Here is a 144,179-nt window from a genome sequence, read left to right as displayed (position 1 = left end):
TATTGGATTAAAAATTCGGTTAAAGAAAATTAGATTTTCGGTAATTGATTAAAGGTTCGATTAAAAGTCAATTTAACTGAATTAATCAAATTAACCGACTATCAAAACTACGTCGTTTTGATTAAGTAAATAATAAAATTAAAAATATTTCAATTTTTATTTTGATTAATTAGTAATTAATAATTTTGGTTAATGTGGATTAATTATAAATTTTGGTTAAATTCAGTTGATCAATTAAGTTTGTATTTTCATTTTTTTTACTTTGGCACAATTAATGATCAAAATTAATTCAGTTAAAATAATTCGGTTAAGTTCAGTTAAAAAATTAGTTGGGTTAAATTTGGTTAAGTCAAAAAAATTTCAGTTAATTTATTTCAGTTAAAAAAGTTACTCAAATTGGCCGGATGCTCACCCCTATTGTCCGGATGCTCACCCCTATTGTCAATCATGTGTGATCTGATCTAATTGATCTTCTCACTACTGTAAGAAATGAGAGGTCTCGAGTTCCAGTCGTCTTGAATTTCATCAATTTGAAGAATCAAGCCAAGGGTTATTCATATGTAGCTTACCATGTAATTTCGGCTATTGGACCTTCTATAAATATACGATATATATATATATATATATATATATATATATATATATATATATATATATATATACATACGGTATATACACATATGTAAAACCAATCAAACCAAGTAAATATGATATACATATATATACTGTATCAGTATCTATTTAAATAAAATCGAGAGTCCTACCTTTTTTCTTCAAAGCATAAACAATATCTATGACGGTGACAGTTTTTTTGGCGAGCATTAAGCCACGGATACACTTATACAAAAATAAAACCGTAAAAAAAACAACAAAATAAAAAACGAAAATAATTATTTAAAATAAGAAACCACAATTGAAAAATGAAATCAACAAACCTCAAAAAACGCAACCGTGGAAGAGAAGAAAGAATAAGAAAATATAATGGCGGATGAACAAGTTTCAAACACTAAAAAAGATCATTTTATTAACAGCAGCACCAAAAAGGAGAAAACGAAAAAAATGCAACACTGGAAAAAATGAAACAGGAAAAAAAAAAGAAAACACTGAAATATTTTGCTTTGTAGTGTCCTGAAAAGAAGGCACAACAGTAAATGTATACCATAAACGACAATAATTTAAATCTCAATTCTCAAAGTTAAACTAACATTTTTTAAAAATAAGTTTCAAAAACTAAAATTTGGTACAATATCCCTTTTATACATTCGATTTGTCGTATTCTATTACATTTAACCTTAACTCATGTCGTTTTTAAGAACAATTATCTCGAATGTTATGCATAAGCATATCCTTTCAACCGATCGTTAATCTACGCTTCGCATGAGGGTATTTATTTATTACTAAATGATTAGGTTATAATAGGAGTATTTTGCTTGTGAATAAAAATAATTGAAAATATTTAATTAATTAATGTTTTGATTAATAATAATATTTAATCTTTATTTATTTGAATGTCCAAAAATCAAATTATTTGAGTTTTAAAAATTTTGAGTTTTAAAGATCAAAATATGTAAGCTATTATCTCTTATTTATTCTATTAGGATAAATTGTAAATTTGCATTTGAACTTATGAGTTTGAATTTGAGTTTTAGATGTAAATAAGTATTAATATGGTTTCGGTGGCATGTTAAGGAACAATAAGAATGAGGTAAAGTATCTATTTTTTCAATCAGCTGGCATTATTGACTCTAATGAAGCTGAACTAAGAGCAATTTTCAGGGCTATAGAATTGTTTTCTCGATCTCAGTTCAAACTCTCACCATTAATTATTGAATCTGATTCAAAATCTATTGTGTGTTGAGTTTTAAATAAAGAAAAAATGACCTTGGCGGTGAAGATTATTGTTCAATAGATTTGATAGCACATGTGAATTTTCATGTTCAGTTCAATTCTTACATATATGTAGTGTAGTGGAAAAAAATATCGAAATCCCTAAGTTTTGGCCTAATTGACACTGGAGGACGTCTATTTCTAAAAAACAATTATGAAGTCCTTAAATTTCGACTCCGTCAACAGTTTGGTCCTTCCGTCCAAAACAAACGCTTTTAACGTTAAATCAACGTGTAAGTACAAAAAAACCCTCTAAATTAACTTCACTTACAGCCTTAGCTTCAACCACATCCACAACATCGCCCTCAAGTTCAGATTTGGCCTCCGATATAACTTCAGCCTCCATTTTTTGTGATAAAGGTGTTAAATAAGTTTTCATTGTCTCAAAAACCTCTACCATGGTCTTCGAAACATCAATCTAAGAATAAATTAATAATTATTTCATGAAATCAAATACCATATATTAGAAAAAAAATTAAATAATACACATAGATATATATGAGCTAAATTAACAAATTCAGAATAATACTATTGCTTATCATTGTAAGAGAATATCCTATCATTCATGCGAAATGTGAGTAACTAATGGCTTTTCAATTTCCATCTTATTTACCAAATCTTCAAGATTTAGAAGCACATGGAAGGAAGGAGGGGGAGAGGTAGGGACGGAGGGAGAAAGGGAAGGGTGGACAGAGAATCAATCTATAATGAAACAAACCTGGTTTGGGAGACCAATCAACATCTGCAGGTATTCATCTCTCCTCTGTGGATCAAATTCAGCTTGAATCATATGTCCTACCTTAATTAGAAAGCAGAGGCAAATGTTTGGAAGTTATAATAAAACAAATTTGCAGGGTGCATGAGTTCACTAGAAATGGCTCTTTGTTCAGCAACTGCAAACTGCCGCGGTAGGACTTGGGGTAGCAAGAGAAGATGACAAGGGTTGCAAGTTTAAAATTTTTCTCACTCATTGGACTCACTTTGTCGCAAAGACTAATGAAAAAAAAGGAATCTTTTAGACGGAAGGATCAAACTGTTGACAGAATCAAAATTTAGGGTTCTTTTTAAAAATAGAGGTCCTCATAGGCCAAAACTTAGGGATCCTATTATTTTTTCCCTATATGTAGAGAACAAGACCATTTTGCAAATTCGTTGGCTAAAAAGGGACTTGAAACTCATAAATATTTTCTTGCTTGGTTATAATGATGGAAAGAACAATATGTAAATCTTTTGGACTGCAATTTCCCAATATGATTGGTTGTGAAGACACTTTGCTGCAAGTGAGCTATACTATAGCATCTGTTTTTTTTTTTTTTTTTTTTTTTTTTTTTTTGTTGACAATTTAGTTACAGTTGTGCTAAGAATTTTGGATAGTTTCTTATGTTTTCCGGTTTAATGTATATGATATTTTAACCATGTTTTTTCACTTAAGTTATCTATGTTAGATTGGGTGTACATGGGAGGCCTAATAACTTGGGATAAAATAAGTTTTTCCTGGACAATATCATTTAATAAAAATTTTTTTGCTAATAACAAAAAGAGTATTAATATGTGAGATATAATTAACATATTACTTGATTCTTATTTTTTTCAAGCCACATTGTTTCACAAAATAGAAATTAAAAAAAGAATAATGAAAAATCGATATGATTTTTCTTCAATTTACTAAGAGAACAAATACAAAATTTGTATCATCAAATATAATTAAAAATAGAAAAAAAAAATATGGGCGCCAATTAAATTGATAAACTCATTTGCTAATTATAATCATCAAAAGATTTACCAACAGTTCAGATTACCAATACCCAGTTTTCGACAATGCCCATCAGTCAAGTAAAAAACAGAGAACTCGTAACAAAGATGGAAGTATTAACAGATTGTTTATATGTAGTGTATAAATTATGGATAAAAAAATAAAAAATATAAATATCCATATCTATTAATAATAAAATATATTTTGTGTATGATTTCAAAAATATAGATTAATAGATTAGATGGGATGAATTATTATTATTATTATTATTAACTGTTAATTAATTTTTAAATTAAAAATTAAAGCGTCCAATTAAAATATACAAAAAAAAAAAAAAAAACAAAAAGCTAAATAAAAGTAGCATAAGTTACTATGAATAAGATAACAACCATTAGAAGTATAGCGCTACATAGAAACTATAATTGTGATTCAATTTAAAATTCAACTAATTGAGCTATATTTTAGGTAGGGTATATAATTTCCAAATACTATAGAGCCTATTTAATATTAATTTGAAATTTCCTTTAAAGCAGTATTTAGATATTATTACTAGTGAATTTTATTTTTGTTTATATGATATTAAAGCATAAGTTTTTAACTTTTTATGTAGATTAAAATAAATAAAGTTTTTATTTGCATTATACTTTGCCCTAAGAACTATTTGTAATGCTAATTCTACGTACTTAATTCTATTTTATGTAATGAAGTGATATCAAAATAAAGTTCAACCCAACCCCTAAACTAAATATTTCAACCTCTAATATATACATGCAGGTTCTTGAAATCTTAATAGGTGTCCAAAAATAATTCAAGTCATCCTTCAATCCCTACCCCTGTCCTACAAACCTAATCAATATCTATATATATTTATAATGGAAAAGTAAAAAAAAAAAAAATAATGATTTCTTACTATTAGGTAAAAGAAAAGAAATGAAAAAGTGATTTTAATTGATTAAAAATAACACGAGTCAGAATGCTATTGGTAATCAATTTCACTATAATAGCAGTATCATTTACTTAATGTATGTGAAAATTGAACATGTTCATATTAGGTATGGTCATCGGTTCATTTTAAATTGGAACCGAACCCTACTGTAGATGAATCAAAATCAGCCAGAACCAACGGTTCAAAATTTTGAACGAGAACTGGCGATTCAAGGACTGGCTAAAGTTCATGTGAATATTAAAATTTGAATCTAAATCGGCTCGAAATCAACGGTTCTAGTCCAGTTCAAATCAAAAATTTTCTATTTTTATTTTCAAAAATTATAATCGTAGCCTATTCTATATACATCTAAAAGTCTAAATAATATTTTACTACATGATACACTTTATGACGCAGAACGGATACATGAATGGGAAAACGATTATATTCCGTTAGGAGTTTTGATCAATAACGTAAGATCAAATGAAATAAAATAGAGAAATAGATTCTTAAAGAAGTTTATTGATATGAATAATGATCAAAATAATGAATGAGTTCATAATATAACATAACCTATTTATAGGTTTAGGCTTAAACATTAAAAAACTAAAAATAACACAAAGAAAACGTAACTAAACAAAATCCTAGCAAGGGCGGCGGCACGGGCGTGCTGGGACTCTCAGAGGCTAGCATGAGGTGGGCTTGGCATGACACGGGCGTACTAAAACTCGAATCGTAACTGGACCCGTCGGCACGAGCGTGCTTGTCATGGCACGGGCGTGCTAGGACTTCTAGAGGCTAGCACGATCAGGCTATCTGTGGCACGGGCGTGCCTGAGATCCTTGGTCTTGGGCGTGTCTCACGTCCTGGACTTCTAGAGTCTATCACGGGCGTGCCAGGAGTGGCACGGTCGTGCGCCTTTTTTCTCGGTTTACTTCGATCCAAATCTTGTAAATATTGAAGTGCAAGTTGCTCCGCATCACTTTACTTAAGATTTTTTTTTTTTTTTTTTTTTTGTAAATACACTTTCCTTGAAAAGTTAAAATCTAAAAAAGTAAAATGGTAAAAAAAAGTGAAATATTTACTCTAAAATTATATTATTTTTAAACTTTTCTTCCTTTTGAATTGTTTACTTAATTCAAAATTACATTGTTTGAAGCATTTTTTAAAATTTTCTAACAATTTATTTAATTAATATTATTTAGAAAAAATAAAATGATTATTTATTTTATTATTTTATAAAATTAATTAATTTTATACTTATATGAGTATGAACATTTTGAAATTTATTTAAAATAAACTTATCAATATTTTTTAAACTCACATTAATTTTTTTGAAAGAAAGATGTAACATTAGAATCAATTTAAAAAAAAAAAAAAAAAAAAAATATATATATATATATATATCGTCGGAAACTGTGATTGGAACCATCAGTTCATCGGGATCGCACTAGAATCGGCTGGAACCGAAACCAGAACCAGAACAATAGTTTAAAGGCTAGTTAAGGTTCAACATTTTAAAAATTTTGACCGCCGATTCCATGAACCGAAACCGGTGGTTCAATGAACCGGCGATACTTAATTTATATACACGGATCCTTGAAACCCCAAAGTAACTCAAAATAAAAGTATATAGTGGTAGTCTTTTCCAATTTATAAAAATCCAATCAAATTGTAGAAAATAAAAAAAATAAAAAATCAGTCCTAATCAAAATATTTTAAATTACAGTCAACTATTATATATTTTTCAATTTTTTTTCCTTATCCTTATCTTTTCTCCTAATCAAGATATTTAAAATTATAATTAGACATTATAAATATTTTTTAAATTAAAAAATTTTAATTTGATATGATTAACATTATTTTTTAGAATATTTTAAATTTCACCAAGGACACTAACAGAAATTTTATATATATATATATATATAAAGAAGAATCATGTCTATTCTCATGTGTGCTTATGTGGTATCTTCACCAAAGAGAAGAGAGTTCATAGAATTTGAGTATTTGACTTTTAGTTGGCTAGGAAAAATTTGGCTCTTAAAATTAAAATTTATGAGTTGTAAATTAAAAAAATATAAATTCCCCTATTTAAGATTGTCTTTATTGTCTTCAAAAAATATAATTAATGTTGCCTAATTATTATTCCTCTCACCTTAAATTTATAAAATTATTGAAATATTTTTATATTTTTAATGGAATTAATTAATGATAATATCTTTTAAATTTTTACTTTTTAAAAACTTATTTAATTAAATCGATGAGGAAATGTGCATCAATTGGAGAAATTTCATCTATTATATTTATTTTTTATAACAGATAAGTATAAATAGATTATGTTAACATTAAGTTTGTTCTATATTAGTATTGCAGGTGAAAAAAAGTTATTAGTTACATGGATTTTAGATTAGCAAAGGTAAAAATTAACCAAAATAAAAACTTGCAATTAATATCATTTTTTGCATGTGCCAAATTAATTTTGAGATAAAATTTTAACATTATATTTGTTCTATATTAATATCACAGGTGAAAAAATGTATTAGTTATATGGATTTTGGATCAACAAGGGCAACTAATGTTATTATTTGCATGTGCCTTAATCTAATAAAATGATGACACAGCCAAATTCATGTTTCATTTTAATTAGCATAAAGGTTTTAATTTTACTTGATAATGTTTAATTTTAAATCATAAAATATTATGCAGCCATACGAAGTATGGAAATCGCCTAGTATGCATACGAAGGAGAACCATTGCTTTTTTTTATATGAGCTTACCGTAAATTTTCTTAAAAAAATGAGACTCTCTAATACTTTGTAATTTGAGCATTTTGATTCTATTTTGCTTAGAAAATTTTTTAGCATTTTGTTATCCATTTTTTCTCCCTCATCATTCACTTTTTAATAATAAATTGCCTTCTATTTTTATGATTTTTAAATTCATTTAATTGTCGCATGTAAGAAAATTAAGGGGTAGTTTGCTACCATTTTTTTGTTTTTTGTTTTTCATTCTTGAAAAACAAAAAATTGATTTTGATTTTTGATTTTTAATTTTTGAAAACTATTCTTTTTTTCTTCTCTGAGTTTCTTCTTTTTATAAGCATTTTTTATATGTAAAATTCAACTCATATATATATATATATATATATATATATATATATATATATATATATATATATATATATATATAGCTAGAAAAGAGAATACAATAATAAAATATTAAAAAGATATCATTTTTTATTTAAATATAAAAACATGTAGGAGAGACACGTAGAAAGAGAAGAGGGAAGCGTATAAAAAAAAAAAAAAATCGCTTAAACCACTATTTGTAGTTTCACAAAACACGTTTTTTGTTTTTTGAACGGTTTTGAAAAAAGTTAAAAAGTAAATTTAAACACTTTTAAAACAAACATGTTGTTATAAAATAATCTAAAATTAGAAAGAGAAATAAAGGGAGAATAAAGAGAATAAGGAGAATGCGAGAGTGTATTTATTATTGATGAGAGTCACATATATATAGTTACATAAGTGAAACCCTAATAGAGTCTATACAAATCGGAAAGATAAAGTTCGCAATAATTCAGAATATAGATTTCTGGCTCATATAGGACATCCACTTATTTATTTCATAACACTCTCTCTTGGATGTCCCTTCTTCAAAGAATGTACCTCGTTAAAACCTTACTAAGAAAAAACCTGTGAAAAAAAATCTTAATGAACGAAAAAGAGTACATTATTTTTTTCTTAAATACGCGTTGAAATATTGTCTCATTAAAAACCTTTACCAGAAAAACTCAATAGGAAAAATCTTGGTTAAAGGAAAAAGAGTATAGTGCGTATTTACTCCCCATCATGAAGATAAACCTTGATATTTTTGAGTTTATGCCTTTCAATTTTGTGCATTAGTCCTTCAAAACCTTGTAGTAGAATGTTTTTAGTAGAAGTGCTTTGACGAGCAAATCAATAATATTATCACTTGAGCAGTTGAACTTAAAGATCATCATTCTTTTGTAGATCATGAGGGAAGAAAATTTTTTGTAAAATATAATCTTGTTTTCTTTAATATATCATTTATCCAAGAAGAATTTCTTTAATATATCTCCATATAATATTGTAGAAATTTCTTTCTCGACAAGTAGACTGTACGTACTTTGAATATGTTGAAATTTATCTCCATCCAACAAATTATCGTCTTTCTTCATGAGTTGCTGAAAGAAGTAGTAACAATACTTCATTTCTTGAATGCCTTAAAATAATCGTACCTCCACTTGTAAATAAATGACTTGTTTTTAATCTAACATAATGTGGATTAGATAACCAACTTTATAGCCAATTAAATCTGATTTTGATATGTTAATTATAATATAATTCATATATATTATGCCATAGAGATATGAAAATATAAATTTAACTCTATTTAATTTTTTCATATTCAAGAAGAACTATATCTTACAAATAAAATTTATAAAATGCTTATATTCAGTCATATGATTAGCAATATACATTATCGCCTTTATTGCACTATGGTACTTCAGGACTAATAAGTTCTTCATAATTTTTTCAAAATGAAAAAGGGTCATCCTCGCATTAAGTGACCTTATAGCCATTAGCATCCACATAACATCATTTTAATAACTTAGCTATATATATGTGGATTCATAGATAAAATTTTATTTATGAAATGCTCGATATTCAGACTGAGACAAAACTTTATATTCCTAGTGTCTTTCAGCTGAGATCTCATAATTTTAATTCAATTCAGGCACCTAGTTTCTTAGGAAAACTTATTAGTTATATCTAGGATTTACTTTTCTAGAACTTGACCATCTTGAATATTTTCATTTTTTTCTAGAATTTTTATGCTTAGAACTGATTAGTCTACAACGCTTCAGGCGTCCTTTAGACTCATTAGCATAGGCAGTTTGTCCTTTAGGGACTTCAATTCTAATAGGAGTAATTTGCAGCTAATATGTGAGATTTAATTATCTCCTTTTAGATCAGTAAGTATATCTGGCAACTATTTTGCAATATTTTACAAATAAATTATCTTTTAAACTTTTAAATTCACACTGTCTTATATGAGGATCAAAATATAATAACGATAATTCTTTTCCAATCAATTATTCTTCTAGCTGCTTATTTTTTTCTCCCCTAATGTCGGGATCCATAACAATTGACAAATTTGACATATATAAATTTCTTATTTGAGAGTTCTAAATATTTAATTATACATCATACTTGATATATATTTTCAACCTCCTTTTGAGGACCCATCTTAATGCGCTGTGGTGGAGCAATTAGAACATATACCGCACATTTAAAAATTTCTCAATGGGTAATGTTTGGTTCCTGATCCAGAAACCACTTACAAATGAAGATTTATAATAACTTATTGACCTGATGCCAATAAGTGCTACTACATATAATAGCATGCTGCTCTACAAAAATAGAGAGCTTTGTTCTCATAATAATTGCTTTGCAATTAATTGCAATCATTTAACAAATGATCATTCTACTAAATCATTTTGAGCATAAATAAAAGCAACAACTGGTTGCCTTATAATTATTTCAATCAACACATATCATAATTATTAAAGGCGTGATGTGTAAATCCACCATCATTCTCAAGATAAATTAGCTTAATAGCATAATTTGAAAATTGTTTGCTTAATTAAATTATTTGCCGTAAATAATCTTGCAAACTTCAAGTTACAAGTTAATAATATTTACAAACTCCATGTTGCAAATTAATAATCATGTAACTATTTTTTGGATGCATCCAAACAATATCCAAATAATCCACATGATGAATGAATCAATCAATAATTTTCTTTATATATTCCAAAAAAGGTAAGCAGTTTAATTTGAACTCTTGGTGATTGCTCAATAATTAGTTCGCTTGCATGTCCAAGTCTTCTATGCCATAACCAACTAGAATTATCAATAGAAACTAAATATATATCCTGGTTATGCATATCAGAGAGATCTACTAGGTATATATTCCCAAACCTTTTTCCAACAAATAAAGTTTTATTATCATGCATGTTTTGAACTTCACAATGAGAGAGTTCAAAGATTACTCTTCTATTTTTATCACAAATCTAACTAACAATTAACAAGTTATAATGTAATCCTTCTACTAAGCATACATCTTCTATTGAACGATTAGATCCTACCACACCAATACCAACGATTTTACCTTTTACTTTGTCTCCAAAGCTTACTGTAGCCCCCTTTTTCTTTTCTAATCTGGTGAATTTCTTTCTATCACCAGTCATATGCCTAGAGCAAGCATTGTCCATGTACCACATTTCTGTTTTTAGCTTACTCCTTAGGCACACCTAAAAAGATCAAGCAGATTTGGGTACCCAACTCATATTGGGTCCTGGAGGGTTAGTGGTAACATGTGCATTTAGCTTACTATGATTTTTCTTTTTGTTGAGACTTTGATGTTCTAAAATCACAACATTAGAAACAACATTTTTCTTATTAGAAACATGATTCAGTTTAGAAATGCCATCATAGCTAGAACTTGTCTTTTCTTTAGAAAATAATTCTGAAATTGATTTTAGAATTCTAATCTCAGTTTTTAACGATTCATTTTCAGAATTCAGACTTTTACATTTTTCTTCAAGGTGTTTCAGATTTTCAGAAAATCTATTATTATAATCTTTAAGATCTTTGATCTCTATGATAAGATCTTTGCATGTAACTTCTTGATAAAAAAGCATCTTTCAAATGATTATATTCAGTTTTTAATTTTCTGAAATCCTTCTTTAGAACTTAATACTTTCTAACAAGTTTTTCAAATTCATTGCAAATGTTATTATAAGTATCTAAAAGATCATTTTCTGATTCAGGTTCAGAAATACTTACATTGCTTTCTTCATGCTTTTGGACCATTGCATATGTTTCATTGTTTTCAATTTTCTGTGTTGAAGTCAGAGTGCTGATTTTCTTGGAGTCAGAATTGATAGTTGCCATTAGACAGATATTTGCAGTTTCTTCTTAGTCACTTTGGCTTTCATAATTTGTATCGTCTGAATCACTCCAAGCAGCTACGAATGCCTGCTTCAACTTTTCTTTCTTTGACTTCTTTTTTAGTTTAGGACAGTTGGGCTTGATATGGCCGGGTTTTTTGCATTCATAACAAACTACTTCAGAAGGTTCTTTCTTAGGTAAGTTGTTATTTTTAGGTGGAAAGTTCTTTTTAATAAACTTTTTCTGTGGCCTTCCACGCTTTCTATAGAACTTTTTGAATCTTTTAGCAACTAGTGCTAAATCATCACTATCAAGATCAGAAGAACTTTCTTCACTAGAAACTACTTTCAAAGCCAGACCCTTCTTTTTCTTATCTTCCACAGTCAGAGAAGATTTCATTTCTTCTGAAACAAAAGCTCCTATAAGGTAATTATAAGTAACGGGAGTCTCTTTGTAATTCATAGCAGTTCCTATAGAATCCCATTTTTTAGGTAGAATTCTAAGGATTTTCTTAACAAGCTCATCTTTTGAAATTTCCTTTCCGAGAGTTCTCAAAAGATTAACTATATTAGTAAATCTAGAATTTAACTCTACAATAGTTTCGCTTTCCTTCATATTAAACATTTCATATTCTCTCCAAAGGATATTTATTCTGGATTCTTTCACTCTATCTGTACCCTCATAGGTAACTCTAAGTTTTTCCCAAACTTCTATTGCAGATTTACATCCAGACACTTTGTTATATTCTGTTGCATCTAAAGCAGAATGAAGAATACTAATAGCTTTCGCATTTATAGAAATATCATTCCAATCAGCATCTGTATATTCTTCTTTTGATTTTCTAATTCTTTCATTTTCTACAATTTTCATAGGAATACGAGGACCTGTAATGACGTTCCTCCAGCAGTTTATGTCCACTGATTTTATGAAATTTTCCATTCTGGTTTTCCAATAAGAGTAATTTGAACCATTGAACAAAGGAGGTCTAGACACAGACTGGCCTTCTAAAGAAGTAAGAGGAAGTGGGGCTGCCATGAGATCTTATCTCTTAAGATGTTAAGCTTCGGTAAGTCAAGAGCCACTGCTCTGATACCGGATTGTGGGTCTCGAATATATATGGCACAACCCAAGAGGGGAGGGTGAATTGGGTTTTCTAAAAATAAAAAAAATTAGCTTTAAAAACAAAACTCAGAATTCTATTTGCAGCGGAAAAGTAATGAACTTGTAAAAATAAGTTATTGATTAGAACTACCTGACAATGTTCTATTCAGAGAAAATAGAAAGACTTTGCAAAGTGCAGCTATCAATTAGAACTGCTTCACAGTGTCTTATTTAATATCAAAACTACTTTATGATGGAAAGCTATTGTGATTAGAACTTCCTCATAAAGTTTAGAAAAACATGAGAGATTGTGTGAGAGACAATTATCAAAATTTGAACTACTTCACAAAACTTTAATCAAGTTTAGAAAACTGATTAGAAACCCAAATAGTGAAATATACTGAAAATAGAAGAACAGTTTAGAACTTGGTATATTCACTTAGCAGAAGTCCAAAATTCTAATGTTCAGAAAAGATAAAGCATATTTCAGATTAGAACATTAAAAACATAAACAACTTTAGCATTTCTAAAATATGAACAGTAGTGTGAGTAAAATAGTATCAAGCAGAACTTCAGAAAATAAAAAGATCAACACAGTGATTTTATAATGGTTCGGCACTAACTTGCCTAAATCCACTCCCCAAGACTCATCTTGAGATCCTCAACTATGTTATCTCTTTTCAAGGGTAAGAGACAAACCAACAGTACAAAGCAATAGATCAACACCTAGATCTACCCTTTGTCCCACTAGATTTTCCAAAGGTTCTAGTTAACCTCAACCCTTTTTCTTTTTGGCAAAGTTCAGAAACTCAGTTCAAGACATTAGAATCTCTCTCACAGAGAAGGTTGCTCGATAACCTATTCCACAATAGCTTCTCACCTAAGCTATTACACAAAAATTTGTCAAATAAAACCTGTCTACTAAAGATTACAAAATCTAAATAGACAGACAGAAATGCACCTATAAGCACAGGAAAAATAGTTTTTAAGATTAGAAAATCGTTTTAGAAATTAGAACTGTTTTTCAAAAGAAGTTGTTATAAAATTTCTTTTCTCTTTTAAAGATAAAGCAAAACGTATCAAGATGAAAAGAAATAAAAGGGGGGTGAAGAGTAAGTTTTGAGAGATAAAAGATTTGATCAATGGACGAATACTCATAAAACGAAAATTCTTTTCTCCACATCTTTCAAAAACGAAAAACCTTTTTATAGAGAGGGCTGTGACTCTCGTTTTTAGAAAGTGAATATCTATTTTTCAAATCAGAATATTGACTTTCCTTATTTAGAAGATATAGACTTTGTTACCAAAACTTTTGAGTCAACATTCTATTTTTTTGGTAAGCAAATTAGAGACAATCTATCTTTCCTTTAAAAACAAAGATTTTCGAAAGTGAATATTTGAAAAATCTTTTTCGAAGGATTTATTTACCAAAAACGAATTAAGATATAATCTTCCTTCATTTAGGTAAGAAAATAAAATCAAGATTTTTGGATCTTCAAAAAGTTTTGTTTCCGAAAATGAAGTGCATAAGATCTTTATTCGATTTATTCTTATTACCAAAATTGCTAGAGACAAAGTCTCTTTAATTTAGGTAATTTGAATATTTCAAATATATAAAAAAATAATTTCCAAAAAACTAAAACAAGTTTTTTCTAAGATTTTTATTACCAAAAATGTTTGAGACAAGATCTCCTCCATTTTAGGTAAGATAATCAAGGAAACAAGGAAAAAGTTTTTGATCTTTAAAGAGATAGTTTCGAAAAATCCTTTTGATAAAGTGAGAGTAAATTGATTTTGTGCTTATAATTGGATGTTCTCTCTATCCTACAATGAATTTTAAAAATCTAACCACTAGGGTCTTCAAATGTCTTCACAATCCTTGAATTTGTAGGCCTTGCCTTGTTCATTTATTACTTTCCATATATAATCTACATAAAATATTATTAGCACAAATAATATTATTTAAATTTATTTATTTTTGTTTTAATCATCAAAATCTCGAGATTAATATTTGACTCTTGAGCCAACAGCCAAATCCAGTTGGGCAGCCTCATGATTTTTATTAAAATATCTTTATTTTGCTCAATGATAAAGGATATGAAAAATCTAAAATATATCCTAAAATCTTTTCTCTCAATATTGCTACTTCAAAAGAATATTCGAGGTATAAATATCATTAGCAATATATAGTGTGTTTTTTTTTTTGAAAGAATGATTTAAGTATAGTTAGTAGCTAAATAATTGTTGGTCGAGAAAAAGTGTAATTTATGGCACTATATAGTTTAGTCTAAAAACAAAACAAATTCATCTGTTTAGACAAGACATGGCCATATAAAGGAAAAATTCTTAGGTAAACTCAGTCTACTACGTTAGCTATAGACTCACTCAATAAAATATAGCGGCATCAGTATTTTGCATTTTTTAAAAGCTTATTCCTTGTTAGTTCTTTCATATTTCCAATTTGGTTAGAGATAAGAAAGGTAGTTGCATTGGTTTAAGAGTTAATAATGTACACGAAAAAAAAGAAGCAAAATGCTGATGTGACTATATTTCATTGGCTGAGTCTATGCTGACGTGGTAGACTAAATCTACCTAAGAATTTCTCCATATAAAGTGGTTTTCTATTCAGCCTATACAAATCAATAGTTAATCTTTATTTTCTAGCCTATAAAGTAGATCTGAAATATAGTTGTATCTTTTTCCTAAACTAACAAATCAATGACGGTGAAATAATAGATCAAGTCATTTATAGTTAAATAATTTATGTTATTTTATAAAGCCAAAAACAAAAATATAAAAATAAAAAAATAATTGTGACTGCTTTCCTTAATATAAATAGCCATATACATACATATAAAATTAAAATTATTTATTTTTTTCGATAACAGATCTATGTATTATAAATTAATCATAGTAATTATATTTTCAAAAATATATAAAATTACCTCATGAAGTTCAACAAACTTATATACACGAATCTTAACTTTGGTTGCCGCAAACCATAAGTTATCCTATGATTTGATCAAAAAAGCGATGCAACGAAAATTGGAGCAATAGAACAAAATCGTGCGGATAACATGTTATAAAATAATATCAAATTAGGGAGAGAAATAAAGAGAGAATAGGGAGAATACGAGAGTGTATTTATTATTGATGAGAAACCACACACACACATATATATATATATATATATATAGTTACATAAGTGGAAGACTCCTACATAAATCGGGAAGATAGAATTCGCAATAATTAAGAATTCCCACGTAGGACATTCACTTATTTCATAACACATGTTTCATTATTTTTTTTACCAACATTAAACGGAAAACTAAAACCATAACAGTAACAATCGCCACCTAAATATTTCAGTTACATGTTTTAGATTTTCATAGTTATATAGAGGCTGATTTTTATTAGTTTTAAAATTTAATATCAAATTACGTATGCCATTTATTTTTTAGATAGAAATCAAATATGTTATGATAGAAAAACAGTACAACATTTAAACTTTTAAATTTCCATAGTTTACAAATTTAAAAAATTTTATTTTTATAGTCTAAACTTCAAATCAAAAATGGTAATTTTAAAAATTTAATAGTTTTGAAAGGTAAAAAAAAAAAAAAAATATGTGTTTAAAAAATACACCTTCCTACGATTGTGGCTCTCTATGTATCTCCTATTCAATGAATGAAAATGTAACTCATTTAAAATTGTCTCTTTAGTGTAACTTCTCTTTAAGGAGGGATAATTATATTTTTAGTGTCTAACTTTTTGTTTTTTTTTTATTTTGGTGGTTCAACGGAAAACAGTAATTATTGAGTGTTGAAATTTTCTAAAATATTTCTATTTTGGTGTCTACGAATGACATGACTTGCCGAAATTATGATTGTGTTTGTATGGGTCCACTTTTAATTATGTGGCAGTTGAGTTGGCAAAAAAGGCCTGTAAATCTTGCCAAATAAGTCCATACTGAAGTGGAAAAATTGATAAATTACACTTTTAACCTCCGTTTAATGCTCCCATCTCCTTCCCTTTATACCCCCTACCGATCAAATCCCTAGAAACTCCACTCTCCGCACTCCTTATAACTACGGGTGGCCAAAATCCGGTTTTTAGAACTAGAACCGTCGGTTCTGAACTGGTGGGAATCGGAACCGGAACTGGTGGGAACCAGAATCGGTCCGAATTGGAACTGGAATCGGTCCAAACCGGTTGGGTTCCGGTTCCATCAGTTTTGGAACCGTGAACCGACGGTTCCAGCTCCAGTTGGACGGTTCTAGTTCCGTCTGAAACCGGATGGAACCAGTCGAAACTGGTCAGAACCGGTCTGAAACCGGCCTGAACCGGCGATTTTGGAACCGTTGAGGAACCAGAACCGGAACCAAAATCGAAATGGTTCGGTTCTAAACAGTAACCGGAACCGTTAATTTTCGGTTTGATTTCGGTTCTAAATTTTTTGGAACCAGAACCGTTGGTTCCGGAACCGTAGCCACCCTAGTTATAACCAGGCTTGGATCTCATTCTCTTTAATTCAAGTCCTGAGTCCAATCTTACCTTCGTTCTCACCACAATGACTTCTCCTCTCTCTTCTACCTATATAACAATTTTGTTTCATAGACTCATCAAATCAACGAGAGAGTGCGAGATGTAAGAGAGGCAGTAAAGAATTTACGATTTTGATTTGCTGTTGAAGAAGTGAAGGAGTTGAAGAAGACGTTTCGAATTGGTGATGAAGATGAGAAGGACCTTTTTGTTTATAGCTTATTGATGAAGGAGTGTCTTGATTGCTTTGAAGAGGTAAAGACTTTTTTTGCGAGTTTTTACCATGAATGCTCCATTTGGTCGCTGAGGAAATTGAGGAAAATCAAGGTATATTTGAGTTGGATGCTTTTTATTGCTATTATATGAGCTGTAACTCGAAAATTTTAGTTTCCTTTGTGAAGCAACTGCTAACTGAGCAAAGAAAAGCAACGAAGAATCGCAGACTGAAAATCACTATTGTTTGTTCATTAATCGCAAAAGTATGTGTACAGTTAAGCACATATTGCGCTCTACACAAATTCTAGACTAACGAAATATTTTCGAAATGACTTAATTAGACTGGGTTCATGGTCATAACCCATGATCATTGGTTATGGACCAAATCAATCACAGTATGGATTCTTTAAAAAATGTTCTTGACTTTATTTATTTATTTTTTTCAATCTATATATATATATAAATTAAATAAATAAATAACCATAGCTCATTTATAAAAAAATTCCCTAAAATAGATATTAACTAGCTATATGTCAAATATTTGAGATGAATGGTTAAGCTTTTAGATTAATTCAGTTCGGTGTTTGCAGTTTGACCTGAAAATCTTAAACCGAAATAAACCGACTTTTCAAAACTACGATTTTGGATCAATTTGGACTTGATTAAATGATTTGAGCAGTTTGTGAATACTCTACTTACCTTTTAGCTAAAATCTGCGGATTTATTCGTTAATATAATATATGTGAAAGAAGAAAAATATACATTTTATCCTGTTTTACTTTTTACATTTTATAAAACTTTTATTTTTAAATCATTATTATATTATATACTAATCGTAATTCTGGGCTTCGCGGATATTTACATATTATTTGATAATTATTATCATTGAACTACTTTTGAGAAGTTTTTTAATTTGCAATTTTTTATTGAAATTTTTTTTAATAAGAATAATTGACCCTTATATTTAGTCATAAATCGAATGAATATTTGAAATTCAAAAAATATTAATTTTATTTTTTATCTCTAAATTTAACATGATAGAACTAATTGATACTTTTTATAATAATTTAGATACATTATAAATCTAAATTTGAAATAGATATTGTAGATTTGAATGTGTTTTAAAGATAAAACTATAGTTAAAAATTAGAGATTTCTCTATTGACATAGAACTCTTCTTTCACGGTTAGATTTAAAACATAAAATATAAACCATTAGATTTTAAAATTAACTAAGCCCTCGTTTAGTTCAAAATGACTGACTTTGAAGTATAAAGTACACTTTTAAGGAATTTATTTCCCAAGAAATATAATTTGTATATGTTTGATATGCGTATCAACTTATTACTCTCAAACTACAAATTACAATAATATCCATAATATAAATTTGAATGAATTTAAATAATAGGATAAATTAGTAAATTCATTGCACTTAACTAGGGAAGTACATCAACTTTCCTGTCCATACCTAAGGAACTTACTTCCTTTGTGTAAGAGAAGTTGGATGATTTACTTCCCAGAAAGTAGAATTGATAATGCAAACCAAATATAAATACTTTATACATTTCATGAGAGGTTACACTTCCCTAATCTATTTACCCCCAACCAACTATCAGCTAAGTAACTTGTAACTTATAGAATAGGTTATGAAGTAAGCTATTTATTCTTTATTTAATATTTAATTTATTATTATTAAAATAAAATAATTTTGTAGTTGCACGAATTTAAAAATATACTTTCCAACAAAATTATAAAAAATAAAATATTTTAAAATAAATAAATATCCAATATCAAATTCATTTATCCAAAATAATTTATTTAAAATTTCAGTAAATAATTATATTTTTTATTTATCTTATTATTAAAATATTATCATGTATTTATGCAACTAAAACTATATTAAATATATACGACGTTTCGTTATCTTTTAATAAAATCCTTTTCTTGAAAAAAATTAACAAAGTTAAATTATATAATTTAAATTTTTGAATTAAAATCTCCTTTGCTTAATAATACTAAACTAATATTTTTAGTGTGTATAATTAAATTTTTAGATCATTTATTTTCACAACTATTTGATTTGAAATCTCAAATTAGTTAGTCAAGTCACGAAAAATATAACTTATGACTATTAACAACTTTGTGATATTTTAATTTTAAATGAATCTATTTTCTTGCAAAATTTATTTTTTGCAGTCACTATAACAAAAGTTTTCTATTATAAACTTGGTTATGGATAAAATAAAATAAACTTGGTTATGGATAGCTTCAATCAGAAAAATTAAGCAAAAACTATAAGGAGATGACCAAATAAATATTTGCAAGTGTTGGTGACAAAAACTGGAATCAAAAGAAATTCACTTACTATGGAAATAATAATTTGACTTGATAGGAAGTATACCAGTTAGGAGAGGTTTCTAGATGAAAATAATAAAAGAATACACAAATAGGTTTCTAAACTGTAACAATTAATTATTTTCATTTAGTAAGACAAATTGCCAATAGTGAATCAAGAATCTAAAAAAATAGTATATGCCTTGCGTAGTGAAGCAAAAAAATATAATGTTCACAACTATATAATCATAATACCTTCTTCAGCCTTGGTGCAAGAGATGCAGAGCCTATAACGTCCAAAGACATCACGAATAAAGAAAGAAAAAAGAGGGCAAAACTCACTAAATATAAAAACTATAAATATCTAACCAAATAGATCTAATCAAATAGAATCGTAGATAGACACAAAAACTGAAAAAAATTCAAATATTTTGAAATCACACGTTTGGAATGGGTAGATGGAGGCCAATTAAGAGTTTTCCAAGTAAAATAGCATGTGGGATCTTATTTGGCATTCTACATGACGCATCAGACGCTTATGTGTCAAATAGTGGGCCCAATTTGAGCAATAAGTGAATTCAGGCGTGGCAGGTATGCAATAAACACTAGATTAAAAAAATTAAATGATGTATACTTAATTGCAAATATTTTTTGTTAAATATCAAAATAGTAAAATTTGAAAAGTACAAATACTATTGGTGTAATTAACACTTTATGCAATAATGAATTAACTATTACGTTTTAATATGTTTCTTTAATTACATCTTCTCAATTAGGTTAAGTCTTTAAAAAAACAGAATCAAGTATTTAAATTATTTTAAGTAATCTAGAAGTCCATTTTATTTCTAATAATAATTCCAATCACTTCTTTCTAAAAAATTGATTTTTTATAACTTATTCAACATACTATTTTAAATTTACACTTGAAATGAAAAATATAAGTTTATACAGTCGGGTTACCGCCTAGTATATTTATAAAAGAGTAACATAGAGTTTTTGCAATGTGTTAAATTGGCACTTCCTTAACGTTATGTTTGGATGAAGTGAGGGAGGAATCATTAAAGTAAGGTGTCATAAAGTATGGTATGAGAAAATATCGTAAGTGTCTTTTTGTATTTGGGGAGAATGTATAATAAATGAAGGTTAATAACACTGTTTTTCTTTGTCAAAATCCTTTGTGTAATTGTGTTCTTTAAGAAAATAACAATTTCTTGTTATTTTAGATTTCTTCATTTCCTATGTGCTCTCTCTTTCTCTTTGATCAAAGTCACAAATCTATTTCTCTAATATTTTTACATTTACACAAACAACTCTCCTAATTTATAACTTTTTTTTGTCTTAATAAAAAAAAAAAAAATCAAACCACTATAGCTTAATTAAAGAAAGAACAATGGATGCACTAAATTTTCAAAAGCAACATGAATCACCATTAATGGAGGCTCCAAAAACAAATTAAAGCAGCTGAAATAAAGAAAAACAAGAAGAAGCACCTGCAAAATTTTTTTTATGCTTTTGGATATGGTTATTTTGAAATTTCATGATACAAATCGAATGTAGAATTAAAGAAGACAACTTACCTAAAAAATGAAATCTTGATAGGAATTTAAGGTAATTAAGAGAGATTTAAGAGACAAAAGAAGATAAATAGGATTTTGATATATATATATATATATATATATATATATGCGCGCACGCTTTATGTGATTAAATTTATTAGTTTTGTCATCATTAAAGGGAAGATTGGCTCAATGTTACAAATCCTTTTATTTTGATGATTAACAAAATAATAAATTTAAATTATTTCTATGAATATTTGCATTAAGTCTTTTATGCATGATTTTAATTGATCAAATTAAATATTGAAGATTCATTAATCCTATTGAAGTTTCAAGTTGAGGACACCCTTTGAAGATTGAAAATAAATAGGTTAATGTCTTAAAGAATTTTTAAATTAATAGTTTCATGCTAATAGAAAGATTGATTATGCCATTTTAAGCCAAATTCTAAGATTCTTTCTTTTAGTTTTTCTTAAATTCCACTTAAAAGGTCTTGTTCAATTAAAAGGCTTTTATTAGTGTAAAGAAAAAGAAAATTCTGTATCAATACAGAATTCTTCCTAAACTTCCATGTGGCAAGTTACCTACAATAACAGGTTACTTTGTCAAATATGAAGTATTACTTTTTTTTTACTATTATCAACATTACTTTTTATATTTTAAATATTTTTAACCCCAAATAAGTAGTTTTTTTATATTTTTTAACCATTAAATTGGTATTATAGATTTTATATTTTAATATGGTTTGCGCCACATTATGGCCACATTTATTTTTGGTTAATTAAGTAGAGATATAAATGTAAAAAAAAAAAAAAAAAAAAAAACAAAGAATTGAACAGTATTACATTAAGATCAATGGAGTTGCACATTAGATAGACACTATAGACACCTAAATTTTTAAGTTAATTTAATTATTAGCTTAATTATTTAATTAGTCAATTAAATTATTGGATATTTAAATTAAATAATTTATTTTAATAACCAATCAAAATATTTAAGTTGTTATTAAAATAAAATTATTGAATAAATATTATTTACCGCATAAATAAATAATGTAATAAAATCCAATAAAAAATTGGCTAAGTGGACCAATTAAATTAAATATTAGTGAATAAGTCAGGCGTCTACATAAGTTAAGTGATGCAATAGCAACCAATGAGAGCTTGCCAAGTGGACCAATCAAATTACATACTCGGCAAATGGACTCCCTCAAATCTCTATGAATAGGAGGCCTCTCTTCACATATAGAGACTCACACACAATGAAGAGAAAGACAGAGAAGAAGCCTCAAAGCTCTATCAAACTCAAGACTATAAAAGTCTCTCCCAAGTCCAAAGAATAAAAATTCTTTCCACTTCAATTCAAGAAGATCAAGTCTCTTCGACCCTTGAATTTTTCAAAGTTTATTCTACATACACACATATAGAGAGAAAGACAGAAAAGAAGTCTCAAAGCTCTATCAAACTCAAGACCACAAACGTCTGTGCTAAGTTCAAAGAATCAAAGTTCTTTCAACTTCAATTCAAGATCAAGTCTCTTCAACTCTTGAATCGTTCAAAGTTCATTCTACATCAATTCAACGTCAAGTCCCTTCGACCGTTGAATCATATTCAAGATTAAGTCGTTTCGACCTTAGAATCATGGATGTGACAATAAAGAGAAGAATCAGAGGATAATCTTCATCGTAGTAGGAGATTTCACACTAGAGATTATATCCACTTACTTTATAAATACGATTTATATTTTTGCATTTTTATTTCTTAATTTTTAAGAATAAATTTTACGCATATAGATTTCTGGCATGCCCATTGGGACAATCTCTACCTCTCATCTCTTCACTTTGCAAATCTCGGAGTTTCAACAAATCAACCAAAAGATTCAATGGCACCAAAGAAGATCACTGTCATCTCAAAGGCCATACAAACTGGCGCTTCAAATTCTCTCAATGTCAGATCTACTACTGACTCTAGTCCTGATGCAAATATCAAGATAAAATCCGTCACTGAAATCTGTGCGAAGGCGACTTCTCTGTCTCAGCAAGTTGTTATTGCTTCGCCAACTTTGGTGGAGTCTATTAAGAAAAGAGCTTCCCAAAAGTGGTGAACTGCCTCAACAAAAAATTCTTATGATGTCATGTTTATTATGATGACTGGAACTGCATCGGCGGAAGAACTAGAGCTTCAACTGGAAGCTCTCAATCATGATCTTTAAGAGAAAGATAATCAAATTGCTTATCTCATGAACAGGTTAGAAGACATAATGGGAAAAAGTCAAATATTTAAAAAGGATGAGTCTACAAATTAGAAGTTGTACACTTTGAGGATCGACGTGATGCAGATGCCATCAAATTACCAACCTTCTAAGTTTCAAATCAGAAGGAAAATAAAAAATTATAGAAAAATAAATTTGCAGAGAAAAATTAATTTTATTTTCCTTTTATATCCAAAAAAATAAATAAAAAAGTTTTTCTGAAAACAAATTTAGTCCCTTCTTATTTTTTCTAATTATTCATTAATAAAAAAGATACAAAAATAAATTAAAAAAAAATTTCATCACGCAATACGGGAGCATACGAGATATAAAAATTTTTAAAAAAGTAGGAGATATACGCTTATGACATACTACAGTAAATAAGTATAATACATTAATATTTCAAATAAATAAACAATCATTTATAATAAATCATAAACATAAAATAAAAAATACTTAATTTCTTATTTTAATATAATTAGTTAAATTCTGAAAATTATTATTATTATTGAAAAATATATTAATAGTATGTGTGTATTTTTTGATGCAGGTCATACTAGGAGTGTCAAAATAGGTCACGACACGCGAATACGATTCTCCTAACACGCGAAATAAATGGGTCAGGGTTGAGGTTAAATGAGTTCGTGTCATAAACAAGTTACCCATCTATGACACAAACATAATCGTATTGTGTTGTCAGTTGACATGCGGGTTAGGCGAGTGACCTGTTTATTTAAGAGTAAAGAGGTAATTTTAGTATTAGATATAAATACTTCAATTAAAACCTATTTAAATTTTATTGTTGTATTACTTTTTTACTTTAATTATGAATCTTGAAGAATGTATACATTTTACGAGTGAAAATTTATTTTTAAATATGAATGGAGTTAAATAATTTAAAAGTTAAAAAATACTATAAGCAGGTTAAGTGGATAGTACGTAAGTCAAAATACATCCACTTAACCTATTTATGATATTAAGTAGGTTACACGAGTTGTATATGGATCAACACGACCCACTTAACCTGTTTATGATATTAAGCGGATTAAACGTATCGTGTTCGTGTCAACCGTCTAATTTTCGTGTTGTGTTTGTGTCGAAATTATAAAAAATTATTTTATTCTTTAATATTGCTCCGCACATTGCACAAATTCTAACACTAGTGATAATAAAAAGCAAAAAAAAGTGAAAAACCGGATTTAATTAGGTCAATCCAGTTTTTCGATTTTCCGTTTAGAATCAATTTTAGATGTCAAACCAGAATGAACCGACTATGGATTCACAGTTGGACTAATCCAATCGACTGGTCCGGTTTTAAAAACACTGAAAGTAACATAACCATTTTTTAAGCCTACCTCAAAGCAATAAAACCAACCGTTCATCTTCTCACATTGTTACCTTAATTTGCTCCCTCAATTCTAAGAACATGGTTTGCATTTCCAACTCCATGCCTCGACCACTAGGGATGCACCCATCACTTTTAAGTTGTGCAAGAGCTTATATTTTCTTTTCTTTTTTCCCTTAATTTTTTTTTTTTTAAAAAAAAAAGACCCAATTGAACCGATCTAACCAATTTAATTTCTTAGGACAGGTACAAGTACTAAAAAACGTGCCACGAGCTTCCCAGTAACAAGGATGGACCAAAGGATTATAGGCCTAATAGATAATTATTAACATAATCCAATAAACCACTTGGGAGTCAACGTATTAAGAAAGACTTTTGATATAATCGCTTCCTAGCATGACAGTAAAATAGGAGATGAGAGTAACTACCAAAATATTATTTACATATCGGAAAAAACCTAATTCTTTTCTTTTTTTTTTAGGAGAGAAACCTAAATTATTATTTGTGCACAAGAGAATATTATATTAATTGTTAAACTCTGTTATTAGTACATAATTAAGATTTCTCTTATCACCTCTAAAAGTTTACATTTTAATATTATTATCTGTTATTAGTATATAATTAATATTATATGGTAATTTATCACTGGAGACAAGAATCAAAGTCTTTCTTACCACCTCTCTGTCTTTTCTCTCTATTTTGTCTTAATGTGTATTGATCATGTAATGAGATTTGACCCATTTTAACACCTGATCAATCCCTATGCATTCTCTGTCTTGCACTCATCTGTTGCTACTTGAGTTTTAATTTACTCTCTCAACCTATATATTTTTGCTTTCATTAAATTATATGAAAAAATGTTTATTTAAATTGACCTTACTACGAAATATATATAAAATTTATTTAATTACGACTATTTAAGAACAAGAAAATGAAAGAATGGTAAAAGTGATAAAGACATATATACCTATATATAGCTAGCAAAGAGTTTAAATAACTGAAGTATGTATAGGTTAAACATTAATTTGGAAATAAGTTTGGTTTATGAAGGTCCAAACTAAATGGTCCTAAATAAGGAGAGTAGCTAATAACCTAATTCAATATTTATATTTTAGATCATAAGGAACTTAAAAAACAGAATCTAAAATCGCGATTATTAGAAAAGTTTTATTTAAATTTCATTTAAGCCTGCACACAAAAATAAGTGTGGAAACTAAAAAAAAAAGGCTTAATTTTCATTACTATCGTTTGCTAATGTCTAGCAAATTATTTCAGTATAATAAGTCTTAATATTATATACTAAAAAAATTATTAATATTAGAATGCAAGTGTCGCACCAAAATTGACTAGCTTCTACGCATTTCTTTCCCCACATAAATTATTATTTCTCCATGTAAAATTATATTTAAAATGTTGTTTTTGCATATGGCATCCATACCTTTTTTAGAGTTTCCATTTCCGTAGTACATAGGATTGACTCGTATGTGCCAGTATCAAAGTTGTAACACAATGTCTACGGCTAAAGCCCATTAATAATAAAATAGTTTCCAACATTTTCAGTCTTCCAGTGACTGGTATATATGGTCCTATTTTCTATTCTTCATGAACGACTAAGTATTACAGAACCATATGAACATGCTTAAGACATAATTGATTCATATCTTTTACTTCCACAAATATATAATTACTCTTCCTCTTCTGCTTCTGCTGGTAAAACGGATCATTAATCAATTTCCGCAAGCTAATCCCGACAGCTGATGCTAAAATTAGTGGCTCAGTAGTCACTATCTCTCCTAAATGTTGAGCCAAAAGGATCTCATCTTCTTGATTCACAAAACCATCCAGTTTAACCAGTTTTAGATGTTTCAGTTTTGTGTTCCTACCTGCAACTTCTGTTGAACACGAAGTGATCTTTTCTACACAGTAGCTTTTAGGATCAATCTGCAAAATTACTGAATTATTCATCTAGATGGTAATAAACAGGTCAAAAATTGCTAATCATAAAAATATAAGGAGTAGACTCTATATCACGAAAAATCATTGCAAGGTTTTTGTAATTAACCCAAATAAAAAAATTTGGAATCATTCAACATCAGAGCATAAAGAACCTATTAGAAATGAAATCAGAAAACAAGGAAACCAAGAAACTATTAACTTACAGTGACAAAGAGTCGCTCTAATGAAGGACATAGTTTCAAGAAAGACATTAAGGCCTGACTATCATATTCTTGATTTAAATTATCAATCCACCACAGCTCTTTAAGACCATAGAATTGAAATTCTGCAAGAAATGTAGATAGCCATGGACAGATAAATGTCTGCAGCAACAATGTTTGAAAGCTCATCAAATAACATTCAAATGACAAATTCAACAAAAAATTATTCCAATTAATTTGATTAACAACTCAAAAGCCAAAAAAAAAAAAAAAAAAAAAAAAAAAAAAAAAAATCTAAATTGCTTTCAGTCAATGATATTAGAGTCGTCTCAAAAATTATGAGATAGGGATTTTAAACTCCAATCAAAGCTAAATTAATTATAAATAAATAAAGGCAACAAGCAAAAGAACTATAACTCATTGGTACTGGGTTATCTCCATGATTATGAGGTTGAGATTTTAAATTTCAGTCAAGCCCATTTAAAGAAAAAAAGAAAGAAAAAGCAATAGAAAATACCTTAAAAGTCCATTTGCATACAGTAAGCACTTTCACGTTCTTTATAGTTAACAGGACAGAGTCAAGATCTTGGTTAGTAAAGCTACTTCTCATGGGGCCTTGTCTGAAATCAAGAAATGCATCGACCAAGTTATAATGATAATCAAGCCAAATGGAAGGTAACAATCCTCGAAACCGGAAAGTTTTAAGTTTAAAACATCTGACAGTAAGAAACTCCAATTGTGGGCAGTCAAAGATTGTAAAACTCAAAAGCTTAGTATCAGAACCAATACTTAATGACTGTAAACAATTGCAGTTTCTGATTTTCAAGGTCTCAAGAGACTGAAACTTTGATAATATCAAAGAAACTGCCTTGTTTGTTAGATGATTGACGGATATCAAATTAAGACTTCTGATAGTAGACAGAGATGGCCGGCCGGCAAGATTATTATTGAAGTCTAGTTGCAACTTAAACTGCCTGTCAAATTCTTTTTTTCCAGTAGAGAAATCAAGATGGAGTTCGTTGTTTGGTGCAACGATAGCTAACGAGATATTACCATTTATAAAATGGAACTGAAATTTTCTTGTATTTTTCAATGGGTCTTGCTCATTAAAATTAGCAAGAAAATTACAAATTGTAGTGACGAAATTTTCTTCTGTTCCATGTTGCACTAGAGCTGTCTTCCATAGTAGTCTCCATCTTTCTGAAAGGAAAATGGTTTGTTTGGCAGATTCAAATGGAAGAGAAGAAATTATGTAGAAAAGAATTTCATTAGGCAAATTACTAATGAAATCCTCCATATTTTCTTTTCTAAGACTTACATAACTTATAAGTCACAGATTCAAAAGTTATATATACACACACACACATATATATGTGTGTGTACACCCAAACCATTTACTCCTTTTGTATCATTTTGTTTATATGGTATGACAAAACACACATATTAAGAATTTAGTCAAGAAAAGTTATTTTGCCCTTCTACCCTTAATAACTCATTAAGATATTTTGTTTATATGGTTTGTTTGATTTTTTTTTTTTCAATCTCGTAGTACCTTGATATACTTTTTGAGTATGAAATTAATTTTGTTTTGAAATTCTTGAATGTCTCTCCCTATAAATATGTTTTCACATGACGAAATTTTAACAGAGCAGAAATCATCTGCTGAGTCAAGCGTATGTATTATGTAATCCCGTCTTTTAGGTGAAAGAATGTCATTTTTCATATATAGGTTAAGTTGTTATAAGGTCACTATCTTGGAGACGTGAAATAAACTTAAATCTAATAATTTGTTAATTTTATGTCCTTTGGTCATTGTTTAGACTTTGCTGAAACATACTAATGATGATAAGGATACAAGAATTTGCCAATTTAACACACGACAATGCTGTTAGATAAGGATGCAAGCAAATGCCGTTTGAGATTCTCGTTGAAAATTGAATTAGAATATTTATTGGTTATTCCATTTGTTGGTTCGGATGGCCTATAAGTTTTTCTAGAACAATTACTCCACCAAACTCCCAAACTCCTTTATCTTCCGTAGTCTAAACTTCTTTATCTTTTAAAATTGACTGACTAAATCATCATACGTTATGATTGTTCAATTTTCACTTGGTATTTTAGTATTTATGCACGTTCATTATATTTTTTTTATAATATTAAGTGTTGGTTATAATTTTTTTTTATATTTTTTTAATTTTATAATGTTGAAACATGATTTTATATTAAAATTAATATGAATAGAATGGCTAATTAATCCATAAAACAATAATCAAAGTGATTATACATATACTTTAATTCAATTTATTCATTACCATGGATTCAAAGTGCATTCTAACGACACATAATGCCACAAACCTAACAAGTACACTTCGATGTGAATAAAAAAAAAACAAGCATGTTTCAATATATGCATATGTTTACGTATAAGTTCTCCAGTAAAAAAAATAAAACATCTAATAATAATCAATAACAAACTCTCTTATTACCAACAAAAAATATAATTATCTATGCTTATATACATGTAATCAGTGAGGAGGGAGGGGTAGGCATGGCCGGTTCAGTGAACCGCTGGTTCGAGATGTTTAAAATTTTGAATCGGAACCGACTCTTGAACCCCCGGTTCCGGTTCCGGCACGGTTTGGCATGGTTCCGACGAATCGACGGTTCGAATTACGGTTCCGATTCGGTTGCGACATTATGCAAATTTTTAAAAAAATAATAAAATTTTGATTCCGAATTCATAAATAAATAATAATTTTAAAATGTTTAAATTTTATTAACTAAATAAATTATTATAAAATTTTAAAACAAAAACTTCTATTAACTAACATAGAACTATTATTACATGAAATTTACAAATTTTGCTAATTCACTAATATAGAAAGCTATAAATGGAATATAAAATTAATGAAATGAGTTGGAAATTATTATTTTTAAATACTAAGAAAATTATTAAAAAAATCAAATGAAGTAAATTTATGAATGGAAAAAATTGAGATTAGAGAAAGAATTTGGAATTGGTTGTAAGAAAATAAAAACTAAACAATAGATAATTTCAATATTAAGGAAAATAAAACAATAGAAAAAATAATGAAATATGGAAATTTGAGAGAATTTTGATTGATAATAAGAGAAGAGTTATGATATAATTGGTTGTGAAATAAAAAATCATCAACTCATCATATTTATACATGTTTCTCATTTATTAGTTTTCCAAATTGTCCCCTATAAAAGAAAAATAATAACTATATTTTTGGATAATTTAATAAATTACAGTAAAAAAATAAATAAATGATTAAAAAATGAATAAAATTTATTTACCAAAAAATAAATAAATAACACCTATCATATCAAAAACTATTCGTTACATTTTTTTTTTATACACTTGAAAGTATTTTTTTTATTTTTTATAAATCAACTATTCATGTACCATTTTTTGTATAAATTAAGTAAAAAAAATGTGTATTTTTTTTCATCACTTTTTATAACTTATGTACTATTGTACTTCTCTTCACCATAAATCAAATCAACTACAATCAAATCAAGTGATATAAATTTTTTTATAAAAATTTTAAGCTACAATTTTTTTGTGCATTCGGTTCGAACTGGACCGGAACTGCCGGTTAATCACCGGTTCCGGTTCCAAAATTATGAACCGCCGGTTCTGGTCCGATTCTAGTTCGTCTACAGTACGATTCGGTTTCGGTTAGAATCAAACCGGTGGCCATGCCTAGAGAGGGGGTTAGGGGGCCCACTGCCCCCCTGATTGTACAAAATCAATTGGACGTGATTCACTTTTTAGCTCGCTGGTACATGCTTTGTCGCTCAACTTGATGATATGGAGTGCAAATCCGCATAACAGTTAGCTTGAATTTATTCTACCCATGCATAAAAAATTCACATAAATATTAAAGTATAAAATAATATTATTAATTTATATTTCAATTATTTATACTAAATGAAGGCCCACGCTTTCCGCCGGTTACTTTGCCAATTTATAATTTACAAATAATATGTATTTATAATATATGAAGCATATTTAGTATATATTACAAAATTCATTTTTCCCGCAGGTTGCTTTATTAAATTTTCATATTATATAGAAATTATAATGCGGTTAATTTATTTAAAATAATTATAAATTTCAATTAGTCTAGCAAAGTTTTAGTTAGAGTTTACATTCAAACACTTTTTTTTTTTTTTTTTGAGAAGAAACAAATTAGAAATTTCATTAAGAGGAAACTTAATATAGATATGAGATACAAATAATTATAAATTTCAATTAGTCTAGCAAAGTTTTAGTTAGAGTTTACATTCAAACACTTTTTTTTTTTTTTGAGAAGAAACAAATTAGAAATTTCATTAAGAGGAAACTGTATATAGATATGAGACACAGATTAATATGTTTTTATATTTTTGTATAGAAAATCTAATAATAAACCACTTATACAAAAAATAAAAAAAATACAATCTTGATTTGAAGTATCTTATCGAGTTAACAGAACATAATATTTGTGTCATCGGCAATCACTTGCTCCACTTGGTGGCTATTCATGGCCACTATTCAACTGTATAGTCTTTCTGCAATTCCGACCTGATTACTTTCAAATTTCTACCATAGATCTGTACTTATTTTTACATTACTATCCAAATAACAAAAGACGCTAGACAAAATTACCATAATGGTGACTACAATAACACAGAATTAGATCTTAAAACAAAATCCCAATGTATAGGTGAAACAAATGTCAATAATTGGACGAAATAACTCAAACCTGTATACAGATCTAAGGATTATTTATAAAAAATTAAACAAAAAAAAGAAAAAGGGGTGATCACTAGTGAGGAGCTCACTGAGCTCACCGGTGGCTGCACCTGGAAGAAAAAAAAAAGAACTTTTAAATTTTAGGTTTGGGAGAGAGAGAGAGAGAGAGAGAGAGAGAGAGAGAGAGAGAGAGAGAGAGAGAGAGAGAGAGAGAGAGAGAGAGAGAGAGAGAGAGAGAGAGAGAGAGAGAGAGAGAGAGAGAGAGAGAGAGAGGCTTCAAACATTATTTTTTTTTATCTTAGATAATTCTATAAAATATAAAGTTCTATAATTCAAATAATTCAATATGGATAATGTACAACAAAATAATAGATAGATAAGAAAAAAAATTTAAATAACTTAATGTATATAATTCTATGTTAAATTAAAAATATTAAAAGCATAAACAAACAATACAGAATCCCAAAAGATAAAGTTACTGACAAATATAAATAACAAATAAGCCAAATTAACTATTCACTAAATCAAGTAGGATAAAAAATCAGTTAAACTAAATTTAAACTTATAATTAATTTTTTGTTCTATTATTCATAGGCCAAAATGCGTATTTTAGACCCTGTACTTAAAAAAAAAAAAAAAACATTGTGGCCCCTTATACTTTGCGAGAGTCCTATAAGGTATCTCTATTTATTTTTTTCGTATTTAATAGTTACTTATCATGGGCAAATGAAGCGCGTGCAACTCAAATCCCCTTACTTGAAAAAATATAATGACATGTCAGAGAGAGACACATATTATACGCCATATCATACACTGGCATCTCCCCTCCCTCCTCTTCGGACTTCCTCTTTTGCTTCCAAAACCATCAAATTGAGAGAAAGAAAAAATAAACCTTCTTTGCTTTCTAAAAGCATTTTAATTTACTTTAATTCCTTTAGAACACAAAATCAAAGAAGAGCAGAACTTGATCTGCTAGAAAAAGAAAGTTAAACAAAAAATCAAGAAAATAAGAAAATGAGTTGTTATTATTCAAGAATAGAAAGAGAAGAAAGCTAAACTAGAAAATCAAGAAAATAAGAAAATGGGGTTGTTGTTATTCAAGATTAGAAAGAGAAGAAATGGTTTCAAGGTGCAAATCAAGAAAATAAGAAAATGCATAGTACTGGATCTGCTTTCTTCCAATTCTCCACCACAGAAGCTAACCTCCACCACCACCAATGCCACCATCTCCCACTTGTTTTACCATCACTACCACTTTTACCTCCCGAACCTCCACCTCCTCCTACACCAATGAGTCCTGGCTCTGACACATGGACATCAATAACAGCTTCTCCACTACCCTCTCCTCCTCCGCAATTGCAATCACCTCCTATAACACCCTCCGCCTAGTCCTGTGAGACCCGACGACGGATGCCACATTCGGTACCGGAGATACCGTCTTAACTTAACATACAAATCATAAAATTAGATTATGAATTAGAAGTAATTGAGTATTCACAAGTTTAGCGAGTCATATGTTTTTTTTTTAGTAGATAATCATTTCATTTCGTTTTCATCTCTTTTTTTTTTTTTTGAAAAATAGATTGGGAAAAATCCTACAGAAATACTGTAAGAATTTCCCTTTAAAAACTGAGCTCGCTAAACATATGAATACAAAACACTCCCAATTAAACTCCAAACTCCCAACATCTCCAAATAATCATCATAACACAACAACACTTCTATATTTTCATAACTATATAAATCCTCAATAGCATTTTAATATTCATCAATATACTTAGGTGCCATCACAATATTCGAAACACATTCTCTTTTCAAGGAATATATAATCATTCTACGCCAAAAATATAATAAGATGTTATTCCTGAGTTAAGTAATTAATCTTTGAGAGTGAAGCTAGAGAAGTGATTTTTGGTGACAGTTGGTATCAGAGCCGGACCCCCTCCAGTAGATGTATGGTTCGAGGACGAACCACGCGGAAGCTGGTGGGCCTGTGACATCCCGACCCGGCAAAGCGATCCTAAGATGACAGGCTAGCTAGAGTAGTGGAATGCGGGACATAGGAATGAACCGAATCATATATCGAAAAGGGGGAAACTAATCATTAGAGGCGCCTTTTGGTGGAATGGCTAGAGAGTTGGAAGAACTCCAGGGTTAAGCGTGCTCGCTTAACGAAAATCCTAGGATGGGTGACCTCCTGGGAAGTTTCTCATTTCACCTGCGGGACAAAACCGTGAAGGCGGGTGTTGTGTTGGCCGGATTAGGCCGGGGCACAACCCCGTGGCCAAAACGGACAATTCCTCTGGTGATTAGAGTTGGGCGTGACACCTCCACCATCTTAGTCATCAAGCTGGGACTTATAGATCCTTTTGTTCCATAACCTCCTTCAACATCACGATCGGTTACTAAGGAGGAAGGGGAAGAGGTGACAACACGGCAATTAAACAAATTTTCACTCTTTTCACTATCGCATGGATACTCACACGCTAATTCCAACGTGGCGAGGTATTTATTAAATACAAAAAAAAAAAATAAATAGAGGTACCTTATGTTGGCTCAAGGGTCAAATTCTAATCTCGGAATTTTGATGATTAAAACAAAACAAATAAATTTAAATAATATTATTTGTGCTAATATAATTTTATGGAGAATTCTTATGGAAAGAAAAACGAACAAGGCAAGTCCTACATTTTGTGTGAAGATATCCGAAAACCCTAGTGGTTAGGTTTTTAGGATACATTGTAGGATAGAGAAAAAATTCATCTATAAGCACAAAAACTAATCTTTCTCTCATCAAAAATATTTTAGATTCTTCAAAAATATTTTTCGGAAATTAGATTCTTCAAAAATAAATTCTTTTGTCAAAAATTCATTTTCGAAAATATTCTTTAAAAATCAAAATGATTTAATTATCTAAAATTAAAGAGATTATGTCTCTAACGATTTTGGTAATAAATCGTATGATTTCTTTTTCGGAAATTCTCTTTGAAGATCTAAAGGATTTTAAATTTATTCTCTTACCTAAAACAAAGGAAGATTGTATCTTTTCATTTTTAGTAAGTAGTATCTTTTCGAAGAATATTTTCTCAAATAAATTGCTTTCGAAAATCTTTATGTTTAAGGAAAGAAAGATCGTTTTCTATTCTCTTACCAAAAGGATAAAATAAATTTTTGGTAACCAAGATTTTCGTATCTTCTAAATAAGGAAAACAAATATTCTGATTTCAAAATAAAATATCCACTTTCCAAAAGCGAGAGTCACAAATCTCTCTATAAAAAGGAGTTTTCACTCTTTGAACAAGTGGAAGTAAGAGTTTTCGTTTTAAGAGTATTCTTCCATTGATCACATCGCTTGTCTCTTAAAACTTACTCTCTACCCCCATTTTTCTTTTCATCTTTACACTTCACGTTTTTATCTTTAAAGAGAAAAGAATTTTTATAACTACTTTTGAAAAACGATTCTGTGTTCTAAACGATTTTCTAATCTGATAAACTGTTTTTCTTGTGCTTATATGTGCATTTCTTTCTGTCTATTTAGATTCTGTAATTTTTAGTAGACATGTTTTTATTTGATAAACATTTGTGTAATAGCTTAGGTGAAAAGCTATTGGGAAAGAGGTTATCAAGCAACCTTCTCCGTGAGAGAGATTCTAATGTCTTGAATTGAGTTTCTATACTGCCGAAAACAGAAAGGGTTGAGGTTATCTAGAACCTTTGGAAAATCTAGTGGGATAAAGGGTAGATCTAGGTGTTGATCTATTGTCTTGTACTGTTGGTTTGTCTCTTACCCTTGAAAAGAGATAACATAGTTAAGGATCTCAAGATGAGTCTTGGGGGGTGGATGTAGGCGAGTTAGTGCCGAACCACTATAAATCACTGTGTTGATCTTTTTATTTTCTGAAGTTTTGCTTGATACTGCTTTACTTACACTTCTGTTTATATTTTAGAAATGCTAAAGTTGTTAATGATTCTGATGTTCTAAAATTGGAATAAGTCTTATCTTCTCTGAATATTAGAACTCTGGAATTTTGATAAGTGAATATACCAAGTTCTAAGTTGTTCTTCTATTTACAGTATATTTCACTACTTGGGTTTCTAATTAATTTTCTAAATTTTATGAGGAAGTTCTAATTACAATAGCTTTCCATCATAAAGTAGTTCTGATACTTGATTAAGGCTTTGTGAAGCAGTTCTAATTTCAATAACTGTCTCTCACACAGTCTTATATGATTTTCTAAACTTTATGAGGAAGTTCTAATTTCAATAGCTTTCCTTCATAAAGCAGTTTTGACATTGGATAAGACATTGTGAAGCAGTTCAAATCAATAGCTGCACTTTGCATAGTCTTTCTATCTTTCATGAATAGAACATTGTGAAAAAGTTCTAATCCATAACTTACTCTTACAAGTTCTTTACTTTTCCGCTGCACTTAGAATTCTATATTTTGTTTTAAAATTCTAAAATTTATATTTGTTTTTAGAAAACTCAATTCACCCACCCTCTTGGGTTGTGCCATACATATACGGGACCCACACCTTATAGGACCCCCACAAAATGTAAGGGGCCACAAGGTTTTTTTGGTAAAGTATAGGGTCCAAAATATGCATTTGGCCATTGTTCATATGTCTATCCTTTAGTGCGTAAGCTTACCATATTTTGAAGCATATTTCCTCAAATTGCAATTGGGTTAGTTGAAAAAATATGAGATTTCTCATTGAGGCTATCATAGTAAAAGCTATAGATGGAGAGTAATCACCGTTTTGTATCCCAATAACTCGATCCTAATAAAAATTTTGTAGAAAGCAATCAATAAACAGAGTGTGTTAGAGTAATTCTAATAGATCAGCAAAAGAAGAAATAAAAAAATAATGAAAAATTGATTTAAGAGGATGAATGTCTTTATAGTCCAAAAAATATTAAAAAACAAACAATAAAAATATGAAAAAAAATATAAAAGAGTAATACAAAAACGATACATGATCAAATCTAAGCTTCATGTTTTTTTCAATATTTTTTCCAACCTTCTTCATTTAACAATGATGTCAATAAAAAATCAAATAAAAAATTAAATGAACCAATAAAAATAGAAAGAGAGAATTATAAACCAAGAAATGGAAGAGAACGAAAAGAGTTATATAGTAAAAAAAAAAGAGAAAATGTATGAAAGAGAAAATATTACTTTTGACGAAGAAAAAATTATTTTGTAGTTCATAATCTAAAAAACAAAAATAGTAAAATTTAATATGAATATAAAGAAATATAAATATATCAAGATAAAAAGACAAAAAATAAAAAATAGTCGCTGAATCAAATTGATTGGTTTGAGATTTGAAAGATAAAGAACAATGGAGTTATATAAATAGTTAGCTACAACTTATAAATTTCTAAAAAATAGAAAATATTTTTAGATTTTTTTAGATGAGATTTTTAGAAGATAAGGATTGGATTAGTTAAAGAGATTGTTAAAGAGTTTTAGAATTTGATTTTTTTAAAATAAATTATTAGTGATAATAATGTAACTTATATTATTTTAATTGACAAATAATTATAGTTTTTTTTGTTAAAAATGAATTAAAAGCCTAGAAAATTTATAAAAAAGAAAAAGAGAAATTCTGAAACCAGAGGATGCCAAGTCAGCATTTACAAAAAATTTTATGTTTCAACATATATATATATATATATATATATATATATATATATATATATATATATATATATATATATATATAAATTTATCTTTTTAGAATAAATTAAACATCATGTGTTTATTCGATTCTAAAACTTTTTTAATTGTTAAGTACTAACTAAATAACCAATCTATATATATATATATATATATATATATATATATATATATATATATATATATATATATATATATATATATATAGATTGGTTATTTAGTTAGTACTTAACAATTAAAAAAGTTTTAGAATCGAATAAACACATGATGTTTAATTTATTCTAAAAAGATAAATTTAATATTGTAATTTGTGATTGTATTTTAATATTTTTTAACAAATAATATGAAATTAAATTGATCAAATTTTAGAATTACAATAACATATTAAAAATTTCTAACACTAATTTTTGTATTGATTGTAATTTCTAATATGTAAATTTTAGGAAGTTATTGTTTATTTACTATTGAAAGTTATTATCTATATGACATATGTTTATTATTTTGTTGTCATTTATACTATTTTCATTAAGCAAAATTTGACCATATGTAATAATATATTTATTTATGTAATTATACTATTTTTACATGCTTTTTAATCATGTTTAATTTCTTATTCATCGTGTGAGGGCGTAATTGACAATACTAGCTATTTTAATAGCTAGTAATCATTAGCAATTAGTAGTTAACCATTAGCTTATAGTTAATCGTTATTTATATAGCGGTTTAAATCATAAATATTCAGTAAAAATAACTATTTAATTAGTTTTTTAATTAAAAATAAAAAAATGGACATTAACTATTTAATTAACTAACTTTAGGAAAAAAAAGGTATGATTGTCAAAAAATTTAATTAATTTCTGTGAAATACTGAACATTAGAGTGTTTAACATTTCATAAAAAGTTTTCTCAAACTCTAAAAATTATTATAAATATTATGTTGCCGAAGGATACAAATGAACTAGTTGAACAAGGTCGCCCCTATGAAAAAATCCTGACTCCATCATTGTCTATAATTATGAATTCCAAACTTAATAAAAGGAAAACGATATGTCAAGAACATAATACAGAAGATATTTTTAATAGTTTAATAATTATCTTTAATAATTATTTATAAATATATATTAATTTTTTTAAAATGAAATAATAGTGCATTTCCTCAATGGAAAAAATTCCAACAAACAAGATGGGATATCTTCCCAATTTGGAGACAATCATGTTGTATAGATACTCTAGCAACAATATGAGCACCCATGTTAGCTTGTTTCATAACCCACTTGATATTAATATCATGCTTATACTCTAATATTCTCTGACATTAATATCAGGCCTATACTCTAATATTTATAAATAAATATTAATTAATTATTTTATATATAAATCATCAAATCAATGTTTTTTTAAAAAATAAAATAATTCATTTTTAAAATTTGTAAAAAAAAATAAGAAAATAGAATACTAAAAAAAGGAAAATGCCAAATCACGTTATAAAAGAACTAGTTATAGATAAAAATGTTTACTTGACTAAAAATGTTTACTAATGAAATTTTAGAAAATCATTATTCCCCCTCAACCCCATATTAATAAGATTAACAACAAATGAAAAGTTATCTCGTATATGAGTCTTGCCCTAGGGCATGAGAGCTGCGTTGCCTCTGTGCATATGGGTGGCTATTCTAGGGTTTTGATAATGGAGAATTAAGCTATTGGAATGGATATGGAGAAGGATATGGCCACGCTTACGTTGTTCGATGGTGAGGACTGTAGGACTGTGGGATATGGCCACCCTATTGGCGTTCGTAGAGTATAGAGTGTAGGACTGTGGTCTTTTAATTATCACCTTCTTGTTATGGACAAAATTCCTCCAAACATGGATCCTTGAGATGTGCATCTCTCTTTTGTTGAATTCTGGGTGCAAGTCCATAAACTTCGTAACAACTTCATGTGGGAGAGTATTGGCCAATTTCTAGGTCATTTCATTGGTTCCTTTGTTTCCTATGACCCTAATAATAATGCCTCAATCTGGAGATCATTAATGCACACACATTTTTTAGTGGATATTTGTTTACCTTTGAAAAGGTGAAAGCGGTTACGGAATGTTGGCTCAAGGGTCAATTTTATCTTGAGATTTTGATGATTATACAAAACAAATAAATTTAATATTCTTGTATGTGCTAATATTATTTTATGCAGAAATTATTGTTGAAAATTATTAAAGAAATGAAGTTCCTACATCCCAAGATTTTTATTTGAAGACCATGAAGATTAATGAAGATATTTTCTATTGGTTAGTATTATAATAATTCTTAGGAAATTATTGTAGGATAGAGAGTAAATGATATTATAAGCACAAATCTATTTTATCTCTCTCAAAATTATTTTGAAATGTTTTTGAATAAATTTATTAAGAGGATATAGCCAAAATCTTTACTCTTCACGTTTTTCCATCTAAAATATCTTTGGAGTAAATATTCTTTGTAGCTATTAAATGAAATTCTGCAAAAAGTATTTTCTGATCTAAAAAGCAGTTTCTGATTTAATACAGATGCTGTTTCTGATACAGCTGGCTGTTTCTGATATAAATGTTACACTGTTTTCTAAACTGAACCTTTCATCTCCAAACCTTGCATGTGTGAATATTAAATGTGGTCTGGTAGCCCTTTTAATTACAACTCATGCATTGCCTCGTTAGTTTAAAAACATCAGAAACTTCATTGCTCATTAAAGCAATAATCGCAACGTTAACTTCAAAAGAGAATATCATCTTTTCATATAAAAACTATTTCCTCTTTCAAAAAGTTGGGGGTTTTTGCAAAAGAGTATGAGTCCATTGTTCAAAGTTTAAATCTCTCTAAGCTCTCTCTTCAATCCCCCTATTTCTTTTCGTCTTTTTGCTTCAAGAAAAATTTTTAAGAGAAAAGAAAATTTATTAACAACATTTTCTGAAGAACAGTTCTGATCTTTAAATCTGTTTTCTAAATTCATTTTCTATTCTTCCTGTGCTTATATTTGCATTTCTCTCTATCTATATAGATTCTGTAATTTGTTGTAGACAGGCTCTTTATTTGAAAAATTTTTGTGTAATAGCTTAGGTGAAAAGCTATGGTGTAATAGGTTATCAAGCGACCTTCTCCTTGTGTGAGATTCTAATGTCTTGATTTGAGTTTTTGTTCTCTGCAAAAACAGAAAGGATTGAGGTTGACTAGAACCTTTGGAAAATCTAGTGGGATAAAGGTTAGATCTAGTTGTTGATCTATTTCCTTGTATTGTTGGTTTGTCTCTTACCCTTGAAAAGAGATAACATAGTGGAGGATCTCAAGATGCGTCTTGGGAGTGGATGTAGGCGAGTTAGTGCCGAACCACTATAAATCTCTTTGTTTATCTTCTTTTACTTTCTGAAGTTCTGCTTGATTATATTCTATTTACGCAACTGTTAATCTGTTTAGAAATGCAAAGTTGTTAATGAGTTTCTGATTCTAATCGTGAATAAGCTTTATCTTTTTGGAACATTAGAACTCTGAATTTCTATATTGTGATTATACCAAATTCTAATCTGTCCTTCTAATTCAGTGTAATTCACAATATGAATTATAATCAGTTTTCTAATCTTGCTTAAAACTTTGTGAAGCTGTTCTAATCGCAATAGCTGTTCTTCACAGAGTCTTTCTAAAATAACAATAAGCTTTGTGAAACTGTTCTAATCGCAATAGCTGTTCGTCACAGAGTCTTTCTAAAATTGCTTAAGCTTTGTGAAGCTGTTCTAATCGCAATAACTGTTCTTCATAGAGTCTTTCTAAATTGCTTAAGCTTTGTGAAGTAGTTCTAAATGCAATAACTATCCTTTATAGAGTTATTCTAAAATTGCTTAAGCTTTGTGAAGTAATTCTAAATGCAATAATTGTTCTTCACAGAGTTTTTCTAATCTTGCAATAAGCTTTGTGAGGAAGTTCTAAACTTGATAATTTACTCTCACAAATGCTTTCTAATTCCGCTGCAGCAGAATTCTGATTTTTGTTTTTGAAAGTTAAATTTTTAGAAAACTCAATTCACCCCCTCTTGGGTTGTGCCATACATAAATGGGACCCACACAGAATGATAAGGGAGTTGAAGCTATGGCTCAGTTTAAATATGAAAGGCTACCTATGTTTTGCTATATATATGGTAAGTTGGGACATTTTTTACTCCAGTTGACGGTCAGGAGGTGATGTCTTATGGCTGGGGACCGTGGATTAAGCCATCCGTTAGGCAAAGTTCATTTTCTTTTGATGATCGGCTATGGTTTAGAGATGCTAGAGGTGCTCCTTTGGATGGTGGTGTCAAACCCTCCTTGCAACCTATTCCTAAAATCATTCCTGCCTCTATCGAACGTGTAGTATCAGGTGCTACTCATTTACATGTGATTTCTGCTTCTAGTATGTCTGATGTGAGTGAATTACCTATGAGTGGACTTAACAATAAGCAAGATGGTGAAGATGATATGTTGGTGATTGAAGGCAAAAAAGGGGCTCAAGTTGATAGTGCTACTGTGTCAGTAACCGGAGATGTGTTTGTGAATGCTATTATTGAAGCTCTTATACCAACGGTAGGACCCGATGGGGATCAAACCCATCGAGACCAATGAGTCTATTAAGCTAGAACTACCAAGGATTAGGCAATCCTCATGTAGTTAATGCTCTTAAGGAGTTAGTTTGATCTAATAAGTCTGTTGTTCTTTTCCTTATGAAAACTCTTGTCATTTCTTCTCGTATTGGTCGATGTGGTGGTTTGGCTTTATTTTAGAAAGCCGATGTGGATCTGTATGTTAATAATTTTTCTCCTAATTATATTGACGCTTCTATTAATTATTAATCGTCAACTTCCTGGCATTTTACTAGCTATTATGGCTTTCCCGAACATAACCATAGATAATTGTCATGGAATCTGATTCAATCATTGGCGAGTAGTTATTCTTTGCCTTGGGTTATTATTGGTGATTTTAATGACCTTCTATTTAAGCATGAGAAAAAGGATGATGGAGAGAGACCTCAATGTTTGTATACAAGGTTTCAAAATATTATTGTTTATTGTAATTTAATTGATTTTGGCATGTCAAGTTCTCCCTTTACTTGGTTCCATGGAAGAGGTTCTAACCAAATATAAGAAAGGTTAGACCGTGCTTTTGCTACTCAAGAATGAATGAATATTTTCCCAAATTGTCTAGTTGTCAATCTTTATCACTTAGTTTCGGATCAGTCTCCACTTTTGATGAAGCTTTTTGCTGTTGTTATTACTCGGGGAAGGTTTCGTTTCAAGTTTGAAAATTAGTGGCTGCTTGAGGATGGGTTTTCTGAGCTAGTCCGCCAACAATGGATCAGTCATACAGTTTCTAATATTATAACACAAAAGACACTTGTTGCAGGTGCCCTTTTTGCATGGTCACGTACATTGCAAGGGACTTTCTGGATTAAAGTAAAATCATTATTTCGTGAATTGCAAGCTTTGCAAGATTCTAGTGCTTTTGGAGATGAAGCATATGTTGTTAAAAGAGATGAAATTAATTTGGTTCTTGCTCAAGAAGAGCTCTTTTGGAAATAACGAGCCAAGTCTTTTTGACTTTCTAATGGAAATAAGAACTCTAGATACTTCCATGCTTTTGCTTTTAAAAGACGCTGACAAAATCGCATTTTTAGGTTAAAGGATGAAACTGGTTCTTGGTTTGAGGGTCCTGATGCTATGAATGAAATGGTACGTTCTTATTTTCAAAATTCATTTGCTCCTTCAACTATGCAAATAGATTTTATTCTTCAGGCTATCCAACTTATTATTACTCATAATGATAATGACTTGTTATGAGCCCCATTTAATGATGGTGAGTTTAAGATGGCTGTACTTTCCATGCATCCAGATAAAGCCCCGAGCCCTGATGGATTCAATATGTGCTTTTACCAAAAGTTTTAGCCTATCATCGGTCTTGACATTATCCAAGCTTGCAAAAATTGGCTTCGCACGGGTGAGTTTCCTCCTGGTCTTAATGAAACTATTATCACTCTTATTCCTAAGGTTTATAATCCAACTACTGTAAAAGATCTTCGGCCAATAGCATTGTGTAATGTCTTGTACAAAATTGTGGCCAAGGTTTTGGCTAATAAACTAAAAGGGGTGCTAGATAAAGTTGTATCACCATCTTAGTTCGCTTTTGTCCCAGGCGGGCTAATAACAAACAATATTATAGTGGCTTTAAATTAATTCATTATATGAAGTGCAGGACTAAAGGTAAAAAGGGGTTTACGACATTGAAGGTTGATTTTTTTAAGGCTAATGATTAAGTTGACCAGTTTTATGTAGCAGATGAGTTTTTCTCCTCAATGGGTTCAACTTATTACGATGTGTGTTGATATAGTTAATTATTTTGTCTCATTTAATGACACATTTATTGGTCCTATTATTCCCCATAGAAGACTTCGTCAGGGTTGTCCGCTATTCCCTTACCTATTTATTTTCTGTGCTGAGGGTTTATTCGCTTTATTTTGGCAAGCAGAAACATGTGTACTCATACATGGGTCTAAAGTGATTCTGTTAGAAAAACAGAGTAGAACAGAGTTGCTGAAAAAAAAAAAAAGAACTAAGAGGAATTTCAGCAAACCGCTGGTGTGCACAGAAAATGTGAGAGAAGAATCAGATACATTTCCATTCATCAAATGCTCTTTAAATACAATCACAGCATAACCAAATCCCAAATTACGTGGACACAAATTATCTCACGTCGACAAGAAAATAGGGAATCAAATAACAAATATTGACATATTAAAACAGAAAATTAATATCACTAACTAAAAATAGATAACGTGCAGAGATACTTTGCATTACTCTCTAACATACTCCTCCTTAATGCAAAAATCCATAACTCCTAGCTTGTCTCTGAGATATGCAAACTTCTCAAAAGTAAGAGCCTTTGTAAAAAAATCAGCTACTTGCTCTCTTGTATTGCAAAACTCTAGCTGAATACTTCCTTCTGCAACTTGCTCTCTTATAAAATGATGGCGAATATCAATGTGTCTTGTTCTTTGGTGATGAACTGGATTTTTTGCCATCGAAATTGTGGACTGATTATCACAAAAAATGATTGTTGCTTCTTTCTGCTCAATCTTCATATCTTGCAAAATTCGTCTGAGCCAAACTGCTTGACAAGCTGCTGCAGTGACAGCCATATATTCGACTTCCGAAGACGACAAAGCTATAGATGGTTGTTTTCTTGAGCTCCAGGATATGGCACTAGACCCAAGCAAGAACAAATATCCTGTAGTACTTTTACGGTCATCCAAAGAACCTGCCCAATCAGTGTCAGAAAAACCATACAGTTTAAAATTTTCCGAGTACATAGAACAACCCATGAGAAGAGGTTCCCTTCAAGTATCTTAAAACTCTTTTCGCAGCACCAAAATGAACCTTGCTTGGACTCTGCATAAACCTTGAAAGGAGACTGGTTGCTTGTAAAATATCCGGACGACTATTCGTTAAATAAAGCAGACTTCCCACCAAACTCCGATATAACTGAGAATCTACTTTCTCTTCTCCATCATCCAAGCAATATTTATGGTTTGTGATCATTGGAGTTGTGACTGAATTGCAATCTTTCATATTATATTTAGAAAGGAGATCATTCACATATTTTTGTTGTGAAATGAAAATTCCAGCCTTACACTGGCTCACTTCCAATCCCAAAAAATAACTCATCAAGCCCAAATTAGTCATATCAAATTCAGTCACCATAATCTTCTTAAATTCATTGAATAACTCAATGCTATTTCCTGTATAGATTAAGTCATCCACATAAAGGCAAATGATCAATACCTCATTGTCTGCTTTTCTCTTAACATACAACGTGGGCTCGCTTGCACTCTTTTGGAAGCCATTTTTACAAAAATGTGCGTCAATCCTCCCATACCAGGCCCTCGGTGCTTGCTTGAGGCCGTAGAGAGCTTTCTTTAATTTGTACACTTTCTTTTCTTCACCAACAATTTCATAGCCCTTAGGTTGCTGCACATACACTTCTTCTTCCAAAATACCATTTAAAAAGGCTGATTTTACATCAAACTGAAAAACTTTCCAGTTAAAATAAGCAGCAATAGCAAGAGTAGTTCGAATCGTGTCAAACCTTGCTACTGGAGAGAACGTTTCTTCAAAATCAATGCCTTCACGCTGCATGTATCCAAGTGCGACTAACCGAGCTTTGTATCTCTGAATAGACCCATCTGGCCTGTATTTCAGCTTGTACACCCATTTCAGCCCCACTACTTCTTTATTGAATGGCAAGTCAACCAACTCCCATGTTTTGTTTTTTCCTAATGCATTCATCTCCTCATCCATTGCATTTTGCCATTCTGCAATTTTTGCTGCTTCTTCAAACTTGCTTGGTTCTTGATAGACCACAAGATGACATTCATCAAGTTGTCCATAAATCTCTTGTAGAGATCTCCATTTCCGTGGAGGGGTACTTGTTGAAGACGATGATGTTGAACTAGAAGGACTGGAAATAGGAGTATTTGAGAAAGAAGAATCTGAACCACCATTATTGCCTTCATTTTGAATTTGCTCAGGGACAAAATCCTCATCATTTGGAAATACATTTACTCCTGGCTGCACCTCACTCCAAATCCATACACTTTTCTCATCAAAAACAACATCACGACTTATTAGCAATTTTTTTGAAAGAAGATCATAGAAGCGATACCCTTTAGTTTCCATACTGTACCCCACAAATATGCATTTCACACTGTTTTCATCAAGTTTTCCTCTCTTTTGAGATGGCACCAACACATAAGCAACACAACCAAAGATTTTAAAGTGTTTTACCTTTGGTTTCTACCCATTCCAAGCCTCAAAAGGTGTTTGATTTGATAAGGCTGATGTAGAACTTCGGTTCAAAATATAGGCAGCAGTATGAATGGCTTCTGCCCAAAAGCATTTTGGAAGACTTTTGGCTTTCAATATACTCTTGGCCATCTCCACAAGACTTCTGTTTTTCCTCTCCGCCACACCATTCTGTTGGGGAGTATAACTGGCTGTAAGCTGCCTCTAAATTCCAAGATCTTCACAGAATTTGTCAAATTCTGCAGAGACAAATTCACCTCCACGATCTGTTCGCAAGATCTTTACTGCATTGCCGCTTTGTTTTTCAATCAAGCTTTTAAATTTCTTGAATGTTGACAGCGTCTCTGATTTTTCTTTAAGAAAGAAAACCCAAGTCATTCGGCTATAATCATCAACAAAGACAATAAAGTACATGCTGCCATTAAGAGACAAAGTGCGCATCGGACCGCAAACATCGGCATGTATAAGTTCAGCTGTTTCAGAAGCTCTCCTTCTTTTGCCCTTGGGAAAAGAGTCTCTATGATGTTTCCCAATCACACAACTTTCACACACGTCACCAACAGAATTTATGACAGGTAATCCATCCACCAAATTATTTTTAGACATTAAACTCAAGCTGTTAAAGTTTAAATATCCATACCTGTGATGCCACAACCAATCATCATCTTCTAATGGCACTGCTAATGATTTTTGTTGGTCATCAAAATCAAGTGGAAATATATTATTTTCGCTCATTGGAACGCGAAATAACATATTCTTTTTTGTTTTATCTGAAAACACAGTGCAAGAGAAATCTTCAAAAAGAAGTGAATACCCTTTTCTCATAAATTGACCAACACTCAAAAGGCTTGAATCCAAATCAGGCACATATAGAACATCTCTAATCTCACAATCATTCAACTTCACGATCCCTTTACCATGAACTTGACGAACCGTTCCATCTGCTGTTTTAATGTTGGATTTGAAGGACTTATCCACACTAACAAAAGCCTCCAGATTAGCAGTCACGTGCTTACTGCTACCACTATCCATATACCACACATTAGATGTAACACCCCTTCCCGGTCCACCCGTAAACCCGAATGAACCGAGTCGAGATGCTACAACACTGGTTGACTGTATGGTCTGACATGCTGAATACATACTGTATATTGTATATTGAATATAATAACATGCTGGTACTGTTTCCAAAAATAATGTAATTTATATTTACAAAACATGATACAAGTTTACAAAATGAAATGGGCCCAACTGTGTGCCCTGTACATGCCATAAAAAGAAAAACAAAATGAGTTTCTACCCTGAAGACCGAGTCTTCTACAGATGAACTGCAGCAGTTGTATGCGGACTCTCTATGGACCAGTCTCAAAACCTGCGAGTTAAACAGGTAACTCGCTGAGTAAATAATGCTCAGTGGATATCTCAACAAATAAAGAAACAATTAAACGCATACATAAGTACAAAGAGCCACGTAACAACCATGTAAACACATAAGGCACAGATAATCACACATATCATCATACTTTCATTTTATCTGAATGATCTTTCTTGCTGTGTATTATACTGTATAATTCATTAAATATTAGTCACAATATCTGTATGGCTCCATAAGGTTATAGTGAAACCGAAGTGATAAGATAAACTGTATGAAACTGGGTGAAACTGTATGCTATAGGCCCCGAACCGGATTCGCCTATGCCAATAATGTCCGTTTTGGTGCCCCTAACCGGATTCGCACCGCACGGTTTAATCATATCCACTCAACGGCCTGTAGCCGGAGTTCCAAACTGTATGGGGTGCAGATCTGCTATTCTATGTCGCGACATAGCCTTATCTACATGGTTTCTACCTAACCTCCATGGAGCTTAAGATTAGCATGTCAACAATGTAACACAATAGCACATAAATGGTTTCACAACGTCATCGTTCATCATATTGATTTGATTTCACATCATATGAATGCTTGTATGTTGTTTTAATCCATGTTCTTATGTTGTATTTTTGTTGTAAAATGATTGGATGCATGCATGTTGAGCAAAGGAATGTGATTACATAGTAAATGAAAGGCAAAAGAGGGTCACAGCACAAGTCGCGACCGCGTATGTGAAAGTCGCGAGCGCGACTTGTGCATCTTGAGAGTCAGTGCGTTTCTGGCTGAAGTCGCGACCGCGCAGCACAAGTCGCGAGCGCGAGATGAAGTCGCGAGCGCGCTTGTGTGATTCGCGAGCGCGAGATGCGCACACTGAGAGTCAGAGAGCTTCTGGCCAAAGTCGCGACCGCGCATGTGAAAGTCGCGAGCGCGAGTTGTGCCATTTGAGAGTCAGAGAGCTACCTGACTCAAGTCGTGAGCGCGCAATGGGAAATCGCGAGCGCGACTTGCTTTCCAGTATGCGCGAGCGCGCGACGTGATTCCGTGCAGTCTGTGTTCTTTTGGCCATAACTCTCAATGTACAACTTCAAATTGAATGATTCAAAAGCCCATGTAAAGCTAACACAGAAAGGAACAAATAACTCTTCTATGACAATTCCTAATTCCATCATTATATGGGTTCAAAATCAAGATGAAGTTGCTGGTAACATTTCCAGCAAACTCTGTTTCCGTTTCATAGATTCATCCCCTGTTTTCACATCATTTCCAGTACTTCCACCCAACAACAAGCAACATATCATTTCATGAGCAACACTCCACACAATTTTTCATGCAAAGAACATGGGAAATAACAAGAGATATCAAACCTGTCTTGCCACAAAGCTGGGGCTCTGTTTTAACTTCTCTTTTCTGCAACTTTGGAACTTTCTTCTCCTATACACAAGAATTCTCATAACTCATCTCCAATATAACTCAATTAAAGAGTGAATAACATATAACTTCAAGGATTTCTACTTACTTGGAGTGGACTTAGTGCTTAACGTGCATGAAACTTGCAAGGAAACGGGAGGGAAAGTAAGAAGAGAATATGAAAATGGGAAAGTGAGCTGATAAGAACGGATAGTCTCTAGAAGAAATGACTTGGCTGTGTAACATATCTACTTGGTACCTCAAGTGTACTAAGACACAACTTAATACCCACACTGTATGTTTGGCTGCAAACAAGGCCTAAACTTTTTCATGCAAATAAGTCCACTTATCATCTCATGCTACCCCAACCGGGTTTGGTTCAACCCAACTCACCCTTCCTCTATGAAATGACTCAACTCAACGCACTAGGATGTTACAATTCTCCCCTCCTAAATAAAAACTTCGTCCCGAAGTTTACCTGTTGTGAACAGATGCGGATATTGTTGTCGCATGGTGTCTTCTGATTCCCAAGTTGCTTCTTCTGTCTTATGATTCCTCCAAAGAACTTTCACCAATGCTATTTTCTTGTTCCGTAATTCTTTAGTTTCTTTGGCTAGGATCTGAACTGGTTCTTCTTCATAAGTGAGATCCGGCTGAATATCAATCTCTTCCGCTGATAATACATGTGAGGGATCTGATCTGTATTTCCTTAACATTGATACATGAAAGACATTATGAATTCGATCTAAAGTTGGAGGTAATGCTAGGCGATAGGCTAATGGTCCTACGCGTTCAACAATCTCGTATGGACCAATGAACCTAGGGCTAAGCTTACCCTTTTGTCCAAACCTTAAGATCTTCTTCCATGGTGAAACCTTCAAAAATAGTTTATCCCCAACTGAATACTCAATGTCTTTTCTCTTTAAATCAGCATAGGATTTCTGTCGATCACTTGCTTCCTTCAGCCGTCTTTTGATGATTTCTACTTTCTCTTCTGTGTCTCTCACCAAATCTGGACCCAAAATCTTCTTCTCACTAAGTTCTGTCCAACATACAGGTGTTCTGCATCTTCTACCATACAATACTTCATAGGGTGCCATCTTGATGCTCGCTTGATAGCTGTTGTTGTAGGCAAACTCCATGAGAGATACATATTTGTCCCAACTGCCTTCAAACTCTATAACACATGATCTCATCATGTCTTCCAAGATTTGAATTACTCTTTCTGACTGGCCATCTGTCTGTGGATGAAATGCAGTGCTGAAATGCAGTTTCGTTCCTAATGCCTCTTGAAGTTTACCCCAGAACTTCGATGTAAACCTTGGATCACGATCCGAGATAATGGATGATGGAACTCCATGTAGTCGAACTATCTCACCAACATAAATTTCTGCTAACTTGTCGAGAGAATAGTCCGTCTTGACTGGTAGAAAGTGAGCTGACTTGGTTAATCTGTCCACAATCACCCATACTGCATCATGCTTCCGCTGTGTCTGAGGTAAGCCAGTAACAAAATCCATCGTGATCTGATCCCATTTCCATGTTGGCACTGTTATTGGATGAAGTAACCCGGATGGCAGTTGATGTTCTGCTTTTACTTGTTGACATGTTAAACATTTTGTTACAACATCTCCGATGTCTCTCTTCATGCCTGGCCACCAGTAGCCTGTCTTCAAATCTTGATACATCTTGGTGCTACCTGGATGCATTGTATATGGACTGTTATGAGCTTCATGCAGAATCTTTTGTCTGACCTCCCCTGTCTGTGGTACAACAATTCTATCTGCATAAAACAAAACTCCATTGCTATCCAATCTAAATTTCCCACCATGATCTGCCTGGACTTGTTTAACCCATAGGGCTATTTGTGCATCTTTCTTATGTGCTTCTGCAACTTCCTGAATCCAAGATGGTTGTACTTGCATCTGTGCGAGAATAGCTCCTTGCTGTTGTAACTCCATACTAATTCTCATTAAGCTCAAAGCATACAAGGATTTCCGGCTAAGGGCATCCGCTACCACATTAGCCTTGCCCGGATGATAATTAATGACATAATCATAATTAGCCAGAATCTGCATCCACTTCCGTTGTCTTGAATTCAAGTCCTTCTGTGTTGTTAAGTACTTTAAACTCTGATGATCTGTGTAAATGTAACACTTTTCACCATACAGATAATGCCGCCATACTTTAAATGCTAGAACAATGGCTGCTAGTTCTAAATCATGGGTTGGATAATTCAATTCATGTGGCTTCAATTGTCTGGATACATAGGCTACCACTTTCCTATCTTGCATGAGCACACATCCTAACCCAGTATGAGAGGCATCACTGTAAATCTCAAAGTCTTTACCTGACACTGGCTGAGTTAACACGGGTGCTTCAGTCAACTTTCTCTTCAAAGTGTCAAAACTCTGCTGACATCTATTATCCCAATGGAATACAACCTCTTTTTTCAATAGTCTTGTTAAAGGTGATGCAATGATGGAGAATCCTTTTACAAACCTTCTGTAATAACCGGCTAAACCCAGAAAACTGCGCACTTCTGTAACATTTCTGGGTGGTCTCCAATCAATAATAGCTTCAATCTTCTTAGGATCCACTCTGATACCCTCTGATGACACCACATGTCCTAAGAAAGAAACTTCTTCTAGCCAAAACTCACACTTACTGAGCTTAGCATACAGCTGTTTATCTCTCAATGTCTGAAGTACAATCCGTAAATGCTTATCATGTTCTGCCCTGTCTCTGGAGTAGACCAAAATGTCATCTATAAACACCACCACAAACTGATCCAGGTATGAATGAAATACGCAGTTCATAAGATCCATGAAAACCGCTGGTGCATTTGTGAGACCGAATGGCATTACTAAACATTCATAGTGACCATATCGGGTCCTGAATGCAGTCTTGGAGATATCTTCTTCCTTTATCCGCAACTGGTGGTATCCTGATCTGAGGTCAATCTTAGAAAATATACCTGCACCTTTTAACTGATCAAACAAATCATCGATGCGAGGCAATGGATACTTATTCTTGATTGTCAGTTTATTCAACTGTCTGTAATCAATGCATAGTCTGAATGATCCATCTTTCTTCTTTACAAATAATACCGGTGCTCCCCAAGGTGATACACTGGGTCTGATAAAGCTTTTATCCAATAACTCCTGCAGCTGAATCTTTAACTGTTTTAACTCTGCTGGTGCCATTCTGTAAGGTGCAATAGATATTGGTGCTGCTCCAGGATAGACATCGATGGTAAACTCTACTTCCCTTCTTGGTGGTAACCCTGGTAACTCATCTGGAAACACATCTGGATAATCACATACTGTTGGTATATCTTCCACTTTCAACTTTTCTTTCTCTATTTGTAACGCACATACCAAGTATGCTTCACAACCCTTCTGAATTAATCTCTTTGCTGCCATGGCTGATATCACATTACTCAAAAACTCTCGCCGGTTCCCGACTACTGTAATCTCTTCCCCTGCTGGTGTAGATAACGTCACCCTTTTCTTTGCACAATCAACTAGAACATTATGTCTAGATAGCCAATCCATACCCAAAATAACATCAAATTCTCTAAATGGCAACTCCATAAGATCTCCTGGAAATTCCTTTCCATGAATAACAATTGGACAGTCTTTGATCACTGTATGAGTTGTTACTACATCTCCTAATGGATTGGTAACCAACATACCCTGACTCACATGTGCAACTGCTAACCCTTTAACCCAAGGTTTAGGTACACTAATGTATGAATGAGATGAGCCAGGATCAATCAAAGCATAAACTACATGCTCAAATAAAGAAAACTCACCAACTATAACATCTAGAGCTTCCTCCTCTTCTCTGGCTTGCATAGCATAAACCCTAGCTGGACCCCTAGTCTCAGGCCTGTCCACAGTCTCTGACTGCTGTCTCTGCACTCCAGAGGGCTCACCTCTACCTCTACCTGCTATGAACTGGGTAGGAACTCTTGCCTTCTTCGGACAGTCTTTCTTCTGATGGTCTAATGCTCCGCATGTCCAACATTTACCGGTCACCAACCAACAATCTCCACCATGTCGTCTACCACAATGCTCACAAGGTGGATACGGATAACCGGCTGACTCTGCACCTCTACCGGTGCCTCTACCAGTTCCTCTGCCTGAACCTCGAATACCACCGGCAGAACTAGCCACAACTGATGCTGCTGGTGCATGAACACCCCTAGCTATGCCTTGGCTAAAAGAAGGTCTAGAACCAGCTGAACTACTAGCACCTCTGAATCTCTTGCTCTCCGGCTGATGTGTACTGGGTGCACTCTGAGTCTGGTCTCTTCTCTGCTGAGACCGCTGGCGTCTAGAACGCTGATTGGCCTGTATTCGCTCTATCTCCTGAGCTGCCTATACCAAGGCTGAGAATTCTCTGAATCTGGAAGCTACCACTCCCATCTGAATCTCATCATTCAGGCCTTCTTGAAATTTCTTACACCTCTCGGCCTCTGTAGACACTATCTGCTTACCATACCTGCTAAGTCGAGTGAATTCTCTTTCGTATTCAGCTACAGACATTCTGTTCTGTCGCAGGTATAAGAATTCTTTCCTTCTCGCATCTAGGTAAGCCTCGGTAATGAACTTCTTCTTGAATTCATCCAAGAAGAATTGCCAAGTACGTTGATCTGCTGTCACTCTCTGTTGCACAGTGGTCCACCATGTATATGCCTCCTCTATCAGCAATGAAGTGGCACAAACCAACTTGTCTTCTGCTGTACACTGCAATTGTTCTAGGACTCTCGATGTCCCATCTAACCAATACTCAGCAAGCTCTGGGCTATCATCTTTACTAGCTTTAAATTCCTTTGCACCATATTTTCTAAGCTTCTCCAGTGGGGGCTTTCTCTCTCTTTCTACTATTACGGGTGCTTGAGGCATCACTCCTGCAATTTGTCTAAAAGTGTCTGCAAGTTGCTTTAACAGCACCTCTTGACCTAGTGCTCTTGAAGCCTCACCCTCCACTGTTCTAGCTTGACCTGGTGCTGCTGGAGCCTCACCCTCCACTGCTCTAGAGGCGTGTGACTCACTTTCACCTTCTTGAGACATCCTCCTAAAATAATAACAACTGCTTAGTTCATCAGGGTAGTCATGGCATGTACATATACTAACTTATGCATGCAAGCCCGGGGAAATTAAACCGAGGACTCTGATACCAAAATTTGTAACACCCCTTCCCGGTCCACCCGTAAACCCAAATGAACCGAGTCGAGATGCTACAACACTGGTTGACTGTATGTTCTGACATGCTGAATACATACTGTATATTGTATATTGAATATAATAACATGCTGGTACTGTTTCCAAAAATAATGTAATTTATATTTACAAAACATGATACAAGTTTACAAAATGAAATGGGCCCAACTGTGTGCCCTGTACATGCCATAAAAAGAAAAACAAAATGAGTTTCTACCCTGAAGACCGAGTCTTCTACAGATGAACTGCAGCAGTTGTATGCGGACTCTCTATGGACCAGTCTCAAAACCTGCGAGTTAAACAGGTAACTCGCTGAGTAAATAATGCTCAGTGGATATCTCAACAAATAAAGAAACAATTAAACGCATACATAAGTACAAAGAGCCACGTAACAACCATGTAAACACATAAGGCACAGATAATCACACATATCATCATACTTTCATTTTATCTGAATGATCTTTCTTGCTGTGTATTATACTGTATAATTCATTAAATATTAGTCACAATATCTGTATGGCTCCATAAGGTTATAGTGAAACCGAAGTGATAAGATAAACTGTATGAAACTGGGTGAAACTGTATGCTATAGGCCCCGAACCGGATTCGCCTATGCCAATAATGTCCGTTTTGGTGCCCCTAACCGGATTCGCACCGCACGGTTTAATCATATCCACTCAACGGCCTGTAGCCGGAGTTCCAAACTGTATGGGGTGCAGATCTGCTATTCTATGTCGCGACATAGCCTTATCTACATGGTTTCTACCTAACCTCCATGGAGCTTAAGATTAGCATGTCAACAATGTAACACAATAGCACATAAATGGTTTCACAACGTCATCGTTCATCATATTGATTTGATTTCACATCATATGAATGCTTGTATGTTGTTTTAATCCATGTTCTTATGTTGTATTTTTGTTGTAAAATGATTGGATGCATGCATGTTGAGCAAAGGAATGTGATTACATAGTAAATGAAAGGCAAAAGAGGGTCACAGCACAAGTCGCGACCGCGTATGTGAAAGTCGCGAGCGCGACTTGTGCATCTTGAGAGTCAGTGCGTTTCTAGCTGAAGTCGCGACCGCGCAGCACAAGTCGCGAGCGCGAGATGAAGTCGCGAGCGCGCTTGTGTGATTCGCGAGCGCGAGATGCGCACACTGAGAGTCAGAGAGCTTCTGGCCAAAGTCGCGACCGCGCATGTGAAAGTCGCGAGCGCGAGTTGTGCCATTTGAGAGTCAGAGAGCTACCTGACTCAAGTCGCGAGCGCGACTTGCTTTCCAGTATGCGCGAGCGCGCAACGTGATTCCGTGCAGTCTGTGTTCTTTTGGCCATAACTCTCAATGTACAACTTCAAATTGAATGATTCAAAAGCCCATGTAAAGCTAACACAGAAAGGAACAAATAACTCTTCTATGACAATTCCTAATTCCATCATTATATGGGTTCAAAATCAAGATGAAGTTGCTGGTAACATTTCCAGCAAACTCTGTTTCCGTTTCATAGATTCATCCCCTGTTTTCACATCATTTCCAGTACTTCCACCCAACAACAAGCAACATATCATTTCATGAGCAACACTCCACACAATTTTTCATGCAAAGAACATGGGAAATAACAAGAGATATCAAACCTGTCTTGCCACAAAGCTGGGGCTCTGTTTTAACTTCTCTTTTCTGCAACTTTGGAACTTTCTTCTCCTATACACAAGAATTCTCATAACTCATCTCCAATATAACTCAATTAAAGAGTGAATAACATATAACTTCAAGGATTTCTACTTACTTGGAGTGGACTTAGTGCTTAACGTGCATGAAACTTGCAAGGAAACGGGAGGGAAAGTAAGAAGAGAATATGAAAATGGGAAAGTGAGCTGATAAGAACGGATAGTCTCTAGAAGAAATGACTTGGCTGTGTAACATATCTACTTGGTACCTCAAGTGTACTAAGACACAACTTAATACCCACACTGTATGTTTGGCTGCAAACAAGGCCTAAACTTTTTCATGCAAATAAGTCCATTTATCATCTCATGCTACCCCAACCGGGTTTGGTTCAACCCAACTCACCCTTCCTCTATGAAATGACTCAACTCAACGCACTAGGATGTTACATTAGAATCACATTCTCTGGTAGCAAAAGCAGCAAGAAATAAACTCTCACATTCATCATTATTTTCTTGCTCAACTAGATTAGCCTGATTTCCTTTTAGTCGGCAATTCTTTGCTATGTGACCTTGTTTCCCGCAATTATAACATGTAAAATTACGGAAACGAGTTTCACCTTTATTACTTTCAGTGTTGTGATTCTTACAATTCCTTAATGCAATTTTTTTTATCTTTCTTCAGTAATTCTTTAAGAATTTCTGCAGATGTTCTTTCGTTGTAGCCATTCTCTACGAAATCCCATAACTCTTGGGAGAGAAAAAGAGTTTTCATTTTGATACTCCAAATATCATAGTTGGCGATTCCTCGAAGAATTGGAACAGAAGGTTGTAAGAGATTAATTCCCACTGAATTACAAGCCATCTGGAAGGGAACCTAGGACCTGTTAGTAAAACAGATTAATTCCTCGGAGTATAACCCGGGCTCTGATACCAGATGTTAGAAAAACAGAGTAGAACAGAGTTGCTAAAAAAAAAAAAAAAGAACTAAGAGGAATTTCAGCAAACCGCTGGTGTGCACAAAAAATGTGAGAGAAGAATAGGATACATTTCCATTCATCAAATGCTCTTTAAATACAATCACAGCATAACCAAATCCCAAATTACGTGGACACAAATTATCTCACGTCAACAAGAAAATAGGGAATCAAATGACAAATATTGACTTATTAAAACAGAAAATTAATATCACTAACTAAAAATAGATAACGTGCAGAGATACTTTGTATTACTCTCTAACAGATTCATGGTGCCCCTAGCATTAACTGCTTGTTGTTTGTCGACGATAACTTTTTCTATTTTTTCGGGCAACAGATCAAGAAGCTATTGTTGTGAGGAATATCTTGCAGACTTTTGAGATGGCTTTAAGCTAGGACAATAGTTTGCAAAGTAGGGTGTGTTCTTTAGTGCAAATGTCTCCTCTGACAGGTGTACTTGTATCTTGGGTATCTTAAATGTTTTTCATCCTCTTGATCATGGTTGTTACTTAGGTATGTCATCTCTTATAGGCCAGAATAAAAAAGCTATATTTTCTTATGTACGAGATTGTATACAGTCTCATATTTTTGGTTGGCACCAAAAATTACTCTCTCATGGCGATAAAGCAGTTCTTCTCAAGGTAGTGGCGCAAGCCTTGCCAGCTTGTTCTATGAGTGTTTTTATTCTTATGACTTTATCTGATGAGCTACAGAAAATGATGAACTCTTTCTGGTGGGGTTCAAAGCTAGATGGTACTCGGTCTATACATTAGCTTTTATTGGATAATATGTGTTCTACCAAGGAATTTATTGTCTTGGTTTTCGACAATTTCGTGCTTTTAATTTAGTTCTCTTAGCTAAACAGGGTTGGAGGTTGCTTACATCTTCAACTACCCTTCTTTATTTTATTCTCAAAGCAAGATATTTTTCTCGAGTGGACTTCATGGATGCAACTGAAGGTTGGAATTTCAGTTTTTTATGGAAGGGTCTTGTCAAGGCTATAACGTGTTAAGGCATGGTGTTCGATGGCAAATTGGCTCAGGTTCTTATGTTAATGTATGACGAGATCCATGGATAGCTAATGATAACTCTTTTTCGGTTTCATCTCCTGTGATCCTTGGCTTTAATGATTTGACAGTTGTTGATTTGAAGTTGAATGCTGGTCATTGGAATAAGCCTTTGGTGCGAGGCCTTTTTCTTCCGAGATGATTAAGATTTTGTCTAGGCCTATCTACCATCATATTGCCACTGATAGAATTGTGTGGCACTAAACAAAACATGGTATTTTATGCTGTGAAATCAGGCTAGCATTGTATTATTAATGATGTTTTGCTGCAAGCAAACCTTCAAGTTAGCCTTATATGGAGGCGTTTATGGAATTTAAAGATACCAGCAAAAGTCTCTGTGTTTCTATGGCGTGCTTGCAGAAATATTGTCCTAACCAACACGGGATTGATGGACAAAGGGGTGGATATTTTGCCATCATGTCCCTTTTGCAATGAGAATGAGACTTTATGTCATGCCTTGTTGTACTGTGGTTTTGCTCGTCACTACTGGTTGCTGCAATCTGATATTAGTTTGCCATAAGGATAATAGTCCTTTTTGCAGTTTTTGAGGCGCTATTGGGTGTGGAGAATGCTAAGCTAGAACGGTTTGCAATGTTGGCTTGGTTATTTGGAATGCTCGTAATTGTTTGGTCTGGCAATCATTTAGATGTTCTCCCTATTTTGTCACTACTTTTGCTTCTCGGTATCTAAGGGAATGGCAACATGTTGCTACTCAATTCAAGAGCTCTGGCCTGCCTGAGGTTTCAGTTGCCTCTGCAGCTGGTGCTACTTGGTGTGCACCACCTGAGGGAATTATTAAAGGCAATATAGATGTTGCTCTATTTTCAGATAGCCAGCAGTTCTGATTTACAGCAGTATTCCGTGATCATACTAGGGCTTTTCTCACAACAGTTTCAGGCATTTCGCTGGCTTGGTGTCTCCTCTAATGGCGAAAACAATAGCTTTGCGAGAAGTTGTAAGGTGGTTCCTCTTACAGCAATGGGGACCTATTGTTCTAGAAGTGGATAATCTTCAAGTTGCTATTGCTGCCAACAGTCCACTTGATAATATGTTAGATTGGGGAATGCTTGTTTTAGACGTGAAATGGTTTCTGCATCAGCTAGAAAATGTTGAACACTCATGGATAAAAAGACAGGCAAATATATCAGCTCACTGTCTCCCTAGGGAGGCATGTAATTTTGATGGCTGTTATGCTTGGAACGTTGCTCCTCCTTTCTTGGAGGAAGTTGTACCTGTTGTTGCTTAATCTTAATGAAACTTCCTTTTCATATATATATATATATATATATATATATATATATATATATAAAAGATTAATAAGATTGACTATTAAAAAAAATTATTAATAAGATTATTAAAATCCTCCCTGTTCATTAAAACATAGTAATGTGGGCTTAATTTGGTTGGGCCTATTCAATTCGAATCAAATCAAAATTAATTTTAAAAACGAATCGGTTGAATCAATTTTTTATTGCGACGATTTAGTTTCAAGTGACTGATTTTTATTAAATCAAGTCGAAATAAAGCAAACTCAGTTTAAACAGATAATCGATATTTTCTTGTGAGCAAACTGATGGAATGGAATCAAATTAGATATATTCAGTTTTTGGTCCAATTTTATTGATAAGTTTGCTCATCTCTACCTACTAACATCCTCGTCATTGGATTTACTAAATGTAGAAGTTCCATGTATCCATAGGGATGGACATTCAATCGATTTCATTGAAGTAAACTGAATTTTTTTTTTTTTTAAATGAGAATCAAACCATATCGAGTAGTATTCGTAATGAATCAAATCAAATTGAACTACTTCGGTCAACTGCATTGTTAGCATTTTTTATAAATTTAGAATTATCTTTTGAGATTCATGGAAATTAAATACAACTAAACCAAATAACTTTGATTTTTTTTTTTTTTATGAAAATCTAAATCAAACTGTCTATGCCAGATCAACTTTCTTTGGTCAGTTCGATCGGTTGGTTATATGAAGTATACTAAGCATATAGACAATATGTACGATTTACGAACATCATCCTCGAACTCAGGGACTATATATTATTGCATAGGGTCCTTACATTTGAATGGAGAATAAACAGAGGTTTGTTCAAGTTACGTAAGTGTTAGTTCGTCCTAAATTTCTAAGGGTTTAATAAAATGTATAATTTATAAAATTATACTACCAAAAAGGTTCTGAGTATTTTGTTACATAGGAAAAATCTGTGTCATCGGACGTCTACAGCACACATCAAGACAGCTCTTCAAATTATAAGGTTTCACCTATTTCTCTTGGATTAATACGCAAAATACATGCATACATGTAGAAATAAGTAAAATTCCATTTATTTCACAATTTAGAATACGTACTTTTTAATTAAGAACTACCAATGCCTTATGTTTAAATAAATGAAATTAGTCCTCACATGATTAATAAACCCAGATAGCTTCATATTACAAAAATGACCAATGTACATTCTACCTCCTTGTGCACTTTGTACATCAATTAACCTGTTGAGAAAGAAGCACTAGAAGTCCCTGAGGACCAAGCAGTATTTCATTTAGGAAACTTAACAATCCAAACCAAACCACAGGAGTTACATCCACTCCTCCAACTGGTGGAATCACCTTCCGTGTCGGAATGAGAAGTGGCTCTGTAGGAGCATAAGCTATTACATATGGAAATTTCCCAACAGGAAGTTTTGGGTACCAAGACATTACTATTCTCAAAATAAATAGAAAGGCAAATGCTGAGAGAAATGGCCCCAAAATACTAATTGCTAGCTTTGCTGTGGCAGGGTCTAAATCTCCCAGTGTCAAACTTTGAATGAACGTTGAGGTAGCTTCGGATGCTTCTAGTGTATTGTGATCGATATTCATGACATCCTCAAGACTGCTAAATCGACTCGTTAAAAGGGTTGCATATGCTGGCAACAATTCAAAGTTTACTGCCGAGCAACATAGTCTAGACTGTGACCCTTGACGAAGCTTACTTGAATTTCCTCTTTTCGGACACATGAAGCTTTCCTGTCAAATATAGGTAGTTAAATATATGGAAGACAACTGAATCTGAAGTCTATAAGTCACTCAACAAAAAGCATTATCTTTGAAAGTCAGTGTTTCGTATTCACATTTGTTCATCTCTACACAACCACTAGGGAAATTTTTGGTACCTCATCATAAGCATTAAGCATACAGGCATTAATTGGGTGAAAGTATCTTCAGGGCATATATAAAGGCGAATTTAGTCCCCATACACCATGCAAAAGCAGATTTCAGACCATAAAAAAAAAAATTACTAAGCCAGTAGGCCACAAGGGATTGAACAAACCCCATAACAAAATAAAAATTCTAAAATATTCCAAATTAGAGGGTTGCATATGTGAACTACTAGTGAGAAATGAATAGGGGAGAAGGAATTAACATATAAAAAGAAAGGCATGGCCACTAGAAATTTCATCACAGAAGCCCCATGAAAGCTATAAAACTTGTAAAATTTCAGCAAGATATACTTTATTCTAGTCTAGTGAAAGACAAAGCAGCACAGTTTTATTGATGAATCAAGTAGGATTAATCATCAAATTTGACTTTTATTATTTCAGAAGCTTAAAACTCAAATCCTACCTATTTGTACATCAATTAGATATATAGTATGTTAAAAACACTTCTTTGACTATTAAACAAATTCAAGCCTGCATCTTCTAAAGTACAGCAAAAGACTACACCTCGGGGCAGACTTTCTCAAAACCAATATAGCAATATACCCCACACCAGATTGTAGAGTTATCATACACACTGAACTAGTAAGAATTCTAAAGCAAAGTGGAAGCCAATCACTCAAGAGGTATCACTAGTTCAAGAGCATAATTAGTACATTATTGGCATCTTCACAACTAGAGGTAAAAAGCCTTTGAGCAATATTAATTAGTGAGCTGAAACTGAATAATACAAATTCAAATTACAGTAGAATTGTGTACTTAATGTAGATAACGAGAAAGCCTCTTAAGAAATCAAATAAAAACTTCGGAGAGGTGACTAAAATTAATAACTTAAAAATGAAACTGGCTGTAGTATAGCCAACTTGCATAGTTGCATTACCAAAGAAACAACTGCTAAGCTCTTGCAAACAGAACATCAATCAATTGGGAAACAAAAATTTGCTTGTTTAAAAACATAACGATCAAATTCTTGTCCACCTTTCTGCTTATTCATTTATATCAAAACCTTATTAATAGTAAATAAATGAAACTCACTTTGGCATTTCCTCAATCACCTAATACCCAATTTGCACAAAGTTAATGCAACACAGATTCACTCTTAATACTAACATCAATCGGTAGAAACCTAGTTAACACTCTTCAACTGCAATGGCAAAAAAAGATCCATTTTTTAAAAATCAAAAGAGTATCATCCATTGTTCCATACCAGACACCAAATACGGATGAAATAAGTTAGTGATACTTACAGAAATATTGAAATTGATTTTCTTGTATACAGAAGGCCTTCGTCCTTAAAATAATGTGAGAAATGAAATAAATAATCTTTGAAATAATAAAAAATAACAGCCAAATACAGGAAAATTTTTACAATTAAAAAAAACGTTTCTACTAAAATTGCAAAATTGGATAAGAAATGCAGAAGAATTGATAGTACCTCTTATATGGGAGTTGCTGAAGATAGAGGCGCAAGTTGCCATTTTGGCCAGTGATATGTCATCTGTTCAGCCAACCCGTTCATGCTTCTATAATTCATTCTATCCTATTCTATTGTTATCTGAAACGACACCGTTCTAGTCATTCGAAATAAACCTTGTTTTTTTCGTTCATTTTTTTTGTGGGGGTGTAAAAGCAGAAGAAAAAGGACCAAGAGCAACAAACAAGAAGCCGAAGCAGAATCTTTAACAGTGTTGCAGATCTAGGTCGCACAGGCAATAAAAGGGGTCAGTGAGAGGTAAGTTTAGAGCATACCCATTTGTTTACAATGTTGCCCTTCTGCTCAAAACCCATTTTTCTAATGTTTATGGTTTCTTCAACTATATTAAAACTCTGTGCATAAATTGGCCAAATCAAAAGCCTTTCAAAAATCAGACATTTTCCTGAAAGGGGAAGAGCGATCACACTCATAGAGAAAGAGAAAGGAAGGGACAAGTGGTTAGTATTTCTCATTTTTGGGTGAGATGTTGCATTAATCAATAAAATGTACCTGTTGAAAATTAGTTTACAGATTAAGGAAAAGATTTTAGAATCTTAATCTTGTGTTTGCTATCTGTTGCATTAAGTATTAATAAACTGGATCTGAGAAGTAACTAAGGAAATGAAAAGAAAAACAAATAAGATTCTCAACTAGTTTATAGCATACTGAGATACATATGCAGAGAAGAGATGAATACTGCGGTATCGGAAATTTCATTAGTTCTCCTGTTCTCACATTTATATACATAAGTTATAGATAGATAGATATTATAAATTATAGAAAATTCTTAAAATATCAAAATTCTTGATTTTTCTTGAATGATAAAAGAAAAAAATAAGAAACATAAAAATTCAATATTAGGATGTCAAAACGTCACATAAGTATTAAAATTTGTATCAAATTCTCTATTAAAGCAATAAAAGAATGAGATATGACATTATATAAGAATTTGATAAATAAGAAATGATAAATTTTGGGAGCCATGTATTAGTCTCTAATTAATTCATTTCTAAACATAGTTTTATAATAGATACAAGCTGTATTTTAAAACATATCTTATAATGGTAAGAATATGATTTTATGTATTTATTTAAAAAATATTTTTTATAAATTATATCCAATAAATTAATAAAATGTAATTTTCTAATTGACTCTGACTAAGGTTATTTTAGAATTTTTAAAATTTCATTAAAGGCGATACCGGTAATTCCATTGTTCTCCTTATTCCTACATTTATATATAGTATATATATATATTTTTTTTTTCACATAGTTTGAGAATAGTGAATTAAATTAGTTTAACTATAATTATTTTCTTATTTTTTCATATATATTGTTAAATATTTCTTGAGACTTTCAAAATAGCATAAATAGTTAACATATAATTTTTTTTTTTTTTTTTTGGAGAAGAAAAAGAGTAGTATTGGAACTTTAAATAAAAAGAGTCTAACAACAGCAGATGGTGAATAAAGGGAGGAACTTCCTGTAATACCCACTGCTCAATTCTGAGAGACCCGACGGCAAATGTCACATTCGGTACCGGATGTACCGTCCTAACTGATATAAAGATCATATAATCATATTCTAAATTAGAAGTAACTTAGTATTCACAAATTTAGTAAATGATATTTCGTTATTAAAATGTATATTTATTTTAAGAAAAAAAAACAAATTGGGAAGATCCTATAGAAAAATTGCAAGAGTTTCTATAACGCCCTAATTTTTGGTGTTTGAAATAGTAGTTTGTGAATAGTACCATCGGTCCGAGAGTCGGTATTATTTTGGTCTGAAAAAATTACTATATATGTTTTATATTTTCTTTAATATTTTTGGGGCATGCATGTATGATTTTTATAGGTAGAAAGGAAGTAACGAATATTTTTGGAGAATTTGGATAATTAATGAATAGTGAATTATGGTGTTATATTAATTAAGGAAATTTGAGGAATTATTTTTATGGAGTAAATTTGAGATTTTTGTGAAAATAAATAATATTTTGAAGGAATTTAATTGGAGAATATTTGTAGCCATTAGATTATATTACTATTTACTCAATCCTAGCCATCCAATTATGGAAAAAGACCAAACTATCCTTAGTTGCTTTAAAAAGTCAACTTCAATTATTTGAGCAACCATTTTCTCTTCTTCTTCTTCTCTTCAACGTTAACTTCATCTCCTTCTTCTCTTTGTTTTTCTTCACTTCCTACTTAGCTAAATCCACCAAATTCAACCCATTTAACTTGATTTAAGTAATAAATCCTAGAGATTAAAACTTGAGAAGTGGTCTTTGGTGACTAATTTCAAAAAATTTATTTATTCACAACTAAATGTTATCATGCATTTGTTAAATTGCTGTTTTGTGCTGCACTATTGTTGCGATTAAAAATTTTCTTGATTACCTGTGTTGTGATATTGTTGTGCCTTGTTTGTGTGGAATTGGCATGAAGTGGGTCATCATGGGTTTGTGAGGGCGGTCTACGAGACCGTTGGGCCAATGGGAGATTGGCACCCGTGTGCACCTGGTGATATGATATGGATAAACCACAGGGTCGCCTCCTGTTGGTATGGAAAAGAAAAGAGAGACTGAAAAAAAAAAATGAGAGGGCTGGTCAAGTGAGGATTAGACCGGTCGGCCATGTATGGGGGATCGGCTCCCTGATGCACACGTTATGAGAGGACGAGCCATGTGGGAGGACGGCTCATTGGGGGTTTCGGTGACGTCACTGACTAATTTCCACGTGATGTAATTATATGAAGATGATAATATTTGTGGTTGCTGTTGTATTGTCATTTGTGTGTGAACTGCATAATCATATAACTAGTTGGAGGACTAAAATAATTTATGTTAGCATATGTGTGATTGTATGGGGTGAGAGGGTTATCTAACCCTACTCATTGAGTTTGGCGCTCACCCCTGCCTACAATTTTTTTTTCAGGTAATAGCAAGAAAGAAAGTCCTATGGAATTCAACTGAGTTGAGATAATATTTATAGAAGACTGTTAATGATTGTAGTAACAATGTTAATGTAAAAGACTGTAAATTATAGAATTCTGCAATTGTATTCCAAATGGACTGTAATTAGATAATAAGAGCACATACATTAATATTATGGATTGTATTTTTGATATATTGGTGAAATAAATTATTGGGCCTGAAGCCACATTTATGAATAGAATATGAGTTTAACTAACATAGACTTACTACGGGATGCGGGACCTTAAGCCCACCCAGGTCTTAGTGCTTGTCCGACCCGCAGAGATGAGTCGTAACAATATATATATGGTTTTAACTCAAACTATAAATCAAACTTTTTAGATTTTACAAAATCAAGTCCAAACATAAATTTTTAAAACCCGATTTTAAATTGGTTTGAATCAATTTAAATGATCTGAATACTTTGATTAACACACCTAGCCACATGAGCATATTATATAATTGGATACTACGTTTTTAGTCATTTGTTCAAAATTTGAATTTTAGAATAGATTTCAATTCTATTGCCTTAAAGTAAAAATTTCAAGATCAATACGATAGCAAAAAGTTTTAACCTGGTTGCATCATTTTAACATTTAAGTCAATATGTTATGTCAAACCTTTGAGGTAGCTTTTACCAATTTTCCCGCACGGTAAAATAAAGACAATTTGGGGCCACTTACAAAAATAGAGACGGCACCGTTCTAAACGTTAGAGAAGAACAAAGCCCCCTGAGTTAGGGTTTACACCTGCAGAGCAACAATGGTGTTGTCCAACAAGAAGCTAAAGCAGAAGGAGAGAGAAGCAAAGGCACAATCTTTAGCAGAAATAGTTTCTGGTGATTCCGACTCGAATGGCAAGAAATCGTCAACAAACCCGGAAGGAAATTCGCAGCTTCAAGAGCTTCTGGAGGCAGCAAAACAGAGGATCAGATTATCAAAGCGAGAAAAGAGAAGAAAAACCCTCTCTTTGCAAGGATTGGGGAGTTTAGAAAAGAGTATAAATGAGGATAATGTTGAAGGGAATAAGACAAGTGAAGAGAAAGGGGAAGAAGGTTTAGTAGGTGAAGTTGATAATGGAGAAATTAATGAAAAAAAGAAGAAAAAGAGAAAGAGAGAGGAAGGAGAGACTAAAGAAAAAGGTGAGATAGTGAAGGAGACAAAGAAGGCAAAGAAGAAAAAAAAGAAACAGAAGAAAAAGAAGAATAAGAAGGTTAAGAGTTTGGAGGAGAAGGTAGCTGTTGAAGCTGAAGGAGCTGTAGAGGCAACAGCAGGGATCAGTGAAAGGTAATTTTCAAAGCATTCCCATTTTATAACAATTTGAATTTTTAAACATCGTTTCTTCCCTCTCTTCGAGGATGTATTTTTTTTTAATTAGCTTGCTATTGTCCTCTGTTTCTTCTTATTTTGATTTCCGTTTATTTTTCTCAATTTGGCTGCATTATATATAAATTTGGCATCTGTTTAATTTTTTAGCTAATTTTCTATGGGGCTCTTGTTGCTGCTTCTTGATAATGAATTCAAAAATGGATATGTTAATACTGCTGGTAAAGAGTGTGAATCTGTGGAAAAAAGACCAACTTTGTATTAATTACAGATCCAATGCTAACTAGGCCTTAAATCACATTGGAAATTTTTGTTTATCTGCTGCTAATATAAGTGTAGTGTTGAATTTTCTACTTGTGTGTGTTGCTTTAGATTGAATAGCATCTAACAATTAGTCTTTGGTGTATTATTTTCTTGCAGTCAAATGAATGAGGATATTGCTACAAAAGTTTATGTTGGAGGCATTCCATATTACTCAACTGAGGATGACATTCGAAGTTACTTTGAGTCCTGTGGCACCATAACTGGAGTTGACTGCAAGAAGTTTCCTGACAGTGGAAAGTTTAGAGGAATTGCAATAATTAGTTTTAAGGTATCCCCACAGACCAGTTTCTTTGAATTTAAGAAATGTTTTTTATTTTTTTTTTTCAGTTTGATTTCTATTTAAATACCCTGCATTAGTAACTTGAATTTGACAGAAATTTCAAAAGTGATATTAGTTCAAAATTGGTTGCTGGCATAGTCTGGTAAATATTGTGTAAGATACATTTCTACAACAGAATTTCTCTTTGACGAAGTTCATCTTTTTGTTGTCTTGAAGCATATGTAGCTTTTTGACATGTTTAAGCGTCTAGGAGAACTAGTAAAACAACATAAAATGGATGATAATCTTACCAAATACTCATGTAAATCTATAATTTTTTGGATACATGGGAGGCCCGACGGATGGAAATAACATTGTGGGCTGCACAGCAGGGGGCAGCCCTCTCCTTTGAATAACATTCATCAAATTGGTGATAACTTTGTGGTGGAGAGGACTCGAACTTGGGACCTCTCACTCCCTACATCTGCGAGGGGAAGTAGGAAGATCAATCAAACCACACCTGATTGGCATGTGAGTCTATAATTGTTTTATGTACAGTAGCAACTAAGCTTAGTTGGGGTCAATTATAAGAATCCTTTGTTTCCAATGTCCACTCTGATGAAATAAATAGCAATGCAAAGTAAAGTATAAATTGAAAGGAAATTTTGAAGTACTTTTTTGTGGAAAAGAAAAAAAATTGAAAGGGAAATTCGTAAACCATTTGATAATATTAAATCAAACAAAGCATAAGATAGACAATAGTAACTAACTAGGACTTGCTTTATGAACCTTTTGTCTCCATTTTTCTTTGTTTATAGGTTCTCACTAATATCTAAAGTTTGTAGATCCTTATTGAAAACTTCCCTCCATATGGTTCTAGGTTGACCTTTTCCCTTTTAGCAATCTCTACTACTAAAGTATCACATTCACAAATCAGGGCATGTGAGGGTCTACGTGATAATGACCGTAGCATAGCAGACATCCTTCAAGCATCTTATCTCCAACTTCTGCTACTTGCACTTTTTGTGTAATGTAGTCATTTCTAATCTTGTCTAACCTTATGTGACCACACATCCATTTCAACATCCTCATCTCCACAACATTCATCTTATGGACATGTTGGGTAATCGGTGTGCAACATTCACTCCTATGCTGTGTTTGTTTTGTGTACCCTGTTGAATTTAGTATGTAATGAACTGGACCTGAAAAGAAATGCAATGAGAATAAAAGCAAGATGAGATTCTCAGCAAGTGGAGTTCTCATGCATAGAACAAGAATATAAAATCCATTCTTTTTCCTAGCTTCTGCTCTAGATTCATTAATTTTCTGCATGGGCTTATCCATAACTAATTAAGATTATATCTTGCTTAGTTATCCCTGTGAAATGCGTTGTCTAGCACTTTGAAAATAAGTTCTTAATAGGAGAAGAGCCAATTGATACAGGTGTATCTTCTGAGATTTGTAGGACATAGGGAGCCTTGAGACTCGGGAGCTTCAGACAATTGATTGGATACCAAGATCTACTTGCTTTTTATAGACTCTGAAAGTCTGTTGTCTGGATCCTATTCTATTTTGTTTCTGTGCTTGTGGTGGTATTTTAAAAAATATAAGAAACTAGGAAGGGGCAGGGCTAGCCAATTAGTCACACTCCCTTGCTTTGCTGCTGCTTGGATCTCCTCATTTTACCTTTCAACAATGAACATATGCTGTTATTGTGGTTTTTGCCTCTGAATCAGAAACTATTTTTGCTTGTGCTGTCATAAAAATTTAAGTTTAATTTTGTAGCGGACTTCTATCTACCTTGTTTTTTGAACAAGACTTCTGATCACTTCTGTTGTCTTATCTATAATTTTTAAATTTCACATGGAAGAATCTCAGGAAACTTGCTTCATACCTGGTGAAAACATTAAAGTCATTCAATAAAAGGTCACAGTAGAGAAAAACAGCTATAGTTTAGATTGGTCGAATGATGTTAACATTGTCTTTTAACTTCCTATATCTGAATTTTATTCTCTGATTTTTTTTCTTAAGTTTACCTAAATTTGTTTATTTCTAAAATTGGAATAAAGCTTTGACATCTTTGAAATTTTAACAGAACTTGTTGGTTGAATTAGTTTGTAACATTATATTGATTCTACTATTGTAAATCATCCTTACAGACTGAAGCTGCTGCTAAACGTGCCTTGGCTCTTGATGGATCTGACATGTGAGTAACATAGGAATGATGTTCTTACACCCAGCTGGGAAAATTGTTATTTTCTATTTCTACACCCTGCTTATGAAACTTCTTATACTTTCAGGGGTGGTTTTTATCTGAAAATTCAACCTTACAAGACAACTCGCGCAAACAAAGTACCTGATTTTGCACCAAAAATCGTTGAAGGTTACAATAGGGTCTATGTTGGAAATTTGTCATGGGATATAACTGAGGATGACCTGCGGAAGTTTTTCTCGGATTGCAATATATCATCAGTACGTTGGGGCATGGACAAAGAAACAAATGAATTCCGAGGGTATGCTCATGTGGACTTTTCTGACAGTCTCTCATTATTGATGGCACTGAAGTTGGATCAGCAGATTGTATGTGGGCGACCTATCAAGATAAGTTGTGCGGTTCCTATGAAAGGAGCAAAAACACGTTCAAATGTTACTCACGTAGCCACAGGTAATGAAGTTGATAATATTGTGAGTGCAAGCGTTGCTGTACCCACAGTCAGAGTCAATGAAGCTGTGCCCATAGTCAGAGTCAATGAAGCTGATAAAGGCAATGAAGCTGGTAATGATGGCCCGAGTGTAAGCAGCGGTAAGATTAGACGGAGGACTTGCTATGAATGTGGTCAGAAGGGTCATATTTCTTCAGCTTGCCCAAAAAAGCAAACTGCTGAAACAAATACTGATGCAAGTTAAACATTTATGAAATATTCTGTTTCTTTCAATTTTGAGATTTTATAGTGGTTCCTATCAATTTCATATGATTCAAATCAGTCATAGACAGTTGCTGTTACAATTTTATATCTTGAATTTGTATATTTTAATTCAGTTGAGTTTAATTCACATATTGGTCAAAACATAACCCTTTCTTTTTCCAATTTTTTGCATTTTTCCTTCAAAGAAACCACACCTGGTTGTTTATTTCCCGACACTTATATCCTCTTACAAAACAAATCTCCTTCCTTTTTTCAGTCCTTGAAATAATTTCGGACTGGTTTGAACATAATGTTACCGAAACGTTGCTAGAGCCTACAGAATCCTGAAACATTAATCTATGGTTAAGAGCCTCAGACCTGTGATTTGGTCAAAGACAGCAGAAGTTTATTGGAACCATTTGCAAAAGGTTTACTAAGTTGACTCCGAAGATGAGCCTCTCTCCTTCCATCCATCACGGTGACAACTTTGATCCTTATTTTAACATGTTCTTGCATATCAATTTCCTCCATTTCTTGAATTACTCAGTTCTAAGCATAACTTATATGTGAATCTAGCAACAATATGTAAGAATTATTTCCAGATTCAAATTTGTGTTTTTGGGCAGGTTGTCTAAATTGAACTCCAGCAATGATGTTAATTTGCAGCATCTGTCTTCTGGGAACTTCGCCTGCCAGACAAGGTGAAGCATATAAACATAAGATAGGATGCAAAATAGAGGATCTTGTTGACCATTTCATGAATGAAAATAAGACATGAATGTTATGCCTACACTTAAATTGTCTCTATTGGCAAGCTAGCAAATTTGGAAGTTTCTTGACCTGTAAATAGCAAGTTTGAAAATTAGGATACTGCCAAATTGGTATCCCCTGATTTGGGTTTCATGGATTTGGAGTCTTATTGTACAAGAAAACGACGCATAAATTTACTTTTGAAATTTATCGCGATTTGCCTTGTGACATCCTTAAGTTTGCAAAGACCTATTATAATCATATACTTTCACATTTAAGTAATAATTACACCTCTCACCAAGATAAAGTAAACTTCACAGTCAGAGTTATGTGTTTAGCCACAAGAAAATGAATAACTTTAAAATGGATAACTTTGTTTACTTTCACTTTGGTCCGTGAGCTGATAGGAAAAGATTAGGTGGTTGGTTAAGTTATTGGCATTGACCCTAAACTTCAGACCAGTTGTCTCAAGAATTTGTATTAAACTGCCCACTTGATATTTGACAAATGTGTTCTTGAAACATAAATTATGATTAGACCATACTGGCTTGGGAACCATTCTAGTAACAGGTTCGGTCCTCCGTGATTTTATTTTGAATTTTTTGAATTTTATTTTTTTAGCATAAAAAGTCATTGAGAAAAACATAAATTATGATTTTTTTTTTTTTACCTGGGTTTTGATTGCTTGCGAAAAAGGAAGCATTGATAAAAGAAAAAGGATCTTTATGTAATATAATTGGCTCAAAAAGGTTTGTTTATCATGAACATTGTGATCTATCACAATCGCACCTTAATTTTTTGAATTTGCGATTGCATCATAATTTACAATTTTGGAATTGCATGCTAAAATAGATTTGGGGAAAAATTTTCAACCCACATCACCCTTAAACTATTTTAATTGCTTGCTACTAACTCAATTTAAGTCTAGGGCCAAACTGTTAAAACAAAAAAATACTTGTATCTGTATTTTTAAAAGATAAAAATTCAAAAATAGAGAAAAATTGTAATTCAAGACTAAAGATAATAAAGTTGCTTTTTTACAACTTAAAATTGGATTTTTTTTTTTATTTCTCCTTGTTTTTTTTTTTTTAATTTTATCTTCTAGTTGGATATAGTTAAAAAAATACAAAACAAAAAATAAATATTAAAACTATAATTATCTAGTTTTTCATTGATAGATTGAACTAAATATGTAGCTTCAAAAAAAAAAAAAAAAAAAGGGAAAATATAACTGTGATTATTTTTGATTATTTATGATATTGACACACATGGAAAATTTTAGCATTTCTGAATAGAAGCTTTGCAATTTTTTTTTTGGGTTTTTAATTTTTAAATATTTTACCTTTTGAAAATGTGAATAATATTATTTTTGTCTGAATAAAAATTGAATTGAATTTATTCTAAAAAGAAAAGATTGAATTGACCCAAAAATAGATTAAATTTAAAATAGATTTAATGGAATGCAACTAAAATAGTTGAGGGCCAATTTGAAATGGGATTTTCCTTCAAATTTGTGTTAGGGTGCAATTGATCTCAAATTTGCAAATTAGGGTGTCCATTAAAAAAAAAAAAAAATTCAATCGTAATAAGTTGCAAAGTTTGGAATACATATTTTCAAACAGATTAGATCATTAAAAAAATTTCAAACTTTGCGGACAGTTTTAATTGTACTCTATATTAAACTTTCTTCTCTTAATACTCTGAACTTCAATTTTAATTAGAATAGTATCCTAATTTGAAATTGTATCTAATTTAATGAATAGTATTATTTTCGCTAGATCTATATGGTCAGGTTAACCAAAAACTCATCATTTAATAACACTCTAACTAATATTAGTTAGATTTTTTTTTTTAAATTCATAAAAAGCCAAGTAAAATAATAAATTTTAATTAGTTATAAGCACAGAATATTAGTTCAGGTTTTTGTTTTGCCATTTTCTTAAGCATGAAATTTTAGTTAGATTTTATTAAAATTATACCTATTAAGTTAAATCTCTCATAAAAATAAGTTTTATTCGTTACAACATAATTTTATTTTTAGGGAATCATTATTTGTTGTTAATGTTATATAAATAAATAAATAATATTTTATTTTAAGATGAATATATTATTTTTTTATTTCAATATTGGCTACAATTTGAATATAATATTTTTTTAAGGCAATTGAAATAAATATTTATTATTAAATTGGATACAATTTTGAAATTAAATTGCTATTATAACTAAAATTGAAGTTCAGGTATTAGGAGAAGAAGAAAGTTGGATTTAGAATACAATTAAAACTACCTGCAAAGTTTAGAGTTTTTTTTTTTAATGATTTAGCCTTTTTAAACATTAACCTAAAATGATTATATGACATTTATATTTAATTATTTGTTTTAGTGAAGAAAATGGAAATTATAGCAAGGTTTATAATATTTATTCATTGGCATAAATTATATTATATTATGTAAAAAGCGAAATATTATATAAATATAATGGTCAAAATTTCAATCACTAAACAAGATAATATGGAATCTGGGTTGTATGGTAGCTTCTTCTGATGAGAAAAACTATGAGGATGATGCGACTTGCAATAGTTTCCCGTTTTTGTTTATTAGCAATTGTCTCTACCCAAATAGTATGCCCTTTTAAGTACAGGCAAATTCCCATTTTTCCTCCAAGCTGTCCCCTCCATTCCTGCTCTCAACTTCTATGCCTGCAGCACTCACAACAGCTAGAAATAGTTAAGCTTTCCTGATTTATAAAGCATCATCTTCTATTCTATTGCTACTGCATCTTTAACTACCTTCGTTTTCCTTCTCTCTATTGTAATGGCTACCAATTCCATAGAGATAATGGTACCGAAGAAGTATCAAGATCAAGAATCCAGTCTTCAAATCACCAAGAAACAGAACAAACCACAACTAAAACCTGAGAAAAAGGTAGCTGTTATTTACTACCTATCGCGAAATGGTCAATTTGAGCATCCTCATTTTGTCGAAGTCCCTCTCTCTTCTGCTCAAGGACTATATCTAAGAGGTAATTAAATCATACAAGTAAAGAGAAACATTTCTTGGAAGTTTTTGCAATTTCAAGATCCCATCAGTATAGTACTTTTACAGGAATTTTTTTTTTTTTTTTTTTTAACCTTTCTTTCAGACGTGTTGAAGACACTAAACCTTCTAAGAGGTCAAGGAATGACAAGCATGTACTCTTGGGCTTCCAAAAGGTACATGATTAGGCTTCAATGTTCTGACATTTTAGAAAAAAGTATTAATAATACTGTCTATTAATGGTATTGCATAAGACAATATTTTTTTTCTTTTTAATTTTTATTAATATCAAGTCTTTTATCTCTTAGAGACGAGTAGACCTTGCTGTCAGGAGTTGTTTTTGTCATAATGCTACAGATTAATAGTGTGTATATGATTGATTTCTTTGTTCAGGAGCTACAAGAATGGATATATATGGCAAGACTTGTCAGATGATGATTTTATACATCCTTGTCAAAGCCAAGATTACATTCTCAAAGGTTCACTACTCGATGAAAATTCTCAAAGTTTCCGATCCAACGAATCAATATCATCATCAACCTCTAGACGTTCATCAGAGATGAACAGCTTTACCAGTGAGAATTCAAATTCTTCGGTCACTAGAAGAAAAAATCATTCACCGAGTTCAATTGAACACAAAGTTTACAAGGCGAAAACTGCTGGAGAACTTTCAAGAAAAGGGTCTAATGTGTCAACACAGACAGATAATGATCAAACAATAAAATTAGAAATCGAAGAAGCTGAACCCGAACTTGAAGGACTTGACATAATGAAGTATAATTCAGAAACTTCTGACAACTTGGAAAAGTCCATAGAGATTTATAGATCAGCAGCTAATGTTACCTATCAGAAGGTTGGAAGAGATCACAATAGCGAGAGAAGGAATGATACGAAACTTCTGATGAAGTTGATTGGATGTGGGTGTGGATCGAAAAGGTTCAAAGATTTTGAGAGTATGAAGGAAAAAAAGTATTGATCAAAGATGTGCAAAAATGGATGAGGAGTTGAAGTTTTTTTAATCATAATGTGAACAAATAGGAGAAGAATGCTGTGATTTCTTTATTATATTTGTAATTATGTGTTTCATTTGATTCAACTATGAAATTTAAGTTTTAAATGGAAATAAAGGCCACCTAGTTTTGATTTGTAGTAGTATGGAGTTAGCTTTTATTCAAAGTATGCCCTTTGTTCTTATAGTGAGTAAACATTGCTAGTTTCACACTTATATGAACCCCAACGGTCAGGTTAACCTAGGGCTGGAAAAATAACTGGTAAAATCCAACTAAACCGCACCCATTTGTTCTGTTTCCATGGATTGTTCTTTTCAGTTTCATTTTTTAAAAAATCTATTAACCAAATTGATTTAACCCAAAAAATAAATTAAAGCTGAAAAATAGAATCAAATTGAACTAATTTTGTCTGTTCAAAAAAAAAAAAAAAAAAAAAAATCAAGTATCCAGAGTCCATGGTGGCAAGACCGTTGCGGGCAAGGTACTATCCGAGATCGTCATTCATGGAGGCTCGGTCGAGTTTTCAGGCTAGTTTTACGTGGAGTAGTCTGTTTAAGGCCAGAAGGGTTCTGGAGCAAGGATATCGATGGCGGGTGGGGGATGGTTCTCAGATTCGTATCTAGCAAGATCGCTGGATTTGTGATCATGGTATGGATAAAATCGAATTTCTTGTTTCGATTTTGGATGAGGCTGCTACTGTTAACAGTTTACTTAATCACTCTATAATGGAACTCTGCGTTAATTTCTACTCAATTCTTACCAGTAGAAGCTGCAAAAAATTCTTTACTTACCGCTGAGTGTGAATCAGCCTCAGGACGTTTTGATTTGGGTTTTACAAAGAATGGACGGTACTCGGTCAAAAGAGGTTACCATCTTACTTTTGTGAGCCAAAAATCGATCTCTCATGGGTCTTCTTCTTCTACCACTAATAATGGACTATCGCAGAAGCTTTGGAGTATGGATATCCCTCAAACATTTCATCTTCCGTGCATGTAGGGACCGACTCCCGACTCTTGATGCTTTATTGAGAAGAGGTATAGAGCTTAATCCCATCTATTCTTTGTGCAGTGACGGTGTCGAATGTGTTATGCATGTTTTGAAGAATTGCACAGTAGCAAGAAATGTTTGGAGGTTCTTCCCTTTGCGTATTTGTGCTGAGTATTTGCAAGATCATTTTATTGACTGGTTTCAACTTTTAGCTCTAAATTATGAAAGCCAGCAGCTTTAGGTGTTTGCTATTATTGCTTGTTCTCTGTGGAAAGCTCGAAATAATTTTCTTTTTTAGAAACGAAAGTTGAATACTGAGCATATTGTTCATATGGGTACTTCTTTGTTGTATGAGTTCCAAGATGATAATGTAAGGGTGCCCTATTCAGCTAGCACTGGGGGTATAGTACGTTGGAGTCCACCTGAGCTTGGGCAGTTCAAGTTGAATGTTGATGCGTCTGTTTTAAAGGGACATGGTTGTGGCTTGGGCTTTGTTATAAGGGATCACTTGGGAGATGTTCTAGCAACAAACCAAGTGCATGAAGATTGAAGCAATGTATTTTGGCGTTTAGAGTGCCATATCGATGGGCTTTTCCTCCTTTACGTTGGAGTCGGATCCACTTCAACTGGTCCAGCTTTTGTCTTTTGATGATTTTCCTGAGTCTGAATACGAAACACATTTGCTGTTGCTTTCTTCGTTGTTTCAGCAGGTTGGCCATCGGCGGTTGTCTCATACTCGTAGGCAAGACAATGCAGTTGTCCATGCCCTTTCTAGATTAGGTTTTTCTTCTATAAATACCACTATATGGGTAGAAGAAGTTCCTTGTTCTACTTTATCTATTGTTCTTTTGGATGTTTCTTCTTAATATAGCAATTCTTTTTCTTTAAGAAAAAAAAAAATCAGTTTATTTGATTTGTACTAATTTCGTGTAATTTCCAAATACCCATCTCTAGATTAACCAATTTGGTAAAATAGACAATATCAGGAGTAATTAGCTCTTAAAACCTCCAATAACTAAAAATTTAAAAGGTTTTATTTTGACTCTTTCGTTCAATCAATTGATAACTAATTTGATTTAATTTTGTATATGGACTCAATTGCCTTTAGTAATTTTTTTTTTAATCAAAAGGTAGGGCTGAAATCCAAGAGTAGAATACAAAGAGAAGAAGTTTAAAACCATTAAATTTGTCTAATTTATAATAAATTATTTAATAATTTGACTATATTACCCTTAATTTAATACTAATTCTTTAAGAAAACCATTAAATTGAAGTAATAATTATTGGTCATATACAAAGAGTAAATATAGAAAAAAAAAAGATTTATTACTCCTTGAAACTACAAATATGACAAGTATTTTGGAATAAACTATTTTCTTAATGTGACAAGTATTATGGAACGGAGGTAGTAGAATTCTTTATTGCTTAATTCATACAACTAGCATTAGGTAGGCTATTTATGGTAAACTAGCACTTGTAACTACAAAGAGATTAAATGCTAGGTTTGAAACTTAAGCTCTAAATGCAATAAGAAATCCTTAAATTTATTGTTGAAACTACTAAAACATAAATTACCAGAGTTCATCTAATTATGGTTTATTAGTAATAAAGATTATCGGATCCTTTGAAGAGCTATTATTATAAAATATTTCAACCAATTTTATGAATTCATCAATATTGCAGTCATATTGCAAGCGTGGCAGGATCTCCCAAAAAAAAAAATTATAATTAAGGGAGGGTTATGATATGTTTTATTTTTATAGTTATTTTTTGTAACGTCCCATTTTTCTATGTCTGAAATAGTAAGTTGTGGAATCGAGTCGTTGCATAGAGTCGAGTAGGGCTGACCCAAAACCCGGTTCGAGCCATTAGAGTCCAGAGTGGGGTAGAATGGGATGTAACTGAAATAAGGAAAAGAAGTGGACTTACTTGAAGGAAACAAAAAGATCAAAGTATAAGGATTAGGACTTACTTGCACTAAAAGATAAAGCTTAGGTATTAAGTTGTAACATATTGACATTTGAAGTACCATGTGGTAATTTTACACACAAAATCATGATATTTTTGGAGTCTACCCGAGACTTCCATTTCACTTTCCCATTTTTCGTCTTTATCTTCTTCATCTCCTTCATCATCTTCATCTCCTTCATCTACTTCCTTTACCTTACTTCACCTTCCTTTCTCCATCAATTTTCATGAGATTCAAGCATTACATTCAACTTCTATTCTATTCAAGTAAACCTTCTTGAATTTCATAATTGAATCATTTGGTGATATTTTTAGAGTATTCATAAGAATTCTTATGTATAGGAGAGGTGAGCCAAAGGTAGAAGGAAGCTAAAAAGAAGAGCTCAAGCTTTTTGGAGTGAAGGTGTGCTATCTCTTTTAGTTTAATTAATTTCTTTGCATGAGAATTTGTGTGGTGTGTTGATAATGAGAAGATATGTTGCTTAGTGTTGAGTAAGAAGACTGAAAATGGTGAAAAAGCATTAGATGAAATGAATAAATGAAGTAGATAGTGAGTTCATGCTGAAACAGGTTTTGCTGGAAAAGTAACCAGTAACTTCACCTTGATTTTGACCCTATTTAACGATGGAATTAGGAAGTGGTCAAGAGTTATTTGTTCCTCTATGTGTTAGCTTTCCATGGGTTTTTGAATCACCCAAATCGGGGTTATAGATTGAGAGATATGACCAAAATAGTACAGACTGTGCAGGCTGGAATACACGACGCGCGCTCGCGAATTTCATGTCGAGCTCGCGAATTGTGCCTGTAAACTCTCTGACTCTCATTTTGTGCTTCTCGCGCTCGCGAATTTTATTGTGCGCTCGCGAATCTCACCTGTAAACTCACTGACCCTCATGTGTGCTTCTCGCGCTTGTGACTTTGCATGGCGCGCTCGCGACATGTGTTTTGATGCTCATTTGGACCTCATTTTCTATGCAATTGTATTCCTTTGCTCAACGTGTATGCCTCCAATCATTTTAAAACAAAAAGACAACATGAACACATGTATAAACACAAAATGCAAGCATGCAAATGATGTGAAAATAACATGATGCAAATGATGTGAAACTAACATGACACAAGTTGCCCGCTTGGCGAGGCTATCAGCATACAGGTAAGCAGTATGGGTTATGAAATTATGAAGCAGTTAATATGCTTTGTTTTATATATTGACATACCAATAATATGCTCCATTGAGGTTAGGTAGAAACCACTTAGATAAGGCTATGTCGCGACATAGGATAGCAGATCTGCGCCCCATACAGTTTGGTACTCCTGCTACAAGCCGTTGAGTGGATATGATTATATAATGGCCATAGCAGCCCAGTCATACAGTATTCATCCAGTTTCATATAGTTCTTCTTATCACTTTGGTTTCACTATAATCTTATGGAGCTATACAGTTATATTGACTACAAATTGCATAATCATACAGTATAAGGAGCAGCAAGTACGATAATGAAAGTATCATGATATGTGTGCTTACATTCCATATGTGATTACATGTTTATTTATACATATGTATGTGCTTATATGTTTCTTTATTCGTTGCGATATTCACTGAGTTTTAATAAAAGTTGCAGAATTCATACAGCATAAAGAACATCAGGTAAGATCATGAAAGTATAATGCTATGTATGCTTACAAGTTTATTTATTTAATTCTTAAGGAGCCATACAGTTATGAGATTTTATTAATTATAACTTATATGATGTGAATAAAAAGTGCATAAGTCATACAACATAATGAACAGCAAGTAAGACAATGAAAATATACTGTTATGTGTTCTTACATGTTTATTTATTTAATTCATACAGCATAATGAACAGCAGGTAAGATCATGATAGTATCATGATATGTGTGATTATAGGTTCATGTAAAGGAGTTATGAGATAATTAGAACTCAATTATGTATGTTATGAATTAGAAGTTTATTCTTCACTATAAAGATACATTTATGTTGAAATTTAATGATTCTAAGAGTATCAATGATTTTATGAAATGTGTATTTTAAGTAAGTTGCCATCGCACTTTGTTAAGTATGTGAATTATGAGCACCACTGAGTTTTATATTCAGCGCGTCGATTGTTATCACGCGTAATTTGAAGATTGTGGTTTCTACTTGAAGACTTGAAGAGTACTATCAAAGCAGAAGTGACTAATTTGGGAGTAGTAGATTGAGAGTTATATAATTAAGAATTATGGCATGTATAATTATTACATTTGTTAGAGCTTATGTAATTGAAAAGAATAAGTGAAGCATGTAATTATTTTGGCGTAAGTATTTGGAGATAAGAATAATACTTATGAAATGATTGAATATGAAATATTTTACTATAGTTGGTATGATTAGGTCATGAAGACTTGATATATATAATGACTGTAATTAATTGCTGGATATTAAATGCTATTGAGGATTTATACAGTTATGAATATATATATATATATATATATATATATATATATATATATAAAGTGTTATTGTGTTATGATGATTAGTTGGAGATATTGGAAGTTTGGAGTTTAATTGGGAGTGTTTTGTATTCATATTTAGCATACAGGATGATATCAGCATGACAGGATATAAGTTCAACCAGATTGTAGCGTCTCGGCTCGGTTCATTCGGTTAACGGGTGGACCGGGAAGGGATGTTACATTTTTAGTAAGTTTTCTTTAGGATTTCTTTTAAGTTTTACTTAATTTGTTTTATTTTAGTTAGATTTATTTATGTTTTTTAATAAGGCTTCCTTGAACCATATTTCACTTGATATTGAGGAATTTTGTAGCATTTTTATAGAAAACCAGATAAAAATACAAAAGAAGATTAAAAGCAATAATTATCCATGGCTTCCAACAAGGAGCACACCCAGGCCGTGCTACCCAGCATCCCGTGCTACTCTGCAGAGTTCAACTTGGGCCAAAATTCCAGACATGAGAATCTTATGGGACGTGCCTTATCAAACTAGAATCCTATTTCGATGCTAGGAGAGTCCTAATTGAGAAAAAATATAAAGCCTAACAGTTTTCTATCTCTAAAAGATTTTTTCTCAATAAAGATTTACTTTCCTAAACAAATTCGAAGATATTTCAAAAAGAATCTATATAAAGAGATAGACTAGCTAGTTTATCCATTATCTTTTGTTCTATTGTTCTTTACATAGTTTCTCTCTTGTAAGTATTTAAGTTGGTGCCAAGATTCAACGAAGCCGCTCAAGCCTGTCGTCAACTAGTTTTTATTTCTAAATTCTTTTCTTGTTTATTATTCATTATGGAATTATTTACAAGTTTAATTGAGTTTAATTTTCGAATTAAATCTTTTTACTAGGGATATAATGTAGCTTAAATTCAACTCTAGTTTATAATATTATATTTAATTTTCTTTACTCAAGTAAAATTTATTATTGATCTTAATGCTTACAGGCAAAGTTTCTCTCCTGTATTGATCTATTTCATTAATCACTATTGAGAAAATGGGTTTTGATATGAACATGATAATATATTTCATGGGAATAACAACTTAATGTGAGAGCTAGATGATTTGACTCGTGTGAGGTTTTCATAAAATTAAAGACCTTAATTTGTGGATTCCTGCATAATCACAAGAACTTAATGATTTAATCTATGTTTGGTTGTGTCATTAAGAGATGGGTAATTGAATTGGATTAAAATAGCTAATAAACATCGAGAGAGCTTATTAATAATTTTAGGATTATTTCTCCTTCTTAAATAATTAAAATTAATTATCAAACTAATAGGATAAATTGGATATAATTAAGTGAGGTCAAAATCTCTATTAACCTTTAAACCTTTATTTCTTTTCAACAATTACTTGCATGATTTCTTATTCATTGCTTGATTTTATTTCTTTTATTTTTATAATTATTCTTCTTATTGTCGTTTAGATAATAGTAGATTAACACGTTTTGCTATACAATCCTCGTGGGAATAATAATCTATACATTCTTTATTATTTGTTGCGATTTCGTGTACTTCTGAATTGGCCCCATCAAGTTAACAGTGAGATTGTAAATTACATTTACATGTTAAATTATTACTTTTATTATGTTAGGAGACAAGTCGGAAATAATCTACGTCAAGAAATCTCTTAATTTTAGAGTGATATTTGTACAATTAATTGAAGAGAGAAAACAAATTTAATATGAAAAATGAAAATTGAATCATAATACCACTTCATTATTAAATAAAAATAAAATAATATTATAAAATAATAGAAAAATAGGGAGAGAAATAAAAAGAGAATAAGGAGAGAATATGAGAGTCAATTTATTATTGATGAGAAGCCCTATACATAATTATATAAGTGGAACTTTAATAGAATCCTACACAAATTAGGAAAATAGAGTCCTACACAAATAAGGAAAATAGAGTTTGCAATAATTAAAAATACAGACTTTTAGCCCATATAGGACATCCACTTATTTTATAACACTCCCCTTTGAATGTCCATTTTTCAAAAAATATGCATCATTAAAACCTCACTAAGAAAAAACCCTGTGGGAAAAAAATCTTAGTGAAGGAAAAAGATTACATTATTCTTTTCTTCAATAAGCGTTGAAATACTGTCTCATTAAAAAACTTTATCAGAAAAACCCAGTGGAAAAAAAAAAAACCTTGGTAAAAGAGAAAAAGAGTACAGTGCATATTTACTCCCCCTCATGTTAGTTATAATATAACTCATATATATCAAGCTATGGAGATATCAAAATACATATTTAACTCTATTCAATTTCTTTATATTCAAGAACAACTATATCTTGCAAATAAAATTTATAAAAATACTTAAATCTAGTCATACGACTAGCAGGATACACTAGCTTCTTTATTACACTAAGATATGGTACTTCAGGACCAATAAGTTCTTCATAATTTTCTCAAAATTGAAAAATAGTCATTTTCTTATCAAGTGACCTCCAAGCCATTGGGATTCACATAAAATCATTTTAATAACTTAGTCATATATGTGGATTCATAGACAAAATTTCATTTATGAAATGCTCAATCTTCAGGCCGAAATAAAACTTTATATTCCTAATATCTTTCATCTCAAACTCTTCCTTTAAGGAAAATATAATTTTTGAAAACTCTTCAGGAGTTCTAATAATGCTCATGAATCAAATATTGATAAATTCATATTCAAAGTCTCATTATAAAAAAAATTCATGAACATATAATAATATCATTAAAATATTCTTTCAACAAATATTCATTAATCAAGAGATTATCTTACTCGTGATAATATATAGAATAAATATCAAAAGTATGGAAGCATGTGACTTTCAACAAAAGGATATAATAAATGCAATAATCATAAAATAATATAATATTTTCTCAGCCATAAATATCGTTAAGGCGATTATACTATATGTATTGAGATTTCATTATTCCATATAGAAATCTTGAATATATTTCTCAGGGTCTTAATTTGCTTGCTTAAAGAATTTTTTCAATATTTCATGGATATCATTATCCACTAATCCATATAGAGCTCTATAATATTAGTTGAATAAATTTCTCGAGAATTTTAACTTTATGCTTCAAGCAACCAGAATCCTTCAGGGATTTTCATCTAGATATCTACATTAAGTTAGCGTATAAATATGCAGCCATTAACTCATTCGACGTATTTCGAATTCTTATAAATTATCAGAATAATCAAATATCAAATTATAATTAGATCCATCATATAAGGGTATTTATCCTCATAATCAATGTCAGTTCTTTGCGAAAAACTTGTGCAACAAGTTTGCTTTATATCTGATGACCACATTTCAATTTCACACAAGTACATATTTGTATTCTACTGGCTTGACATCTCTTGATGCCCATATTCTCAATAGACAGTTCTTAAGATCCTCATAATCTTTTAAAAAATTTAGCGCTATATCATAAAAATATTGTCGACATTTCTTTTATATTAGTTTCATATTTTTCCTGATATGACATAATTTATAGAAATCTCATAATCTTTATTGATTTCAGGTACCTGAGTTTCTTTGGAAAACTTATTAGTCATATCTAGGATTTCTACTAGAAATTACTTTCTAGAACTTGACTATCTTGACTATTTGCTCCTTTTCTTTCATTTTATTTTTTTTTTATCTTTGGTACCAATATACCATGCTTTAGGCATGCCATAGATTCATTAGCACAGGCAGCTTATCCTTTAGGGACTTCAATACTAATAAGAGCATTTGCAGCTAGTATGTAAGATTTAGTTATCTTCTTTTGGATCAGTGAACGTATTCAGTAACTAATTTGCAATATTTTGCGAATGAATTATCTTTTAAACTTTTTTTTTAAATCACACTGCCTTGATGAGATCAAAATATAATAATGATAATTCTTTTCCAATTAATTATTCTTCTAGCTGCTTATTTTCTTCTCTAATATCGGGACCATAACAATTAGCAAATTTGACATTTGATAAATGTCTCATAAAAAAAATTGTAGACATTCAACCATACACAGAAATTTATACCTGACAGATTTTTCAACTTTCTTTAAGGACCCATCTTAGTGTGTTGTGGTGAATTAGAATATATACTGCACATTTAAAAATTAATTAATGGGTAATATTTGGTTCCTGATCCAAAACCAATTATAAAGGAGAGAACGTATAGTAACTTATTAGCTGAATGCGAGTAAATGCTACTACATATAATAGTATGTCCCTCTACAACAATAGACAGCTTTGTTCTCATAATAATTACCTTGCAATCAATTGCAATTATTTAATAAATGATTATACTAAATTATTTTGAGCATAAATAGAAGCAACAACTGGTTGCCTTATAGTTATAACACATACCATAATCATTAAAGGTCGATGTGTAAATTCACCATCATTCTCAAGATAAATTGTCTTAATAGCATAATCTGAAAATTATATTTTTAACCAAATTATTTGCTTAAATAATCATGCAAACTTTAGGTTGCATGTTGACAATAATCTTTGCAAACTTCATGTTGCAAGTTAATAATAATCATGTAACTATCTTTTGGATGCATCCATATATTATCCAAATAATCCACATGATAGATGAATTGATCAATGATTTCACTTTATATATTTCAGAAAATGGAAGCAGCTCTTTTAAACTCTACTTGGTGATTGCTCAATAATTAATTTGCTTTGAAAATAAAATAAGCATGAAAAATTAATTAGAGTTGAAGAAACTTCTGATTCTTTAATAAATATCCATATAAGGATTAAATCTTCCCTTTTGCATCATTTTTTATCAGGATGGTCCAATCGATCATGCCAAATAATAGATTTTGTAAACTTCCGGTTTACAATCATATTTATTTCAATTTTTATTTTCATATGATATCCATTTTAATGAATATCTTTGGAATAATGCATTATGCATAAAATTCATTCTTTTAGATAATAATATTTGCTCTTCTAGAGCCTTTAAATATTCTTCTACTACCAAAGTCAAATTTATCTTTCAATATTTTGGTGTAATAATAAGTACATAACCAATATCCATGTATGTTACATTTGTTTGTACCACTTACGATGTTAAAATTTATTCTTAATTATGTGGTCACCATAATTACTAAAATCATTATTTCAACTGTGATCTTATTGATATTTCTAATGACAAATATATCTTTGTTATTATTCACGCTCGATATCATATATTATTGCATTCACTTCAGGAAATGCTTCAAATCTAGTTAGGTAGACATTGCTACACCCATATATATATTATTCTATTCACTTCAGGGAATGAAGCAACATTCAGTTGGGTGGCCTTATGATCTTTATTAAGATCTTTTTATTTTGCCAATGTTATAAAGGATATGAAAAATTCAAAATATATCATAAAATCTTCTCTCTCGATATTGCTAAAGCATATACGAGGTATAAATATCATTAGCAATTCTATATCAAGAGCTAAGACAACTCCAAACATAATAATGACAATATCTTAATTATATTTAAAAATAAATCAATCAATTCTCAAAATTGATAGCACATTAATAATATATGTCAATATATAATAATAATTATAATAATAAAACAATAATCTTAATGTTACAAAATCAAAATAACTTATAGTAATTACGATCTTGCAATAATACATCCATTCATGTGAGTTTTTGGTCTATGTACCTTTCAAAAATAAACAAATTCAGAATACTTGAATCTTAACTTTGGTTGTCGCAAACCATAAGTTATCCCTCCTCAAATCTATAGAACAAATCGAGGTAGAACAATCATGCTGATAATGTGTTATAAATGATAAAAAAAAAAATAGAGGAAAAAAAGGAATAGAGAGAATAGGGAGAGAACACGAGAGTCAATTTATTATTGATGAGAAGCCACATATATATAGTTACATAAGTGGAATCCTAATAGAGTCCTATACAAATAGGAAGATAGAGTTCGTAATAATTAAGAATACAGACTTCTAGCCTATAGAACATCCACTTATTTCATACCAAATAAAAATATATGACCAATATTTTGCAAAGATCACATTGGAAATTTTATAATTATTTTACTTGATGCATAAAACATCTTAAAAAAAAAAAAAGATGGCTTTTCATATTCCAAACTCTTTTATCACCTCAAATATTACAAGGTAAATATTTAATTATTATAGTTATTGTTTTGTTATGATTGGAGAGAATGGATTTGGTTTTGATTTTCTTTTAAAGTATTGACTATTGAGCGAGATGGGATCCACCTTTTATCTTTCCCAAATTGGATATTACACTTCTCATTAAACTTTGGAGTGCTTAAGTGCTAAATTAATAATCTATAATCTTAGAGGATTAGTTGGATTGAGCATGATTCAATTTTTAATGCAAAATGATAAATTATAAACTTTCTATTTCAAGTGTGAATGGTTTTATCTTTTTAATTTTTTTAGGAGTCCAAATAAAAAGAAAGAAAATTATAAATTATGCAATAAGGGCAATTTTTTAAATAATATTCATTAAATTGATGATAATTTCAACGATAAAATTGTCATCTTTATACAATATGAAAAGAGCAATTATGCTTTCCCTGATTAGAATATATTCCTTTTAATTAAATTGAAAAAATAAATTTAATACAGAACTGATAAGTGATATCATTCAATTGTTAAATAAAAAGAATAATCTAATGGTTTTTTATATTTTTTTGAAGAATAGTTTTATGATTACGTTTGTCTCAACAAACATTTTTTTATAGAAGGTCTCAACCAACATTTCAACATTACTATTAAACATATATTATTTTAAATAAAAATATTTACTTTTACATGTATTTAAAAAATTTATAAATTTTTTACATGGAGTTTGTAATTTAGAATATTGAAAGAGAGAGTATATAGAAATAAATAAAAAAAAACAAATTATGCTTATTAAGCGAAATTATAAATTATGCATAGAAAAGAAATTGATGAAATATCAATAAAGAAAATAGAGCACGAAATAAACTAATAAAAGACGAAGGAAGCATAGAGAAGAAAGAAACCCATGAATAATATGTAGCTTTGTTTGTGTATAATTTCTCTTTCTTCGGTTACATTCTTCTTTTTAGCAGAAAATAAGCCCCACGTCACTTCAAACTCAATTTTCTTTCTCTTCTCTTCAAATTCTTTTAACTTTCACCATTTTCCTCTTCCCTTCTTGAGCTCAACATCAGTTTGCATGTTTTGTATTTCTTTAAATTAGATGAAGGGAGTTGTTTGATTTTTCTTGTTGATTATTCAAGTCTCTTTTTCACCTCTGAGTGTCTCTTTTTAGTTTTTGGATGGGACCCATTAGAGGTTTTAAGAGAAGAAAGAAAGCAGAGAAGAAGGTTGACCAGAATGTATTGGCTGCTGCTTTGTCTTCATTGCATCCCCAATCCCAACAGCCCTTGGATTGGTGGGATGATTTCTCTAAGAGGATTACTGGTACACATTCTATTTCAGTTTTTGATTCTACATTTTATTAGTTTATCATTCTTTGGTTATTGATTCTGATCGTTAGATATCTTGTTCGGAGTTTTTGGTGGTTGGTTCTGTTCTATGCACTGATATTAATGTTTGCGTTTTAAGGAAATGATTTTTTTTTTTTTTTTTTTTTCACATAGATGAATTTTTATGACATGGGTCGGATTAAGTTTATGGTAATTAAGTTGATAGTGATTGCTGTTGTACATTCTTTACCAATTGTGTTTTACACATGTTTCATATATTCTTTTAAAAGAGTATCTACAAATGGATTGCTCTTTTGCTGTATGTGTATGGTTCTGTTCTTGTATCAATTGTTGAATTTTTAATTTAATTCCGTTCCTTCTGTTTTTGTGGTTTGTTGTTTACAGCTGCATTAGTTATGTTTATTATCTTTTTTATGGAATTTAAGGTCATGGGTCAAGTCTAGTTTTCACTGGTTAGATGATTAGCTCAATGACTGCTAGTGGGGAGGTTGTTATTATGCATTAAAAAGATATGAAGTTTATGAAGATGGGCTGTTTGTATCTATTGAAATTTTGATACAAGCTGAGATGCAGTTACTAATTAAGTATTTACACAAGGTAATGGTGAAAAAGATGCGCGTATATGTGCATTTGTGTAAAAGTGGTTCATGCTGCCGAACTGAGTAGACAGGACTAGTTTTTGTTCTGTGCCTGGCTGTCTGTACAACTTGGTGCTTGATATGCTAGTCCAGACTGTCCAGTGCTATTTTCTGTTTCTATAGATGAATGGATTTTTTTATCTGTATAAATGACTCAATAAGAACCTAAAATTGTTCATTAAATCCATTTACAAAGCAACTTACTTGTATGTGAGATGAAGGCATGGCAGACAAAGTTGTATGGACCTTCCCCAATTGGCCATTGCATAAATATTGAGGTTTCACTGGTTTTGCCACCAGAATCTGCCACTATAATTGTGTTTATCTCATTTGCTTGGTGAATATATATGGAGACACACACATGGTTGTATATAATCTGATTCTCAAACTATGTTATCTGCACTCCTAGTGAACAGTGCTTTCTAGTTTTTGTGTCAGTCCTGAAACTATGCTTTGTTTGAGGACAGAAATACAGAAATAAAGTCCTAGAAACACGATAGCAAAAATGAACATTGCAAGTTTTGTGGCATTTGTTTAAGTACAATCCATGAGTTAATTGTTCAAAATTCTGTACAAAGGATTTTTTTAGTAAAACCAGTATCCTTTCTCACTATATAGTTCTTATGAATGTTTTCCCAGGAACTACTGAGAGGAATACCTAACTTTGTGTGTAATTTATGTTTGTGAAGTGTTTTAAATTGTTTCATTTTGTTTGTTCCAGAAGCACCTATCAGTTTCCTGTTTAAACTTAGAACACTTTCTTTATGTTATTGAGCTTAACGTCAGAAAACTAAAGTAATTCTGTGTACATGGATGAATGGTTTTGTGAAACTTATGTATTGAGTGAGATTAGTTCGTAATTCTAAGAACAAGTTCATTGTTGGATAATAACTGGCATGTGTATAAAAATATTATGCATGCTGCTCTTTTTGCGTTGAGACTAAATTAAAGATTAATTATTCTTCTGTAATCAAGTACTTTTTTAACTTATGATTAGTTTATTTTGCTGCCTATCACCAAACATTCATTCCTTTGAAATATCTTATTATTTGTTCATTTCCTTGGAATATTTTGAGATTTGATTGTTAAATGTGCACGTGCATGAATAATTATCCGTGTTCTTCTTTTAGGGCCTCTATCAGAATCAAGAAATTCCATGAAATTTGAGTCCGTTTTCAAAATTTCAAGAAAGACATTCAACTACATCTGTTCCCTTGTGAATGATGTTCTTACGGCAAGGCAATCTAACTTCAGCAGTACAAATGGGAAGCCATTGTCTCTAAATGACCAAGTGGCTATTGCTCTTAGGAGGCTTAGCTCTGGTGAATCATTGTCAAACATTGGTGATGCATTTGGGATTAACCAATCAACTGTTTCTCATTTAACCTGGCGATTTGTGGAAGCAATGGAAGAAAGAGGGCTCGATCATCTTCGCTGGCCTTCCTCCCAAACGGAGATGGAAGAGGTAAAGTCCAAGTTTGAGAAGCTACATGGCCTTCCTAATTGCTGTGGTGTGATCGACACTACACACATTGTCATGACTCTGTCTGCAGTAGACCATTCAAATGATGTATGGATTGATAGGGAGAAGAACCACAGCATGGTCTTGCAGGCAATAGTGGATCCTGACATGAGAATCCGTGATGTTATTGTTGGGTACCCAGGTAGTTTAAGTGACGCTCTTGTACTCCAAAACTCTAGTTTCTACAAACTTTCTGAAGAAGGGAAAAGGCTAAATGGAAAAAAGATCAAGCTCATGGAAGGAGCAGAATTAGGAGAATACATTATAGGAGATGCAGGTTTCCCCCTACTGCCATGGCTGCTTACTCCTTTTCAACATGCACTCCCAGGTCATCAGGCCGAGTTTAATAAGCTACATTCTGCAGCAAGAGTGGTAGCACAAATTGCATTGGCAAGGCTAAAGGAGATGTGGAGGATAATGCATGGAGTAATGTGGTTACCTGATAAGAATAAGCTGCCTAGAATAATCTTTGTTTGCTGTTTGCTTCACAATATTGTTATTGATATGGAGGATAAGGCGCTCGAGGAGATGCCCATGTCTCATCATCATGACAAGGACTATCGGCAACAAATTTGCGAATCGGCCTCCAAAACTGGTACTGATATGAGGGAGAAGTTCTCTTACTACATATCTAATAAATTGCCACCTTGAAGAGTGTTAAATCATGCATAGACAGGCTGATATGATGGAGAAGTTTGAATTCTCTGATCTTTAGACCCTCTCAGGAACCAGAGCATGATCCTCAACATCTAATAGAGAAGGGTTGGATTGCTTTTTGCCTATTGTGTATTGTAGCTGTAATGGACATTGCCCTGAAAGGGCAAACAAAGTGAAAATAGATGGAATAAGCAAATTATGGATACTATACTGATAACTGACAGCAACATTTTCTACTTGTCTAAATTTTGAAAGTTCCTGTGTTCAAAATTGCCTTTAAGACTTCTCACTTGAGTTCAGAGCAAAGTTTTCACACCCAGGCCTGATCATAGACTCGGTAAAGGCAGTGGGTCAACGGATATATATTAATAATATACAAAATAATTTAAAATTACTAAATTTTATTAAAAATCATATATATACATGAATTAAATTAAATTGAAAATGGTAAAATTTATTAAATAAAAATATTATAATAATGAAACTTCGTTGCAATAAAATTTTTATAAATAATTGAAAATAAATATTATATTGTAAAACAGAAAAAGTATATATAATGATAATTATTTCTATATTACTAATACTTGAGTGATTTTTAATAAGTTTCACATATTGACAAATTTAATAAATATAATGTTCAGTATTAAGGAATGAAGAGAGTATTAAAGAATATTATTTTTCATAAAATAGAAGTCAAAATATTGAATAAAATTATTTTAGAAACAAGAACATATTTAATTTTGAGAAAAAAAAAGATTCTATACAAAAAAAAAAAGTTATTGAGTACATTATAATTATAATTTTTATTAGTAGTATAAACATTGAATATAATAATCGAGAGAAAATATTTAAAATAAATAACTTGTTTAAATAATCTAACGGCTTAAATAGTACTACTAAGTTATTGATCCAATTCCCACAAAAAATTTTGAAATTCTAGCAATAATCAGGATTATGAATTTTTATGTTTTCTTTTAAATTTCATTTTATATATCAAAGAGATGAGCTTTAAATACAAAGCACAATAGTCAAATTCCACCACCCCCCCAATTGTTAAGTGAATTTGTGCTTTTGCCCCAACTCTTTCTTTTGTGAAATTTGAGCCCCTTTCTTACATGGCAAGAAGAAGGGCTGGACTTTGATTGGTTTAGTTTGTTCGGTTCAATTTTTGTTAGAAAAGTACTATTTAACCCCTCGGGTTTGGCTCCATCAAACTAACTAGTCTTCAGTTCGAAAAATGAATTTTTCACTGTTAGTCAAGTGTGAAAGGTGTAGTTTCAGAAGAGAGAAGATTTTGTAATATTTTCTAGAATGCCTTTAAGGAAATTCGGGGCATGCAAAATTGTCGGATTATAAAATAATAACTCCAGTTTTCATTATTTTGTAATATTTTTTCATAAATTGCGAATAATGATTTTTTTTTTAAATTGCTAAATTACAAAATAATAGCTCTAATGTTATCGAATTATGAAATAATAGCTTTAGTTATCAATATTTCATCATACCTCTTAATTATTTGTAAAAAGTAATTTTTTATGGTTACCAGATTATAAAACAAAAGCTTTGCTTATCATTATTTTGTCATAAACTTTACTATTTTGTAAAAATTGTATATTTGTTGTTCATTCGGCCCACACATTTATTCCTGGGCTAAAACTAACTTATAATTCAAAAAATTTCTTGCTAATTTAAGGTTTATCCATTTTTTATATACATTACTTTTACTTTGTACTTAGCCGATATGAGATTCGCTTAAAGTGTCACATCATTAAATCATACTACAACTTCTATATATTCAAATTAACTCCACATATCTTTTTATTCTTATTCAATTACACCAATCTCTACATGTGAATTTCTCAATTACACCCTTACGTCACTATTCACCAATTAATTAATCATGAGATATTATTAAATTAAATATATCAAGACTAAATATTTATAGTCTAAATAAACTTCATATATATTAATTACTGTTAATATCATTCTTAAATCCAATAAAATATTATTTTTTTCTCAGGCGACACCATTCATGACCTGCTAAAATTATACTCATTCCGTCTCAAAAAGATAGTCCACTTTTTATTTTCACATAGATTGAGAAAGTAGTAGTTATTATGGCTAAATGACAATTTTATTCATATAACTTTCCTATTATATCTATCTTAAAGTACACATGAGCAATTATTATATTGGTAATAAGAAATAATGAGAGTTATTAAAACTAAGATCAAATTTAATAAAGGTATAATAGACAACTTAAGGATTAACTAACTATAATGTAAAAAAGGAAAGTGGACTATATTTTGGAACAAATTAAAAAAGAAAGATAGATTATCTTTTTGGACAGAGGAAGTAATATTTAATACTCGAAATTTTAAAGTGTTATATTTACAAAATAATATTTCAAATTATCAATATTTTATAATATTTTTAAATATTATTTAAAAGTTAGAAGATTATAAAATAATAGCTCAGTTAATATTTTTTGTAATACTTTATAATACTTTGTAAAAAGTAATTTTTTTTTTAAAGTTGATTGTTTACAAACTCATAGATCTCGTTCCAAATATTTTGTAATAGTTTAAAATATTTTACGGACAATAGCTATTTTTTTGCAAAAAATTATTGGATTATAAAATAATAACTTACAGTTATCAATATTTTGTATTTCTAATATTTTTATAAAAATGTTTTTTTTATAAAAGTTGGCGGTTTAAAAAAAATGCTGAACTAAATATTTTGTAATATTTTCAAATATTAAAAAAATTATTTTTTATAAAAATGAGCTATTTACACAATAAATAAGAGGTACTATTATTAATATTTTATAATATCTTCAAACTATTTGAAAAAAACACATAGTTTTTGTAAAATGAATGTTTTATAAAATAATATGTTGAAACACCAATGCTTTAGAAAATTTTCTAATATTTTTTAAGAACAACCTATGCGGACTATAAGCATTTTCATATGCAACAATTTAACCTAAATTAACAATTTAAGCTATACTCACACAATTAAACCAATCGATAACATTCGATTAAAATTAATTAATTATTAATTATAAATTAATTACATTAAAATTAAAATAATTAAATTAAATTGATTATATTTTCTTCGGTGTTTAGCTAATTTTTAAGTGAATTTGATTTTTTTTTTTTTTTTTAACCTTAATGAAAATCAAACAGACTAAAAAATTTTAATTTTTAATATGAAAATTAAAACTGAATCGAATGTGTTAAACAAAATTAAACTAAATCAAATTAAATTGTTTATATGGGAAGTTCGGTTTCCCCAAATTATAAGTTGAGAGTTGGACCAAATCGTTAACGATGGGGCCAAATAAATACATGGAGAAAAAAAGACATTCTTTACCTGTGGACAACAACTGGTTTGCAACTGCAGATTGAGCAATCCAACTGCGTTCTAGGATTTGAAATTTTTGGGCTAAACGACAATGACATTAGTGTACGAAATTTCCCTTTATATGACCTTATTTTCTTCTGCATGCTGGTTTTTCTACTTGGACGCGTGAAAAATAAAACAAATAAATGAATTTTTTGACATGGCTTCAAAACGTCATTTGAGCATTACTTTTGCAGAACCACTGTTTAAATCTTTCAATTTCTATATCTTCTTCCCTACTTTATGGATATGAAATGGGTTGGTCTTCTTGTGTTTATTATAAAATTTCCTTGCTTCGTTCAAGCTGAAACTGATTATGCCTTTGCTAACCATTCAAACACTTGGATTAACAATGACTTTATTACCAGAGGAAGCGTAGACTTTGTTGATGGATCTACTATTAGACCTGTCCTGCTTAACAATAGCAACCCTTTTGATTTCCCTGCTATTGGTTGCGGATTTTACGGTAATCGGACTACAGACTCTTTTTATTTCTCTGTCTTTGCAGTGCAGGCAACAAGTGATTCCACCATTGTCAAAGTAATTCCCCCTCAAGTTCTTTGGATTGCTAACCGAGCGAATCCTGTCAAAGAAAACTCCACTATAGAGTTTACAGACGAAGGGGAATTGGTGCTGAAAGATGCCAACGGCGCATTTGTGTGGTCCTCTAGTACCTCAAACGCAGGTGTTGATCAAATGAATGTTAGCGGCAATGGCTCTCTTCAACTTGTTAGTATGCTTGGGTTCGATTATAGTTCGACTTGGCATGGCGATATTATTTGGGAATCTTGGGATCTCCCCTCAGACACATGGCTTCCAGGGCAAAAATTACGGTTATCACGCCAGCAGACACTAACATCTAGCATTTCTACCTCAAATTTCACACCAGGTTCATTTTACTTGTCTTTACAAACAGATAATTTGTATGCATTTATAGAGTCTGATCCGCCCCAGATGTACCGGAAAATTTTCCAACAAGGTAGTGAAATCAAGCAATTCAAAACCGGGAGTCTCCGATTTCTAACAAGGGGAACTTACGTTGATTACGTGTCTAATATAGAAAACTTCCAGTTTTTGAGACTAGAACCAAATGGACATTTGACGGTCTATCTATGGATCCAAGGGTCCGTATCAATAGCTGATGATATCTTAACTGACAATTTAGGAAATTGTTCTTACCCCACAGTTTGTGGAAATTATGGTATTTGCTCAAACGGTGGAAGTTGTACTTGTCCTGCCAATTATTTCATTACGTTGAATTCAAGTCTTATATGTGAGGAAGCAACCCAGTTGTCCTGCCAATCTTCCCATATGCACTCTCTTATAGAGCTTGATAGAGTTTCTTATTTCAATTTTGTTACAGATTATCCCAACACTGATATACAAAGCTGCAAAACATCTTGCTTGAAAAACTGCGCCTGCAAAGCAGCCCTTTTTCAATACCATTTCACTACTTCAAGTGGCAATTGCTCATTCTTGTTACAGGTTTTCTCTCTAATGACAACTTCACCTGGACTTCTTCCGTACAACTATACAACGTTCGTTAAGGTGCAAAAACCTTTAGTTGCATCTCGTCCTGCAAGCCCACAATTTTATGAGTCTGTACCTGAACCTCCAAGTAACCAATCAAGAAATTTGGCGACCATTTTGGCACCAGTGTTGGTTGTGGCAACAATTGTACTTTTCCTTATTTGTTTATGCCTGCGATTTATAAGACAAGGAAGATCTAGTGGGGAATGGAGAGAAGACAATGCAGATGATGAGGAGTGGGAGAATTCATTACTTCAAGTAAACCTTAAAAGATTCACTTACCAAGATTTGAAATCTGCAACAGACGACTTCAGCCAAAAACTAGGAGGAGGAGGATTTGGTTCTGTCTTTGAAGGGACCTTGACTAATGGCACCAAAATTGCAGTGAAGCGCTTAGATCGGTCTGGGCAGGGGAAAAAAGAATTTTTAGCAGAAGTGAAGACGATTGGCAGCATACACCATGTCTGCCTTGTAAAACTTGTAGGATTCTGTGCTGAAAATTCACACAAGCTTTTAGTCTACGAATATATGAGCAATGGATCTTTAGATAAATGGATCTTCAACAGAAATCAAGACAATACTCTTGAATGGAAAATCAGGAAGAAAATCATCTTAAATATTGCCAAGGGGCTAACATATCTTCATGAAGATTGCAAAATGAGAATTGCTCATTTAGATATCAAACCGCAAAATATTCTTCTTGATGGAAATTTTGATGCCAAATTATCTGATTTTGGATTGGCAAGACTAATTGACAGGAATCAAAATCAAGTGATAACTCAAATTCGAGGAACACGAGGCTATATGGCTCCCGAATGGTTAAGCAGGAAGATCACAGAGAAAGTTGATGTCTATAGCTTTGGTATTGTCATTCTGGAAATTATCTGTGGAAGGAAAAACTTGGACTTCTATCAACCAGAGGAAGATGATCATTTACTTTTGTGGACAGTAAAACGAAAGGCAGAAGAGAATCAATTAATGGACTTAGTTGATAAATGTAGTGAAGATATGCAGCAAAACATAGAAGAAGCAGCAGAGATGATAAGAATTGCCATTTGTTGCTTACATAATGATCCCACAAGGAGGCCTTCAATGTCTACAGTGGTGAAGATTTTAGAAGGTGTGATTCCAATAGAACCTGTATATGATTATGGGTTTTTAACATCTACCGCGGTAGAAGCTCCTGATGGAGTAGTGATGGTACTATCAGATCCACAACCAGCATCAATCCTGTCAGGACCAAGATGAAGCAATATATATAGTTGTTTGCATCAATATCTGCTTTATTGATTAGAGCAACAAGGTAAAAACTTACTAGCTTTCTTTTTCATGTAGGAGCATTGTTTTTTACTACCGATAATGCATAAGCAAACGTATAATACATAATAATTGTCTTTTATTTATAGATATATATGCTTGAAAGAGAAATTTACAATATTTAACATTACTTAGAAGTTTCGGTATAGGTTTTAAGTTTTACATATTTTGACGGTAAATTTTCTTTTATAATCACCATTTGAAAATTGTCTGATTTGCAGATTCTGCAGCAAGGGATTTGTCTTCAACGGGAACAGCTGAAGTTAACTAAAACAATGTACAAGCATTGGTTTCCTCCTCCCAATGGCTAGGTAAACTCTCGGTTCACTTTTCTTTGGTTGAAAGGATTTGGGTTGAGAAGGTCACTTCTTCTATCTTTAATTTGACATTATTGGATCTTTGAATTTGATTTAATACCACTATCTTTTTCCCTAAAAAATAAAAGAAAAGAAACAAATCTTATAATATAATAACTTATTATTATATAGAAATATTTTATGTTGTACGAATACAAAATATGTAATTGAATGATAAGTGGTACGTTAATCCACTGCAGAAGATTACTGTCTTTTTTTTAAAAAAATGTTGTATATATACATTTTCCCATTTCTTGGAATTTGTTTTTAAATGGGTACAAATTCATTTTTTCACTCTGGTCATATGAAGATATATAAACAAGAACAAGAACTCCATATGAAGATATATAAACAAGAACTCCTCGGATAAATACTTCATGCATAGATATGCACAAAACAAGAGTAGACCCATAAATCTACCTTAGACAAAAATGGATGAACTCTGGCCAGAGCCCTAAGGGACAGAGAAGAACTACAAAAGACAAGGAAAAAAGAAAAGTAAAGTAAATAAAAGCAGAGAAATGACTGATGCCGGTAACAAATCACTAAGTGGATGGAGTTGTAGATAAGATTAACAGAAAATAAAGTGGGCGGGGTTAGGTCAAATTTATCTAAATATGATGTTAATTATGTATAAACCAATATAATTAATTTGGTTTAAAACATAAACTATAAAATCCACCAAATCGAATCATGAAGGGAGACCCTTACTGAATAAGTGTGACATTGCATGCTGTATAATTTCTTTAAAAAATTAAAAAATAAATGGGTATTTGATAGTTAAAAAAAAAAAAATCCCTCCCCATTATTTGAAAAAAAAAATAATTTTTAAAAATTATTTAAAGGTTTTTCAATTTAGGCCAAATTATTTTGAAGATTTTCCAAATGATTTCAGTTATGAAGTGAAGTGGATACATGCAAAATTTTCACCACTTACATTTATTCCTGCTTAAAAATTTAATATCTATATTCATTTTAAATGCGTTTGAAATTTCTTTTGAAATACTCATATTCAAATCTATTTAAAATTTTAATATATGCACCCATTTCATTTAATTAATAATCAAACCCGCTTTAATTGAATTGAGATGAATAGAATACTGAAAAATTCCATTTTATTTACATGTATAGAATCTCATTATGTCAATTATATAAAATAGAACTAGTGAAAATCATAAAAAAAATTAAAATAGATTTCAAATTCATAACTATCAAGATTTATAAATAAACTAAGAAAATATAAAAATAAATAAAGTTATCTCTATAACTTCCAAATTTTATTATTACTTTGAAATCAATATGCACTTAAATTTTCATCCGAAATAGATTTTGGTAGTTAGTGAATACCCATAGATTTAAAATTATAACCGATTCAAACCGGTTGTGATTATTCATTTTAATACTTGTTATCCAAAATTTATTTAAAGGAAATTATAATTTTGTCCATATAATTTGTCATAAATTATTAGCTTATTCATGCATTTTAAAAAATATATTATAATATCTTTATAGTTTATTTCTTTACGAATTTTTATCCTTCTGTCTATTTTACTCTTTTTTTTCAGTATAAGTCAAAGGAAAGGATACAATCAAACGAGAGAGACCCTTAACAATTACACAATTATTAACTGTATATAGTTTGCAAACTTTTTTCAAAAACCCACTTACTCAGATTTTCTTGAATACCAAATACTTCCCTTCATCTTCTATAACTTGATTTACACTTTCAAAAAACAGTAGCATCAGCAGCAACAAGAATACGAATCTAGTGAATTTTATGGCCATTAATTTGCTGACCGTCGAACCAAGTAAGATTTAGAGAGAGTCGAGTTATGATATTTTTAGAATAATCAAGAGAAAGATGAAAGAATATTGAATCTAATATAGATATAGAGATGGAAGAGTTACGGTGGAGAAAATAACAGGAGCAGATGACATTGATAAGGAAAGTTTGAATAAACCTATAAGAACCATTACAAGGTAAAAGATAATTTTTATATATTTGTATAGCAACAGATGCTATAAAACTAATTGATCAGTTTTTACATAAACAACAAGCTTCAGGTGATTTTGTTATTACTAAAATAAATGTATAAAGAAATTAAAAGAGAGTTAAAAGAAAAGAAATAAAGAAGACAAGAAAAGATAAAAAGGAAACAAAACTCACTCTCCCTCTCTCCTTTTCCGTTCCCCTCCCCTGCCCCCGTTCATTTTTAGGCCACCGGCCATGAAACCCGGCAATAAAGCACTCCAACTTCATCTTCGCAACGATAGGAACTCGCCTGTGGTCTTGATTTGGGAGGTAGAAGCCTGAAACGAGAAAGAACGTGACTGAAATTCGAGCGATGTCACGCGATGAGGTTTTCCGGTGATCCACGCCGTTTCCGGAAGTTCTAGCGTTAAGGGAAGGCACCGGTCGACTCCTCTCCTTCACACGACTATTTTCCCTCCATCGATTCTGGCCACGGAGCATTGAGGATGAAACCACCACAAGCGGTGGAGATACAGAACCCAATCCGACAAGTTAGAGGTCCGATCTCGCTCAATTGACGCCAGAAATGGAATCTTTAGCGAAATTTGAGTCAGGTGGAGGTGTCCTTGCGAATTCAGGGCTGTTTGGATTTTCCGGCCATCGTGGACGGCGGAGGTCGGTCACCAGCCTGCGAGACCCCGGCTGGGCCCCGGGAGCCAGAATCACCCTCTTCTCGTGCTAGTTCTGAATCCGAACTCTGAATTTGCAATTGGTAGGTATACTTCAAAGTTTAATTCAGTAATTTCAGTGTAAATCATAAATTGGAAATTTATTAGTATTGATTAAAATAATTAAGTTAGTGGTGTGAAATTAATGTAGTAATTAATTTCCAGTAATCAAAAGAAATTAACAGATTATAAATTATCGATTGAAGATGGCAAGAATTTGTAAAATGTGTGAAATTGAAATTAAGGACAATTAGGTCTATTAATGAGTTAATCAAAGAGAGAAAGAAATATTAAGAACGGCGGATAGGAAATTATTGTGAAGTGTCGAATGGATGTGATATATGAAATTCAGACAGATCAAATTATAAATAAAATGCTATTGGATTTTTTTAACAAAAATTATTGTGATATATAAAATTCAGACATATCAAATTATAAATAAAATGCTATTGGATTTTTTGACAAAAAGAAAGGTTTATTCAAGAATTAAATTTATTGTATAAAATAACAAATTGCGTTATTAGGAAGGAAATAAATTAATGAAAGAATAAGATAGTTTAATAAATGCAAAATTTGTATTTGTATTTGATTAAATTTAATAAAGTATTTGAAAATGTAATTTTAAGTGATATTTTAAGAAAAAACAAGGTAAAGAAACCAAGGATTTTTATTGTAAAATCTTGTTACATTTATTTGACAAAAAAAAAAAAAAAAAAAAAAAAAAAAAATATATATATATATATATATATATATATATATATATATATATATATATATATATATATATATAATAAATAAGCTAAGCTTTTGTTTTAATGGAATTTAAAAAGAAATTATCAAATTTAATTGAAAAATAAAATAGAATTTGTTAGATAAAATCAAGTTTAGTCAAATGGTTTGTAAAGTATGATATTTTTATAAAGTAAGATTTTTTAAAGAAAGTAAAGTAGCCAAATGATTTTGATAAATATATTTAAGTAAGCCTAATGTTATCTCTAGTCATTAAACAAAATAAATGAATTTAAATATATATAAAGAAATATGGATTTCGAAGTGATAAATAAGATTATGAAAGATTTAAATTAATTAGTCTGGTTAAGAATATAAATTTATGGTATTAATGAGATGAAATATAAATGTAAACTAAAATAAAAATAATAAGAATTTAAATATCAATAAAGAGCTGTAAACAAGAATTAAAATGTATTGTGTAATTTGATTATATGTTGAGATAAGCCACAGAAATGGTTTAAGAGTCAATAAATAGAGAAGAAAGGCTAGGGGAGTTTTTCAACTCAGGTTAGTGCATTGCTCCTTTCTTATTTTCTTTCAAATCGAAATGTATTTGATTTCATATTTAATTTCATAAAGAGGCTTATGAATCAAAAGGAAATATTAGAATAAGGGTTTTATGGATTTTGAAAGAAAAGAAGTATGATTTGATATGATATGATTTTTTAGATGATTCTTATAGTTAAATTGAAAATCTATTTGTATGGAAAGGAGAATGTTGGCCACATGTTATTTGTTGTATGAGGGGTGACCGTAAATGAATATTTTTAGAAGTGTTTGTGAAAAATGGATTGTTACACAATGTGTTTTCAATTATGGTTAATATATGAAATAGTTTATAGTCTCACAGCAATTAATAGACATGGTTATTATCGATATCACTTTATTTGTTGAAGTTGATATTGTGATTGATATTGTAAATGAAATTGCAAATGACATTATTCCCTCCTAGATGAGGCCGGGATTGTCCCTCTGTTGAGATAAAAAAATCACATATTAAGATTGAGATACTTTATCTTGATGAACTCATAGGACACTGATAACTCTTCGGATTGAGTCTATTTAGATTGTTGAGACTAAATTGGATATTATCAAGTTCTTGAATGGATGTTTTCTTGAAATTGTATTGATGCTATTCTATCATTTTTATGTAGAGCATCTATTGAATTTTAAGTAAGGAATTTCTATTGTTATTATTAAAGTGCCTTCTTCTAAAACTCTTCATTAGGTTTTAAGAGAACTTGATTTTAAAGTAAGAATATCTGAAAAAGTGTTTTCATACGAAATTTTATTTACAATTATTGTTATATTGGAAAAATGTGAATTTTCATTTAATTTTACATATATGCACCATTAAGCAATTTGCTTAGTGATACTTTTTTCTGTACTATCACCGGGAAAAGAAAAAAAAGAAAGCAAGAGAGTGAATCCTGCTAATTATGGGGTTTCTTTTTGTTTATCGTACATAAAAGAACTATTATTATAACTATGGTGTATATTGTTTCTTTTTTGAAATTATATATATATATACTAGCTTAAGACATACGAAATTAAAATTTATGTAAAGTCTTAAGCTAGTATATATATATATATATATATATATATATATATATATATATATATATATATATATATATATATATATACCTTTATTATTATTTATTTATGAAAATGAAATCGGTCCGGTATATAACTACATTTCAATTGGGTTTATGGGTTATGGAACCATTTACGTTGATTATAAAATTCAAAATTTATGATATTATAATTTATCTTTCCTTATATATGTAAGCATATATTTTAAAATACAAAAAGAGTTTTTGAAAATGTTTCTAAGTATTGTTTTCCATTAATAAATTAACGAATAAAAAGATATGTTTTTAAATTATTTTATTTAAGTCCCTTGTAGTATGTTTATTGAGTTCTTATGCAAAATAAGTGCTTAATAGACATATTACGGGCGATATGCTATATTTTACAGTGAAGTAAGGTGTGACATTTGTGACATTTTTAGTTTAAATTTGCCAAATAAGCTAAATTTGACCTGAACTTTGAGGAATTAACCTTTTTAATCTCTATTTCTTGCTGCCCAACAACCTCCTATCACCATAAGAAAATTAGTGTGCACAGACAAAATTTACTGACAAAAGGTTTTTGTTGGTATTTAGCACAAATAACCAACAAAATTTAATTTTAAAATAAAAAAGATTGTTTAATATCATCAACAAAATACCATCAATTTACCGATAATATTGAATTTTTTTGCTAATAAGAGCGCCTAATATTGCTGCCTAATTTTTTAACAAATTAGTGATAAATTACCGATAAAATTTAGCGACAAATATCAATTTTGTCAATAAAAATTGCGGCGTAAATACGCATATATTTTGAGAATTTATCGTCAAATTATTGATCAATTAGCGACAAAATACTGACAAATCTTTAAAAAATTTTAAAATTTTAGGTAGAAATGTAGGAGGTAAATAATGAAATTTAGTGACAAATTACCAATAAATTAGTGTCAAATTACCGATAAAAAACTCCAAGCCAGCTTCAGAAGTCAAAATTAGCAATCTTGCTGCCTCTCTCTGAGATATGGGTCTTATGAGCTATTCAAGAACCATAAACCCATCAAACACTAATAAAAATGCAAACTTAAAAATTTTTCGAAAAGAAGAAGAAGAGAACAACGTATAAATATTCAATTCTAGAAAAATTAACCCAAAAAATTAAGATACACATAATAATGCAACAATTCATCAAGAACAAAACTGTTATAATAGAAAAATTGACTCCATAAGAACAAATATCGAAATAGAAAATTGGATCAAGAACCTATTAATAATATTAAACTCTAGAAAATTAATAAAACAAAAGATAAAAATTAAAGAAAAGAAAAATGATCCATTAAGAACTAGAAAACCCATTAAAATCCATCAAGCTTCGACAATGGTGGTTTGTTGATGACAAAATTATTCTTGAGAATAAATCCATTCTTGAATCGCTCCGACAGTGATCTAAATGCATGCAACTCAATATTTCTCCTTGAAACTGATTTATACCGGAATACATACACTTGCCATGATATTAGAGGGTCTAGGTCCATGGATTTTGAAATAAGTGGCCCTGCAAATTCTTCAAATGGTAAGTGTTCCTTGCTAGAGAACCAAAAGTTTCAACTTTATCAAGAATAACATTATACTTTGGGAGCAATTTGATTGAAGGTACTAGCCATATATTGTTCATGTTGACAATAATTCAATTCCAAATATGGATTTCATATTACCAAATTGAGAATTAAATCCAAAAATTAGAGAAACTAAACATTTTCAAGTTAAACTCAGAGATTAAACCCAAAAATTAACCCTAAAAATTAAAGAAATTAAAGAATTACATCTAGAAATTAAATCGAAAAAAGATAATAGTACAAACTTGTAAGAATCAAACCCATAATTAAAGATCAAACCTTTGTTGCATCTTCCTAAACTCTGACAATACATCGTTTATCACTTTATAATCCTTAACAATGGTTATACTTGTAGGGTCCTACAATACAAAGGGGTATTTAGGAGAGGAAGAAGAGATGAGAAAAAGAGAGAGAGAGAGAAAAGATGCAAGGAAAGAGAAAGAGAAGAGATTTGATGGAATCTTAGAGATCAATATGAAGAAGTATGTCATTGTAGAGGAGAGGAGAGAAGCTTCGCTTAATGTGTACCATTGGACAATAATGGAATTTTAGAGTTTAATCCACATGGCATCCGATTTGTTTCATGATGTGGCTAAGTTGCATGCGATGTTAGCTGTCAGCTTTGTGAAAATTTGCCTTACACGTCCATAAGCAGTTTTTCAGTTAACCATGTGATCCGGAGATGCTCAGCTGTAAAAATTTATAAATTAAGACATTCAATCGTTATTATTTTCCGTTGAACACCAAAATAGAAAAAGGTAAAATTCAGACAATAAAAATATAATTATCTCATTTTTATCTAAATACGGATTTAGGGATGGAAAAACTTCAAAACTATAAGGTTTTATTTCACCAAAATTTTAACTATAATCCACCTAGATCAAGCGACTCAATTAGGAGAAGACATCAAATGGAATTCTAATAAGGGGCATTATTGGCTTTGCTCCAATAATTAACGTTTCAATCGAAATAAAATAGATAGAAGGATAAAAGTTTGTAACAGAACAAACTACAGGATATTATAATGTATATTTTAAAATGCATAGATAAATTAATAATTTATGAAATGTTTCTCTTTATTTAATCAACTCCCAGTCTACTGTAAATGGAATTTTTGCAAGCCGGGTACCAGGGAAAACCGCATCGCTTCCATACTGTAGGGGAGTGACTAGTGCTTAAAGTCACTTGGATATTAGAGTCCTTGTCCCGACCCTTCATAGGTGCCCCTACGCCTATGGAAGGTGCCATTGGTTGCCTTATTGTAATCTTCGTTGCTTCGATGTAATATTTGATATATATAAATAAGGATTACCCTTTTGCCCCTATGTGTGATGTTGTGCTATGCTTTGTTATGTGTTCCTCAATGATGCTTGAATTATTCTTATATTTGAACCCATACGATTATATATCGGTATTATGTGTTCTAATGCCCATTATTGGCTTGTAGATAACTAATTGATATCCTTGGCTGGCTTGTTTGAGGGTGTGCCAAGCAAGCACCACACGGTCCGGTCTTGGTGCGTGATAGGGGACCATGACATTTGGTATCAGAGCCTTGGATTGCAAATAGATTGAATGATGAAAATGACGAAATCCTCCTGTGTTGAAGCTTTAGAGAAGCGGGTGGAAGAGCTTGCTGCTTTTATAGAAAAGAATGTGATTGTTGGTGAGCCAACAATTGTTCCTGAATGGCAAGAGGCCAACGAGCACATTGAGGGGCTAGAAGAGAAAGCGGTGGAGATGCAGACCACGCTCTTTAAATTGAATCGCTCAATTGATGCCCTGCGTCTCACCTCGGCCACTACGGGTGGTAAGGTAGGAGACGAGGAGCGAGGTCCTGCCCCGGCCACTCAGGGTGGTAAGGCAGGAGACAAAGAAAAGATCAAGAACCTTGAGACTAAGGTGCAAAGCTTGGCGAAGCTGCCAAGAGAGCTGGATGAGGCCCACACTGAATTGTGTGACTACATTAAACCTATGGTTGATGAGGCGAAGACAAAGGTGAAGGAGTTCGACGACGAGTTGGCGAAACTTTCAGAAAGGATAAAAGACTACAAGGTAGTTAAAGAAAAGGTCGACTTGCTCTCAACTGCCACTACATTAAACCTATGGTTGATGAGGCGAAGACAAAGGTGAAGGAGTTCGACGACGAGTTGGCGAAACTTTCAGAAAGGATAAAAGACTACAAGGTAGTTAAAGAAAAGGTCGACTTGCTCTCAACTGCCACTAGAAATGTAGAAGTCCACCCTTTGAGAAATGGGAAAATGAAAATTCCAAATCCACCCCCTTTCAAAGGAGTGTGAGATGCACGGTCAGTAGATAATTTCCTCTTCGATCTGGACACTTACTTTAAGGCCACGAACACCACCTCAAACGAAGAAAAATTGAGCCTTGTTCCAATGTTTTTAGCAGAAGATGGCAAGCTATGGTGGCGCACCAAGGTTGAGGATGTGTAAGCTGGCCAAACCAGTATGAGCACTTGGGACGAGTTTTGCCAAGTATTGAAATCAGCATTCTACCCCGAGAGAATGGCATATATTGCTCGGCATAGGTTGGCAAAAATACAGCATACAGATTCTGTTCGAGAGTATGTGCGACAATTCACCCAATGCATGCTGGATATCAAAACTATGGGGGATGACGATCGATTATACTTTTTCTGGAAGAATACAACCATGGGCTAAGGATAAGTTGGACGCTCAGAAGGTCGACGACTATGAATCGGCGATAAGAGCAGCAGAGGCACTGAATGACTATGGGCGGAACTTTCCCAAACGCAAATTCGGTCAACCATGTGCGGGTGAGACCCACAGGTGGGGGAGCAAGTTCAACCAATTCAAAAGTGAATGTGGAAAGGAGGCCTTGGAACTCCAGCTATAAAAATGCCCCAAGTCAGGCAATAGTCGAGAATGCTGAGCCACGAAAGAACTTCACTTTCCCAGAGGAACGTTGAGCACCCGGAGGAAATAACATGGGAGGGGGAGTGGCTAGAACCATCAAATGTTTCTTTTGTAAAGGGCCGCATAAAATATCAGAATGCACGGTAAGAGACAAGGCCATGAATGCCCTCTATCTACAAGAAGAAAGCAAGCATGAAAGACTGTCTTCAGACTCAGGCAATGTTGATCGTGCTGTAGTTGGAGCATTGAGATTCTTAGGGGCCTTGGAATGACAGGCTGGGGAAAAGACCGTACCACCTAAAAAGGGATTGATGTATATTGACTTCACTCTAAACGGAAAGTCAGCAAAGGCGATGGTGGATACGGGAGCAACGAATAACTTTTTGAATTTTCCCATGGTATCGAAATTCAAACTACAAGTGAAGAAGGATTCGAGGAAGTTGAAGGCAGTGAATTCGGAGGCAGTCAAAACAGTGGGAGTTGCTGCTGATGTCCCATGTCGAGTAGGGTCTTGGGAAGGGAACATAAACTTCACAGTGGCTCTGATGGATGACTTCGATATTGTTTTGGGATTGGATTTTTTGAATGTGGCAAAGGGCATGCCGATCCCTACTGGGAATTGTCTTATTCTGATGGGGGAACAACCGTGTGTTGTGCTAGCAACTATTAGTCCCATTAATGAAAAGAAGCTGTTATCAGCCCTCCAGTTCAAGAAAGGGATAAAGGGGGATGAACCCTCGTATGTAGTAATCCTAATCCATAAAGAAGAGATAGAGCCCACTGGCCACCCCGAGTTCATCAATGAGGTGATGTTGGAATATAAGGATATTATGCCGGAGCAATTGCCTAAAATCATACCTCCCTGTCGAGATGTTGATCACCAGATTGAGCTACTACCTGGGGCCAAACCTCCTGCTCGGGCCCCCTATAGAATGGCACCACCAGAATTAGTAGAGTTGAGAAGACAACTAGATGAGCTTTTAGAGGCAGGATTTATCAGACCCTCTAAGGCTCCTTTTGGGGCCCCAGTACTATTCCAGAAGAAGCAAGATGGTAGCCTGAGACTTTGTATCGATTACCGAGCTCTGAATAAGGTCACGGTGAGGAATAAATACCTCATCCCACTGATAGCAGATCTGTTCGACCAGTTGGGATAAGCTCGGTATTTCACCAAGCTAGATCTTCGATCGGGCTATCACCAAGTCCGTATAGTCGAAGGGGATGAATCTAAAACAACATGCGTGACTCGGTATGGAGCATTCGAATTTCTTATCATGCCTTTTGGTTTAACTAATGCACCTGCTACTTTTTGTACTGTAATGAACTAGGTATTTTATGAGTATCTGGACAAATTTGTGGTGGTGTACTTAGATGACATCGTGGTGTACACCAACAGCCTAGAAGAGCACAAAGCCCATTTCCAGCTGGTCTTTAACAAGTTTCGAGAGAATAAACTGTTCTTGAAAAAGGAAAAGTGTGCCTTTGGCCAGCAACGCATCAAATTCTTGGGACATGTCATTGAACAAGGCCGGGTCAAAATGGATGAAGCAAAAATTCAGGCCATTAAAAAGTGGATGATCCCGTCTAGCGTGACAGAACTTCGATCCTTCTTGTGATTGACCAACTACTGCAGGTGCTTTATACAGGGATATTCACACAAGGCTTGGCCGTTGACGGAGTTATTAAAGAAGGGTTAGGCTTGGGTATGGTCGCAGAAGTGTCAAGAAGCTTTTAAGAATCTCAAAGGGGCTACAATAGCAAAACCTGTATTGGCTCTTCCAAATATGCTACAGCCTTTTGAGGTGCGGACAGATGCCTCTAGCTTTGCCTTGGGTGGAGTGTTGATGCAAGAAGGCCATCCAGTAGTGTTCCGAAGCAGGAAGTTGACTGACATTGAGAGGCATTATGCAACACACGAGAAAGAACTATTGGCTATAGTTGATTGCTTGGAGGAATGGAAACACTACCTTTTGGGATCGAAGTTTGTGGTGAAAATAGATAATTTAGCTGCTAGCCATTTTCTTACTCAGCCTAAGCTAACTAGTAAAAAAGCTAGGTGGCAAGAGAAACTAGCTGAATTTGATTTCTCCTTAGAATACAAACCGGGATCAACCAATAGTGAAGCAGATGCATTGAGTAGAAAAGCCGAACTCGCATCCTTGAAAAGAATTGCCCATTTATCCAGGTGCCAAGTAGCTACCTCTCTTAAAGACAAAATTCGAGCACAGCTGAACAAAGATCCTCAAGCAGTCACAATCTTGAATTTGGCAAAAGCGGGGAAAACGAGACAGTTTTATATAGAATATGATTTATTGATGACGAAGAAGAATAGAATTTATGTCCTAAAAGCAGGTAATCATCGAAGACTACTCCTTCACGAATGTCATGATACTTTATAAGCAGGTCACCCAGGCTGGCATAGAGCCTTGGCACTCATCCAACAAGGATACTACTGGCCACAAATGGAGGAGGATGTACAGGAATATATGAAGACTTGCTTGACTTGCCAACATGACAAGGTAGAAAGATAGAAACATGCTGGGCTCTTGGAACTATTACAAGTACCAAGTAGACCATGGGAAAGCTTCGCTCTAGACTTCATCAGCGGCCTGCATAAAGTTGGAGAGTTTGACACCATATTGGTCATCATTGATCGATTTTCCAAGTATGGCACTTTCATTCCCATGGCAAAAATATGCTCAGTAGAGGACACGGCGCAAGCATTTTTTCGATGTGTGGTCAAGGATTGGGGTGTCCCAAAGAGTATTGTAAGTGACAGGGATAGCAGGTTCATAGGATCATTTTGGAGAGAGTTGTTCAAGATGCTTGGCTCACAGTTGAACTTGTCCACCAACTTTCATCCCCAAACTGATGGTCAAACAGAACGGTTCAATAGCCTGCTTGAGGAGTATCTTCGTCATTTTGTTTCTGCTAGTCAGAAAAATTGGCCCACTCTACTAGATATTGCCCAATTTTGTTTCAATGCTCAAAAGAGCTCTGCTACTAATCAAAGTCCATTTGAGATTTTTACAGGTCAACAAACATTGCTCCCTCATACACTGGACAGATCACACACTGGGCGAAACCCAAAGGCATACCAATTCACCGCAGAATGCGAACAAAATGCGGAGATGGCTAGGGCGCAGTTAGAGAAAGCAGTATAACGCATGAAGAAATGGGCAGATCAAGACCGCCGACCACTTACATTTGAAGTCGGAGATTTGGTGCTGATCAGGATCACGTCCGACTAGTTCCGGTTTCCCAACCATGATAAGAGATTAATGCGCTAATACAAAGGCTCGGTTCCCATCATCACCAAAGTAAGGAAGGTAACTTACAAAGTAGACACGCTAGCTTGGATGAGAGTCCACCCTATGTTCCACGTCAGTCAGCTCAAGCCTTATCATCCAGATATGAATGATGTCAGCAGGGGTAAGCCATAACGACATGCCATTCGTAAGAAGCCATTCTTTGCCAAAGAAGTGGCGAAGATCTTAGAGACTCACAAGCTGAAAGGAAGTCGACATCAAGAGTATTTAGTACAATGGAAGAACCTACCGCCGTCAGAGAACACTTGGGAGAAAGAAGAAGACCTTCATTAATTTCAAGACAAGTTATATGAGTACCATCAAGGCACCCTTTCCTACAAAAGAGCACTTCAGGAGCTAGAGTCTTAGTGACGAGTTGATGAGGGCGTTGACCGTTTGGGTGAGGGAGAATGTAAGGAAGTAACTAGTGCTCAAAGTCACTTGGATGTTAGAGTCCTTGTCCCAGCCCTTCATAGGTGCCCTTACGCCTATGGAAGGTGCCATTGGTTGCCTTATTGTAATCTTGGTTGCCTTGATGTAATATTTGATATATATAAATAAGAATTACCCTTTTACCCCTACGTGTGATGTTGTTATGTGTTCCTCAGTGATACTTGAATTGTTCTTATATTTGAACCCATATGATTATATATAGGTATTATGTGTTCTAATGTCTATTATTGGCTTACACATAACTAATTGATACCCTTGCTGGCTTGTTTGAAAGTGTGCCAAGCAAGCGCTGCACGGTCCGGTCTTGGTGCGTGGTTAGGGACCGTGACAAATATCTAGCTGCGGCACACCCCAATCATTTGCTGAAACTGTAGAATACCGGAAAACGAAAAACCCGAGACTATCATATCATCCCCCAACTAACCAAGCTCGTTTCCTTTTATCTCATAATCGGAAAACCCTGTATAAAATCTCTAGGGTTAGGTTAATTTTATTTTTTAATTTTTTTTTTGGTTGTGCAATTTAAAAAATGGAAGCTAAGCAATTACTCAAGGACAAGAAATTCTGGTTCGCTTCTTTCCTCATTGCCTGGGCTGCTGCTCTTCAGGTACCTAAGTTATATTCTTATGTTATCTCGGTATTATATCATCAGTGTTTGCCATTAACAAAATTTGGTTCCTTGTATGTTTGATAGATTCATTTCATGGATGGATCTCTAAATTTTTTTTTCTTTGTTTTGAACTTTATTTGGGATTTGAAGGGGCATATGATGTGGTTACAGAGGCAGGATTCTTTCAAACAGAAATTTGGGACAGAGAATGAAAATGATAACAATGATGCCCAGAATGACCCATAAAAGGCATCACTGTTCGAAGCTTTGGCAAAAGAGAGTACTAATGAAGAGACTGGTTTTGAAACTGTGTATGTACAGAAAATCCAATTCTTGAATTTCAGAATTTGCTTCAAACGGTATCTGTTTTTCATTGTGTTCGGTTGTTGCTAAAGCAATATAATGCTATATCTTAAGTAACTTAAATGCTTCTGTATATGCCTTTTCTTTACGGTTTTTCTCCTTTTAGAGTAGGGGAAAAGATAATTTTGATTGAATGAATGAAATATCAATATTCATAGATTTAAAACAGAAAGATAGAATGCTCGTACCCTTATGAATAATGAAGTAATTGAGTTCATGACATCAGTGAAATTGTGTGGTTACATCTGTTTAAATTTCTTTTCCTTCATTTCACGTTGTATAGGTTTGTACAATTAGGATTCTTTAGTATTATTGAAACTGTTGAAGTGTTATGAGAGCTGCTGATTCATCTGAATGTGTTAAACATGGTAAAGGCATTGTCTTGAACATCATTGCCCTTGAATGTGCTTAGATAGGTGACGCAGAACCTGAAGTTTGGAACTTTGGAAGTTACTGTAGCTGTTATTATTCATGTTGCTGTAGCATTTTTGTTATTTTATATTGTAACTAAAGTACACTATTTAATGTAGTCAAGTCCTTTTCCAATTGGGATTTTTATTTAGGAATTTATTTTAGTAGGATTTTATGTTAATCTTTGTTCTATTATGATTTATAATTGAGAACTTATTTTAGTAGGATTATACCCAATATGAATAGGGCTGTAATCTGTAGTTTTAAGGTCAGATTTGAAATTTTGAGTTGTAATAAAAAACTACTTCAGCTTTTGGTCCCCGGATGCACGACATGTTTACAAGATGAATGTCATGGAAATGTGGGTGTAAGATTTTTATATAGTCAAATTTGATTGGATAAGATTAAAAATGACCACATCTGACGAAAGATATAAGTAGCACAATCTGGAGAGTAAAATGAAAGGAGGACATCAGGAATGGTTTGGTCTTGTCCTACATAGACCCGTATGTGCTCCAGATAAGTGTGATATATAGATAGTGGAGGGTGCTAAATAGAAAAGAGGTACACTAAGGACCACATGGAGAAAAATTGTCCCAAAAGATCTACTGCTTCTCCACATACAATAGCAGCCATGGGAATCTATGTTTGTTGTTGGGATGGAGGTCTTCTAAAAAAATTAATGTGGATTTAATTATGAACAGAGTAGAATGGAAACAAAGGATTCATATAGCCGACCCTAGCTAGTTTGAGATTGAAGTTCAGTTATTGTTGTTGTTGTTACAGTACTTGTTAGTTATTTTCCTGGTTCTGTAAACTGGAAATTCCAGCTTATTTTGGTAGATGATTTGGTCTCTGTCCTTTCTTTTCAATATTCTCTTGTCCTAGCTTATCGAATTTAGAATTAGGGTCATTTTACTACGTCATCAATTTTGGTATCAAAGTAGAATTTCAATTCCAAATTGTAATGGCTGCAACAAGAGCTAGAATTTCTAAGGTGAATCAAGCTCAAATCAAGCCCTAGAGATGCAGGAGATGTGAAGGAGTAAGAAACTTGCATGGAGATCATACAGGAGTCTGGATGAAAATAGCATAAGATAATCATAATCCTTTAACCTTAACGAAGGAGGTTTGAGGATGGAGAAGAATATATAGAGGAGAATATTAACCCATTTCATAATCCCTTTAGATGGTGGGTTGGAAGAGCAGTTACTAAGAGCTCCTGATCTTAATTCTGGAATTCGAATGAAGTTCCTGATTTCTATGGAAAATTGCGTGTGGAAGGTTTTTTTTTTTTTCTTTTTTTGGAATCAAATATAGAGAGAGACTTTGAGTGGAAACTGATGTCTGAAGAGCGTAAAGTCTTATTTGTGAAGCTGAAAGAGACAAGATGAGGGTGGAAAAGGTTGTAGAAGCAAAGGGTTAGACAAGAAAAGCCAAATATTCGCACTTGGAAATTGATGAAAGCCAAATTGAGGAAACAATTCCTTCCTTTTGATTATATGATGAATTCGTATGAGAAATTTCATGGTTTTAGCAACGCAATTGAGTATAGATGAGTATACTAGTGAGATTTATAATTTTTCCCTAAGAGCAGGCATCAATGAGACGGATGAACAACTTAAAGCTTGATATTTGGCAGGATTGAAGTTGACTATTCAAGATGAGACAGAAATTACTCGACTTTTCAATCTTGAGCGTGCTCTTTGAGCACAAGAAAGGGTAGATAGTTATGGTGCCATGAAGCCTCTACCAGTTGGAAGATATTCAGGCACTGTTCAAGAATCAAAAACTTCAAATTCAGCTTGTAAAATAGATCAAAAGGATATCACTATGGGAAACATGTCTACCAATGATTGGGACTCTATAAAAGGTGATAAAGAAAAAGAAATATCTAATTTTAGTGCTTCAAATAATGCCAACAGCAGCTCTAAGGAATCTGGCATTCAGTGTTTTAGGTGCAATCAGCATGGGCGTTTTTCTTATTAGCGTCCCAGTCACCAAGTTGATTGTATAGAACCTGAAACTGATAATGAGAAACCCATCAATAATGAGTAATGTGATGGGAAGAGGACAAGATTGACTTTTTTCTGTCCAAGAAGAAAGTTCTATAATTTGATGGGTTCTTGCTTCTAAAGTGGAAGAACAAGAAGATTGGTGAAGGCATAGCATTGTTTATACCAATGTAACTTGTGAAGGGAAAGCATATGGTGTTATTATTGAATATTGTAGTATTGACAATGTAGTGGCAGAAGTGGCCGAAGATAAGTTGAATTTGGTGATCTAAAAGCAGCCTCACCCTTATAATGTTTTTGGATTAGAAAATGTAATGCAATTTCTAGAACTTCCAAGTTTTTGGTTCAATTTAAAATCAGTTATGCTTACAAGGATGAATTATATTGCAACATTCTACCAATGGATGCTTGTCACATTTTGTTGGGCCGTCCTTATTAGTATGACTGTGATATGGAGCATCACTTAAGTCCAATACCTACACTTTCTACAAAGATAATGAAAGGCTCAAATTGCATCTTCTGGAAGCAGAACATGCTACTAAAGGTGGTTATTTACCCAAGCCTAACCTGAGTGAGACAATAACCAAGGACTTGGGAGTAGGTGATAGTCCTTGTCTTGTGCTAATTTGCTTGGCCGAAAAAGAAAAGACGATGGAGATAAACCAGCTCCATATTTGCAGGTGCAGACCCAATTCATTTCATGAATTTGATGGAAGTGGTGAGCCACTTTCTAAAAGTTGGGTCAATCAGCTAACTGAAAAGCTAAGGGAGGTGGTTCAAGACATTCTTGATGTGAAGTAAGCATCTAAAATTTCTCATCAAGTAGTTAGGCAAACCACATGCAAAAAGCACTTCGATTTTGGGAAAGGAGTTGAAGTGCATTGATTTGGTCATATAACCATTATATACATGTTTACTTGTCAATTGAGTTCTCTCCACCTCGGAGGAATTGATGCAGGACCCTAAGTTAGAACTTTTCACGTTACTGTAGTTATTACTATTCATGCTACTGTTGCAGTTTTTTAATTACTTATTTTATGTTTTAATTAAAAATAGACTTTGTTTGAAGTAGTGGAGTCCTTTTTAAATTAGGATTTAATGTTTAGGAATTCATTCGAGGAGGATTTTATGTTTAGTGCTTATTCTACTGGGATTTATAGTTAAGACCTTACTTTTAGTAAGATTATACCCTTATAAATGGGGCTATAATGTGTAGTTTTAAGAGCAGATTTCAGATTTATGAGCAATAATAAAAACTGGTCCGCTTATGTATTTCTTGGTTGTGCAAACCAGAAGTTCCAGCCTATTTTGGTTGATCATTTGGTCTTCATTTGGTCTCTTTGCCCTCTCTTTTCAATATTCTCTAGCCCTACCTAACTTAACTTAGAATTAGAGTTATTTTCGCTACATCAATAGGAGCATTCAATAATGGCCTTATAAATGCCAGGTTACAGTCCTTCCTGAGAGGCAAGATCTGGGATTCCAAACTATATAGTCAAAGATCACCAAAATCGAAAGTTGAATTATAGTTAAATAGCAAACTTGTAAAGTCAACTTGGACTGAGATTTTACGTTTAGAGGAGTATCACTTTGAATATCTATGGCTATCATATTTGTGAGCCAGAAAAAATTAAGTCAAAGACAAATTGGCACTATTCATTATTGACTATGAATTCATGTCCACATAAGCAAATGCATGCTAACCTCATAGTTGTTGAAGCCTTTCAATTTATAAGTTAGAAACTAACTTGTTATATGAGAGTATTGATTAGTTTAGACCCAGAAAATGCAGTTGAGGTTTGATGCTTTTTATAAAAACACAGGCATGTTAGGTATAGAGACCAAAGTCTAAAGAATGATGGTGAATTTTTCGAGCTGAAATACATCATGTAAACATTTCTGAATTTCAATATCTCAGGGACAAAAGGCCGAGTTTAAGCCACGTTTGAATGAAGGTGTGTTTAGAATAACAGCCAAGGAGGGACTATTGTCAATGTAGGAAGCAGGAACTAAACCATTTGAATAAGATGTTAAATGGTGGTCTTACACAACTAGTGCTAGCAGTCAGATTTCCTATAACTCATTAGCAAGTGGATTAGGCAATCTTGGTTTGGGTACTTCTGTCTGGAGGTAATGATTCAGCCCTTGGAAAATAAATACTTTAATTTCCTTAGAGCACAGAGTACATACATATTCAATTGAGAAATTAGTTTATGCAACTACATGTGAAGCACTGAAGATTGAAATGAGTCGATATTGCTGAGACCCAAAACAGATACGTAGGTATAAATAAGGGATATACATGTTGACTCACTTCGGTTGTTTTTCTTTATAGTTTACATTCACAAGGATATTAGTGGTCTGAGCTTTTACTTGTTGATAGATGAGGAGGCTGTGAGAATCTGAAAACAGTCTGGGGAATTTGTTTTAACGTTTAACTTAATTGGAAGTTGTGCATTGCGAAATAAAAGCTGGAACCTGGATCTTCTTGAGGAAATTCAGATTTTGATATGGATATCCCTTTTGTGTTCACCTATGATTGGAACTAGTTAAGTAGGATATGAATTAGAATCTGTGTTGAATTTCTATCCTAGTTTATCTTGACTCAGCATAAAAATTATGTTGATTCCCCTTACGCCGCGGCAATCAAATACTTCTCGTCTGTAAATACTGTATATTTGATTTTGCCTTTTCTATTCGGGGTTTGTTCGACAAAATTAATTGTATTGATAGCTGTTAGTTGTTAGTTGTTTTAGTAATATTTAGTTGTTAACTGTTTGAGCAGCTTTTCATAAAATGCTACCTTAACCCGTAAAAACTAGTTACCGAACACTGTAAAAAATAGTTTAGCAAAAGTTACTTAAAAAGCTATTGCCAAACACTATAAAAACTAGTTAAAATGCTATATTACCGAACATTATAAAAAATAGCGTTTAGTATCGTCAAACAGTCTTAATTTTTTTTTTTTTTTTTTATGATAAAATAAAAACTTTGAATCACGTTGATTTTGAATTTTTTTCCACTTGTTAATATTATCATTTATCAATCACACGAGTGCTTGATTTGATGTGTAGCCTGACATGGATGAGAAAAAAGACAACGTATTCTCAGTTGAATTTCAAGGTAATGATCCATAAGTCTCCTCCGTAAGTTTGATTAGCATTAAGTTTTGAGCAGTTGTTTAGCTCATCAATTTTGCTGTACGCTAGCAAGAAAAATGTGACTTCCAAAATTAATCATAACGTGCGTGAGCCGGCTCTGACTATTTCTCAAGACCATTTTTATTTATTTACTAAAAGATATATCAAGAATCTTAAATCTCAACAGGAGAAATATTTTTGATAGAGCATGTTTGGTTATCGGAATTTAACATTTTTATAGAAAACAACTTTTTTTTTGAAAGTAGATTTTTAGGAAATTAATTCTGAAAATGTTGAATTAATATGTTTGGATTAACTCTAAAGGGTGAGATGGAACAGCGAGAATCTATTCTTTCAAAGTTCTTGAGTTTGAACTTTAGATATAGAATCTCTTTTAATATTCGAAAGAAAGTTTTGTCAATTCATTTTTTTAGCATTCCAAAACATATTATAAATAAGTCTCCGAACCAAATGGAGCCTAAAGCTCTGATTATTTTCCTAAAATAACTTATAAGAAAGTATTTTTATAATTTTTCGTTGTTTGGATGTTCAGGAAAATAAGTTGATAAAAAATATTTTCCTGATTAAAAGAAAATTGATTCATTTTTAAGAAAAATAATTTTTTATTTTTAAAAGAGAAATATTTTTCGGACACAATTTTATTATAACATTATAAATTCATATTTTTTAATTTATTAGTCATCGACAGCCATTACCATCGTTCACCACTAGCTATTACCGTCAGCCACCACCACGGGTCGTCAGAGACTTTCAGAATTTTACCATTTTTATCGCATTTTTCTCATATTTAACAATAAAATTTTTTAAATATGAAATTTCTATTATTATTTATAGTTTTATTGCTTTATGAGTTAAATATTTTAATATTTTTTAATTAATTTTTAATATTGCAATTAAACAATGGAAGGTAAATTACTCGTTCTTTTCCTTGGAAAATATTTTCTAAAGTTTAGTGATTTTTAAAAATAAATGGAGCCTAAAAGTGTCACAATTTTTTTTTTTTACTTTTTGTCATTTTACAAAATTAATGTCGCATTAATTGTTTTTTTTCCAATTTTGTCTCCTAGTATTTTTACTAAGTATTAATTATTTAGAGATGTGGCAAAATGGTATTTTAGTGAATTACAATTTTTTTATAGAATTGAAATTTTTTAATAATTTTTTAATTCATATGTAATTTAAAATAATTACACTTTTTTAAATTACTTTTTATTATAATATGATAATCAAACATTATCTTAGTGTCCAACGGAGTAACCCTTATATTTATTTTGCCATTGATGAAGGGTACCGAGACGTACATTCGATGTACTGAAGGATGAGGAACTTAATTAATTTCCTGCTTGCATAATTATGAAGGATATTAATGCATTATTAGGGAGATTGATTTTTTTTTTTTGAAAATTAATTTTTTTTAAGGGAAAATGTTGTTTGCAATAACTAGAATTATTGAAAAAAAAAACAATTCAGGATTTAATCCTGTATCTAAAAATGAGCACAAGAGAAGATGCCCTAGTAAATAAATGGATATGTAAATTAACTTGTCTCTCAATCTATCTAATGGAAATATCACATTAAGCATAGTAAAATATCTTGACAATTTTTAATAACTTAACAAGCTTAGAATCATCTCTTCTAGAGGATTTAAAAGCTAAAATCAAACTTTGTGAATTGGTAAAAATACACCTTGAGGATAATAAATTCACTTAAATCCAACATAAATAGGTCTTAAGAGCCATGGCCTCGACAAAGAGGACGTCTAGATAATCATGCATGAAGCCTGAAATGGCCTTCTTGTATGCACCTTTTTCATCTTCGAGCACAACTTTGAAACCAGACTAACTAAGCTCCTTGAAGATTGCTTCGTCCACGTAGGCTTGCCAACCATGCATGTCATAATCTCCAATACGCAGAACCTGTTAATGGCCAGTAGGCCCTCTTAGTAGATTTATTTTCAATGCAGTTGCTTCTTGCCATTCTTGTAAAGTCCTTTGGGAATCCGACACAATCTCCCTAGAGGACATCCAGTGATTGTTCCACAAGTATTGGTTTCTTTCCCTCCAAAGATTCCATGCAAGAGTAGCAATTAGTTGAACCTCAGATGGGGTCTTGGACTCCATAACCTGTTGAAGAAAATCTTGAAAGAATTTGCATGATAAGGTAAATTCATTCCACATGTTTCCCACAAGTCCTAGCTTTATGACATTCCACTAGTACATGGTCACCATCTTCATCCATGCTATAAAAACAATAATCCTTACTACTTGTACCCTTCTTCCAAGTAACTCCTGTTACCAAAACCATCTTAACCCTCTCCAGATAAATTCTTTGATTTTAGGTGATATATCTAAACCTCAAATACTTTTCCATACTCCCTCCTCTAACCTCTCTATTTCCCTCTCCCAAGAATTCGGATGCTTAAAAAAATAACAAGACTTACTTTATACACCCCTCGATTGTTATAATGTCTAATGATTTTATCCTTTCTATTCACAGGTCCTTAAAAATATTGGGTGTGGCTCTAATGTCTCTAACTAATATGAACACTTGAATAACAGCTTGGATATCCAAACTAGACCTGAAAAATCTCTCAAACTGGACCTAAACTAAATGAACCAAAATCAGTGTAAAAAAGATTAATAATTTGCATTGATTTAGACATAACTTCTTAAACGGGCCAAGTTACCCCATAAATCAATACCGATGGAAAATAGTCATTGAGAGTTTTGCAATGGTACCTTACAAGCTAAAATTGAAGGTTAAATGGGCCTGGAACCGATCAAATTAAAGAAGGGTAAAATACTATTGAGTCCCTGATGTTTGACATAATTAACTACTTCATCCCTATAGTTTAGTAAACCCAATAAGTAGTCCCCAACATTTTAAACGGTCAAACTAGCTGGTTCATCCATTTATATTTTTTTATTTTTACCGCGAGTCTACTCATTTTTGCGTGGTCAAAGGTGAGAGATGATAAAATTAAGACAAAATAGCATTCATGAGTAGTATAAGTCCTATTAGGTCTTCAAATAGTATAACAAGCTAACTTAAAAATTAGAACTTGATTGAGAGAAACAAAGTCATACAGAGTTGGCTAGGGTTTATAGATTTGGGGATGAATTGTGGATCAATGTTCTCATCGAGTGCAGCTGGAAGTGGATGGGAGGGAAGATATGTGAATTCCTATTGCAAATGCAGGAAGAAAGCGGGTATACGGATGTTAGAGACAATGAAAAACAAGAACAGACTCTATTATTACTGCCAAAATAATGAGTGTGGTTCGCTTTTAGGTTGGTGCAAGACTGTTGATGCTTTCCAACCCACCCCAACAACAGATATATATGTAGAATTAGAAGCAAGGCAAAGAAACAATGTTCTAGATCTGCAAGATTTGAAAGAAGTGCTAATATTGCAGAAAGAAATTAGAAGGATAATAGTGAAGATGGAGGGAATTAATGCTGTGGTTGGGAATATGAAGATCTTTGTTGCCTTATGCATGTTATATATTTTGGTGGTTTTCATTCTTGAACTCATTGTGCTCGCCAAGATGGTTGGTATCAGTATCGGTCAATAGGATTTGAATATAAGCAAAATTTGGTTTCTGAAGTGAAGGTGGGTGCATTTATGCGGTTAAGAAGAATGAATAATGCATTAAAGAGAAACATATAAGCCAAAGTTTATAGATGTCAAATTGCATGTAACTTTATAAAGTACATATCCAAAAGTGTGCCATATAGCATATCTCAAAAAAGCCACTACTTACACATGTGAATGGCAATAGCAAAATACACAAAATCAATTGTTTATATGGTTTAGGTGCCTTGGATGAGCGAATGATTAACCACATCATTGGAAACTCATCTCTTCATCCATGTTTCCAAATTCATAGCAAAATACAAAAACAAAAAGCTACTTCAATCTCTAGCATCACTTGCAACATGTATTTGCAGGAGCATATGTCCCAGCATACGGACTAATAGTTGTGGTGCTATGCGCTTGACTTGGCTCAATAGCAGTATCTCCCCCAGTCCTCTGTTGGTTGCCCTTGCATTCAAAATTCAGTAATAATCAATATGCATCTCCAATTCAAAATTCAATAGTTATAAAATGAAATTAAAATAAAGCTTTTTTCATAAATGAGATTGGAATTTTTATATACTCTACTAACTGGAGGTGCCCTTTCACAAGATCTTTTGTTGTGTCCAATCTGTTTACATATGTTGCATCTGACTATTCCTGACCTTATTCTCATTGTGCTGGGTGGAGCTTCCCTTTCCTGTCTAATTCTTCTCTCTTTTGGTCTTCCAACCCTCCTTTCAGGTTTTGGTGCAATAATAGATTCTGCTTAATTAATTGGGTTAAGATCAACATGTGGGATAGGATGTAACAATCCATTGTAAGTCTTCAAGTACCTTTCTATTGTAAAGTAGTCATGGACATATTTTTCTCTATGTTTCCTCTCTTATAACCAATAGCAAGACGAGCATGCTTGCATGGTAGTCCACAGATATCCCACCAATTGCAACTACACTTTCTTTTTCCCAAATATACTATAAAGGCAATAGGACCTTCCCAACCTCAAACTCCTCATTATTGTTTGGAAGCATTCTATAATGTCTAATCATCTTAATAATATTATTCAAAGTTAATTTGCATTTTGGAGGGAGTTTACCTTGTCACATAGAACTTCTGACATAGCGTTTGTGAAGTCTCGCCATACTTTTCGGCCTCATAACATCAATCAGTCTCATTATAGGCAAGCTTTTATTTTTCCCTTGCCAATTGAAATCTAGTACGCTCGTCGTTATCATCACTTGATTCCTTTTCTACACTCATATCAGAAACACCATTGGACAAGGCATCATTATCATTGCTGTCAGTTTGAAGGTTTTCATGGAAATGTTCCATATCTTCTTAGTGTTGTTCCTCATTTATATAATCAATTTCACCATCATCTTTTGAATTGCTGAAGTCATAATCAACATCACTACTATCTCCTGAATCATCTTCACCATCTTTCTGTTGCGTCTCTTCTACCGACCCCCTATTTGTTCTAAAATTGCAACGTGATCTAGGGTGAACTTTGTTTTACCTTATTTGCTTGATTGGTGCCAGATTCAATCCTTAACTCTGTTTGCCTATTTGAAGTATCCACAATATCTGATTGAGGCAATAAATTACTGCCCTCATTGCCTTTCTCCCTCTCCTTTTCCCTCTCCCTGTCCCCCTTACTGTCCCCTTTGCTGCCCCTATTTGAACTATCCACATCTGCATGATCAGGACCTAAAATAGCATCCCAAATTGAAGCCCCAAAAATAAATTCTCTCTTAGAATTTTCAAAACTATCTACATTTCAATTAACTCCTACAACATTACCTCTAACTTCATTGTCACCATTTCTTTCCCTATCCACTATAACATCATCAACACTTACAAATGGAGTTCCATTGTCCTACCCAATATCCATAATTGATGCACATCCATCACCAACATTACTAACCTCACAATTATAGTACCCTAATATGACTGACCATCGAAAACGTTACCAGGACTGTCTTCAAATATTAAAACACTATCATCATCATTAATATTATAATTCTCTGCAAATTAACCACCTAAATTCACAGGATGTGCAACAGCAAGTGCTGCATTCCTAGCTATTACACGAGTAGGCACCACAATGTTTTCTTTAAACTTTTCAAACATTAAAAGTATATCATCATCCTTTTCAACCTTAATACTTGCTCTACACACAAACTCAATAAAGTCAGTGTTTAGTCTAAATAACCTGTAAGTGTCGTTCAACAAATCCAAAAATGAGTACTCATCTTGATCCATGTTGCCAATAAATCTCTCTTGATCTCCATATTTGAGTTCCAAAGTGTACTATCGAGGAAGAGCTATCTGCAAAACAGGTGCAACCTTTAGGTTAGAAAATACCCAACCACTAATTAGGCGAGAAAAAAAAATACATTGGAAACCATCATTTTTAAAACAATATTCAACAAATGGAAAGCGATACAACAATTTTTCAGCTCATTTTATTCAATATCACATCAATACATTACATGAGGCAAGAAAACATAAAACCCACCCCTTCAAAACTAAAACAAAGTAAATACAACTATTTTCTACCTATAATGATGAAGCCCTTGTGATACCCAGGTCCAGATGAAGCTCGATTCTGAGTTATGGAGTGCGATTCTTCTCTTAGTTGCAAATGAGACTCGATCGCGAGAGAGGGAGAGGAAAAGCCATATGTGCCTTCTCTCAGTTACTACAAAAGGAGGTGTCGCTTTGTTTCTATATGCACCTTTTAATTACAAATTTCTTTTCCCACTTTCTTATAAAGGGGTATTTAGGTATTTACAAATGATCATAACGGTGAAAATAAAAAAATGTGGACGGAAGGACCACCTAGTTTGACAGTTTAAAATGTCGGGACTACTTATTAGGTTTACTAAACTACAGGGATGGAGTAGTTAATTATATCAAACCTCAAGGACTAAATAGTACTTTACCTATTAAAGAAAAACCAGTTGAACAAAACAGAATCACCGCAGGAAACCCTAATTGCTCAGTCTTGGCCAACCAGTCGCCTAATGGCTAAAGGCTAAAATTTCGATTCCGACATCGATTTTGCATAATTCCCTACCCCGCACCACCAAGTCCAAACTCTTACAAATTCATGTCTAATGTCAGCTTCAGAACACATAGAAAATCTCTCTGAATCTCTTGCTTATTGCAAAATATATTCTAGAAGCCTTATTCGAAACGTTCCTTTCGCTTTCTAGTTCTTTTCTCATCTCCTCCATTCTTCTTGAGTACTCAAGTGAGGGACGTCATATTTCTCCGATTCACTTTCCCCCTAATCTCTTCTATAGCCTATATTTTTTAGTTTTCCTACCTTTGGCTTGAAGTCTCTTAGGCTTACCAAACCCTCACTAAAAATTTCCTCCAGATTTAGGTCTTCATTGGTCTCCCAAACCTCACTTGGTTTAGATTTCTCCTAAGAATCTAAAGCAAGCCGAAGTTCTGTGACGGTAAAGTCACCACTTCCCTATCTTCTTAATAAGAAAAAGAAGCCGAGTCGGTCAGCCCTTCGATTGGCCTGCCGGTCCTCCACATTGGTTGAGGCTACAATTGTAATAATAAATAAATTCCATGTATTGATCGACCAAATTGAAAAATTGACTAAAATTATAAAAAATTTATGGAAGTTCATAAATTTTTTTATCATTTAGTGTTTGTTTAATCCTTAAATTATTACCTTGCATAAATCCACTGAAAGATGTTTGGATAACTTGTGGGATGCTGTTGATTGAGACTATGTACAAGATAGATAAATTATTTTTTTAAAATTATGTTTTATTTTAGAAAAAAAAAACTTCAAACATAATTTGATGAGAACATAATTATTATTAATATATTTTTAAAGGAATTATTATTTTTAGTATTTATGAAGAGAATGAGAAAATTGAAAATATTTTTCTTAGTCACGTTTGCATCAATGACTAAACATGATCTTCTAGAGCTGTAAAAATGAATTAAATAATTAGCAGTTGGAGGCTGCAGATTTAAATAATCGATTTTCATATTATAATAAAATAAAATGGATCTTATATATATAGATTATTTTCTCTCCAACTTACAATGCTGCATCCATGTTTGACTTAGTGGTTCTAGAAGGCAGCTTTGTTTACACGGGCATATCCAAAGAATCACCTGATAAAACTACAATAGAAATATTCTCATAAACCCTTTTTATTTTTATTTTTCTAAAACCCAAATATAGTAGTTTAATAGAATACTATTCATTTGCTCTTTCAACTCAATCATAATCTACAATTTACTCATTCAGCTTTTAAATTAATTTTAATAGGAATATTCAATCAAAATACCATTTTGACTGATTGTTTAACCAGAACAAATTCAATCATCACATCAACAAAATAAAAATTCAATCTCAATACTAAAAAAATTACCTAAGATGAGAATATTGTGACTTAGCCTTATAAATTTTTATTTTTGAATCATTAAATAGATTAGAAAAGAACACACTACTTTTGTGATTGATATTTGTTAGTGTAGTCACCAATTTTATTCAAAGTCAATACTTAGACTATCTCCACACCAGCTGTTTTTTCTATGTCAAAAAACTAAAAAAGCATTAATTAATATAACATTACTATTTTGGTTGAACTTCTCACTGACTTTAAAACCCTTTTCTTGACTTCTGAAATGATATCTTTAAGTCTCTTTCCCTTTCTTTACTTCATATGGTATTTCAAAGGTCATCAATTTTTGGCCTATCACTATAATTTTCTTTTGTTTGTGGCAAAAGAGTTCAAGTTGGTTAACCCATATTTAATTAATTAGTTAATTACTCCTATTACAAAACTAGACCAAGCAATTAATTAATTACTAATTACAACACTAATTTAATTGGTTTTAACTAGTTTAATTTAATTTCATTTCTTTTAATAAAATTATGAGAGATTAATAATTTGGTTTGAGTGGATGAATGCATTTCGAAGGAAATTGATGACTTTATTTTTAAAAAATAATTTATTTATTTATTTTATTTCTAGGTCTAATGGTTAATTTAAGTGGAAGTCTATGCTTCTACTTCTATACCTCTAATCTACTTTTTTAACATTAAATATGAAATGAGTCGAAATAATATTACGGTTTTGTTTGATAAAATTAGCTATTCTAATAGCAGTTAGCTTTAATAGCTATCAGCTGATAACTGTTATTAACTATTTTATTATAATCAAACTCTAAATACTAATATAAATATAAATATTATGCCACTAAATACTATAAATAGTAAAGATAGTGTTTTGACTTGATTAAAACACTAAACGCTACATAAAAAATTGTTGCCAAACAATGCGTATATAATACACAGCAAGAAAAATATTCATCAAATTGCGAGAGAGAAAATATTAAAACTAAACATTTCATTACTCATATTTTTATAACGAAAAAAAAAAAGGTTAATCTGGCCAATTAACACGATTAAATTAAATAATATCTTAAAATAAAAAAATTAAAAATTATATATTTAAATCAAACTAAACTCTACCCAAGTAATACAAAACTTACTTTTTTTAATTCCCTGTTTGACAGTTTAATCCGTTAGTTGGACTCAGTTGTTAGTACCAACCGCGCAGTAAAACCAAACATCATAGCAGTGAAATTAATAACCACAATACAGTCGACAATGACAGAAAACTGAAAAGAAAAATGGATGGTGCAGTGGCGGTGGGTGGCGGGTATCACGGCGTACACCGCGGCTGAAACGTCTACACTATACCTATCTGTGTACGTGGCTTGCTTGCAATTTTGAGCAATTGAGACGTCATCACTTACTTATTGAGCTATTGATGTGTTTATCTCCTAATTATAATTTGTGAAATAATATATATATGTTGTTATGGTAGGTAAGAACTGAGTCAGATACAACCATGCAATTATGCAAAAGGATAATTCATGTTTGAATAATTTTGGATGGAGAAGTTGTTAGATAAGACTTTTGACTTTTAGTATTAATTCTTGCATGTACAATTCCTAGGATTAGTATTTTGTTGGTTTGCTTCAAACCGAATAAGATTACTATAAACAGAATAAATTATAATTTTTTAAGATAAAAAAAAATGAATAGAATCAACAAACAGAATTTGGTCTTATTTTTTCTTCAATTGGTTTTGTTAGAATCAATAATTTTGTTCACTTGTTTTTTTTTAGTTTATTTCATATCTTATATTTATGAATATTTGTAATAATTGACATTATTATTATTAATGAATTATATTTCTAAAAAGAAAACACCTGTTTTTTGGAATTAATGAAAATCTAACTTAATCAAAATAAACTTCAATTTTTACGTAAAATTTTATATTAGAAATTCAAAATTGGATTAGAATTGTGTTAGACTTTAAGAGAATTGTTGAGTTTGATAGAATTTAAAAATTTTTTAAGATTTTCACAAATTCCGCTGAAATTCTATATAAAGTTTTATGGAATTGGTGGAACTTTTTTTATATATTTTAATTGACTTTGATGAAATTATAATGATTTTTATATATCCACTCAAAATTAACTTCAGGTCCTAATTGAACAAGTTAAAAAGTTTTGGAGCCCAATTGAAAAACTGAAAGTATCAAATTCTCAGCACATGAATTGATTCAAAACTAATCCAATAATTAATACATTGTTTTACACCTTAAAGGTAGCGATGGAAGTGGTACAGGTAGTTCAAGGTACTCGCTCCTCTCCGATCTATTTAAAGAGGAAATGGATAGTTGTAAATGAATTTGGAATTGATATGGATAGTGAAATTACTACCCATAACGGATATGGGTAGTGAAATTGTTAAGCTCTCAGAATTTGAGGTGTAGTAAATTATGAATTAATCCGTCCTTGAGGTAAATTTGGAGTATATATACTAGATCTAGGGCAGTTGTGTTAGGATAAGGATTATGACTCATATATTACTTGTTAATTTGAGTTTATTTATGAGTCTAATATTATTATTTTAATATATTTTATTATTATATGTTAACAGTAATCCCCCTTAATTTATTTGGTCATTTTATGCCCAAATGTAGTGCTTATCTGATTTTATTGTCTGTTATTATTATTATTTATTTATATTAGGTTTTTATTGTGTTGCTTTATGAAGGCTTTTATTTTAATGAGAACGAGGCGTTGGTCTTAGAGGGGGCACCCGAAGAGTCGCTTCATTTAATGAGGCGACTCTTTATATAAGGCCTCTATCTCCCTTCATTTGTTTCACTTTCCATTTCTCAACCACTAGAGCATCTCTCTTTAGAACTCCTTCCTTCTCTCTCTAACTTTCAAGTAAGTTTTTATATCTTCTGCTTTCCTTTCATTAGCTGGGATCATGAGTTCCTCTGGGGACGAGGATGTTCAAGTATTACATGATCAATCTAGAGAGGAGAGCTTTGAGGATATGGACTCAGGGGCGGCGAGGTTAAAGATTCTTATGCGCCATAACTACCCTAGCTCGCCAAGATGGATACACTTTAACAGCTTGGGCAGTTCAGGAGCTTTATCACTTCTCCATTCGCCCTAATGAAGATCATTGTTTCCTTCAGGCGAAGAAAGATTGCAATGTCTTCTCTAAGAATTCGAAGATTGCATCCTTAAAGAATTGGAAGTCTAAATATTTTATTGTTAAAAGGTTAGGAGGGTTCAGAGTGCCAAACTGATGGCCTAACGATCCCCTTCGCAATCTGATTGCCTTGCCCACCCCCTATGATTGTATTTGTGTGGACTTAATAAATGCTAGGGGACTAGCTACTGTTAACCTAAGGCAGGTGATGGCTGTGGGTTATCCAGTATGTTCTCCTAGTGGGCCTATGAGGTCAAACCCTTCCCCCACTAGTAAATTTTGTCCTTAGTCATATTACCTTTTAATCCTTTACACTAACATTTTTTAGTCTTTCTTTCTTACCTTTGTGTAGGCATCGCCCCTAAAAAGACCAAGAGTTCCATGATGGCCAAGGTGGCCGAGACAATGAAAAAACAGGCTACTGCTAATAGTTCGGGGAAAGAAGCTCCTCCAATGGTGCTAGATCCTCAGCCAACTGAGACTGAAGCTGTTTTGGGAGGTTCCCATTCTGAGCCTGCCCACTTGAGCCGTACAATTAAGCCTTGTCGGAAAAGGTAGAGGGAAGAGTCGGTCCCTGTTCCCCCTCCTGTGCCTCCTAGAGCTGGCGAGGCTTTGGATGTCTGAGGCTATTTTATGAAGAAGTATGGGGCGAACTGTAGCCTTCAAGAGGATGGGCCTAGCCGGGAGATGGCCCGCCACTGTCTCTTTCAAGAGATGTTCGTCATTTCGATCATCTGGATGACATGGCAAGGAAAGATTTTGTCAATCAGTGCCTATTCTAAGCATTGAACACCAACAATTTGAGCTTCACCCAGATAACTAAGCTTAAAGACGATTATACCGAGATGGAAGTAAAGAAAAATCATATGGAAGATGCATTGAAAAGAGCTGAAGCTATTATGAGGGAGTAAGACGCTCGGCACAAAGTTGATATCGATGCTCGTGAAGCCGAGCTTAAGAGGCTGAAGGAGGAGAACTGGGACCTGTTGGCCAAGAATATAAATTTGGAGAGCAAAGTCACAGAGGTGAATGAGGAGTTACAGGGACTGCGAAATATGGAGGGGGCAACAGCAGAAGATTTAGCGAAGTTGTGTTTGAGCCTTAGGACCAAAATCATTGCTGAGTTGAAGGTGATCCTTTAGCAGAAGATCCTATCGTAGATAGCTCGCCTCTGTAGTAGGTGGATACCGAGGCAGATATTCACATTATTTCTTCGAAAGTGCAAGGCCCTGTTAGAGATCTGCCTTCAAGGCAAGATCCTTAGCTTAGGAATTGCTTTATATTTAGCTATATAGGGGAAACTTTTTGTACTTATCTCTATATAAGAAACTTTTTGTAATCAATCTATATAACAATTTTCTGATTTAATGAAAAAGCAATGAGGTTGTACATGTGTTGTGCTTTTCTTCTAAGTGTTTCCTTAAAATTAGTGTTCTTCCTTATCAAATCAATATTTATACTTAGCTTTTTGTATAAACAAATTGTGTATGTTTAAGCTATGGACTTAGCGAATAGGACCACTTAGATCAATTAGGCGCGCTAAGCATGTCCGAGCTATGGACTTAGTGAAATTGGACCGTGTAGGTCATTTAGTGAGCTAAGTATGTCTGAGCAATGGACTTAGTGAAATTGGACTACTTAGGTCACTTCGCGAGCTAAGTATGTTTGAGTTATGGACTTAATGAAATTGGACCGCCTAGGTCACTTGGCGATCTAAGTATGTCCGAGCTATGGACTTCGTGAAATTAGACCGCCTAGGTTACTTGGTGAGCTATGTCCGAGCTATGGACGTAATGAAATTGGACTGCTTAGGTCACTTGGTGAGCGAAGTATGTCTGAGCTATGGACTTAGTGAAATTAGATCGCTTAGGTCACTTGGCGATATGTCCGAGCTATGGACGTAGTAAAATTAGCGAGCAAAGTATGTTTGAGCTATGGACTTAGTGAAATTGGACCGCGGCGAGCCAAGTATGTCCAAACTATAGACATAGTGAAATTGGACCGCTTAGGTCACTTGGTGAGTTAAGTATGTCCGCGCTATAGACATAGTGAAATTTGACCACTTAGGTCACGTGGGCGAACTGGGTATATCCGAGCCAAACAGAAGAACATTTAAAGTAAGATCCTTCAGGAAAAACTCAATGTATCATGCCCTAAGGGGCATGATACATTGTGTGAAAAAACCTGAGGCTTTATTGTTATTCAAACATAAAACTACTTTACATATTACTGTGAGGAGATACAATATGTCTTTTTTAGACTATCAGCATTCCATGTTCGATGTGGCTCGGCTCCTTCAATCAGCGTATATGTTCTCGGGCCCAGTTGCTTCAAAACTTTATAAGGACATTCCCAGTTCTGCCCTAATTTGCCTACACCTGCCGAGCCTTTGGTGATTTCTGCCTTACGCCACACTATGTCTCCTTCTCTGAATTGCTTGTTTTGAACTTGCCTGTTGAAGTATCTCCTCACCCTCTGCTTGTATGCTTCAGCTCGGTCTACCGTGTCGCCTTTAAGTTCCTCTGTCAAGTCTAAGTTGATCTTTAGGCTTTCATTGCTACCGAGTTTCTCATACTCTTTTGTTCTTTTGCTAGATATGCCTATTTTTACTAGCACTACTGCTTCCGTCCCATATAATACGGGGAAAGGGGTTTGCCCTGTTGCTTGCCGAGGGGAAGTTCTATAAGCCTATAACACACTGTTTAGTTCGTTCGCCCAGTTAGCATGTTCTCCCTCTAATCTCTTCTTTAAGCCTTATAGGATAGTTCTATTGGTGACTTCGATAAGGCCGTTAGTTTGCGGGTGAGCTACGAATGTAAACTAGAGTTTGATATGCCAGTCCTCACAAAAAGATCTAAAGGCTCCTGAATCAAATTGCTTTCCATTGTCAGTAACAATCTTGTGGGGCACGCCATACCTGAATATCACATGGTTCCTGAAAAAACTGATAACCCGAGCTGAGGTAATGGTGCTTATGGCTTCGGCTTCTACCCATTTAGAGAAGTGATCAATGGTGACTACTACAAACTTCCTTTGCCTAGTTGTTGCAAGAAAAGGCCCTCGAATGTCTATCTCCCATTGAGCAAAAGGTCAGGCCGAACCTAAAGGTTATAGTTCTAAGGAGGGTTTTATAGGAACCCGGTCATTTTTTTGGCAAGCATTACAATGGCGAATGTATTGGCGAACATCTTTCTTCATTATTGGCCAGTAGTATCCCAAAAGGAGAATCTTTCTAAGTATAAAATTCGAGCTCTCGTGTGCCCCACAGACACCCTCATGGGTCTCTCTTATGATATAATTACCCTCTTCTTCAGTTACACACTTTGCCCAAGGCTGTGATTTTGACCTCCTGTAAAGCTCTCATTTTCCATTGCGTAGGTTGCCTTTTTCCTACAAAGTTTAATCGCCTCTTGTTTATCACTTGGCCAAATATCATTCTGTAAGAAATCAATGATCGGACACATCCAATTGCTATCAAGTTGGGATACCAGGACTTCTCTTGTCTCATAGATTGGGCAAGTTTGATGTTCGATCATCACCTCTCTTGGCAACTCATCTTACTGAGCTACCGCTTTGGCTATGGCATCCACTTCCTTATTGTTCGCCCATTCTATTTGTATCACTTTTTGGCTGTTGAACGGTACTTGATTAGGTTCGGCTCCTTGGTAGTGAATCTGCCTGTAATCTATTTGACTACCAGTTGTGAGTCTAGTTAAATATGGAGAACTAGAGTTCATACCTTGAGGGCTAGCTTAAGCCCTGTAACTAAGCTTTCATATTCGACACCGTTGTTAGTTGTCACAAAGTTCAAGCGCACGACAACACTAGTTTTGTTCTTTTTTGTAGTTTCTTGAGTTTTAGGTGAGTAGGAGAGGGGTTTGGAGTTCCATTGAGACGAAGAGGGGTATTCCTGTCTTTAATAACAATATTGGTGGCTCAGACCCTATCAGGAGATATTCTAGAAGCTTGGTCAACTGCTTCCATGTCAGCTAGGTCTCGGCTAAAGGGAAAACCACCTGATTTGGTGGCTTTAAAGCTTGAAGATGAAGAAGAGGCTTCAATGGCAATCGCTTTACCTCTTCTAGGAAGAGGGGTACCGGAATTGTGTTATGAAAAAGAAAACGAAATGTAAGCAAAAGAAAAAGGCAAAATTAGAAGGAAAAGTTACCTCTTGGGAAATTTTATAGCAGATTGCAGAAGAAGAAATTCGGTAAAATGCTAGTAAAGAACTTCAAAATCAATAGACAAAGCTTCAACCTTCAATTTATAAGCAGGTGAGAGAATCGGAAGAGACACCGAGGAAAAATGAAATATCAACAGACACTAAGTGAAAAGTGGAACGTCAAGAGGCACCCTTTATGATGAAATAAAGAAGCGCGTCGTTCTAAAAGCATTGATAATGTCAAAGGTCATATCCATTAAAGACAAGACTTGAACTAATAATGGACTAACATTTAGGGCTTACGTGGAAGAACCGAATAAAAAGATGCTCGGAAAAGTTTAAATTGTTGAAGAGGACGTTGAAACAACCGAACATACATGATTCGTGTTATTTTGGGGGGACTTTTGATAGGAAAAACTGTTAGATTGTACCTATCAACTCAAAGACCAAACAACTAAGCAAGATCGAGCAACATATGTATTCATTTGAATAAAAGTAACACTCAGTCAAAAGGTCATTAATTACCAAGATCCTTACTCAATATTTATAGCCAAGATTCTCGCCATAAATTTATATCTTCAGTTACAATAAGAAATGTATTATAAAGACTTGTACAGTATCCCATAAGGGGATACCTGATTCCAATTTTATAAAAAAATAAAATTGGAACTGAACCACTTTTAGACGGTTTTGGTACCACTTATTAGACGGTCATAAATTATTTATTTTTAAAAAATTTTATCTCAATAATTAAAATTTCTTTGTTGTAATAATTGAATTTAAACAAATGTGATATATAAACTATGTCAAATGCATAAATTTTCACCTTTGTATTTTACATCAAAAACCTTATGGTACTTTTACCTTGAGAATTTATTATGCCTCTAAAGCTATGAATTTTGGTAACATAGCACACTTTTTCATATTAACAACAATAATTTATTGATATTTATTGATTTGATTTGTGGTTAGCACAATTTTAGATTGTGAGTTTGTGTATGTTAATCAATGCTTCATAGAGTTGATAATTATACTAGATTGGCCAAAATCAAAACCAAAATCCTTGACCCAACGCATACCTAATTAGCCAAGTCTAATCAAACCTAAAGCATGACCGTTAATTAGTTGTACGTGAAAAAAAAAAAAAAAAAGGAGTATGATAAATTTGTAAATTTATGTATTTTGTGTTATACTAATACCTTAGAAATGTTGAATAAAATCTGGACGCACCGTCCAAATTCAAATTTCTAAACCATTTTAACGGCATAAAGGCCAAGTCAAATTTTGGAGCTTTGGCTTGACCAACAAAACAAAACAAAACATTGGCCGAATTACTTATAATGGAGACAGAGATCTTTAACTTGGCTTCAAAAAATTCAATCCAATGTACTAAAACCACTTCTTTTATTATTATTATTATTATTATTATTATTAAAAATTGAGAATAAATATTGAAACTTTGATGTTAATCTTTTTTTTTTTTTTTTTTTGAAATTGATGTTAATCCAATTATTAAGTATGATTTTCTTTTTTTTTTTTTATCGTAGTACCTTAAGTTTGTGAAAATTTTGGATAAATCAAGTAGTGGAACTTAATATTACCAACTTAAACAATTAATAAAACATTACATATTTTATATCATAATATTTCCATAATAAAAATAATAAATACAAACATTGATAATCGAAATCTTATATTTAAAAATGATCTATGTGTAATAAATTAATCTTTCCGATAAAAACGAATTATTTTCTAAATAAGATAACAAAAGAAATTTTTTGCAATTTTATTATTTACTTCAAGAACTTACTATATCTTATGTCTGCAAAAAAACTTAAAAGAACAATTTTATATTTAAATTTTAATAGAAGTTAGAAAATAAAATAATTATTATATTTTTACCTATTCTATCTTATTCCATGTATAAAATGAATCAAAAAAGTCCTTTAGAATACAAAAAATGTTGAAATTTATTTAATTTTTTTTCCCTCGAGGAAAATGAAATTGGAAATTTACATGAAGAGAACGCTAATGGAAATTTTATTTTTCTAGCTCATCTATTGACTTTAACAAAAAAAAAAAAAAAGTCAAGAGGACCCTTTGGGTTTTCTAGAAGTGTAAATTCACTTGTAAGTTTGTTACCATGTGTTTGGACCACAGAAATTGCAGTCAATTTTAACCAAGTTCTAGGGTAGACGAAGAGGGTGCTGCCGTTCTGGTCCCATATGTAGAATAGACCTATGTATATTCTTACTTCTTACTATTTATATTTCTCATTTATTAGGTAAATCATCACTCTTTAATCAAGACTGAATGTTGAGTTATAATTAGAGGTGAGCAATTGTTGGTTTTTAATCGACAACCAAATTAAGCTGATTCATTTTAATCGTATTCAGATAGTTATTTTAAAATTTTAATTACTGATCGATTTGGATACATAAATCATTTTGGTCTTCAATTTTAGTTTAGTTACTATAAATAAATTAACCAAATTTGTTTTTAAGCGTAAAATAGTTAATTTGATTTGAAATAGTAAAATTCAAACTGAATTAAATCGATTTAATTCAATTTGTATTTATTATTATACAATTTAATTTTGTTTCAGTTATCATAAAAATATATTTAAATATATGAATAACATAATGTTATATTTTTGTATCATAAATAATATCTACAAAAGAAAAAATAGCTGCTTTATATGGGCCCACGTTGATGACCATTTTTTTGCGTGATATATGATAAGGATTGCTGGTGACAAGGACCGATCCAGGTGTGTTTGGGAGGAGCTGTGGCCCCCAAATTAAAAATTTTTTAAAATTTTTAGTACGAAATTTCTTTTTTTTAGAAAAATATTTTAATTTTACTTCATATAATTAGTAAAATTATTTTTTTATCCCTAAGCATTTGGACTGGTTTCGTCACTGGGTGGTGATTTAGACGGCAAAGCAAAGTCAAATGCTCTTTAATTATCCTTCTTGCCCGAGTTGTTTAGGCAAAACACAACTTATTTTGTACTTCTTGGAAAAACTTGATGTGGACTATTCTTTGAGTGTGTTTGATTTTTTTTCTTTTTTCTTAATCCTGTTTACATGATAATTTTAGAAAATGAAAATAATATTAATTATTTTATTTCAATCTTACTCTTATCTAAATTTATGTACTTAATCAAATAAGGATTAATTAAAAGGTAATTTAATCAATTACCTTTTTTTTTTTTTAAATTGAGGGGATTCAATAATTTTCTTGTATAAGGTCAAAATTTATCAAATTTAACAGAACGAATGGAGCAATAAATTTCTATTTTTAATATAAAAAAAATTCTAATAGTAATAACAAAGTTATTGCATATTTCTTCTCTATCGTATATAGATTTTAAAGGTAAAAAGAACAATATTTATATATCTCATTAAAATCTAATTATGTAAAATTGATCATATACCTATTTATTGTTTTAAATTGGGAGTTATTATATACTTCTACTATTAAGATAATTACCTTGAATATGTTTTTTTTTTTTATATTATCTTGGATTATATCTACTATGCACTTTTATTTCTTAATTCACATTATTTCTACTATTATGAATGAATGAAACAAAAAAATTAGAGTACTTACAAAAAAAACAATTTTCAAATTTTATTTAAAAATTTCTTCTAAATATATAAACTTTCCACCAAAATTATGAGATAAAATGAAACTTAATTTGATAAAATACTTTCAAAATGTGATTATTTATGTACATGTAAATAAAGTGAGCATTTCGTCGGTTGGATTCAAAGCAAACTAATTTAGTATAAAATGCATTTTTAAATTTTTTTAAAAATAAAAAATCAAATATGATTATACAGAATCAAACTAATATACACACTTTCTTTTTTTCATCTGTCACACATTGCAGTTCACTTACCATTTTAATAAGTTAGTTAATGCGTTTTTTTTTTTTTCATTTTATAAATTACCGGTATACGGATCCTATCCCATTACTAAGGATCGTCTAACCTGGTTCAGGCTTAGTCACAATTAAGGTTCTTCGCTTCTCCCCGCAAGTACGTGCCCTCTCTGCAGGTGTGTTTAATGAGAATCGAACCAAAGAGATCTTCCCAAATGTCCAGCCTGCAATGCCAACTGAATCACAATCCATAGGTAATTTAGTTAATATGTTGAACCTTTACTATACCCATATTTAATGTTACTGGTTAAACATAATTTTTTTTTTTTATCAATTACTCTTTATTTTTTAATGTCATTATTTATTGACAATCACTTTTAAAATTAAAAATGTAAATATTTACTAAATTTGGTCATTTTCAATGCAAATTAATCAAACTTAGATAATTAATTAATCTTGGTTGGTGCAAAAAGTCAATAATAGATTGATGAGTATATCTTATATTGAAGTAAAGATATAATAGAAAAAATATATATGTATATATTTATATTTCTAATTAAAATAATTAATTTTTTAAATTCTTGTGAAATATAAAGTGTGTCTATCAACCGGGAACGTACAAATAAGTTAATTTGGACTTAGTGAATCCTGATGGAAATAAAAAAGAAATTTATTTTTTTTTATTAAAGTCGAAATCAAATTAAATGTGCTAAAAGTCAAGCTACACTGAAACAAACATATCGATTCAATTTAATTTGGTTGATTTTACCAAACTCAGCTCAATGTAAAAGTGATACATGTTGCAGGATTTCAAACATGGTTTAAATGGATTGGTTAGAAATTTAAGGTGCTTAGCCAATTTGGATAGACAGTGAACACTTATTTGAAGACCCAACTGCAATAATAGTCAGTAGGTATGAATACGATTTGGTTTCCAACTGAAATCAAATTGAAATCGAATCAATTAAAACCGGAGCTAAATCATGGTCAGTAACTTTTGATTTTAGATCATAATCAAAACCGTGTTTAAGGTTCGTTTCAATTCTTTATTTTTTAAAATCGAAATTAGTAGTTTTAGTTTAAAACCAGCAGTTCTGATATGAAACTGTGAAAAACACGTTCTCAAAGAAATTTTCAATTTGTTTTCTTTTTTAATTTTAAAAATAAATTTTAAGAATATTTATCAAATTGATTTAATTCTTTTAACCAGTAATATTTATCATTGTTATTTATTCAAGCTACAAACCTAAAAAGAATTTTTAAAAAGTTTAAAATATATTATTTAATTTCAGTTCAAATCAGAATAAAATGAAAATTGGTGGTTCCAAAACCATTTTATAACTGCCTAAAAACAGTTCGATTTCAATTTTACTTTTTTTAAAAAAAAAATTGAAACCACTGATTTTAAAACCGAAATCAGTTGTTTTACAAACATGGTCGGTCGTGCCTGAGTAGTCAACACACTCTTCCAATTTGATGCATTAAAAAAAATTAGTTTAATTAATTATCATTATTAGATCTATTATAATTGGAAAAAGACTCCCTTAGCAACTAGTTGTATTTATACATTGAACTGCACGGCATTGCAAATTGGAAATTATACTCTTAATTAGTTTACTTCTAGAACTATGGACCCATAAGAAAATGCATATATTTGATTAATTAAATGAATATATTCATTTAGGACTTATTTGATAGAAATGATTATATTTAAAATTTTATATTTTTATCACACTTCTTTTCCTTTGATGAATTTCAATTTTATATATAAAATTTTATATTAATTAACAATAACATGATGTTCTTCATAATAATTTGAATTAACAATAATATGAACATATTGCAGTAAAAAAATAATATTCATTTTAAATTCATTTATACTAAAAAAAATTAAAATATTTGGGACTTTCATAAAAGTATTTGCAATTCTTTTTTTCCTTCTTTTCTTTTTTCCATCCTCAAAGAGAACAAAATTATGGAAAATCAATTTCAGTGATAACCACTAGCGTTTTGTACTAATTTATTTAATTAATAATTTTTGTAACATCACTACAGAAACCACACTAACCAACTCACATCCAATATTTGGTACTTGATTAATAGTTTCCTTCTTTGTTTTTGACTTTTTTTCTAACAAGATTTATTATATAAATTATTAAAACTATTTATTTTATAAATAAACTAGAACTTCTAATTATTTTATAATTTTAATTTATCTTATATATGCATCGTGTCAGCCTGTCAGGCTCGTAAGGGGAAATATTTTTGGTGAAGTTTTCTTTATCTGTAAAAATGGAATACTCGATCTCTTATTTTAAAGAACATAAGCAATTATGTCAATTTTTTTTTTTTTTTTGAAAGACTTCTTGCTTGCTCTTAGCCTTCTTTAATTAATTAATCATATTTTGCAACATCATCTAGATTATTCAGCAGTATATGAAGTCTCCCTTGGCTCAAATTTTTTTTTTCTTTTAAATCTTAATAAAACAAATAAATTTATATATACTAAATGAAATTGAATAATAGCAATTTCTTTAGAGAGAGAAGATATTTTTTATTTATAATTATTCATAAGAATTTGAGTGTTAGACAAAGTTTTATAATTATATATATATATATATATATATATATATATATATATATATATGCAAAAGGAATTGTAGATGTGGAAGTCAATTATTGTATAAGCCATTACACAATGGAGAGAACAAGTAAATATAGAATAGATTAATTAACAGAAAACCATGTTGACTAGCCTTTTTGTAGCTCTTTTCTTATTTTTGTTTTGCCTTGTTAAACAACCTCACAACAAACTTTCAAGTCATTCTTTAGCAATAAATAAAAATGCAGTTCAAGAAACCTCTTTTCTATGGAATTAAAATACTTATTTATACTCATTACTCATAAATCTATTGTATTTTTTTTTTTTAAAAAAAAAAAAGACATTCACACTTTTATTTATACCAATTATTCAGATCAACTTACCTAAATTCAGTCTACAGTCCACTTATGGAAAAAAATAATGAAAAATAAATTTTTATTGAAACCACAGTATTGCTAACCATTTATTAGGAAAAAAAAACATAAAATAAAAATAATTTTAAAAAATCATATTTTTTTGATAAGTTTAGTTATAAGTAAATTTATAGACCAAATCTTGGAAACTCTAATCCTTATTACACTAGCTGAGTATAGGGATAGACTTACCTGGACTAGGTTCATGGCTTTATATATGAACCAAACCAAAGAAAATATGAGTTTTTCATGAAATGAGGTTATATTTTACCGTACGCTAAGAAGAAAATGATGAAATAAGTACAATTTTTTAAAAAAATTTATTTTCATTGGTTAATAGATAGACCATATATCTAATCTAAGTTAAAATAACACTACAAGAAATAGCCCTCCCCTTAGCTTACAAATTCGTAAAAATAACTGTAATTGAAAGAATTCAAATTCAAGACTTTTCATTTTTAATATAAGTGAAAAGACTAATTAAATCACTGTCTAACCAAATCACTATCTAATTTACAATTATTATAGATAAATTGCAAGCCACCAATATTTGTGTTTAAAGAGATAGGGTTGCACTTGCATGAATATATATCTCACTCTACTCTATTGCCACATCACAAACAAATATATAATTGAACCAATCAACGAACAGACCGACCTGACAAGCTCTTGTTGGGTAGCTGGCTAGCTAGCTCCTACCCATAAGTCACGTAAAGGCCACGTATATATCATATATCATATAACACTTTGATTTTGAACTACTTCAAAAGAGAATTTCAACTTCTTCACTACTAAGTTATGTGTCACAGCTTTCTTAAGGACAACTACTCCTCGTTTGTTCTTAAAACTGTGGGTCATAATTATAATCCATCTTGTTAACAGAAAAAAGTTATATGTTAGTCCAAATTTTTTTTTTAATTTTAAAATATTTTCGTCTATTATTATTGGAAAATGTAATTGAATTTAGTTTATACATTATACAACTTAAAATTGACATAATTACAAAATTTAGAACTTAAAAAGTAGTTTTTATACTTAAATTTGAATTGTACGTGTACTTAAAATAATATAATAATATAATATAGTAGTCCACGAAATGCATGCAGTCTACAATAATTTATCTTATTAAGTTGATCCACTTTCATACTGGACCAAGAATCTTCTAGAAAAACCTGAAGATTCCAGGAAAAACACACTACTCGCCCACCAAAGTCGGTTTCCACTCGGCTCCGCTCAGCCACAAGGTCATGCTTACGTGTTCCCATATCTTGTTCAATTTTTATTTTTCACACTTCCAATTATTTATTCCCAAATAATCCCTATCGCTTTCGCTTCCTTATAGCTCAAGAAGCGAGGGCACTAACGTCATTCTAGAAAGGTCAACTATAAAAGTCCACACTTTTTTATAGTTTGCATGCTCAACAAGTTAACTCAACACATATCCAAACTTTATAAATACCTTAACCCTAACTCCTCCTTATAGTCTTTTCTTTCCGTTCCTTCAAAACTCTTTCCTTTTTCACACTTTTCTCAGTTCAGATCTAATTGTAAACCATGAAGAGAAGCTTTTATAACACAGAGATCGATAGTATAACCATGGCGAATTGCTTGATGCTTCTATCACAAGGGAAGGAAACGCGATTTCCATCCTTTGAAGCCATGAAAGACACTGGTCTTAACTCGCCGGGTCGTGTTTTCGAGTGCAAGACATGCAATAGACAATTTCCATCGTTTCAAGCCCTCGGTGGCCACCGTGCTAGTCATAAAAAGCCTAGGTTGATGGGTGGAGATGGAAGCTTAGAGAATCAAACGTCGTCGCTGTCATCGTCTTCTCCAGTCAAGCCAAAGACACATGAATGCTCAATCTGTGGATTAGAGTTTGCTATAGGTCAAGCTCTGGGAGGTCACATGAGAAGACATAGAGCTGCTTTAAGTAACAATAACCATAACAATGGAGATGATAGTGCAGAAGAAAAAGTGATGGTGCCTCCTCCAATTTTGAAGAAGTCAAACAGCAAAAGGGTTTTGTGTTTGGATTTGAATTTGACTCCATATGAGAATGATTTAGAGTTCTTTAGGCTTGTTGGTAAAGAAGCTCCTATGGTTTTGACTGTTTCTTCTAGATCTTAATTAATTAAAATTACATGTAATTAGTCTCTAAGATGGCAATTAGTTGGTTATACCTTATATAACATTTTGAATTTCTTTTTTCCTCCTTCTTTCTATATATAGAGGATTCATTATCTTGTATGTAAATATTTATTCATTTGTTTATAGATACAATTATTATATATTCATTCTTTTGTTATATATATATATATAAATTTAGTTACTGCTCTTTGCAATTTGTGGAATTAAAGAAATTATTTATTTCGTAGTCATGAGACAAGCATGATGTCACATATAAGATAATTTTATGGGTGACTTACTTTATTGACAAGGATAATACTATAATTAATTATCATTAGCCAGAGGATATCTAAGTTAATTAAATTCCATCTTCATACATGGTATTTAAGTGTGTGTGTTAAATGTAGCAACTTGCTTTGGAAGAATTCTTCTCAAACTCAAGAATGATAGTGACCGGTATATGATTTTTCCTTTTTAATTAAGCTATTTATGAACACTATGTGATAATTTTTAATTATGTATGCTAAAAAATAAAAAAAAAAATACAAAAGAGTAAACTATAATTGAGTATTTTTTTTTATTTATTTATGAATTTGTATTAGATTGGAATAATGAAATAAATTTAAAAAGACTCTAAACAATGAATAAAAAAGAAGGAAAGAAAATTCAGTTGGGGTGCCATTGATCATTAGAATAGCCTCCACCTTGTGCTCTTTGTTTTGCTTTTATTCTTTTATTTACCTTAATAAACTCATATATCTGTTTGGCCTCTGCAAAACCTGAATTCAGATTAGTGGGCTGTACCGAATACCAGATGGTTTATAAAAAAATAAAAAATAAAACTCATATATCTAACATTATATCTCTTAATTTTAGTTTTGTTATTCAAAAAAAAAAAAAAAAAAACATAAATTCTTTTAGTTTGTTAAAAGATAAACGAACTCTATTAGCTATCAATAATAAAGTTTTAGATATATATGAGTATTTATAGTACTTCATATTATTATTAATGAATTATATTTTTTAAAAAAAAAAGATAAATAAAGGAAGAAAGAATCCCATTTTAAAAAATGAAAAGGAAAGAAAGAAAGAACTAATGCTATGTATAGCAAGTCTCTTAGCTTTCTCAAAGGTTAGGTGTTTGGGTATGAGTGAAGATAATTGTTTCAATGTCCATTTTCAATGTACTTCTATCTTCCTGTAGCTTGGTATCATTTTCACGAACTTGTCTTTCTATTATATTTATTTTATTCCCAAAAATGATTTTACATACATATAACAAATTGCACTATCAATTGTAGTTTGCAGGATAATTTCTTTCCCTAAATTAGTGATTTCAAGAGAGAGAATTGAAGTCTAGTCTAGCTACCAACCTTATCGAAAATGGTTTTTCTAAAATTTTTCTTTCGTCATAAATGTTTTTGAAATGACCTTATTATTTAAAATTCAATAAGTCATCATGACTGATTTCTTGAAATTAAATTCAAAATATATCCCAAAAATAAAATTAAAACAATATTATATATATATATATATGTAATTAGAGTGTGTTAAAAATTATATTGATAATTCTAAGTATCTATAACACTTCCATAATATAAATAAATAAAATTGAAAGATAAAAAGTAATAATAATTATAATAAAAATAAAGAAAAATGAGTGAAGAAAATTTTTCAATGGTAGAAGTTAAAGTAGATGGAGATGTTATGTTGATGGTGTTAAAGAAAAAATTAAAAGCCAAAAAGCAAAATTAAAGTAAAAATTCAAACCTACTAATAAGAAAATATATAAAGCACATAGAATATGATACCGTGAGATTAAATTAAGAAAGAAAGATGTAAAATATTTTTTCAAGTAATAAAACTGAAAACAAAACTTTTGATTGTCTAACGTTAATTTAAGTTCTCATGTTAACAAATTATCTAATAATCAATTATTTTTGAATAGGCATAACTAGGTTCCAGTTTTCTTTATTTTTTAGAACCATTTTTAAAATAAAAATAAATTTTATGATACCATTACCAGTCGTTAACATAATTGTGTTTTATATTTTTAATTATATTTTTTTTCTTTTTTTCTCTTTCGATTTACATAAATATCATTTATTTATTTATTTAAGCTACTCAAGTATTATATTTTATTCAATTGATGGTGTAAATAATAATCAAGGTTATTGTGACTTCAAAATTTAAAGATTAAAGTGAGAATTCTTTTAATTATTTTTTGCTTAAATTTTGGATTTTTAGAATTT

At 32.0% G+C, this 144,179-nt stretch overlaps 8 protein-coding genes and 1 long non-coding RNA gene across 9 annotated transcripts; 6 read left to right on the top strand and 3 right to left on the bottom strand.

The window, feature by feature from the left end:
* Positions 1-26,505: 26,505 nt before the first annotated feature.
* Positions 26,506-28,344, bottom strand: LOC105641602 (F-box family protein). Its single transcript, XM_012226188.2, has 3 exons — positions 27,562-28,344; positions 27,048-27,206; positions 26,506-26,829 (listed from the first exon to the last, which is right to left on the bottom strand). The coding sequence occupies exons 1-3, from the start codon at positions 28,339-28,341 to the stop codon at positions 26,506-26,508; spliced, it is 1,263 nt and encodes a 420-aa protein (XP_012081578.1). The 5' UTR covers positions 28,342-28,344.
* A 32,027-nt stretch (positions 28,345-60,371) lies between these two features.
* On the bottom strand, positions 60,372-62,795 carry CCB3 (cofactor assembly, complex C (B6F)). Its single transcript, XM_089722784.1, has 3 exons — positions 62,703-62,795; positions 62,515-62,558; positions 60,372-61,076 (listed from the first exon to the last, which is right to left on the bottom strand). Exons 1-3 carry the CDS (start codon positions 62,743-62,745, stop codon positions 60,552-60,554), a joined length of 612 nt encoding a protein of 203 aa, XP_089578910.1. The 5' UTR covers positions 62,746-62,795; the 3' UTR covers positions 60,372-60,551.
* Positions 62,796-66,402: 3,607 nt separating this feature from the next.
* PHIP1 (phragmoplastin interacting protein 1) lies at positions 66,403-70,676 on the top strand. Its single transcript, XM_089722783.1, has 4 exons — positions 66,403-67,000; positions 67,460-67,631; positions 69,782-69,828; positions 69,923-70,676. Exons 1-4 carry the CDS (start codon positions 66,477-66,479, stop codon positions 70,527-70,529), a joined length of 1,350 nt encoding a protein of 449 aa, XP_089578909.1. The 5' UTR covers positions 66,403-66,476; the 3' UTR covers positions 70,530-70,676.
* Positions 70,677-73,985: 3,309 nt separating this feature from the next.
* Positions 73,986-75,445, top strand: LOC149495713 (protein SOSEKI 5-like). The gene is made up of 3 exons (XM_089722785.1): positions 73,986-74,299; positions 74,420-74,489; positions 74,707-75,445. Exons 1-3 carry the CDS (start codon positions 74,092-74,094, stop codon positions 75,287-75,289), a joined length of 861 nt encoding a protein of 286 aa, XP_089578911.1. The 5' UTR covers positions 73,986-74,091; the 3' UTR covers positions 75,290-75,445.
* A 12,363-nt stretch (positions 75,446-87,808) lies between these two features.
* LOC105641580 (PIF / Ping-Pong family of plant transposase) lies at positions 87,809-91,288 on the top strand. Its single transcript, XM_012226166.4, has 2 exons — positions 87,809-88,237; positions 90,032-91,288. Exons 1-2 carry the CDS (start codon positions 88,093-88,095, stop codon positions 91,072-91,074), a joined length of 1,188 nt encoding a protein of 395 aa, XP_012081556.1. The 5' UTR covers positions 87,809-88,092; the 3' UTR covers positions 91,075-91,288.
* Positions 91,289-94,725: 3,437 nt separating this feature from the next.
* Positions 94,726-97,315, top strand: LOC105641600 (G-type lectin S-receptor-like serine/threonine-protein kinase SD2-5). The gene has a single exon (XM_020682299.3). The coding sequence runs from the start codon at positions 94,732-94,734 to the stop codon at positions 97,264-97,266; it is 2,535 nt and encodes an 844-aa protein (XP_020537958.1). The 5' UTR covers positions 94,726-94,731; the 3' UTR covers positions 97,267-97,315.
* A 6,562-nt stretch (positions 97,316-103,877) lies between these two features.
* On the bottom strand, positions 103,878-105,001 carry LOC110010330 (uncharacterized). Its single transcript, XR_002285311.3, has 2 exons — positions 104,650-105,001; positions 103,878-104,309 (listed from the first exon to the last, which is right to left on the bottom strand). It is a non-coding gene; the product is annotated as an uncharacterized LOC110010330 (long non-coding RNA).
* A 2,568-nt stretch (positions 105,002-107,569) lies between these two features.
* Positions 107,570-112,058, top strand: LOC105641579 (uncharacterized). The gene is made up of 2 exons (XM_012226165.4): positions 107,570-111,635; positions 111,789-112,058. Exon 1 carries the CDS (start codon positions 107,579-107,581, stop codon positions 108,422-108,424), a length of 846 nt encoding a protein of 281 aa, XP_012081555.2. The 5' UTR covers positions 107,570-107,578; the 3' UTR covers positions 108,425-111,635; positions 111,789-112,058.
* A 29,161-nt stretch (positions 112,059-141,219) lies between these two features.
* Positions 141,220-142,094, top strand: LOC105641578 (zinc finger protein ZAT11). The gene has a single exon (XM_020682295.3). The coding sequence runs from the start codon at positions 141,352-141,354 to the stop codon at positions 141,925-141,927; it is 576 nt and encodes a 191-aa protein (XP_020537954.1). The 5' UTR covers positions 141,220-141,351; the 3' UTR covers positions 141,928-142,094.
* Positions 142,095-144,179: the final 2,085 nt, after the last annotated feature.

Source organism: Jatropha curcas, chromosome 6, assembly GCF_041381405.1.
Source record: "Jatropha curcas cultivar XTBG-Jc1 chromosome 6, XTBG_Jcur_1.0, whole genome shotgun sequence".
NCBI classification, from domain to species: domain Eukaryota; kingdom Viridiplantae; phylum Streptophyta; class Magnoliopsida; order Malpighiales; family Euphorbiaceae; genus Jatropha; species Jatropha curcas.
Note: the sequence above shows the minus strand (reverse complement) of the source record. Positions and strands in the feature narration are given on the sequence as shown.

Bases quoted from the DNA above. Each gene is read 5' to 3' on its own strand.
- LOC105641602 (XM_012226188.2), bottom strand. From the start codon at position 28,341: ATGGAGGATTTCATTAGTAATTTGCCTAATGAAATTCTTTTCTACATA. The intron at 27,207-27,561 runs GTATTTTCTATT...TTGTTGCTGCAG, and splicing joins TATGCAAATGGACTTTTAAG to ACATTTATCTGTCCATGGCT. The intron at 26,830-27,047 runs GTAAGTTAATAG...GTAATTTTGCAG, and splicing joins TAGAGCGACTCTTTGTCACT to ATTGATCCTAAAAGCTACTG.
- CCB3 (XM_089722784.1), bottom strand. From the start codon at position 62,745: ATGGCAACTTGCGCCTCTATCTTCAGCAACTCCCATATAAGAG. The intron at 62,559-62,702 runs GTACTATCAATT...CATTATTTTAAG, and splicing joins CAGCAACTCCCATATAAGAG to GACGAAGGCCTTCTGTATAC. The intron at 61,077-62,514 runs GTAAGTATCACT...TATATTTGACAG, and splicing joins AAATCAATTTCAATATTTCT to GAAAGCTTCATGTGTCCGAA.
- PHIP1 (XM_089722783.1), top strand. From the start codon at position 66,477: ATGGTGTTGTCCAACAAGAAGCTAAAGCAGAAGGAGAGAGAAGCAAAG. The intron at 67,001-67,459 runs GTAATTTTCAAA...ATTTTCTTGCAG, and splicing joins ACAGCAGGGATCAGTGAAAG to TCAAATGAATGAGGATATTG. The intron at 69,829-69,922 runs GTGAGTAACATA...TTATACTTTCAG, and splicing joins GCTCTTGATGGATCTGACAT to GGGTGGTTTTTATCTGAAAA.
- LOC149495713 (XM_089722785.1), top strand. From the start codon at position 74,092: ATGGCTACCAATTCCATAGAGATAATGGTACCGAAGAAGTATCAAGAT. The intron at 74,300-74,419 runs GTAATTAAATCA...CCTTTCTTTCAG, and splicing joins TCAAGGACTATATCTAAGAG to ACGTGTTGAAGACACTAAAC. The intron at 74,490-74,706 runs GTACATGATTAG...TTCTTTGTTCAG, and splicing joins TACTCTTGGGCTTCCAAAAG to GAGCTACAAGAATGGATATA.
- LOC105641580 (XM_012226166.4), top strand. From the start codon at position 88,093: ATGGGACCCATTAGAGGTTTTAAGAGAAGAAAGAAAGCAGAGAAGAAG. The intron at 88,238-90,031 runs GTACACATTCTA...TTCTTCTTTTAG, and splicing joins TTTCTCTAAGAGGATTACTG to GGCCTCTATCAGAATCAAGA.
- LOC105641600 (XM_020682299.3), top strand. From the start codon at position 94,732: ATGGATATGAAATGGGTTGGTCTTCTTGTGTTTATTATAAAATTTCCT.
- LOC105641579 (XM_012226165.4), top strand. From the start codon at position 107,579: ATGTATATTGACTTCACTCTAAACGGAAAGTCAGCAAAGGCGATGGTG.
- LOC105641578 (XM_020682295.3), top strand. From the start codon at position 141,352: ATGAAGAGAAGCTTTTATAACACAGAGATCGATAGTATAACCATGGCG.